Source organism: Leptonotus elevatus, chromosome 8, assembly GCF_054856555.1.
Source record: "Leptonotus elevatus isolate MCC_2025b chromosome 8, RoL_Lele_1.0, whole genome shotgun sequence".
In the NCBI taxonomy this organism is placed as follows: Eukaryota; Metazoa; Chordata; class Actinopteri; order Syngnathiformes; family Syngnathidae; genus Leptonotus; species Leptonotus elevatus.
In genome coordinates this window covers 21,783,629-21,927,807 of record NC_141246.1, presented here as the reverse complement: position 1 = coordinate 21,927,807, position 144,179 = coordinate 21,783,629, and the positions used below count along the sequence as shown (strand labels likewise).

At 39.9% G+C, this 144,179-nt stretch overlaps 3 protein-coding genes across 6 annotated transcripts; 2 read left to right on the top strand and 1 right to left on the bottom strand.

The window, feature by feature from the left end:
- Positions 1-46,549: 46,549 nt before the first annotated feature.
- Positions 46,550-83,527, top strand: frmpd1a (FERM and PDZ domain containing 1a). Its single transcript, XM_086083605.1, has 16 exons — positions 46,550-46,740; positions 54,163-54,272; positions 60,578-60,700; positions 62,934-63,097; positions 63,378-63,480; positions 63,620-63,665; positions 65,854-65,958; positions 69,806-69,901; positions 70,496-70,621; positions 70,749-70,868; positions 72,699-72,835; positions 73,015-73,234; positions 74,500-74,682; positions 75,714-75,858; positions 75,976-77,241; positions 78,096-83,527. Exons 3-16 carry the CDS (start codon positions 60,582-60,584, stop codon positions 81,386-81,388), a joined length of 6,123 nt encoding a protein of 2,040 aa, XP_085939731.1. The 5' UTR covers positions 46,550-46,740; positions 54,163-54,272; positions 60,578-60,581; the 3' UTR covers positions 81,389-83,527.
- A 3,077-nt stretch (positions 83,528-86,604) lies between these two features.
- On the top strand, positions 86,605-107,976 carry card14 (caspase recruitment domain family, member 14). Of its 2 annotated transcripts, none has more exons than XM_086081688.1 (20): positions 86,605-86,926; positions 89,023-89,160; positions 89,251-89,576; positions 91,500-91,658; positions 91,744-91,863; positions 92,115-92,240; positions 95,755-95,898; positions 95,978-96,100; positions 99,414-99,511; positions 99,899-99,957; positions 100,289-100,358; positions 102,523-102,739; positions 102,812-102,938; positions 104,876-105,116; positions 105,199-105,262; positions 105,325-105,445; positions 105,538-105,708; positions 106,109-106,227; positions 106,670-106,785; positions 107,695-107,976. In XM_086081688.1, exons 1-20 carry the CDS (start codon positions 86,713-86,715, stop codon positions 107,900-107,902), a joined length of 2,961 nt encoding a protein of 986 aa, XP_085937814.1. In that variant the 5' UTR covers positions 86,605-86,712; the 3' UTR covers positions 107,903-107,976. The 2 variants fall into 2 exon arrangements, with proteins under 2 accessions (XP_085937814.1, XP_085937813.1); XM_086081687.1 differs by having other exon boundaries at positions 99,899-99,984.
- A 5,318-nt stretch (positions 107,977-113,294) lies between these two features.
- LOC147170204 (coiled-coil domain-containing protein 40-like) lies at positions 113,295-135,272 on the bottom strand. 3 transcript variants are annotated; one of them, XM_086081655.1, is made up of 25 exons: positions 135,060-135,272; positions 134,493-134,569; positions 132,110-132,176; positions 131,835-131,953; positions 131,621-131,708; positions 131,353-131,486; positions 129,745-129,832; positions 128,848-128,981; positions 128,655-128,742; positions 128,436-128,557; positions 128,212-128,295; positions 127,867-128,086; positions 125,419-125,576; positions 122,881-123,003; positions 122,439-122,560; positions 120,954-121,197; positions 120,692-120,874; positions 118,735-118,980; positions 116,491-116,704; positions 116,236-116,405; positions 116,072-116,163; positions 115,819-115,933; positions 114,062-114,250; positions 113,936-113,983; positions 113,295-113,826 (listed from the first exon to the last, which is right to left on the bottom strand). In XM_086081655.1, exons 2-25 carry the CDS (start codon positions 134,562-134,564, stop codon positions 113,590-113,592), a joined length of 3,357 nt encoding a protein of 1,118 aa, XP_085937781.1. In that variant the 5' UTR covers positions 134,565-134,569; positions 135,060-135,272; the 3' UTR covers positions 113,295-113,589. The 3 variants fall into 3 exon arrangements, with proteins under 3 accessions (XP_085937781.1, XP_085937780.1, XP_085937782.1); XM_086081654.1 differs by lacking the exon at positions 135,060-135,272 and adding an exon at positions 134,747-134,893; XM_086081656.1 differs by lacking the exon at positions 135,060-135,272 and adding an exon at positions 134,747-134,893 and having other exon boundaries at positions 113,642-113,858.
- Positions 135,273-144,179: the final 8,907 nt, after the last annotated feature.

Below are 144,179 nucleotides of genomic sequence, written 5' to 3'. Positions count from 1 at the left end.
CTGAAGCGGGCAGTTAATGCTAGACGCCCATCCAACCTCTCTCAATTGGCTGCATTTTGCAAGGAAGAGTGGCAAAAATCATCCCAAAGTAGATGTGAAAGACTGATAAGTCACTAAAGAAAGTGTTTGGATGAAGTTCTCATTGCAAAACGAGGTGCAATGTCCGATTAAGTGAGAGGTTCACATACTTTTGCACCCGTGAAATCTGAGTTGTTCTTAAATCAACAACTTTTGCTCAATAATGAATGACAATATTATCATTCTTTTTGTTCAAGTCAACTATTTTCAATGTCAGCATTGTAGATTGGGGTATGACTAAACATTTAATAAGGTATTTTAATATTTTATACAAAAAATCTGACCATGCCTGCAGGGTTCACAAACTTTTGAGCGGCACTGTACACACACACACCCACACCCACACACCCCCACACGCACACACACACACATAGAGTATATATATATATATATATATATATATATATATATATATATATATATATATATATATATATATATATATATGAATACAGTATATTAGTCCAAAGTGCAATAAGTGCAGTGAATTTCATTACCTCTGTTGGCACGTACTCTTCCTCCCCACTGTAGCAAGTCCAACCTTCCGGCAAGGTCTCACTGTATCATCATAGACTGGCTCTTTTAAAGGGAAAGTCTTTACAATATTATGTATTCTCTGCCTCCACTAGTCTAAAGACGATTAATATTGTGTTGGTGGAATATGAATTAATTGTTTTTATTCATCTCAGGGGGTGGCCATTTTGCCCCTTGCTGTAAACTGAAAATAAGGCTAGGTTCACACTGCAGGTCTTAATGCTCAATTCCGATTTTTGGGTGAAATCAGATTTTTTGGAGTAAGCGTTCACATTACCTATTAATTGCGACCTCAGTCTGTCTGCTGTGTGGACGTAATGCGTCCCCAAAGTGACCCGCATGCGCAAGAAGAAGATACAACGTCACTCACAATGCTGTATTTGCGGAAGTAAATACGTATGGCCCAGCGTGTCAAGGCCACGGACTTTTATAAGTCCGTCGTCGGGGCTCATATTTTTACCATCTTATACCTGCAGAGGACTGATGCAGGAGGAGGTAGAAATAATATTTTGTGAAAATGAGGCGAGCCTGTTCGAGTGCTGAATCTGCTGCTTTGGCATTGACTTATTAAAGAAAATCAGTAAGTTGAATGTCATATATGACCTTGTGACTTTTTATAGCCTGGCCGCAGCTATTGTTAAATGACAAAATGGTCATTCTTTGCCCAAGTCTGACCAAAAATCATAATATGCTTACTTTTCTTTTTGCCACTTTTCAGCACTGATTCCTCCATGTACCACCTGCAGCTTTTCAGTTTCTCATGTTTGGTCTGAGCATTTCTGTCATAGCTGTGGTCTTGTTAATACGTCCCCTAACTCAGCACATCTTGAAAACCTTCTACATACCTTTACAGCTGTATCAGCCACCCAATGAAATGTGTTGCTTAATGGCAATGCACAGCATGGTGTAAAAGTGGTTTGTGTGTTTGCCTCACAGTTTCTGGGGTTTCAAATCTCAGCTCTGTTGTGGAGTTTGTTTATTCTCCCAGTGATTTATCTCACTGAAACATGCTTGTCAGGTTCATTGAAAATTAAATTGTCCATAGGTATGATTAAAGTGAGAATAGTTGCTTGTCAAAATGTGTCACGTGATTAACTGGCGAAAAATCCAGGATGCACCCTGCTCTAGATCAAGTCAACTGAGTTAGGCTCCATCTCATCTGTGAAACTAATGCGGATGATAGAAAATGGATGGATAGCCAATATTAATGTATTGAGTGTCTGAACTTCACCTACAGATGGTTAAGTTTATCTTTGTCCAAACTGTCAAGTTCCACTTCTTTTTTTGTTAGCTTGCATCTAAGATGATGTCACCTTCTCATTAACCTCAAACTTTACTTGTTCCAGAATATGAGACAAGAAACAAGTTGAGATAAACAAGCATATTTATTTAGAAAAGACGGCCTTTGATGCAGTTTTGACTAGATTTTTTTTTTTTTTGAAAGTGCAATTTATGGCTGACTCTCACAATAATAGCTCATTGTGAAAAGAGCGAAAGAGAACTGGAGATGATCTAATCAGCGCTCTCTCAGAAGTCTGACCGAGATGAGGAAGCAGAAACACAGTGGGAAAAATCTGTCACTTTTGATGTCAAAACACAAGCTGGCTGTGCCTTATCTGATTTATTGTCCAAATTAGTACGACGAAATGAAACGAAGCAGATCAAACAAGATGATGGAATTTTTTTTTAATTGCATTACACACTCCCTGCTCCACTTTGTTCTGAAGCGGACCTCTTGCATCTGTTCAAAGACAAATAGGCATTTTGAAGAATACAGTAGATGGAGGACTGAAGCCTCAGTTCCCAACAGCTGTACCTATTCAATTTTCAATGTTTATTTTGTTACTCTTGCCCAAAATCATCTGGAAAAGGCTCCATCTCTCCTGCACGACCCTAATGAGGATAAGCGATACGGAGAATGGATGGATATTTTCTTACATACACTCTAGTGTTGAATATATTTAAGTGTGGCAGAATGGAATCGAGATAGCATTGTTTTTCATGCTAACGACTTTGGCTATTTATCTGGCTTACTTAATGGCAATCAAAAAATACTGTAGCTCACGACTTGCTTTCACACTTTATGGAGATAATGCTGCATAGGGCTGAACGATTAATTGCATTTGCAATTAAATCGCGGTTTGACAAAACGCGATTACGTAATTGTGAAAGGCTGCGATTTAAATGCCCATTGAAATTTTGCAGAAGGAGCAGGAACGTCACCGCTCTAACTAAAGCCTGGCGCCATAAGTGCACATCATTTTGGTGAGTATTTTTTTGTCTCATGAGACCTTGTGACACGTGTCTAACATGTTTAATCTGTTTGATCTTGGTTTTAAAATAACGCTTCAGAGCTGACCGATGTCCTTAAAAGCAATTGGCATTTAGTATTCTGTTCTACACTAGCCTACAATGTACTGTAAGTTTTTGGGAGAATGTCTTTGAAGCGTATTCCCTGTTCAAAATAAAATTTCAATCTGACTATGATATCCTATGACAGGGTGGGCAAACTCGGTCCTCAAGTCAAGTCAAGTCAAGTTTATTTATATAGCCCTTAATCACAAACGAGTCTCAAAGCGCTTCACATGTCCACAGTTGACAAATGTTAACGACATCCCCTCATCGAACTACAAGAGGGCAAAGAAATACTACACACACACCCAAAAAAACGTCAAGGGAAAAATGAGAAACCTTGACAAGGGACCGCAAATGTGGCAATTCCCCTTCCAGTATGACCAGGCTGCAATGGATTCCGAAGGGATTCCTTTTCAAAATGGATTCCATTCGGTGAGAATAGTTATATGAACCAGCTGTGTTGGAGAAGGGAAACATCCCAAAAGTGCAGGACTCTGGCCCTCGAGGACTGGGTTTGCTTACCCCTGTCCTACAACATTGTCTTTAGTAATTGCCTTTACGGCTACCTTTCCATTTCTATAAAAGGTGCTCTCGATTTGCTTATCCAACCATTCACTAGGGAGCTGTGAATTTGTATTGAATGGCTACAAATTAGCATTCTGTGCACACGTTATATTTACAGAACTTGTACAATAATATATATATGTGTGTGTGGGTGTGGGGGGGGGGGGTTACTATCATTGCATTTATTATAATTAATTAAAATTATAATATTATTATAAAATATGTATTTGGCACTGGCATTTTAACAAAGAACAATATAATTTTAAATGTGCCTACACCGCAGACATGTTGGCTAATGGTAACATTAAACACCAAACGAGGGTTGAGCCTTTTTGGCTGTGGGATTGCACTTTATGGTCAATGTAGTTTGCACAGGCGGGCACAGATGCGTGCGGCGGGACAAGGTGTGGCACACTTAAAATCCGCACATTCACATATTCACCAAAGTTTAAAAATAAATAAATACATTTGTTCACACCAGCTAATCGGCTTCGGGAACAGACTGCAAAGCCACACAGCGTCCTGTACAGGTCTGTCGCCACCCGGAGATAGCGGCAAATGTTTCCGTGTTTAAAAATGTTGATAGCAATAGTGCTAACATTAGCTAAAGTATTTAGCACGGCCACCGGGATGCCGGTGAAAAAATGGAAGCGTTCGAGGGGCTCTTATAAAAAAAAAAAAGGGAAGGCGCTGCAGGAGAAAGAGTGGCTCACCTGTGCTGCAGTACGCGGCAGTTCTGTCTTTTTTCGACCCACTTAAATGTTGTACACTAAGTGATGCCCCTCTCCTCCTGTTTGTGCAATGACCCCCGGGAGCTGCGGCGACCAACCCCGCGTTCGCTGTTTAATTCAAACAGACGCTTGCTTGCAGCTGGGTTTTTTTTTTTTTGCTTGCGTCACCACAACATCCTATTTCGGCCATATTTTTTGCCGAAAATGGCAAAAATAACAAATTGTGTCCGCAAATTTTCGGTGGTCGAATATTCGGTGCATCAATAATATATATATTTAACTTTGAGCATACTTATGCCCCTCTAAAGGTCTCTGCACAACCCTGGTACTGTGTGTACTGTTGTTGGGCTGCCTACGCTGGCAAGTGTGAATTCCACATAAATCCAACATATCCTTTTCTTAAATTTGTGAACAAAATAATACAATGAAGATTGTAGCCTGCGTCTCCCAATCCATAGGTCATTGTATAGCACATTAATTTTATCATTAAAAAATAACTCATGAACGTAACATAGTTAGGAATAAATATCAATGGCTTCTTATCAGCAATCCTGCAAAACGTGCTTCATTCTAGTAAGAGTTCAGATGTCAGCCACAGATTCAAAGTCAAAGCTGTGTGCAGAGACTGACTCGCGACATCCTCCCAGTGTCTATGGAACTATAAAACAAGTAAGATTGTCAAATGCCACTGTGTGACTTTTTGAAAGGAACTAATCTATTCTATTTAGTGTAGTGCAGAGGGGCCCCTGCTGCACAGTGAAGACATGAGGCAGGATTAGTCCTCATATAGCGGTAGAAAGATGAAAGGAGATAAACCACTTAGCTTGGTTCTTGGATGACTTTATATATTTATTTCTTCTCATCTTTTCCCAATTCTTGAAAAGGGATTTAGCATAAATGACACTTAAGACTCTGGAAGTTAACCTTTTTCCCCCTCTCACTTTCTCTGCTATATATATATATATATATATATATATATATATATATATATATATATATATATATATATATATATATATTCTTGCGCTGTTTCATAAACTTTTCACATTAGCTTGGGAAACGTTAAAATGCAGAACTACTTTTTATTGTTTGTTTATTCAACTATCATGAGAGCAGATTATACTGTGGTTTAGCTGAAAATGTTGAAAACAAAAATCCTGAGATCACCTTTTCTGTCCCTTATGTTTTTCTGAGTTGCAGTAAGTTAACATGGATACAGATTTTCTACTCTTTAAATACAATCTGGGTTTGATTCAGTAAAAATGATTTCTGTGTCTTTAAATGTTTACGCCTTTACAATCTTTTAACGATACAGACAACAACATTGTAAAAAAGAATGCCTATTCGCACGATGCTGCACGAATGACTGCAAACACATGCAAGGCATCTCGTGACACCCAATTACACTCAAAGTCACACTTAAGCACAAGTCTTCAATGAACCTAACCTCTTTTGAAAGTAAAATATTATAGCCCACTCATGCATGTCTTGTTTCAAAAAGTTGTGTCATTTGCTGTTTAAATGGTAACACCAACATTATTGTTTTCAAAAACCTTTGACTTTGAGACTCTTTTCCCAAAGTTTATGTATAGAAACGAAGGACCAAAACAACAGTTTTTATCTGTTTTTGGTTAAAACAGTCTTGTGTAAACTGCTCCTGTGTCAACTGGCCTGCAAGTGTGTCCGAGAATCTGACCCGTCCACTCTCAAGCGTCTTCCCACTCCTCTGTTGATGAAGCTCCCAGCCAAGTCCACTGAGGGGGGGGGGGGGGGGGCGACCCAGGGAATTGCCCTCTGCACTTCAAAGATTCTTCATGGAGGATGTTAATATTTGCACAGGTGCATCTTGTGGGTTTCCCCTCTAGGAGCAGAGGCTGCTGTAGCATACAAATATATCAGAGGCCAATGGGACGTCTGGCCATGCTGAGTGAGTGTGTATGCGAGAGAGAGAGAGAGAGAGAGAGAGAGAGAGAGAGAGAGAGAGAGAGAGAGAGAGAGAGAGAGAGAGAGAGAGAGAGAGAGAGAGAGAGAGAGAGATCAAATCAGAATGTGAATGGCAGCATTTACTGTCCCAAAACACATTCACAGACAGGTTTGACACATTTCCAAGTCCGTAGCCTGCATCTCTTTATTGTGGCCGCCTGACCTGTTGCTAACCTTTGGTCAATGGATGGGGATGACAAGCACAGGACAGCTGGGGACAACAGGACCACTATCCTCGACAAATCACCCCCTGACTCCTGACGTTTCTATCCCATGACCCTTGTATTGCCTTTGAACTTTTGCTGCCTGCATTTGAGGCAAGCGATCCCTCCCGAGATGCAGACTGTTTATTCAAACAGCTAGTAACAACACAGCGGCAAGATTGGATACAACTTTCCCCAAACATTTGTTTATAACCAAAGACCTGCAACTCTTATCTGTGCTGATTCCATTTTAGTGTTACTGATTAGAAAGGTGTATAGAAAGCCTTGGTTCCATGCATTTCATATTCTCTTGTTCCGTGGATTTGGTTGACTTGGCTCGCTGCGACTGGCTTGTTTACGCTGAGCTCTGCAAATGAGATCTAACACTCAGCAGTCTGTGCTGTCAGCCAACAGATAGATAGACATGGAATGTAGAAATTCCAGCATGACATCAAAGGGACTGGAAGGCAGTCAGCCACCCATCTATGGAACAGTCTGTGAGACGGTTCTGTTTCAAAACTGGCTCACTGACAACCGATAAACGAGTCTGCATTTTGCTAATGGAACATTGTCTAAAATACAGAGCACAAGTTTTGGATCATTTTCATAGGAAGTCCTCTTTTGCTGTAGTTTGATCCGCAAATATTTGCGCGAGGATGTTCTTGATTTTGCCTTTACACCAGAGATGGCAAGATCCGGTCCTCGAGGCCGGAGTCCTGCAGGTCATCGATATATCCCTTCTTCAAGACAGCTGATTCATGATCAGCTCATCAGCAAGCTCTGCATAAGCCTGATATTGATCCTGTTAATTGTAATCAACTGCTGTTCAAGTAGGGAAACCTCTAAAACCTGCAGGACTCTGGCCCTTGAGGACCGCAGTTTGCCATCCCTGCTTTACACCATCACAACATATTTGAAATGAAATGATCAGGTTGTGCCTTCGTTCTAGAATCCTTTGATGAAGCAAGTGAAGAATACTTTGACTAAGTCAAAATCTACAATCAGAAAACAGATATGATTTCAATGTGCAGTAGTCTGACTGCAAATGGTGTTAAATTGCCCCTTTCTTATTAGGTTTAGAAGTATGGTCATCCAGCCACTGCTCCCCCACATCAGGAGGAGCCAGATGAGGTGGCCCTGGCTGTTAAAATAATGTTTTTTTAGCTGACCTGATTCACCACCAATCGAAGTGACTTCTCTCATTAATTTTAAAATTAGTGTGCAAGAGTTACAGTCCTGGCGGAAAAAGAAACTGATTTGCTGAGTCAATGCAGAAGGTCGAAGTGCGCAAAGTACATTTATAAGCAGAGGTGGGTAGTAACGAGTTACATTTACTCCGTTAGTTACATTTACTTGAGTAACTTTTTGGAAAAAATACTTCTAAGTTTTACCACACAATACTTTTTACAGTGGTTCTACCACATGACTGTGTTTCACCAATCAGACGTAGCAACAATAATCACAGGATTCCCTCCCTTATACCAATCAGACGTAACAATGAAGTGACATGACCACATACACAAACTTTGGCAGCGGCAACCCCGGCGGCATTGGAAAAATGACAGCGGCAACTCTCTGCAATGTTGAAACCGAAGAGAACGAACACCCCCAGCCTCATATACAAAGCATGTTTACACACCATGCTGAAGAGCATCTACGTAATGCAGAATCTTTTGTTGTCTGGCAAAACAAACCGAGATTTCGGCATACAAAAACTCACGTCGAACCTAAGCAAACATGTCGCAATAAGTTTGACCTAAATCTCCTTTTTGTTGTATTTAGGCAGGTGTTTGTCTTGTTAAGTTATAGATTCGCAGTCTTCAAAGGGATCTTTTCAGATAGACACTTCTGTAAACATTTTGTTAATTTTTTGTTGTTGCTGAAAACGCCTAAAAAAGGTGCACCCAAAGTAAACTTGAAGCTGTTCTTGAACCATTTGGACTATCAGCATAATTTTGGTCTCTTTTTCAAGATAACACTTCCCAACAGTCATTTGTTTAAGTGCTACTGGCACTGAGTAATGGAAGTTTGAATAAAAAATAAATTAATTAAAAAAATACAAATGTCATCTTTGTCTGATTATTTTTTCACAAAATCTGCCTTGAAAATGAATGCAGAATGTTGTGCTGGACTGAAAAACACTACAATATGAAAGCTTGAGGTCTTCCCTAATTTAAGTTCAAGTTTGACAATAATACTACAGAAAATGAGCATTTTACACAGGATTTTCCAAAAAATGGGTTTAGGGGAATAAAACTGTGCCATTTGGGTGACCCTTGAAAGCTAAGGTTAAGTCTGATAAATAAAAAATCATTTAATATGTCACTATTCTATTCTATTTTTAAACATAGTTGAGAGACTTTATCCACCTTTAGACATCATTTTGACATGAATTCAAAGCAAGGAATCAAAGACATATACACTTTTGTGACGCAACGCTGAAGCTCTCACATGACGTTGCGCAAACTGGCTTTCGAAACAAACAAACAAGCAAGCAAGGGGCTCCGGGAGGCGGAGTGGTTACCGTCACTTGCCTTCGATGCAGGTTGGCGCGAGTTTGCTTCCCGCCTGGGAGAGAAAAAAAAAACTTTAAAAAAAACAAGCAAGCAAGAATTCGATGTATTAAGAATCTCATTGGCTGTTCAATATTTCAATCACCATGAAATCACTGTGACAATGATAACCGGTTTTAACTGGTGCCATAAGCGAAACAGACCACTATACATGTTCTATGGAGGCATGAATTTGCGGTATCTACTAAGTGTCACAAATTATGAACGGTAAAGATAGTTTTGGTAACTTATAAACAATTGACTCCATGTAATGTCAGAGCCTGGTTAGAAAACATATCAACGTTTAGCTGTTTTATTCAATGTAGCAATGATAGCTTATAGAAGCATAAAAGCTTTAGGCTAAAAAGTACAAGTTTCTAATTCTTATTTAGCGATCACAATATTTTTAGTGTACACTTTAATACTTTAATACATTAATAATCACAAATCCTACTCTAATATAGTATCTGGCAGGTACACAAGCTGCCATACTAAGTTGTTTTATACAATAACTGAGCTTGTCGAAGTGAAAACAGTGAAAAACATATTTGGAAACATGAGTTTGTTGTCCCTTAATGTGTTATTTTGTAAGAAAAGTTACTTCTTTTTTTATTTTATGATTTGAAGATGCCAGAATTAGCACATAATTTTTTGTTTTTGTCTAATTACATTGTTTTTAAAAAATAAATCAGGCTTTATGTTCAAGCAGTTACTCACTACTTGAGTATTCTTTTCAGCGAATACTTTTTTACTTGTACTTGAGTGATTTTTTTACACTACTTTTTAACTTTTACTTGAGTAATATTATTTTTGAAGTAACATTACTCATACTTGAGTATACTTGAGTACAATTTGTGGCTACTCTATCCACCTCTGTTTATAAGGAACTGCAAGCAGACTTCTGCGGCCAGATGATGTACAGTTGGCCAGGAAGATCACAGATCTGCGCTGTGACGTTGGGCTTTCACCCCAATCATTTGTGTGTGTAAGTAAGGTAGGAGAATGCAAACCCAGAAGGTAAAAATATGGTGCAGAATATTGATAAATATGTATTTCTTCCTTCTAGAGTTGCTGTTTGTTCGAAATCTGTTAAACTTTTATTCTCCCTCCTTGATGGAAATGTTTTGTTTGTCTTGTCTTTTGTTTTAGTACTATTCCTATTCATCAATAGTGCTATTTGTCTTTGTCTGAGACTCCTAATGACCAGAACTGAACACAAACAAGCAGCAACTCTGACTGGTCATGTCCATTCTTTTTGACTGCTAATTTTTTATCCAACATTATTAATTCTGATTGTATATGTCAAAATACCTTTTAACCCCTAAAAATGTAGATACTACATCATACAATTAAATGATGATTACTGTAAAGTTCTTTGTGAGAACTATCGCTGTTTGAAAGCACTATATAAATAAAGATGACATAATTAGAATAAAAATAATTTGTATTCATACTAATTATTATTATCATCATCAAGAACGTTGCCTCTAAGAAATATAGGTTATCAAACATCTCACTAATACCTGCTGCAGAAAATCAATTAATGCTGTTGTCATTATCAATGTAGATATGCTGAAAAAAAAATACTTTATCTATCTAAATCCATCCTCAGTCGAAGGATGTGTGCAGAAGGAAATGTTATTCTCTGATAAAAAAAAATAATTGTGTTCTCAGTGAATGATAAGTCGCCAAACAAAATCTAACCGGGAGTATTTAATATTGAGCACTATTGAGCATCAGTCAGGTCATTCATTCAGATAAGACTGGGCAAATCAATTATACCTCTTACAAAGTGAAGTTTAATCTTGGTTACCTTGCTTGTCTGTTATTAAAGGTCAACTAGTGCGTGCTCTGCACCTTGACCCACAAAAACAATGTTCATTGGTCATTATGAATGTGAAGCTCAACTCTGCCTGCAAATCAGTGCAATTGCTCATCTCATCCTATATCAGACAACATGAGGTACTTGTTGCCGCTTTCTGGCCCACACTTTCTTTATCGGGTGAGATCAAAACTAGGCCAGTTAAAAATTAACCAACTCAAATTCACACCACAACCCCTGAATTCTAGATTTGTTACAGTTTATGGTGTTTATCCTAAGTCTTCATCCAATGCACACAGTGTTCATTGCTTCCCCCCACCCTCCAAAAATACCTATTAAAGTTATCTGTTCACAACATTTTTCACTGGGTGATGTCCCTCACAGTTTTTGTTGAAACACTCTCGTCATATCACCCACGCACAGTATGAACTTCAGTGGCAACCCATTCCTAAAAGGTTTCAATAAAACGTCAGTCCACCCTTTGCAGCTATTACAGCTTCATCTTTTCTGGGAAGGCTGTCCACAAGGTTAAGGAGTGTCTTAATGGGATTAGTTTTTTTGGTTGTTGTTTTTTACCATAAGCACACTTGTTAAAAAGGTTCCAAATATTAATAGTGTTGACATTCTGCTGTTTCAATTTAATTATAACTGTTTAGATTTAGTCATAACTGATTTTATTTCCTCAGTAGAGCTGGGTTAGAATTTAAATGATGCGTGGGGGAACTTCTTCTATTCACACATTCTTGAGACATTTGTTTGGGGTGAAACAAATGTGTTAATAGGATTCCTTTGTGAAGTTGTGGGTGCCAGATTGTCCGGGTACTGTGTTTACATATCAATCGGCCATCTGTTACTGTCTTGAGACTCAGAGGCTTAAGAGCAGCAAAGGAGGAAGAGGAAGGGGAGGGTTTTTTTGGGGCTGCTATGCGGAAACTATAAAAACGACTACAAGTGGGAGGGGCCACACAGACACACGGGCAATTCATGGCGATTGGCTGAATCTTGTGTGTTGTCCAGAAATTTCTATAAAATAAATCCTTCGAAGGAATTGTTCACCGATCTCCAGTCTGATTTTACAAACACGCGGAAAACTTAAGGATCGTTTTCCATCAATAGTAATCATTATTATAGCTGTATATTTTCCATATTCCACGTTAAGAATAGAGTGACGTCATTATATTTACTTATGTGATTCGCGCATTGCATTGTGGGTCCATTACTTGTTGCGCAGCGGTTATTGTGCAGTTGGACGCCGCCATGACAGAATGTGTTGCGAGCTATGGTGATCGTGTGCGTCTTTGACAAAAAGTGAGTACAATAAGTAGTGTTTTAGTTTATGTGTACCGTGTTTATTTGTCGCACTACCGTGTGTCTTGTGTACCTTTTTAAGCTCTGAGGCCGATTTGATTGACAGCTCGTTGAGTACCTCTTTGAAGTTCGCTATGTAACTAATTAAGTGTCTTAAACACCATTTAACTACATAAATGTGTTCTCTTCTGCGTGTTAGACATTAGTAGAGAAGTTCACAAAAGTTGTGTGCTTACTTGCATGTTCTGTCCCACTTTGCACATAATGTCTGCCGTCAGTTTGGGACATTATGCGCCATTACGCGACGTCCACGGCCGTAGTCGGCCACAATAATGTTTAGTGATTCGTTACGTGCGTCATACTTTTGAGTAATTAGCTCATGTTTAGTATGTTGTACAACTTTTGTGTGTGTTTATAGCCATTCATGTGCACAGCTAACATAGTGCTTGTTCATGTAAAATTAGTAATGTTGCAGCCCAGTTATTTAGCCAATCAATGTGGGCTGTTAAGTAATGCAATACTGTATTTGTGTTTATTAGGAGTCAAGTATTTACACTCATACGCTGTATTGTTTTTCTGTTTATTGCAGAACCACACATTGAACCATACACACATTCACACACACATAGATGATCAGACCATGCATACACCGGATTTCAGGATTACAAGCATCCATAGTTAGCCACAGTGCCTGCATCATAGCAGCCCATGCCTGTATGCCTGTACAATAAAGTGCAAATACTGTAACCGCCTCTTGCTGATGTTACTGGATTAAAGCTGCCAATCCACATCTTCGCTCCACTGTTGGTTTGTGTTCTGACCGACACCCCGAGGGCGAAAAGAGATACTCGATTTGAATCGCACCTATACAGTCCAAAGCTAGCCTCTCCAACAGCACTTGTGAGGTCACACTGATGTTGGATGAGAAGACCTGGCTCTCAGTCTTCCACTCTAATTCATCCCAAAGGTTTTTTATCGGGTTGAGGTCAGGACAAGAGGTAAGTTCATCCACACCAGATTCATCATTCCTGCTTCTTTGCTCCCACTGTTAGTTATTAATAATTGTAACTTAAATTGTATCTTATTTTGCTTGCTGTGTCTTAAAAACAACCCAATTGTGTTTCTCACCACTCAATACTGTTCTTACGAGTATGGAGTAGTGAGAAACCCACTGTGGGATATTTACTGGATATAATTCTTCTCAAATCATGGAACATCATAGTGGAAAGAATGCTGAAGCATTTTGATGAGACTTTATTCAGATGTAAAATGTATCTGTTTGAATAATTTATATAATAATAATAAATATATAAAAAAAATAAAGTGTTTTTATTGCACAGTATGTAGGCCTATCTTAAGTGCGAGCATTATGTTACGGATTCAGGCTAAATATTGCTTGTACTGTCATTACTATACAAGGAAGAGATCAAATGAAACACAATGTAATACGAGTTTAATTCATTATATTATCTCATAATTATACTTCATGGGGAAATTCAACATACACTCTGCTGTATATGGAAAAATGGGGGGGGGGGGGGGGGGTTCCACTCAAACTGTATTATCTTTGATGGTAATGTTTTTTTGTTTTTGTTTTTTTGTATACAAATAGTTGGTCTCTGGAATGTTTGGCCACACGTCAATTGTGAAATTAATCAACCAAGTACTGCAAATATTTTATTTCCCTTCCCTAAATGTACAGTACAAGAAAAAAGAAAAAGAGAAAATTAACAAATGCAATTCGCTGGTGTCAGGTAGAATCCTTGTAACTCTGAAATCATCAGTTTTTAGGAAACCCCCCAAACGGTATGTTTGTTCAACTCTTAACACTGCATCATCAAAGAAAGCATGTCATTATCTATACTGATTGGTCAATGATAACACACACTGACCAGATTTATAGATTTGTGACATACATAGGAGCTTTCTATAACTAAAAAATTATTTCCTTCTCCAAGTGAAACCTTGTAGATCAGCGTTTCATAATTGACAGTATGACAGTGTATGAAATCAACAACAACCCTTAATGATAAAGTAGGCAAAGGAAATGCTAATCATTAATTATTGTTGCAGTATTTAAACGACAGAGATTTCATCTAAAAAAATTAAAAAAATCCCTCACTGACAAATTACATGTGATAAAACACTCGTCAAATATTCATCACTTCCCCTTTTCCTTCCTGTTTAATTCTGGCTTCCAGTGCAGTAAATACATTCGTGCATAAAAGGCAAATCCAACAGGCTCCTGGGGGATGTATGCAAAGCTGGGCAATCTTCATGCATTTGTACTTAAGAAGAATCAATTAAAATGTACAGCTGTCATATTTATTATTTATATACACATATTTTTTTTAATTCTCCCATGGAAACTGTCAGGTAGGTTACTACTTTAGGAAATAGAGAGGAGAGAGATGCCTTCTTGCCTTCAGCATTTTCAGATCTGTCACAGGTCACTAAAGTTGACATCAGTTTATTCAGGCATGTATTTAACACATTTTAAAGGACATTATTCATACAACAGTACGTTTCCAAAATTGTAAACACTTTACACCCTTTGAGGGCCAGTGGTCAGTCACTAGAGTGGACCGCTATTCTATCTTAGTGATAGTCCACTTTAGCAGCTTTTCCAACTCTCCAACTCCTGTAGTGATTTAAAAAAAAAAAAAAAAAAAAGCGACTAGCAACACATCTAGCAACTTTTAGTGATGTTGTTGGAGACTCCTAATGACTGACACTGTTCAGTGTACACCCCAACACCTTCCCTATAAATCGAGTGCCCATCACACTCATGGAGTGCAGTCAAGCAGACCCTGACCTTTTATCTGCCACATGGCTCACAAGAGCTGCAAAATGTTCATTGGGAATTAGTGGCTCGTTACAATTAAGTTTATTAAATATGGTAATGTTCAGATTATAAAATATGACTTTTCCGCCCAGCTTTAGTTTAACATTTGCTCATTAAAAACAAAAGAAACAAAAAACATGCAGTTTATTTGTGGATTTTCACAATCCCAGGAGTGTCACAGTTTACACCAGCTTCCAGTAGACTTTATTTGTGTCACTCAAACGGCACATGGCATTTTGCGCTGGTGTGACTGAATTCGATGCTGTTAATCTCATTTGCTCGGAGGGCGTGAGAAACACGACGTTCACCGGCCCACTGCAGGCTCGGTGGGCATCTCGCATCCGCCACCACGCTTGCTCACAGCCTGCCGGCGCTGGAGGTCGACCTGCCGTCTTCCCGAACGCCAGCGCGAGGCTAGCGGTCAGCGTCCACTGCTCTCCAGACTTTGGGAGCGGCACGTACAGAAGCTGGCTTTCGGACGACGTCATGAATGGGGCGCGGCAGCCACACAGAAGGGCGGGGTGTTAGTGAAACAGGTGTCTTATTTCCGGGCTAGAATAATAGCTCTCAAAATGCCCCACATTTCATAAGAAATTGCATCGCCATTGTGCCAAAGGTAGAATATTATACGTGGTACGGACCCTTTAAGAAGCTTGACTAAAACTTTTGGAATTTACACCATCATGCATCCATCCATTTTCTGGAGCACTTTTTCTTCTTAGCTTAATGGATTAGCTAAAGTCGATCCCTAATGACCCTGGACTGGTCACCAGTCAATCTTAGAGCATATAAACAAACAGCCATTTACTCACCATCAGATTCTCTGGCATACCTAATGTTAGGACCTGTGAGATCTTAGAGCCCCTAAGGTCCATGTAATAAAAAAAAAAGAAGAAAAAAAGAATACACACAAAAACTATTGAAGCTATGTGAGTCGCTTAGCTTGCATCTTGAGGAGCCACAGGCAGACCTACACAGACGCAATTGAAGTGTGTGAAGGCTATCTGAGATCACTCATGGGTTGCTCACAAATTCACACGTGGGTGTTTCGTCTTCTTACATCTAAAAATGTTCAAAAGTGCTTTTTAAAAAGTTTCTTGCCAAGTGCGTTGGAAAAGTCCGACTTATGAGCAGAGCAGCCAAGTAACACACATCCTTCATGTTTCACTTGCATGAAAAGACCTTCTTCCACCTTTTATCCCAATTGTTATTAAAGCATCAATCTGAGCAATATTATAATATCTTTCCTAGGTAAACTTGTGGAGCCTTTCAGGGGATCAATCAAAATAAATTACTCATATTCCGTTGCAAGGGGGGGGGGGGGTGCTGTGTAGTTGTGCAGATTCAAAGAACATATTTATGTGAAGCAATGTCTCTGGATGGGTGTTGTGGTGCAGTATATTACAGATTCCAGATGGAACCCTTTTCCTGAGTTCCTTCAGGCAGAAAGCTTCAGAGGAAGTGCTGTTTTATCAAACCTTTAAAGTTACAGTGACTGATATCAGTGCTTAAGTTGAGCTAACACCTTAGCTACATCTTATTGTTTTTCCCCTGAGAGGGTGGATAGTCATTGCCTATACTTGGCTAAAATGGTGGCATGTGTCCATATTTTAGCCCATCTGCTATTCTCTATACATTATATTATATGTGAGATGTGTTGATAATCCCCAACCAAAAGTGTATGGTAGAGAATATCAAAAACCATCCCCTTCTTCTGTGGTAGCAGCTACTAATGTTTAGACTTTATACCTATTATGTTTACCGTTTTCAGTTTGTACGTTGTGTCAGTGCACCACCTAGTGGTTAAGTTCTGTCAGTGCACCACCTAGTGGTCAATGTTATTTGTGTGTGTAGAAGTAGTAGTAGAAGAAGAAGTCAGAAACCGGAAGTAATCTTTTGGAACTAGCAGACAAGTCCACTCTTTTCGGTTTCCTTGCAGTTCTTTCTTGTTCAAGCATCGTCTGTAAGTGATTTATGGAACAACTATGCATACTGACCATGCAGCGCTTAGATGTGTACCGAATTGTAGAGGTTTGTCAATTTAAAATGCTAATGCTAATCGCTAAGCGCGATCGCTAATTGTTAGCGTATGCTAATTACATTTGTTGTCTTATGATCATTCATGTGTATGTAGCGCAAATGTTAATTGCATTGTATGTTTCTTGTTGCAGTTTCAAAATATAAATAGACAATTTCCCTGCACACCGTGGAGGTTGTTTATGAATGTTTAGCTGCTTGGATAAGCTAACCCTTCGACTAGCAAGGCCTTGACAATACCCCTAGATGACACATTCTCGACAGTGGCCCTATTTCTTTAGATGCAGCTGGATCATTGAAGACTTTTTCAAGTCAAGGTTTTCAGTTTTCACTGTAGCAAAATAGAAAAGAAAAGAAACACTTTTTTCTTTTAGTCAATACGTACAAAATGGTACAAAAGATGATCTGAAATCTCAGAAAAGGGAACATTATGGCGACATGGCTGCAGGAAAAACCAGAGCGCAACCAAACAATGACCTGCTGAAACATCTCTCTGACAATTCGTTCTGGCTCTTTGCCACATATTTCTTGCTTCTTTTTAACTTTTATTTATTTCTGTTCTGGCAGTAGAACATAGAAGTTTTTGAAGGCTGGAGATACTGAGGGTTACTGTACATGCACACACGCACACAAACACACACGAACACACACACGACAAGCTTTATCTGGTTTGGTAAAAGCACATCCCAGACACAGGGGAGAGAACTTGGATGTTTCTTAAAGCACTTCTTTAAAAGATAGCCAGGAAGGTACGAGCAGGAAAAAATATGTTGCTTTTGACCTCAGGCTCAAAGGAAGGGATTTATGCATTTATGATCCCAAGGAGGCTTTCTAAATGTGTTCAGAACCAGCATTGAAATCAAGGCCCTTTTAACAGTGACCAGAAAGATTAGTCCCAAACCCAAATTATCTACTCAAATAACCCAAGTTTTGAGAAAATATTCTTAAAGTCACAAACAGACACGCACGCACGCACACGCACGCACACACACACTAAACAATGGATGAACACTGAACAATCTTGTGAGTCTTAAGGAAAGTGAGCATCATTCTAAAAGATTCACTTTTCCATGCATTTGGAAATAAAGAGCAATTTTAGTCAACGAAAATGACAATTTAGTCCATGTTTTCCTTCAGCATACATTTCAACTTTTATACAGAAAATGACAACACACCTATATGTAACAGTAGTTTAACACGCAAGACACATTTACCACAACGGTCTCTTTAACATTGTTTCAATGAAACATGTTGAACTGACAAAAATATGCCGTCTTAAAACTTATTTTTCACCCCAAAAATTGTTTTAAGTGCATAATTGTCAGAGATTAATCGTACAGCTGCACAATGAATGGAAACATGTTTGAACATTAAATAAAGTGCAATCAAGTGAGTGGTTCTTTTCCCCCACCCGCGTTCCTTCTGATTGGATTGGAGTTGTTTTTGTTTTATTCATTGATGAAATTGTCAGTCAATTTAGTTATGGTCATTAGCTCAATGAATGGCTTCTATTTTAGTTTTATTTTCACTTGAAACAATTTTTTCGTGAGGAAAACATTTTCGGCGACGAAATGATCACAGGTGAGTAGCCTATCCCAGATCACACTATCCCAGATGACACTGAGTAAGAGGCTAGGTACACATTGAGCCCCCCCACCCCACACACACAGGCAGTCTTGCACAAAAATTACCATTCACGGACAGCACAAAATTGCTGAACATCAAAACAACATTAAGTGCAAGAACTCATTTTGTGCTTTTTTTCTTTGTCACAAAAATCAACTCCCTCAAATTGTTAAGTGTATTAAGGTACAGTGTTTATCGTTGTTTATCGCTGGTATTACGTTACAAAAAATAACCACACTAGGTGAAATCTGCTAAATAGTGAGCTTTATGCTTTACATTTATTATATATGTTTTAAATTACCTACGTCACGCTATTTTAATCCCTTCCACAATTAACTATAGGCATATATGTGATTTTATCTTACCTTTGGCACAGTTGCAATGTAATTTCTTATGAAATATCAATTATGTTGGTCGCTATAGTTCTAACCCGTAAGACGCCAAATACTACAAACAGAGCAACTTAACTCACTCACCTTAAGAATTTTGAAATTTGGCATCTTTTAATGGTCAGTTTACTACTATATGAAACTATAAGTTAACAAAAAATTGCACAATATGTTTTAAACAGCTGCCAGGGTAAATTCAAATTAAACATTGTCATCCAAGAAACGTATCTTCACATTTAACTTTCCACAAATATCCCCACTCACTCATAATCACAAGAGAGCACACAAACGTGCACTCACACATCCAACAGCAATTACAGGGGTATTTACAAAATGGTGCTCCATTTGCCCTCTTTTCTTTTAATAGTATCACTCAAAGACAGTAAAGCTAAGAAAGGCCGACTTTCTCTCTCATTTTCCCATCTGCATCACTCTGTGTGTCCTGCCCTTGACAAAGACAAGGACAAGCTCAGACAGCCTGGGAACGGCCAACTACTAAAAGATCCGAGGAACACAACTTCAAAGGCCAACCCTTTTGCACAGCAGCTTAAACACACCCACACATACACAAACAGCGGCTTACATATTTGGGGTTACTTCCTCTCAAGTTCATTACGAGTGACAGAACTATTAATCTCTTTGACGGCGTGCATTTGCATCAACTACAAAAGGGGAGAGATCAGTGCATAAATAGTTACCCAACGCAAGTAAAAACATAAAATAAAAGCGATTTCCTTTTTCCACGTGATCAGTAGTTGTGTTCCAATTTGAGGATGTTTTTACACTTTAAACACAAAAGAAAAACATATTTTTTTTCATGACTGGTGATTAGGTAGCTGGTGAAATAAAATTGAGAGGATGGATGGATTAGTTGACATCTCCCACTTCCTCTGATCTTTCACAGCAGTCTCACAAGAAGGACGACTCCCTCCACCGTCATCCAGTACACTTAATCTTAAGTGGCAATATTAGAAGCCTGAGCTTGTGCCAAAACAAATGTGTCTTGCACACAACTGGCTGTTCCCAAAGGATAAGAAAGTGCAGAAACAGATCTCACATGAGCACATGGCTAGAGGAGAGTGCAAACGGGTTAGGCAAAAACTGGGCAGATTAACGTGAGTATTATGTGTGGGAAGGACAATTGATGCATACAAGATGTGTTGAAGATCCTTCCGCACGATGAAAGCATTAGAGAAGTCATTTTGAGTTATTGGAGCAAGACTTGGAGCAATGTGATAATAACAGCATTAGAAAGACAGCAGGTCACTGTGACATGATTAAAATGGGGATACGCATGAAGTTACTCCTTAAAAGTGAAGGCGGAAATGAGCTCTAAGATGCGTGTGGCTCAATGTTACTGTCAAGTTGTGGTTAAAGCATATTTGAGTACTGATTGATCAGGATCACGGCTGCAATGGTTTAACAGAAGTAGAGTTAGCGTTAGAGTTAGCGTTCCAGTATCCAGCGGTCACTGGATGAAAGTCATCTCGCAACATGTTGAAACCATTACATGATGTCATGATGGGATACCAAAAAAATCTACCTCCACCATGATCCTGTGTAACAGGATCAGGCCTAAACTGAGCCCCACATATGATATTCGGAGGAAAGCAAGGAAGTTACTCTGTTAAAATGAAAACTCAAAACTCATTCAAGATTTTGCCACTTTGGTGGTAAATATGTAAATCCATACAGTGCTGTGAAGTAGTATTTGCTTTTTCTCAAATTATCATATCTTGCATTGTTTTCCCCTAATTTAATGTTTAAGTTCATCATACAAATGTGAATATCAGATAGAAATAACCCAAGTAAATGCAGTTTTTAAATGTCGTTTGTATTTACTAATGGGGGGAAAAAATGAAATAAATAATGAAATAATAATTGAGGAAAAAAAACTGTTCAACGCTACCTGGCCCTGTGTGAAAAAGGAATTGACACCCTTGTTAAATCTTGTTAAATAAATGAGCCTGTTTACCTCCAGACCTGGTCAGTCAAGAACTTAAACCCAAGGGTGGAGAATTCAGGTCCAGAAAGTAACAACCCTATCACAGAGTGACTCTAGACACAGGTGATTCTACTCAACCGACAAGTAAAAAGCTCATTTACCTCAAATAGAACTTGTATGACCCAAAAATATGAGGCCGGTTTCTTACGGTTCTCTATAGGTACACTGGCACAAACAACTGTGCACAAGGGTTTGCATCTGCCGTTCGCATTATTTGGAGATGCATCAAAGATCAGTCATCAGAATTCAGCTCAGGTTTGATCAATCACATTCTGCATGCATGCTAAATTAATCTATTTGCACATACTCCTCCCAAAACAAGTTTAAAAATAAAATATTGGCAATTTTGCCCATTTGGCAGCCAAAATCAAATTTTTAGCCCATCCAGATTGAAACTGGATGGCTCTTTTGTAAACTGAAGTCACTAAGTCAGGACATGAAATCCAATTTTTGCAGGACAGATTGAAACCACATTTGGGATGTCCGATTTGGACAGGATGCATCTCAGTTTGAACAGCTCCAATACACAGATCGGATTTGACTGTCATGCAACCGGAAACAGCGAATTATTGCCCAGTCATAGACATATGGTCGTGTAAAAAAAAAAAAGACGCTAAACGCGCTTCTGAAGAACGGGCAAGGTAAACCATTATATGACGTCAAACACGACAGCGACGCCTCTGTTCGACGTCGTTGCTATACAGCAACCTGTCAGACGGCATGTGGCCAAGTCTGAACAGGGCCAGATCAGAGTTGGACACTTGCTAAAAACAGCCCTCAAAATCGGATTTGAGGAGGAATCCGATTGGAATAAGATATCCCTGCAGTCTGAGTGCGTGTCGGTTTAGTAGAGCAGCATTCACATCTCTTTACACCAGTTTTTGCACAAACGTACCTTTATTAGCCCTCAGTCCAGCACTAGCTTGCTTGCTTTAATTTTCTTTATATCAAGCCATCTTTTTAGTACAACAAAGGAGTAATAACTGTGACAGATACAGTGAGAGATTATTGCATGACCAAAGTACAAAAAAAACAGTAACAACATACATTTGTACAGTGGTTGTGCAGAGGCCAAGGCAATTTACAGTAGATGAGACTCAAGGTAAAAGGTGCAGATACTGGAATTCATTTTGACCATTTGAGTCATACTGGCATCAATGGAACTGTCCATCCTCCAGAATCATAATGACACCTCCCTCTGTTTGTTTTCTTCCATGAAACAGAAAGTAGTCTGCTAACTAGCAAGCTGAGTGACAAACTCATATGACACTGCACTGATGTTCTACCCCTTTTGTTGTAACAGTTCAGCCTCGGCGGATGTTTGGGCTACACGGAATAAGCCAATTGAATTTGCTGTCTGTGTAGCATAACAAACACCAACGACGACATACAGTACGCTGGTCCAACGTACTGTATGTATTTGAAAAATAACAAATAATGATGAGATCATGTTGATTACAGTATCTGACTATAAATAGTCATGTGTAAACGTAGCACTTAAACACTTTACAAATACTTAAATAGCCCATGGAAGAGATGGGCTTTAGAAGGAAAGAAATTGAATGAGATGTGGATCATTTTGCAAACATTGAAGATGAAGTCGAAGCAGTGATCAATGTTTTTTGTTTTTTTAATAACCCTATGCTCCGCTGGGATTTCTGCTGGGGGATCTGAAATGGTATCCTGCTGTGTAAACATGTGTGCTTTGACTCCACATAAAACCATTCATTTACAGAGATTTTTACAAAAGATGAACAAATAGACACTAATTAAAATAACTGTAGCAGATTCATTGTGTGCAGGATTGAAGAAGTATAGATAGAAATGATAGAAACTAAAAGTGATATATTTCTGATCTTGTATGTAATTTATACTTATCATTATTAGTATAGCAGAGAATGGTGAAACTACGTAGCTCTTATACAATAGCATATGCAAGAAACGCTTTTCCTTGAGCCTCACCTTGATGGAGGTGTATGTGTGTCCCATTTTTAGGGTTGAACGATTACAGGTAATCAAATTTACAATTTAATTGTGATATGATAAAACACAATTTATTAATTGTGAATGCTGTGAATTAATTGGTCACTTGCAAAGGGGGTGCAGCAGAACACGTATGGAAAATATTTCGGGCATGTGAATGGTGCCTGATTGTGTGTGAGCAGAGAGAGACTGCGTGCCTCTTAAATTGGAGTAAGGGAGGGAGGGTTATATAGCCGGGCAACACAGAAGGTGTGGAGGCGGATGACGGTGGAGCCGACTTCAGTATCGTTTGACGAGATGATAACATTGCGTTATAACCAGTCGCAAAATGGAGGGTACTGCAGTAAGATAAGTACCGATGAGGGGCACCAAGTCAGTTATGTGGCTGTAAAAAAGAAAAAAAGAAGATGCTAAGCAGAACCTGCCTCGCCCCCGTGGCTACCTCAAACAGTAACACTACGAACCTTTATCAGGTCTGGAAAAATGCACCAGAAAGCAATGTACGATAGCTGCATGGCTAAAACGCCAGCCACCAGAAACCATTTTTCCTATTAAATAAAATGATTTTTATTTTTTATTTTTTGCAAATCAAACTTTATTTTTGGGTTCTTAAATATGCCATAATGTAATATCCTAGACTTTTGTTTAAAGTGACAGTGTAGTAATAAGTCCCTGTCACTCTTCTGCACTCAAAGAAACGTTAGCCACTGAAGTTCCTCTAGTCTAGACACATACGATACTTATATGTTGTGCTACACTAATACCTAGCTCAACTAGTAGTTGGAAAAGCTCAAACGAAGTATAATATAACTCTTAGTGTAAAATCTCATTCACTGTAACAGATTTTTTTTTTAAAATAAGTTACCACCAGTGCCGCCAACCGCTGTCATTGGCGGGCCGGCGCATGCACGACAAAGGGATTGCGCGAGGTACCCATGATAAACCAAAATAAAATAAATGCGAATGATCGATACTAGCTCTTTGGTATTTTGATACCAATAATCACTTTAATATAAATTCTATCAATACTTGGACCGATGTACATACACACTACATTCACTCTTAGACTTTACAGATATTCCCTTTGGAGAGGAATATGTCAGCATCTCCTACCTCAAACCAGTTATTTACCTACTGGCCACAAAAGTCTTGGCTGAAGATTAAGAGTACATTTACCTGATTATGGTCCATCAAAACCAAGATCCTGACATCATTTCTCATTTCTGCGTCTCCCATGGTGCTTGAAGATGTGGTTGAGGCAAACACTTACCTCATGACCCCAGCCATTGATGGAGATGATGACCACTTGGCCAGGTGGAAACGGCACAAGACAAACTTCCCACTACTGTTAAAAATGGCTTGTAAATATCTCTGTGTCCCTGCCACAAGTGTGCACACTCAAGTATCTTTAGTGCTGAAGGGACTATAGCGACTTCCACGCTCTCGTCTTTAAGGAGCAAATGTTGACATGCTGGTTTTCTTAGAAATAAATCTGATTCTTCTTTTACGCTTTCTGTTAACTCCCTGTGGCTGCGCTACAGTGCCACTCCAGACTTGGCATATACATTACAGACGTTAAACATCCTCAGCTTTTAATGCACCCCACACACACACACTTGTATATACACTGGGTGGGGTCACATTCACGGTTTAGGGGTAGAGTTCGCCAGTCGGACTCAGTCGGACTGGCGGACTCAGTAACAGGGGTTAACTTCCACAAAGAACGCTGGGGTGACGACCGGGGCCTTCCCCCGCTGGGCCTGGGGTTCGGGGGTGTCGGCCGTCCTCCGGTGCCCCCATCTCCCCTTCTGCCCCCGGTGTTCCGTCCCTCCACGCGGCGGGGGGTGGGCGCGGCTGCCCTCTCCGCTCCGCTGTCCGGCCCCTCGTCGGCGCCGGTGCCTGGGTGCGGGTGGTCCCCGGGGGCTGGGGGGCTGCCGGTTGGTTGGGGGGGGGGCGGCTTTGTTGGGGGGGGGGGGGGGTGGGGGGGTGCTGGGGGTGGGGGATGTCTGGGGGATTGGGGACTTGGGGGCAGCTGGGGCTGGGTTGGGGTGGATGGCGGGGGTGGATGGGGGGCGGGTGGTAAAGTGTGGGGGGTGCGGGGGTTGGGGGCCGGTGGGGTGCCTGGCGGGCCTGCGGTGCCCCGTCCTGCTGCGTTGGGTCGGGGGCACGGGCCGTGTTGGGGTGGGGGGCGCTCCTGCTCCTGGGTTTGCTCTCCGGCCGGTGGCCCTGGCGGGGCCCGGGGATCATCCTTTGGCGCTGCCGCGGCCTGGGGGGCCCTGAGGTGTTGCACTTGCTCTGTCCTGGTGGGGGTCGACGGCTCCCCTCTTTGGTGGAGATTTTCATGCATGCCAGATCCACCACACCAGCATCTACCGAAACTCAGACACAATCTGCTTCCTCCTCAGGTCATTGAATCGGTGGAGGCTGGTGTCTGTGGATCTCACTCGGCTTTGTCTGTCCTTCCTTCCTTCCCTCAGTCTCTCCTTCGGTCTCTTGAGGTCTCCCTGATTTTTTATTTTTTTTTGGATTTGTTGGAATTTAGATGTTTCTTGGGTTGGGGAATAATTCTGGTGGGTGGTGTCTGGTCGGTGCTGGATTTCACCTTCCTTGGTTTTCTTTGGTCCCCTCGGGTCCCCTCGGGTCTCCTGACGGCGGTGTTCGGTTTAGGTGAACGGTATGGGATTTTTTCTAATAGGTTTTTGGTGAGCTAACAAATACACGCACGCACGCACACACGCACATACACATACTCACCCACATACAAAAAAAAAATTATATATATATTTAAAAAAAAAAAATAATAATAAAATAAAGAGCAATGATGATGACATTTCCGAATGAACAATACTGAGCTCTTTATAAAAGAAAAAAAAGAAGGGAGAAAAAAAAGAAAAAAAAAGAAAAAAGTGAAGAAAAAAACATCCTCAGCGTCTTCTTTTGGACACACACAAGTCTTTAAAAGCTTCTGTGTTTACGAGATTTGTTTAAGGAACGAAGCCGGCTTTGCTTCTGTCTGGACGGAGCCTAAACTAACTGTTGGTACACAGAGGTAGGCAAGTAAATAGTTAAAGCAGCCAGATTTCAACAAGCAACAGGTATGCAGCTGGAGGATCCACCCACCGTCAATCAAGCTGGGCTGCAACAAAACACTAAAAGCCTGAGAGCAGAGAAATGACATCGAGAGCCAGACCTAGTGGTTGGGCTCAGCGGTTCTGGCCCCTTTTGCACCGATGGGGCCCGGCTTGACACTGTCCATCGAGACCATGTGGGTCGCTCTTCTTCGGATTCAGGAGAAGTAGTGTGGTTGTCCTGACTGTGGAACAGAGAACTAGCTCCATTGTCAGACTGTGTCCCTTGTGGCTTTCTCTGGCTTTTTTTGATGGGGTGCAATGGGTGTGCGGTATTCAATTCTAGTGATGGTTGGACTCTGCCAAAGCTGCCCTTTGTCACCGTTTCTCTTCATAGCCTTTTTATAGACAGAATGTATAGGCGCACCTGGGGCGTTGACAGGGTCCGGTTTGCTGACTTCAGTATTCTTCTTTCAGATTATGTGGTTATGTTACAGGGAGTTTTAACATGTGACAAAATGTGCTTGCTTGTTTTAAAACAACTCATTGAAAAAACTATTATTAATTAATTTCTTTATATATTTCATTGTAAGGATTTGTATTTCAATACCCCGGGTTTAGACTTTTGTATAGGCACCACAACATACCAAAACAGTGACTACATCACAGCAGAAGCCACCAATCTTACTGTGCCTGCCATGTTCCATCTCTCGTGCATGAACAAGAAACAAGCATTCACTCAGTTCTTTACATGAAAATACAAGGAAAATACAGTAATAATACAATTCCTCAAACAACAAAAGAACGGTGGCCAACTCCTATGGAGACTGATTATGTTGTTAATTTCATGTTTTAAACAAGACAACAGAAAGCTGGCCTTAGCACAAAGAGGGATAGAGAAAGTTATGTGGCAGTTGTTAGGGACAGGTGGCAAAGGCTTTCTCAATGTTTGAACATAACATGTCAAGAGCGGAAAGTGCAATACATTTGTTACAGAAGGATTAAGTAGCCATACTCGGCACTAAGAGTTATGACCGCAAGCATGAGCAGGGGACAACTACATGAAACAGTTCTATGAGATGTTTTCCAGTAACCCGAGTTCTTATTGAGTGTACAGTATGCCTGGGTATAGAGCTGAAGAACTTAGCCACACACACACACGCACACACACACACGCAGATTAAAAGCCTAGCGACATTAAAGGAGTTAACCACCTGTCTCAGGCCTCTCTCAAGACCAAATGGGACCATAGGGACACCCTCTTCTTCAAGTACACCACCTGCTACCACTACTTCCTCTTTAATGTTGAACAATTCTTTAAGGGCCCAACAATGGCACACAGACTATCCAACATAGAATAAGAGTGGTTTGCAAAAGCACAATGAGCTTTGTGTTTATATGCAGACATTTATTAAAATATATTGAAAGAAAGTAATAACCAGAATTGTTTTATTTTTTATTTTAATCTGATCCTCACATGTTGCTTCCCTACAATATTGAAGTTTAATAGTTCAGGGGATGATGCTAATATTTGTCAACTGTGGGTTTGAGAAGCCCTTTGAGACGTTTCTGTGATTAAGGACTACACATAAACAGAGGTTGGTACTTCCGTCTCTCCGTCAGCCCTTCATTGACGACTGCCCATCATTCTGGCAAGTGCTTCCACATTTTCAGTGAGTACTTCATGACGCGAAGCCTCAATTCGACGGACGTAAACCTGCTTCAGTTGGTGCACAATCTGTATATTTATTCCAGGCTTCGAATGATCGCATCATAATGCATCCACCGAAAATGTGGTCATCCGTCAACAGTGTTGGGAACGTTACTTTAAAAAAGTAATTAGTTATAGTTACTCATTGCTTTATAATAAAAATATCTGAGTTAGTAATTGATTTACTTCATAATAAAAGTAACTTGTTACCAGGCAAAGTAATTATTTTCACTACTTCAAATTTTTTTTATATAAAATTATTTTGATTATTTTAATTGTATTTTTAAATATTATTATTATTAATATTATTATTATATTTTTATTTTTTAATACAAGGAATTCAAATTATGTCTAGGCTATATAGTGTCAAGATCCGGTCCTCAATGACCTGAGTCCAGCATGTTTTCGAGGTTTCTCTACTCCCAACTCGCCTGATTCAATGATCAGGATAATTATCAGGTTCCAGCTGAGCTTGCTCATGAGCTTAAATATGAACGAGCCGTGTTCAACGTGGGAAACCTCTAACATGCAGGACTCTAACACCACTGTATAGGGTGTGTCATTTATTTTTGTTAATATTTATGTCACACAAATGCCTCGCTCCATAATGACAGATATGATATACTGTATGCTCTACCACTGCAATTTACTACAGCAATCAGAATAATAATAATAAAAATAAAAATAAATACAGCATATATGGTGATTTGTGCCACATATGTCACCTATATGTAATTCGTGGACAGTCGTAGCACAAACGAGAAATACAATTGCTGTAATTACATTAAACATGTGGTGCTATGTGACTTATCTTTTTTTTTTAGAGAGAGAGCTCAGTATTGTTCATTCAGTAATCTTTCCGATTCAACATGTCATCATCATTGCTCAAATTTTTTTTTTCTATGTGACTTATCTTTATCGCTGTTATAGTGCTTCTGGAGTTGAGATGTCCTGTAATGGTTCTTGGTGGAACAGAATTGTCAACAAATCGCTCCTCATGGCAGATGTTTATCAGCAGATCTTTACTGTTATTTTGATCTACGTCAGTCTTGTCAAACCCCGAATGAATTTCAGGCAAGGGACGTGGACTTGCTAAAATGCTAATATCATGTTCATTGTGAAAGAAGGCACGTGACCCGCTTCCCACGGTACCTCCAATATAAAAGTCACTACGCATTATCACAATCCCTGCAGCAGTCTCTTCACAGCCATGGGGAAGAAACTGTTCTGCAGCCTGTTGCTCCGGGCTCTCATGACTCTGAGTCTACCGGAAGGGAGGTTGGTTGAAATGCGTTTGTCCTGAGTGGGCGGAGTCATTGCGGATCTTTGTGGCCTGATGGAAGAGCCGGCTTGAATAGATCTCCTCCAGGTGTGGAAGTGGCGAGCCAGTGATCTACTGAGCCGTCTTGATGACCCACTGCAGTTGTTTCCTCTCGGATGCCATGCAGCTGGCATACCACACTGTACATCCGTGGGTCAGGACACTCTCAATTGTACAGTGGTAAAAAATTGTTAACAAATGTGAAGGGAGTTTGTTCCTCTTGAGCGTTCTCAGGAAAAAGAGACGCTGCTGGGCTTTTTTAATGATGTGGGCTGTATTCACAGTCCAGCTCAGGTCCTCTGAGATGTGCAATCCGAGGAACTTGTAGTTGCTGACCCGCTCTACTTCTTCCCCATTGATTCTCAGGCCTGTGTGTGATGTGGTCTTTGTCTTACGGAAGGCTATGATGAGTTATTTTGTCTTCTTGGTGTTGAGGTTGAGGTGGTTGTCACTACACCAAGCTGCCAGTGCTTAGACCTCCTCACTGTATGGTGCTTCATCGTCATTGCTGATTTTTCCAACAATGGATGTATCATCCGCAAATCTGTAGTTAAACATGATTTGACTTTGTTTGGCCAACATCACTAATGTGTAATTAAATCATAGGCCAAGAAGTCCATAGAATTTTAGAGTTTATGTAAAGCATTTTGTGATAAGTTGATTAAGTTGTTGTTTTTGGTCTAACCTCCTCATAAATCATATTTTAATGGAAAAAATATCTGCCTCAAATAAAAACCAAATGTCAAAATTTAAAGAAACATGGTCTACGTATATAGAATTTTTTAACCTAAACTTGGATTTTAATTCTGCCTGTTAGCGAGAGCCACAGCAGCGTTATAACTGGCATTGATGTTTCTGTATTAGGCAATTTGTAACTAATGGTTGTGTTTCCATAGTCAGGAACCCGGCTGCTGCCAGCGGGATCGAGCGGATTCACCTCCGATGGGCACCAGGGGTTGATATTCGGATTCACGGCATGCCAGTGGGTTAATTCTGTGGGTGCTGTCCCCCCTGGCGGGGAGTGGGCGGGTCTGCCCCTCTGTTGGCTGCTGGGTGGCGGCTGCGTCTTGGCCGTTCCCTGGGTCTCTTGGGGGGTGTTGCGTTGCGGGGCTTTCCCTGGTGTCGGGGGCGGCGCCGTTCCGGCGCGGTCCGTCGCTCTGGGCCCGGCGACGCGGTTCGGGGCCTGTGGGCCGCCGGGGTGCCCGGTGGTTCCCTCTCCCCTCCCCCTTCCTCCCCCTTGCTGCCTCTCCCTCCTCGCCTCTCCCCGCCCGTCCTCCGCCTCCCTGTCCCCTCTCCCTCGTCGCCCTTCCTCCTCCTCTCCCCCTCTCCTTGCGTCCCTGCCGCTGCCCCCTGCCCTTCTTGTCGTCCCCTTCCCTCCTCCCTTCCCCTTCCCCGGTACGCCTTCCTTCCCCTCCCCTGGGCCGGGGGCTCCATCCATGGCCCGGGTCTCGGTGCTATGGGGGCCGGCGGGGGTGGCTGGGGTTTGGTGTCGTGCCCGCCCCGCTCCGGTGGGCGTCCTGACACCTCGGGCGGGACCCAGTATCCGGGGGGCGAGCCCTATCGCCCCGCCGGACGGGTCCCATATGCCCGCCGGGGTCCTGGTGGGGTGGGTGGGGGCTTGGTGGGCCGGTGCGCCTCCTGCCCCCGCCCGGTTGGGGGGGGCCCCGCTGGTCACACCTCTTAACTCACTACACTAGGTTTGCACAATACACTTTTATAGACATATAGGGCACATAACACACTTTGGGGGGTGGGGTAGGGTGGAAACACCGTCTTCACCCTACAACTCCCCTCCAATTTTAATACACCACACAACTTGTGGGTGGGGGGGGGGGCTTGGGGGCTTGTGGGGGTGCCATCGGTTGGGGGCCGCAGTATAGAGCAGTGCTGCGGTCCCCTGTCCGTGTCGCCACCCCCCCCCCCCCCCCCCCCCCCCCGCCCTATCTATTTTTTTTAATGCACCACATACACTCAGCAACATGCTTGGGTGGCGGGTGGATCGGAGCGTGGGAATATCATTTCCATCGGCTCCGGTTCACCTGCTCCTAATTTTAATGCACCACACACACACACTTGTATATACACTGGGTGGGGTCACATTCACGGTTTAGGGGTAGAGTTCGCCAGTCCGCGAGCTGGCGGACTCAGTAACAGGGGTTAATTTTCACAAAGAACGCTGGGGTGACGACCGGGGCCTTCCCCCGCTGGGCCTGGGGTTCGGGGGTGTCGGCCGCCCTCCGGTGCCCCCATCTCCCCCTTCTGCCCCCGGTGTTCCGTCCTTCCACACGGCGGGGGGTGGGGTGGGCGCGGCTGCCCTCTCCGCTCCGCTGTCCGGCCCCTCTTCGGCGCCGGTGCCTGGGTGCGGGTGGTCCCCGGGGGCTGGGGGTCGGGGGTTGGGGGGCTGCCGGTTGGTTGGGGTGGGGTCGGGAGGGGGGGGCGGCTTTGTTGGGGGGGGGGCGGTGGTGGGGGTTGCGGGGTGGGGGGGTGCTGGGGGTGGGGGGTGTCTGGGGGATTGGGGGCATGGGGGCGGCTGGGGCTGGGTTGGGGTGGGTGGCGGGGGGTGGATGGGGGGCGGGGGGTGGTGGGGGGGCGGGGGTTGGGGGCCGGTGGGGTGCCTGGTGGGCCTGCAGTGCCCCGTCCTGCTGCGTTGGGCCGGGGGCGCGGGCCGTGTTGGGGCGGGGGGCGCTCCTGCTCCTGGGTTTGCTCTCCGGCCGGTGGCCCTGGTGGGGCCCGGGGGTCGTCCTTTGGCGCTGCCGCGGCCTGGGGGGCCCTGAGGTGTTGCGCTTGCTCTGTTCCGGCGGGGGTCGACGGCTCCCCTCTTTGGTGGAGATTTTCATGCATGCCAGATCCACCACACCAGCATCTACCGAAACTCAGACACAATCTGTTTCCTCCTCAGGTTATTGAATCGGTGGAGGCTGGTGTCTCGGATCTCACGCGGCTTCGTCTGTCCTTCCTTCCTTTTCTCGGTCTCTCCGTTGGTCTCTTGAGGCCTCCCTGACTTTATGTTTTTTGGATTTGTTGGGGTCTGGATGTTTCTTGGGCTGGGGAGGAGTTCTGGTGGGGGGTGTCTGGTCGGTGCTGGATTTCACCTTCCTTGGTTTTCTTCGGTCCCCTCGGGTCTCCTGGTGTTCGATTTAGGTGAACGGTATAAGATTTTTTTTTCTAATAGGTTTTCTGGTGAGCTAACAAACACACGCACGCACGCACGCACACACACATACTCACCCACACACACAAAAAAAAAAAAAAAAAAAAGTATGTATGTATGTATGTATATATGTATATATGTATGTATATATGTGTATATATATATATATATATATATTTAAAAAAAAAAAAAAAAAAAAAAAAGAGCAATGATGATGACATTTCCGAATGAACAATACTGAGCTCTTAAGAAAAGAAGAAAAAAAAAAAAAAAAAAAAAAAAAAAAAAAAGTTGTTGTTTTTGGTAAATGTGGTTCAATGGTAGCAGCATCTTTGTATAAATCAGACAAAAATGTGTACAGCTGACACCTTAATAAATAAACAAAAATGTATTCAAGATTAAATGCCTACTTTTTTCTTCGTATCGAAAAAAGGAAAATGAAAATTTTGGAGATGGAACCAGGTTTTGCGAATAACCCCTGGCAAAACCGGATACACGTCGCACGTTTTGATATAAGATATTACTTCACACACACGTTTGCAGTCCCAAAGCAATGTCGGACGATGAAGTAAGGTACGTTTGGGAGGATAACAAAACAGAAATCTTTTTGGAATTGATTAAAGCGAATATTAATGCTATTTTAGATGGAAAACAGCAAAGAAACGCTACGGTTTATCAAGAATTACAAAAGCAAAGTCATACGACGTCCTGGTCTTCTTCTTATTTTAAATTACGGGTGGATCACATCTCTATAACGTATACCGCTACCTACAGCGGTGGAGTCCCCTCTCAATATTCGCAAAAGAAGAACAAATGGAAATGGGCTTAAGTCGCATGTGCGTTTTGCGCATTTTCAGTAAATTCGCTTAAAAAATTCGAAATAATTGAATGGAAAAATGACTAATGTTCAGCACAGTTCATTCAAAATACTATATGGCATTAAAGGAAACCCAACAAAACACAGTGTTGACCAAAGACAGAGGGGGAAACTGTTTTATGCCAAGTTATACCCTTGAGTTGAAATTCGGAATAAAAGAAATTATTGGCAAATGCAAGGCTCAAAATTCATCTATTTTGACATGCTTTTTTGGATGCATCTGTGTCTCTGTTTTATGTTTGTTTATATTGGACTAAGTTGAATTGAATTGGGGGAAAAAGTCAGAGGGCTTCACAAGATTAAAGACCACTTTTTGCTGCTCTATCAAAAGACAAACTGCCATTCTGATCATCAAAGTTGACCATACATTGTCTTTCGTCTGATTTATATAAAGAAAACTATTCCAGAACGCTCACTGGCAATGTAGGTCAGTTTCAGTGAATCAGATGTTACATATATTAAGAGGAACAAATACAGAGCTGTAGCCAGACTCATGTTGGCCATCTGGCTGTTCTGGCACACAAATGAAGACCCAATCTACTTTACATGAGGTACTGATGATGAATTGTAAAACAGTTCAGAAAGACCATCATAAACTGTTCTTGTGCCAACTTTCTGCCAAAGTCAGAAACAAAGCCCAGAAAGAGTTCTGTTTCACTTCAGATAGATTGTTAGCTGACTCTTACATGATTGGTTGGTAAGATTCTGCTCAGGAAAAACAAAACAACAGGTGGTTATTTTAATTTACAGCACAGGTACAGTTTCATAGGGTACACTACAACTTAATCTGCTCAGCAAATCAGCCAGTGTTAAACTTCCAGTGTTACATAAAATATGCAATAAGCAATGTTATTTTAAATTGATTTTTTTTTTTAAGTTACTGTTCATTGAGTGCTGGGATTGATGTTGGGTGTAACCTGAATAGTACTACGTTGAGTGTTAAATTGACTACACCCTCATTTCCGGTGAAGAAAAAACTTTCCAATTTTCTCAGGCGCGGTAGACAGGAGCTGTTTCAATTTCAATTAAGAGTGTTTTATTTCAATAGTGATACATCCAGCAACTGTTGTTGTTATCAGGCCGGCGTGTATCAGTGGTAGATTGATCGTCTCGCAACTCTGAGATTGTGGGTTTGATCCCAGGCCAGTGTGATTATGTCAAAGTATCCTTGAGCAAGATATACTGAACCCCCAGTTGCCTCTGATGCTACATCACAAGTACACTCTCAGAAGGAAGGGTTCCTTTTGAAGGGCAAAGGTTCTACCCAGAACTATTTGCTTCTAAAAAAATATTTTTATTTATTTTATTTTTTATTCAAGGGTTCTTTTGAGGCTAAGGGTTCCTCTAATAATGGTTTCAATGCAGAGAACCCTTTTTGGAAGAAGGAGCTCTTCAAGGGCTGTTGAAAACATGGTATTAGAAGATCCTTACCATCAAATATTCAAATGTTTAGCCATGTTTCAGTATTCACTCAGAAATTTTAAGTACATTTTACAAGGAGATTATTGAGTACATTTAACCAATTTTTATTTTTTTTTAAAGTTACTCAATCATTGAGGAAAAAACTCATGATCCTCAGCTTGGGATACAACCAATCTACCACCTGAGCTATGCCACTCTTGTTTGCCCCTGTACTGCATTGTTGGTGTGTCCAAAATATGGCCAACATACTTGGAGGTACGAGGATTCCACCTGACACCAGCAATATACTAACACACAGCATAAGCAGCATGGCTCAGGTGGTAGAGTGGCTGTCCCCCAACCTAAAGGTTGTGGGCTCCTTACACATTGAGTAGCTTTTTATTTTTTTTATTTTTAATAACTGGTAAAATGTACTCAAAACTTATTGGGGCATTTTTTTGGGTGAAACTTTCCAATTCATGATGTACAACACTCAACCTAAGCATGCGGTGCACATATATGATGTAGCAACACAATATGCTCTCTGTATATTAATTTTGTTCCTGCCGTTGTAACCCACCCAGGAGGGAGGACCACATCCAAATTATTCACCTTTGGAAATTGAGTAGTTGACCTATTTCTTCTTGGATGGATGGCGGCTGTGGCTCAGGAGGTATAGAGCTGGTTGTCCAGTAACCAAAGGGTCTGCTGTTCAATTCCCATTCTCTCCAAGTTGTGTCGTTGAGTGCCTCCAGTGTCACACTGGCGTACGTACGGATGGTGTGAATGTTTGTTGGTGGCCGTGTTGCCCAGGGAAAGGTTGTGGGAACAAGCTGTCATGTTGGTGGCCCTGTGGGAGTTGAATGCCGGTTTTGCTATTGAATACATGCTCCGCCCTCTTCAAAACAGGTGTGACATATCAGTAGTAATTACTATTCACACATGTGATCACCTGTATACGAATTTGCATTACATGCTGGATTGAAATAAAACCTCAAGAAATCAGAAACCTCAAATATTCAAGGTAAGTTCAATCTTATTTCAGCAAGTGTGACTCGAGGACCCCCTTATGGAGAAAGGTAGGCTTTTTTTTTTTTAAATGTATATTATGTTAACATTTGTTTCTTTTTTGTAGTCATGACTTAGAGTTTGGACAAAAAGGATGTGCTTGCTTGAACAATTTGCTTATGGTGACTATTGAACGTCCTTTTCCAGTCATTTATTTTAACTGAAAAGTATTTCAACTTTATTTAAAGTAATTCATGTGAAAACCTTGTGTGGCTCCCTCACTTTCATCAGATTTTGTGCCAGTGGAGGCTCTTGTTATAGGAGTTAGAGGACAGGCTTATTCAGTCTATTCCACTGTCACCATTACGATGTGATGATACTCTGACTGCTCTCATTCGACCAGGCATCAGGGCTGTGCAGATCGATCCAAGTATCGATAGAATCGATACTAACGTGAGTATCGGTATCGTATCGCTACCAGAGCGCTAGTATCAATATTTTACTTTTATTTTGGTTTCTAATGGGTCCCTTGCCCAATCTCTTTGTGGGCGGCGCTAGCAGTAACAAATAATTATTTTTACAGTGAATGACATAATATGACAATGAGTCATATTATCCTTTGTTTGAGTTTTTCTAACTTCTAGTTAAGCTAGGTATTAGTGTAGCACAACATGTAAGTATCGTTTATGCAATGTGACTAGAATAGAAGAGCTATGGTGGCTGACGTTTCTTTGAGTGCAGAAGATCAACAAACAGCGACTAAGAATCTGAAGATTATTACTACATTGCCATTTTAAATAACAGCCCAGATATGTTTCCGTTAAGGATATTATATTATGGCATGTTTAAGAGCCTAACAAGAAAATCAAATTTGCAACAACAACAAAAAGTTTTTTAATAGGACAAATGATTTAAAATACTTTATGAACCTAAAAGTACTTAGTATCGATATCGGCAATATTGGCACCAGTATTTACTTGGTATCGATTGATACCAAAATCTCAAGTATCGCACATCGCTCTACCATACATGGCTTTACTTTACCTTTTATATATGACTTCATCTGGTGCAGTATGTATGCCTTGCATTGGTTGTACTAACTCTTTTTTGTTTGTTTTGCCGTCTCTTCCTATGTCGCTACGTCGAGCTGTCATGTTGCTCATTCCACTGGACCTATGTTCACTTCTGTCCTGCCCTCCCTCCGGGACCTACATAAAGGCTTTTCCTCAGAGAGTCTGCTGTCCTTATCCATCAATGTTAGAAGATTTTTAAATTATAATAATTATAATAATTCTAAAAATCCTCATTGAAAACTGTTTGAATGTTCCTTAGTGTCAACAATGATGATGAGCACAATAAACAAATTTGATCTGTAGAATACAGCGTGGTTCTTCATATAGGCCAACCATTAGAAGATGAAGGTTATTGGTAAAAACCCTTATAGTCTTAATCAAACCTCGGTGTGACACGACATATTCATCTGTGCTTAACATAAAGCTTATTTTAATCTCTGATGTTCTGCTCAAATTATCAAAGGTTATTTGATCATTTTTAGGCTCTCTGCTGAGATTAATGACTGACATGAACGATAATGACCAAGACGTGCAGAACCATTGATCCAGTGCTGCCAGAAATTTGACACAAACAACGTGACCGGCATTTTCATATTTCAGTTTTCTTTTAATGTGGTTGGGTTGTCCAGCCAGCTTCTCTCAGGAGACGCCAGCTTGACACCATGGCCTGATTAGGCAGCTGTAAGCTAACTATTGCAGGGGCCTCGTTTATCAAAGAGTGTGTAGAACAGGTTCTAAATTTATGCGTATGACTGAAACTTAGAGTGTGCATAAGTAGGCCGAACAGTCCTACTTTTTAGTGATGAGTCCGCCGTCCTGTGCAACTCTAAGCCGGACGCTGGTTTGTCCACCTTTGAAAGAATATTAGCCGTGGTTGATTTTATGTGACCCAACATCACCCACCCCGTTTGTCACAACTGGTCTGTGCATGGCAACTAGTGATGGGAAAATGAAGCTTCATGAAGCACTTTTTTGACTCCTCTAGATGCCACTCTTGGTTGAAAGATGCAGTGGAAATGTAATCAATTTCCTTTGCACTAGCCTTTATATTTAAACCAAGAGCATCATCTAGGGGAGTCAAAAAATATCACAAGTGCTTCATGAAGCTTCATTTTCCCATCACTAATGGCAACCGCATGACAAAACATGCCTCGAAAACCTATGGGTGACTTATGAGTCACCCCCAAAAACCTTTTCCTGGAAATTCAACAATATTAAAAAAAACAATTGATATCTCAGCAGATAGAAACATAATTCCCAAAACATTTCAAAGCTTACAACCGTGGCGGTCACACAAACATAAGCTTATTAATATAAACCTTCAATATATTTTTTTTCAAATTAACAAACAAACGTTGCATCTGCCGGTTCATAACGCCATATAGGCCTATATTTACCTTCAACACTGAAGCAAAGTTGTAATAACCTCGGGGGATCGATTCGTCCATTCTGTTACAAGACCATCAAAATTTTCAATATTCTAATTGTCTACAAACATATTTCTTAAAAGTATGTCACTGTCGACCCGTTACACTAATTCCTCCCGTGGCGTTGTCAATCGCGTCATTTATTTCATAACTTCCACGAAAATCTGCGTCAACCATAAATGCTTGAATAAAATTCCAGGACATGCTACGAGGCCCACGTCACCCTCTCGTGCATATTCTGATGAATTGAATCGGCTAAGAGACCAAAACAAAACCAAATAACGGTTGAAGGGCGGTCACGCGCTCCCGGCCTTAATGGTACTGTAAACGAAATAAATTGTCAAATACAAGTTTGACTCTTTATTGATATATTTTTTTTTATCATTTAGTGCACAAACATGATCTATAAACCATGCAAAACGTTATTGGTGATGAAAATACACCGCGAGTCTGACATACAGTGTTCCCTCTTTTCCGCTGGGGTTACGTTCCCAAAAGTATTTAAAATAACACCGTTTATACACTTTTCTAATTGAGGCATTTACATTTTCTCACAATTCTCTCGTTTAAACATTCTCAATGTTCAAATCTTCATAAATTTGATAAAATAGGCATTTTACTATTAAAAAAAAAATGCATGCAAAATTGCACTAAGAAAAAAATCAGCGAAAGAGAAAAGTGACCTGCGTTATAGCGAGGGAACACGTAGTATTTTATTTCTTAATATGTCCTCCTTTTTAACCTTATGGATGTGGCCACCCTATGCATAAGTTAAAAAAAATCCGTATTTATCAAACGTGTAGAACCTTCCTCATACATGTGCGAATGGTTATAAGTTCAAGTCAGTTGATCTTGACAACATGTAAAGGCCCGCTGATCTCTCTATACCTTATTAATCTCTATCCCATTGTCAAATGCTAGTACGACTGCATTTCCTCTGAAACTTGGTCATATCCCGCGCAACGCTGTGTGGGGAATTGCAAAGCCTCACGTCTGCAGCCGATTAGGGAGTGAGATTAATGCCTGCCAGGAGAAACCGGGCCATGGTGGAGGTGTGGGTACTGGAGGTGATGGAATGAATAAAAAACAAGTTCAAACCAAATCAGACTCGCTGCACTTATCCACCATCTACTGTGCAGTGTTTGGTTCCTTGATCAAGATACAAGCAAAAATGTCAAGTTTGCAATGGGTTTAACACCCATCCAAATTCTATGCAAAATCTTGCCTTTATATTCTCATCTTCAGCGTCAGAGAGCCAATGATTGATGAGCATTTTTTAAACAGTCAATCTTCAAATCAGATTTATATCTTTTTTCATTTCCTCATGGGAGAAACAGAAATCCCTGTGTAAAGTGATCAAATGTCTATCCTTATATGACACCCTGTACACCTTATAATTTTAAATATATGTTGGTTGAATTATTGGCATCTTGCTGGTAAAGACACAATAATTTGTTTGTATTGACAAAGAAGATTAATAGGTTTAATGTTGAGATAGATAAATATGTTTTTTTCTATTGCAGTCCATTAGAAGGCTATTGACAATGTAAATTATCTTTCTGTTTAAATATACGTTTTATAGCTTTAGGATGTGTTGGTAAAAACACTATTGCACACATTTCATCTTGAAATCAGTATGTCAGTACATATTTTGTGCTTTCCTAACCTCTGACACTTTCCTGAGTGGGTCTACCATCTGGTGGTGAGAACAAGAAAATACTGCCTGTCTTCAATTTCAACCACTTGCATTTGCAGTGCAACAGTCTCCAACACAGAACATGAACACGTACTCATGTTGCTTCTATGGTAACGCAAATAACTGGAAGCCAGTCATTTGAAGTTCATCCATACGGCACTAATGAAGCTAATAAGGCTAATGACGGAGGATCCTCTGTTCTCCTTTCATGTCAGCCATGAAACAAAAACAACTTCCCTCCTTAGGACAGCATTGAAAGATGAATTTTAGTTTCTCAGGGTACATTCATTCGCTTTGAAAATCGAGAGGTTTTTATCACGAGCGAGGCCAAACAAAGCGGGAAAGGGGTTGTTTGAGTCAGAAACACAATTCAAATGCTGCCACCAAAAGAGCCAACGAAATTTGAAATGAGTCCAGCTATTAAAGTGCCACATGGTAATAAATAATATAACAAGAGGAAACAAATGAAAGACTTTATTTTTAATCTAGATTTGGAAAGAACAAAGGAAAACAAACAAGATGTGGAAGTTGGAACATTCGATTTTTAGCGATATCTTGATTAATATAAATGCAGATTAACCATGAATGATACATTAGAGCAATTCAATTCCAACGAAAAAAATCTGCTCAGAATCATTTATGTTGAACAATTTGTAGAAGTGGCTGCTTACTAATCATCTTAGCACAATACAATAATTGCATTATTAACAGGCAAGCTTCCACTACTCTCCCTCATGCCTCAGATGCAAAATAGAGACAAACGTTCTGTTGACGGGTTAATATTAAAAAAAAAACAGTTTGTGGTCCAGTTGGGAGATTTAAAAAAAAAGAGGAAAAAAAGACCATGACAAAGCAGACGGGAAAGGTTCCAAGACCAAACTGTCTTCAATTAGACCTGCACATGGACTTGACAAGAAGTGGATGTGTGATAATATTATTCTGGTAATTTAATGTAATAAAGAGAAGATTGAGGGTGCTGACCTCAAAGCTGCATGATGTGAAACAATTATGTCCCAGCAGATGGGGAAATGAGGACAGGCAAAACTGGATGATGGCAATGTTATCTTTGTGCAACACTGACATCTCGTGGCTAACCAGGACATCACTGTTAGAAATTACAGTATAAACACCTGAACATAAAGTATGCGGGCGTCTCTAAAACCACATTAGCAAGTAAGCAAGGGTTTAATACCTTAATTATAGAATATTTATCAAGTTCCATCTATGTCGGTATGTTTTCACATATGATGTTTAAAAAAAATGTTTAAAGACAGAGAGGAGCATGTACTGTAATTGATATAAAAAAGGTATGGAAAATTACGGGAAATTGTGACGGGTTGGAACAATGATGAGAGGGGGGGGGGGTTTAAATCAGGCTTAATTATTTATTTATTTTTTCCAGGTTTAATGCTTTTAATGCTGCGAAAACAGCAAGTTTTTTTTTTATGGATCTAGGTATAAAATATGTGCTTTTAATGAGACAATCCTGCATAAATAGGTCGGAAACAATTGCGTTTTCATTCGGAATATAAACTGTCACGAAAACAAGATGTGTTTGTAACTTAAAAGTATGTTCTGCTTAAGGGACTGCCTGAAATTGCATCCCCATGTATCTCTGGTCAGGATGATCATATAGGCTTCAAATTCACTCCACTTACTCTTAGTAGTCCCCTCTGTGTCCGCTGAAAAGCATGTGAGGATTGGACAAACAGAAATGGATTTGGGTAGGGGGATGCAATATCAGGCAAACTAGGAAAAACGGACTACCTGAAATTCCATCCCCATGTAGCTCTGGTCAGGATGCTCATAGGGGCTTCAAATTCACTCCACTTACTCTTAGTAGTCCCCTCGGTGTCTGCTGAAAAGCCACAGCGGAATGTGTGTGCGTGTTTTTTAACGGGACAACACGACAATTGCCATAGATGTTCACAGCCTTTAATTAGCCTTGATTAGAACTCAATGAGGTCTCAATGAAGTCTAAAAGTAAAAAATAAATAAAAAATAAAAATCAGCACAACTTTGGCAATGAGTTGCGCACAGAGTGAATGCTGGTTAAATTAACTTTTTAAATTAAAAGACGCACAATATGATCGCCCACTCACCCATGCTGAGAAGGTTGGTAAAACGAAACGTATGTAACTAGAGGCATATTTTTGTAACTTGAAAATGTTGTAAAACGGGTCATTCTTAACTCAAAGTTCCACTGTATTTAAAAATGTCATTCAAATGTTTAAATGAAATGTAACCAAAAGGAAATATTTTAAAAGAGAGTTGTTCAAGCTTCAATGCAAGTGTATTTGCATATTTGACCGCTATAGAAAGTGTAGCCTAGCCAACATGTTGCTGACGCACGCTGTCCTGTTGTTGCTCAGGTTAAAATCCGGTGTGACGTTAGCACTTTCCACGTGTTCGTCAACGGCGACCACATGAAAGATCCCCAACACCAAGTGGACGAGCTACGACACATCACGGAGATAAACGTTTTCGGTCACGCGTTGGTCAAGGAGATGAAGCTGACAGACATCAAAATGGAAACGGTTCCTCCGTCGCGCTAAGCGACCACTCTCTCATGCCACATACGCACCTTCTGTGACTTCTGTCGATCGCAAAGCAAAGCAGAGCTTTCTTTGCTGTTGCATTTAATTATATAGTATCGTGTTTTGAATGTGTGCTCCGCCTTCTTGTCCCGATTGCCCAGCTCCATCTGTCTCAATGGATTTGATTTGATTTGTTTCCAATGGTGTGATTTTTTTTTTTTATGAAAAAAATGTGCAGGCAATTCATTGTCTGAATGAGGTTTCCATAGCGACGCAATGTCACTATTTGTCGCCATGTGGATGGAGTTTGAGCGTAGGTGGGAGCTTGAGTCTCACTGAGTTGGGGTTGACTGCAGACTCAATTTCAAATGGTCCAATGAAGTGTGGGTCCAGCTCTTCTACACTGTATTGTTATACATTGCTTTCTCAATATATTATACGTATTAAAATGTATTTGTATTTTTTAAACGTGTGCTTAAAGACTGTTTTAAAAAGTACTTTAAATGTTACTAAAACATGCCTGGGGTGTTAAAAAAATATTTCTGTATAGCAGATTTTTATTTATCGTGTAGAAGGGGGTCTACAATGCTGGAATATAACCTCCCGTGTATGACAATGGTGAAGCGTACTGGTGCAATATGAAGTTGTTGTTTTTTATTCCTTTCCTTCTTCCATTTGACACACCGTAAGAGCTAGCCTATACCGTAAACAAACAAATAAACATAAATGACAGTCCTTAAAAGTTATCAAATACACCTTCAACACAACTTTTAGTTGTACATATGAAAAGTTAGCTAAAACAGAAAGCAAAAAGAAAGCACTCAGGATAAGCTATCATAAGCTTCACTTTAATGGAAAATAACATACAAAAAAAATCATTTTCACAAGTAATTAATTCACGTCATGAACAATCACAATAAAACAAGCAAAACCACACAAATACCTTGCCCCCATTCCAGCTAGGTGCTAAGACAGCAACAACGTAAATCGGCGTTTCAGTCAGCAACACGTTGAATCACGGACCTTTTTCTGTTGAAGTTTTTAGGTGTAAAGACTAGTGATGGCAAAATATAAATTGTGTTTTGGTACGTACCGGACCACAGGCGGAACTTGTGATTTGAATCGTGTTCCTAAATCTGCCATAGGATCAGGATGTCACGTGACAGTTGCCTTTCTCGTTCCATTACGCCTCCAAACGTCACATTAAGTGAACATGTTATCCCTTTTCTAAAATTAAATACGAGCGTTGCACTATATTAAAATGTCTTATATCTAAAATAAATCCAACCTAAATATACTTCGTAAAATTACCCTGGCTGCTGCTACAATGACTTACATTATAAAATGTCATCAATACACATCTTGTATGCGGAGGTTGGTTCAGTAGTAATGCACCCGCACAATGGCCTGAGAATAAAAATGCAGGTAACCTTGGTTCAATTCGCGATCCAGGCAGCATGTTTTTGCAGGTCATTTTTTCCCCTCTTTAATACTTTCTGTCAATACTTAAGATGCCCTGTCGCAAATTATTATTATTTTTATCCTTTGAAATGTAGCCTACAGGTTTTTGATTAAATGTGATAGTACTGGGGGTTTCATCAAAGTATTTAGGTCATGTTGAGAGGCAAAATTAAAGTATCGGCAACAAAAAGCTCATTTGTACTTCTATACTTATTTTGACGGGGTGGGGGGTTATTCAGTTTTTGTTTACCATGATATAATTTCTCTCAATTATGGCATCCATTACAATTACAGAATAGGCCGATTGCCAGTTGTGTAAATTAGGTGATGACAGACAGCCAATAGTTAATTTCCTTACTGGGGTGCTGGCAACACTGCTCTACTGTTTGATTGTAATATTTTACAACTGGCCACCAGATGTCGCTGCGGTGATGTTTCAAACGTTCCAAAAGATTGATTATTTTTGTGAATCAGTTGTTCCAAATGATGTGATCGTTTCAATGTTCCATTTCTGTTATCTCTAGTAAATACCTCTGTAGTAGATAGCACTTCCTGGACTGCTGGAAGTGTGCCAAAATTAAAGTACATAACGTAAAAAATACGACAGAAAATAAGAGAAGGGTCTTGCTGCATACCATGGGTGAGTGGAGCTCTACCGAAAACACGTGACCTCCAATTCAGTCTTTTTTTTCTTCTTTTTTCTTTCCACTATGCCTAAACGTAACTATAACACTAAATATAATCATAATCTTAACTCAAACTAATGCTAAGTGGTAGTATTTGTATGTTTTAGTATATTGCACTGTTTTAACCAAGACGGCTGTTGGCGCTTTCGTCACCACCGGAACACGTGACCCCCATTTGAACATAAAACCGAATGGCGAATGTAGCGTAATTGCAGACTGCAGTATGTCGTGTGTAATACGCTTCACGTTGGTTTGTCTGAACAATTAAATAAAGTGGATGGAATCTGATTTATGTTGTGATGGAAATATTAAATAACAGAAGCACTAGCCTCGGCAGTTGAGGTGGGTGCTGAATAAGTACTGTACATCATTCTGTACTCTGCAGGCAGCTCCACAACACCTGTTATTTGTTATTGAACATATTTGTAGATCGGTATCATTAACCGCTCTTGCAAATTCAAGCATTTTAAAACTTAAGCCTCAAATGCAAGTACTTGAAAATTTAGGAATAACTCACAATTAAGTACTCCTAACTTTTTATTTAGGTGTAAACAAATGAATAACGTGTCACGTGCAATTGAAAACAAGTTTGAGGATAACACACAGTGGCGATATAGTATAATAATACATAAAAAATTTACATTTTTAGAGAAAATTACCTGACTCCACCCCCACATCCCCCTCCTTAATAATCCAAAAACCAGGATCCAAGTCTTTCTCCATAGAACATGAGATGTGCAAACTGAGCACACAACATAACATTGAACCGTGCATTCGAACAAGACAAAAGGAAAAGAAAACAAAAAAGAGGCCTAATCAGACAATAAATTCTTCAAATTATCAAATACCAACGAGGCTTGCTTTGTTTTAACCCTGCTCACTGTCCTTTCAAAACTTTCGTTTTCTTTAACAAAAAAAACAAAGGTCGACATTTAAATCACGGTTGATTTGAAGACATGCACGACTATGCTGTTAAGTCCGTCTGTACGTCGGGCTTCGTTCAGAGGCAACGTGTTTTCGATGGAATTATGTTTTTGATGTTGTACACATTCTTTCTATTCAAATTTTCAATATGTATTGTATACTGTTTTGTTCAAATTAACAAAATAGTTTTTGTTTTCAAAAAATGATATGCTTAAAAAAACTCGAAGTCACGTGTCTCCGGTAGAGGTCTCGTGTTTCCGGTAGAAGTCATGTGTTTCCGGTGGAGCAGGTAGCCCCCAAGGACCACAGGAATGGTCGGTGGGCATGTTCTAAAAATAACTCACCAGTTAATTATATTAATTGTAAAATAACCTGCCTTTAGTAAAGGACATTTGATTATTACAGTCAACTTCACTCAAAATAATTACTTTCACAACATACCAGCAATCAAAATGGCGGAGAAGTCAGTGTTTAACAAACAAAGAAACACCGCAGTCACTATTTCATGAAATATAAAATGCACACATGTAACAATCTTTCCCTGTCACTCACCTGACTGAATAAAATCTGGCTATGCCCCTGACTAAACAGCAGTTGCTATCACGCCTGACTATATCAACAAACTGTGAATACATTGTTATAGTTTAATGAAAGATGGAATAACTGCACAAGACTTGCCTTGTCTGTCAGCTGGGAAGAAGTACAAACTTGGCTATGAGTATGTTAATGACCAGGTCATGGGATGACACTTTTACAGAAATACCATATAAAACAATCGTAAAATAAATGTTGTCAATGTCTTCATCACAAAATAAATAGTTGTTGTGGTCCAAATTGAAACGCTTTCTTAAAAACTCAGAAGAATGGTACACTCTATTAAAAAATTGATGGTGAATTTTCTTTGCTTTGGGGGTATTGGAAATTTAAAGTACTTGGATCGTACTTCTTTTTTTTCTGTTGGGTTCACCTTGCTTTGAAACTAATTAGACAAGGCAGGTATAGTTATTCCTACTTCCTCCGTCACTATAGCAATTTACATGGGGGGCGGGGAGAGAGAGAGAGAGAGAGAGAGAGAGAGAGAGAGAGAGAGAGAGAGAGAGAGAGAGAGAGAGAGAGAGAGAGAGAGAGAGAGAGAGAGAGAGAGATTTGTACGGTGCAGCGTGCACGCGCCTCACCTTCCAGCATCTCGCGTGCTCAGCCACTGTGGATAACGTGCGTCATTTGCGTTAACATGGACGGCTGCCTTCGCTGAATACGTGTTATTTATTAAAAACGTTACTTTGTGGACGCTATAATTCCACGTCTGGGACAGTGTGGACCCCGCCGCCACATCCAACCCCCCACGCTCTCTGGAGGGGATTAGAAACACAAACCCGCTCGATAGGTAAGGTCTTTAACGCTCATTAACAAGACTGAATAACAACTAGTCAGTTGGAACCTTAGATAGATTGTGTTGAAATAAATATTATAATAAAAAAATAATTGCGTGTAGGTTAAATTGTTTTAAAGTCCTGCCTCAATTCTGTCCCGCCGGGAGATATAAGATATAGCGCATACATTAAACGGGGCTGATTACTGTGTCTATCGAACAAAAAGGTACAGTAGAAATAAAACAGCAATGCCTTTCTTTTCGGATGTTGCTTCCTAAAAGTGAAAGTAAAGTAGCCTAGTACCAATAGGCAAGACGGGCATATTCCTTTGAGGTTTCCTCAGCACAGCAGCCAAACCATTAGGCGTCAATTGCGTCCCAACAAATGTTTGGATACTGTATATTACTCAACAAAGTGTAGCCTATATTATTAGTTACATAATAGACAGCAAAGCTACCTCAGACCTACCACAATCAAGAAATAGAGTATCATGGAAGTTTTTATACGATGCAGTGAGTGATTAAGTACACTGCCACTCAGGGATAATGCAGGCGAAAAAGGGCTACCACTGCGCCACTGCTCAACTTCACAAGTTTACAAATACATGTTTAGATTAACCGAGTCATAAGATGAAAGCAATGTAGTCATAGGGATGATGGCATGTTTATTTGAGGATTTCTAAGCTGGCAGATGGATGGTGCTGAGAGAACTGGAGAGTTGGGAGAAAGGTGAACCTAATAGTAATTAATGCTTAGGATGTTTCACTGCTGACAGGAAAAAGCTTAAGAAAAAAACATTGCACATTCTCCAAAAGTAAGCAACTTCTTTATTCAGCAACTTCAAAGGAATTGATGACTACACAAATAAATCAGTCAGTGACAAATCAATCGCTTTATTCAGTGACCAACGGTACCCTGAGCTCACACACACTCACATGCCCTTTATTGGACTATTGCTCTGAATATTTTGCTGCATCATTCCTCCCTGAACCAGGCAACCTTTATTATTGCTAGTGCATGTGCTCAAACTGTGTGTGTACATTTTTTTTTTTTTTACGGTGCAAGTGTTTATGTGCAATAACCAGATTTAGAATTAAAATAAGCAGTGAGACTTGTGCATGAGATGAAATGAGAGCCGCCAAGTTCTGAAGGCCTTGCCAGGCTTTATTCATTTATGATGTTATTTTTAGGCTCGGATACATTTTTGATGCAATTGCATTTATCAAGTTTAATACCCAATGACGGCTCTGGGTGTGTCTATCATCGTTTGCATGGAACTGCATCTAAATATGAATTCACAGAGAAACAATTCAGTAAGAACAGTAGCATTGTTATTGATTATCACAACAAGCTTAGCCAAGTGCAAAATATGAGAGGGGAAGATGGATAAGATGGAAATGGGTCTATTTTGGCATGCTGTTGTTGGTGTAAATATGAAGTATTTCCTGTATGTGTAGCACGGTCGAACATGTAGTGCAGCGAAAAGGTTCTGGTATTGGTGCAGGTTTCCTTAGTTTTGACTTTTCTGTTGTTCTTTCGGTTGTATACGGTTCCAACACATGCATGTTTGCTTCAGTCTTGCAGAGAGTATAAGTGTTATTTTGCATACAGCGCACGACAGCCAGCAATTACTATTAGTTGTTAAGGGTCCCGTCTTGGCAAGGGCCGATATAAGATTCTGTTTGTATGATGTTCGTAAACAAAAATATTGCTTTATCACTACTTTAAAATTAAAGCTCTAAAATATATATATTTTTAAGTAATTGGTTGAAATAAAAACTTTTTTTTCATTGAACACAGTCTATTTTATTTTAAAAGAAAAGTGTAGAATATATGGTACAGAAGAAATGTGTGCCATGTTAAGTTCAAATAAATAAATGTCAATATTCTTCTGTTTCAATTTAAATCTTCTCAGTAGCCCATCACTGGTAAGCTTTTTTTTTTAGAACAGAATGTTAAAAAAAATATACAATATTTTTTAGAAAATATGTTTTATTTATTTATTTATTTATTCTTAAACCCTAACCCACAGCCCCAACAGAGGAAAGGCATCCACAGTGTTTACACAATGTCTCTCACATCTTGCTCCCTCCCTCATTCCTCTTCCTCTGTGTGTAACTACTCACCCACCCCTAACCTCCCCGCTCACTGAAAAGGTGAAAACAAAAGTTAATTGGAGGCAAGTAACTACAAAGGGGCAGCTCGTTCACTCAACTACAAGCAGCCAATCATATTGTGCCCTGCTTAGAAGTCTTGTCAAAAAAAAAAAAGGAATAGCTCATAACTTGTGACACAATCAAAGCGGTAATCGGCCAATGTATCAGGCAAGTCCAGGCAAGTTTCATGAATTTTTAGCTGTTGTTGTTTTGTTTTTTTTAAACAAAAATAAATGACACACCCTATACAGTGGTGTTAGAGTCCTGCATGTTTTAGAGGTTTCCCACGTTCAACACAGCTGATTCATATTTTCTAAAACATGCAGGACTCAGGCCCTCGAGGACCGGATCTTGACACATGTGCTCTCTATAGTGAATAATTCTTCTAGATTTGTTTTTATTTAAACATATACTCAACAAAAAAATAAACTTCTTCCACATACACAATATCACTTATCAATTTCTCTCAAATATTGATTGATTGAAATGTTTATTTTGAATATTTCAACATTATTTCAATACATGAATAAGTGACAATACTTAACGAAAGAAAGAAAAATCTAAAGAAAACAGGCAATAGAAAAAAAATCAATGAATATTCGAAAAGGAGTGAGAAGAAGTAAAACTTATTTACTCCCACCCCTTCTCCTTAAGTAAATAACATAACTTCCGTCATTCTCTTACATACACAATATATGAATTAAGCACTTCTCCTTTGCCGAGATAATCCATCCCACCTCACAAGTGTGCCATATGAAGATGCTGATGAGACACCATGATTAGTGCACAGGTGTGCCTTAGGCCCCATCCAGGCCTCAAACAAATCTCGTACACACAGAAGCATTTCAAGACTTGCGTGTGTCCAAAAGAAGACGCTGAGGACGCTTAACGGCTGTAATGTATATGCCAAGTCTGGAGTGGCGTTGTAGCGCAGCCACAGGGAGTTAACGGAAAGCGTAGAAGAAGAATCAGAGAAAAAGACGAACACTTTTTTTTTTAAACTTTATTGCAATCTATAGAACAAACATGGCTTTGCATGTATCAAAACAACATGAAAAAGACAAACACAGGAGAAGTGACAATGGCGGGTGATTCAAGTACAACACCGCTTGTTGAACGTGGGAATAAAGAAGCAAAATATTTTGCTGCAAAAGCATAAGCAAGCTAAGGAGGCTGTGCAAAATGACTATGACACGGCTATCCGCCATTGTTGTTGACAGACTGACGGTTTGCGCGCAGTCACGCGAGAATTGTCGCATACGTCATCAATGTGCGACAATGCGTCGTCATCGAGCTGCGACCATTACGTCATCACTGGAGGAATATCCTGCATATGGCATCCAGACGGACGAGTACGGGGCGCGTTTTAAAATCTTTCCATTCGGGAGCCCGGTTTCAAAAGTGATCGGTTTCAAGCTCTGAAACAGCGCCATTGTGTGGACGAACGTCTTGAGCATTAAAAAAAACTTGTGAGGATACATTGAAACTAGCTTTCGTGTGGACGGGGCCTTAGACTGCCCACAATAAAAGGCCACTTTGAAAGGTGCAGTTTTGTTTTATTGGAGGGGTCTGGGGACTTAGAAAAACGTCAGTAACCCCCCCCCCCCTTTCTTCTTTGAGTTCATCTCATTAAAAAATGTGAGCAAAAACAAAATTGTTGCATTTATATTTTTGTTGAGTAAACATGCTTGAAGATTATTGCTGCAAAAATGTGCAACCCCTGCTGATTGTCACCATGCCTGAACCTGTTGTGGTGATCAGACTATTGCCCACTTTGACAGGTGTGGTCATTTCAATTCAGTGTTTTGTTTTTCAAAAAATATATACTGTAAGGAGACTATCCTATGCCTGTTGCTTGTTGCCTGTTGACTTTCTCAACTGTGGGAGATAATAAACAGTCATAATAGAAAAAGTCTGCATTGGGAAGGAGAGACAGAACAAGGAGAGACATAGGGTGGCACTGGCACAGATGAAGAGAACATTAACTTGATAATTACATAATACAAAGCCAAATCAACCAGAGCTTAAAATCTTGCAAAAACGAGTGCACAAAGACCGGACAGTGACATTCCAAAAATTGTTGAATGACAAACAACCCTGGTTACATCATCATGTAACTATGCGTATGAGTACTGATGGTGTTTTGTGCCTTCACTGCTCTATAAATACTTTTAAGACATTTGCACAAGTCCAGAGTTGACCCAACTTTTGTCAACACAATTTAAGAAACTGGTAAAAATCATGTGAAAATTGTTGTATACATAAGAAATAATATTGCCACAAGTTGACTGTTCCAAATGCTACATATGAAAAAAGGCTAGTAGCACTTGAAGGCTAATTAAAAAACAACTTTCCCAAAAACATATCTAACCCCCCCCCAATTAAAAATTCCCATCCTCGCCCCGGACACCTTGCAAAATAACCTAGTTTCACGCTACACAAAGCATGTTAACATAAATGAGAGGAAGATCATAGCAAATGAATCAAAACATTGAGAATGTAGCTTTCTCTTCACGACTCAATTGTGACGGCATTCCTTCCTCAATTGTGATTAAAACCTGACATATTAAATAGAGAGAAATTCCAATTGAGCAAGTTGCAATGGTAGTTTGAAACAAAGACAGCACAATATTGAATATTGAATAACTTTTTTTCTCTTTTTGTGTGTGACTTATTCTTTGCACTCTCATATATTATGTCTCCCTCCTTCCACTCTCAGTCTCTGTCCTAGTCTGTGCGCTGACATGCTTGTAAATTGTTGGCAAAGTGGAGCGGCCGCATTATCCGAATACATTATTGATGTGTGCAGCCCGTGACTAAGACACACCCACATTCAAACACTCAAACACAAATGCGCTCAAACTCATAAAACTGACATTCACAAAAAACAAAAACAAAATTAGTCACATACAGCATGGCTCTTTGTGTGCAAATATGAATATTTGTTGTGTGCACTTTACAGGTCACATTTTATTTCATCGTAATATGTCACATTCACACACATATACAGTATGTTAAACAATGGGACAATGCACGGTGGGACACATACTCATGGATACAAGTTCACCAGGAACTCCTAAACCGCCTGTAAATCTGTTTTTTTCTACATATAACCTTGTATCAGTGTTAATGTTTTTGTACTGTAGTAAACCAGTTAGCACGTTAGCTAAATTAGCATGACATGATGCATAAAGTAATTTCAAACATGGTGGTTTTAATGCCACAAGTAACATATATAACCACATATAACCTTGTTTATTAAAGGCGGTTTAGGAGTTTCTAGTGAACTTGTATCCATGAGTATTGCCTTTAGCCAACAGAGCTCTCCTCCATTTGTTTTTTTAATGTCTGTATTTTATTTTTCCAACAACTTTGTGAACGTAGAGTGTTGGACCAAAATGGGCCGCTTACCTTCCACAGCTGGAGCCTGCAGGTGGTCGTCGCTGAGTGATTCAAGCTCCCATTGCTTGTCACCTTCTGCTTTGTTCTCGCAAGCTTTTACTAGCTTCTTTTTTTTTTTACGTCTTCCGCTATTCGTCCTTGTTAGCAACTTCAGCCTATGGCTCCGACTAACTCCCACTAGCCGCTCTTGTTAGCTGCTCTGGCTGTCTCGCTTGGTCTTTCGGCGTCACTCACTGGGCTTCACACTGGCGGCCAAGTTGTCGTCGCTTGCCAAGATACTCGTTACCTCAAGCAAAATACGAATTGGTCGTAGGCTTGCAAAATGTGGTCTCTGAGCCACCGTAATGTGGGTGCTTCAAAATGCATGCGCTTCAGCTGTATTCTATGATCTAGTGGTCAACTATTACACACTGTCACTTTAATGGTGGTCTGGGATTGGTCTTGGATTCAGATTTAGATTTTTTTTTTTTTGCAACCCAACCCTGACCTGAAAACTTTGCCTCCGACTTGTTTGGGGAGTTCCTTGCTCTTCATGGCTGTGCTCGGATGGTTGTTGCTCTTGCTTTGGTGTCGCAGCCTCTCCGGATTTTCTGAAAATGGTTATGCAACACTCAGATTGCACATAAGTGGGCTTTTTTAGTTAATTTATTTTTTTAAAGATTTTTTTTTTTTTACTTTTGAATGTAATTTGTTGCATCAGAGTTTTTTAGGAGCTTTATAACAAAAGGGGGTTAATACATAATGCACAAGCCAATTTTCATTGTTTTTGTTTAAAAAACCTCTTATACAGTATGTATTGTATGTATGTATTTTACTTTAAAACTTGTGCAGATCTATCATGTAAAATTCAGATTAGAACAACATTTTAATTGTAAAGAAATGCAAGACAAGATAAAGATTGATTCGAGTGAGAGCTACAGGAAAGAAAAGTCTGGAGTCAGTATTTGACAGTTGGGCTGATGGGACATTTCCCGGGGCTTTGCGAGGTCCTCATTAAATATGGATGCTGTTTGGAGCTGGGGCAAGTGGGACTCAACACACAGCACAAAGAGCCCAGCCTGGCAGGACCATCATGCTTTTTTCTCTCTCGCCTGTCTCTTGAGCTGTCTCCAAATTCTTGATTCTTTTTTCACTCCTTGTCTCTTTTATTCTTTGACTGCTCGACTATCCCACTCTTTCTACTTTTCTCTCTTCTGAGCTGTTGGTCATTTTATTTGCATTCTCGTCACTGTTTCTTGCTGCTTCTTCCAACTGTGTGATGCTGCCCTAAAAAGCTCTCTCTCTCTCTCTCTCTCTCTCTCTCTCTCTCTCTCTCTCTCTCTCTCTCTCTCTCTCTCTCTCTCTCTCTCTCTCTCTCTCTCTCTCTCTCCCTCCCTCAATGCATTTGGCCACTTTCCCCCCCTCTCCTTCTGTGTAAGCATAAAGCATTTGAGTAGGGATATTTGCAGGGAAGTGCTTCTGTTTTGCAGCAGCATGCAGTAGTAAGTGCTGTAATCACATAAGGAGACAGCTTTCTTTTGTAAGTGATGTTTGTATGCTTGTGATTGACTATATTAAGCTAGTAATAGCCTATTCTAAATTAGAGCACGTTGACAACGCGGCCGGTGTTCACACACTTCACAATTATCGAATTACCAATGAATTTTACAGAACAATATGACTGGAATATCCAATGTCTAATTCAGAATATTGCTTTCTGAGAAATGGAAAAAGTTAATTTTAAATGCTGACATATTTTGAGTGTTGCTCAAATCATGTTAATAATGGTTATAATAGGTGGTAATAGTACACATAAAGAATGAAAGGCTTGGACTACTGCACCTGTCACCTTTTAATTCCTATATTTGTTTTTCTTTCATGACTTTGTGTTTGTCATTAGGTAGCCTAATGAAGACTCGTCCTCCTCAGCAGAATGATGGATGGAGAAATAGCAGGATGGGACTTTAAGTGGCGCCCACATGGAGCCCTGACAGAAAGGGCTAAGAGCAGGTGCGTGCTGCTCTGTGAATCTGAAACCATTTGTATGTGTATATAAAAAGACATCGAGATTAGACAATTAGGAGAATGTGCAATAAATACTGTGTGGGGCAGACAGTGAGAGGGATGTGTTTAGTGAACCACAGACACTGTCTGTGATACCATTGAACTTAGTTCGGTGCCCTAACCAGACCTCTGAGGTTCAAGAGAAGATCATTCTAATCTGGCTAAGCGTGGGTGACGCACATGCACCTGCAGACGGACAGTACTTTGTAATCTCATTTGGCTGCACTGTGACTTTGATGTATTCAGAATGCATCATATAATTTTATTTTTTCTGGTTTTAACAAGTAGTATGCAAGGTTCAAAATAACTTATTTTAGGAGAAATCTTTCTAATCAATTACCGGTACTCCATTTGAGGAGCAATTTTAGTTTCCGGTTTATCCCAGCGACCTGAAGCAAGGGTTTTATTCAACAATAAACATCTGACAAAATGGTGGTTGAATGTAGTGCTGCAGATATCGAATATTTCAGTATTCGAGTATCCTATCGAAAATTTCTATAAAATAATCGTGTAAGTGCTTTGCGTTGCTTAATATATTTCACTTTGTAACAACCAATTGGTTTCCTTTTTTACAATTTTTACATAATCAATCGATTCTATGTCTTAAATTCAAGCTGTGGATAGAGGCAAAATGAATTTTATTGTCTAGAAACATTTTCAGTGGGGCAATTTCAAACACACTCTAAAAATGGATTGGTTAAAAATAAGTTCATATTGGCTTGATTAACCAATAGATTGGTCAGACATTGACCATTCCAGATGGTTACGGGCATACCAATCTTATTGGTTATCCAAACAACCAATGAAATTGGTTACAACAGAAAGTAAGTCTAGATAGATCACTTGGGAATATATTTATTGTATCAATTTATTGTATTCTAAATGTATTTATTATTATGTGATTACTATATAGTGTTTAAAAATGGGAATTTGTGTCTAGATAGATCACTCTAAATGTGACCCGCTCAATGGCCTAGTGGTAGAGTGTCTACTCTGAGACTGGGAGGTTGTGGGTTCAATCCCTGGCCGGGTCATACCAAAGACTATAAAAATGGGACCAATTTGCCTCACTGCTTGACACTTAGCATTAAAGGTGCATTGTGCCGTTTAAAAAGGAAATATTAAAGCTTTTTCTACATCATGCATGCTCCACCAATGCCCAGATGAGTACGAAGAGCCCTGACTGTTTTGCTCTGACTGCACATATCAGCTTTTATCTTCCCTTTATAGTAGAGTGTGCGGACCCTCACACTCCACAGTTTCTTTGCGGAGGGGAGGGGTGGAGTGGTGGAGTGGTGGAGGGTGATGTCATGTGCGTCCCTGCGGAGTAGCGGGCATGTGGCGTGCACTTAAGATTGTGCACATACTCGCACGTGCGCCATGATTCCCGAGCGCGGCTTCTGCTGCTTCTCACCGCTCCCTCAGGGAATGGGTCAAATGCAGAGAACAATTTTCGCCACACTTAGGTGGGTGTGACAATCAGTGGTACTTTTTTCGGGAATCCCGTGACCCGCGGGGTTCCCGAAAAATGTCAGCCTCTAACACAGATTAACCAATATCTTGGTCAGAATGATAAATTTGTATCGGTTGGCCCAATCACCAATATATATATATATATTGGTTGAAAACACCTACCATTCTAAAGTGGTTGTTTTAACCAAAGGACACATAACTACCAGCTAGATTGGTCAAATTTAACCTTTTCGGGGGAGGGGGTTGGGGTGGGTAATTTTGACCAATCTGTTTTTAGGGTGCAAATATAATTTTAAACTTGAACTTAGCATTGCTTGTATCAAAAGCATGAAGGCATTAAATACAAAAAGCAGATAACAGCCTTTGTGCATCTTTATTGGCGAAGGTAGAATTTTAGCATGCAACATAATAAAGTAGAATCATGGCTCGACCTGTGTTAGGGCAAAAAGCAACCAGCTAGCAAATTAGTATGACAAATATAGAGATAAAATAAGACAACAGCTGCATAGTTAGCACACCCTCGAAGACCAGAAATTAAGTTCGTCACTACATCTACAAATGCAATTCTACCGTACAAAGCGAAAGCCATATATCAACAACAACCAGTATTTCCGCCGGCTTCTCTAGGCCTGATCGGATCTTAGATGGACTGACGCAAAGTGATTAAGTGTGCTGTGCTCTGACGAATCCACATTTCAAATTGCTTTGGAAAATCATAGACAGAGTGTCATTCAGGACAAAAAATAAATATGAAAAGGACACTTGTCACATTTCCTTTCAAGTGCTTATATGAGCTTATGTACTGTATCTGTCTGTATCTGCCGCCATGCTTGCTTATGATTCAACGGCATGTATGTCTTCAACTGCAAATGTCGTTTTTCTTTGCTATATTTATCCTTTTCTATTTACGTATTCGAACAACTCGTGCAGGGTTTGTTTATTGATCGCCTCATAATTGATTTTGTCATTGCATGTTTTGCGTACAGCATTCTGTAATTTCAGAATTTATAAAAAATGCTTGACATCATTATTACGTGTTGTTAGGAGTTCAGCAAGGTTTCCAATGATACGAACCTTTCGAAAATGGGATAAAGACCGAAAAAGAACTTCACTCAAAAATTTATTAAATTACTTTTTTTTTTTTACCTCTGCTACGTACCGGCTAAGATCCGTCAAATGGATGCCCTTCTGGGGGGCAAATGGGCGCGGGTTATGCAAATTAGGGCGCCGCGGTGTAACACGTGATTGGTTTGGGCCAAGTACAGCCATTGATGGGTGCTACGAGATAGCCAAGCAGGGAGCAAACATGAGCTGAAAGTCCACATGTACTCACTTTATTAAGCCCCAAAAAAGATGTTCTCACGCAATCACGCATCACGCTAAAGTGTACAGCTCTGTAAACAACCGCGTGACCGGTCCATGGCAAAAATTGACCTAATTGACCTTTTTTTGTCAGCCACAGCTTGTTGCAGACAGTTATGGTTACAGTAAAAAAATATATCTTGAGTGACTGTATGCTGCTCTGCTGTAACTACGGTATGCCAATTGAGACAACTACAGTAAAATATATATCAGTAAATATGGTCATGCTGTACCTCTCTAAAAAAGAGCAAGACCAAATCCTGTACTGGTGCGACCAACAAGTTGCTAGCAACAATGCTACCAGAGAAAAAGTTGGTGTAGAGCCCTGGTATGGATTGCTTGCACAGCTGAAAGGTACAGTAGGTACAGTTTTTGAAACGTGCTGCTATCCAAGCAACATATTTTTCAGGGACGTCCCTGCTTATCTTAGCAAGACAATGCTAAGCCACATTCTGCATGTGTTACAACTAGGGGTGTCAGGCGATTAATTTTTTTTAAATTATAATTAATCGCATGAGTCCAATAGTTAACTCACAATTAATCGCACATTTTATATCTGTTCTAAATGTACAGTAGAATGTACAATAAAATATTTTTTCATACAGTAAACATAAAAGTGGATTTTTTTTTTAAATAATAGAAATATAGCTGCATCTTTTAGTCATTCATACAGTAATCTCATAAAAATTCATAAAAAAAATAAATAAAAAAAATAAGATGTAATGTACTGTCAAAAATGAGTGTGATATTTAAATTTGTGTTGAGGTCATTTTTCTGCCACGAGATGGCATAATTGCATTTGAAAAAGGTTGGTGACAAGCTCGGTGCATTTTTCTTTTCAAGAGCTATGTAATCTTTAACATGAAGTAACTTGTGAAATTCTGCAAATTTTTAAAATTGTAAAATACAACCCAGTCTATGTCAGGCGATTAACATTTTTAATCAAATAATGACAGGATTTTAAATTAATTAATATAATTAATCTACTTTAATCTCATATCTGCTAAAAGTCCCCAAATAAAGAATTTATTGACTACACCAAGAAGAGAAGATTTGAAATCCACATTTCTATTGTTGAACTGTGCTTCATAAATGAAATGAAATGAAAGAAAACGTTCAAAAAAAGCACATCAACAAACCAATTAGGCCAGGCATTATTTCAAAAGATCATCTAATAATAATAATAATCAGTCTAATAATATCTGTGGTGGTTTTTGAGCTTAACTAACAAACTGGTAATCAGAAAAAGTTAGAGTTTAGAAGGAGAGGTCAACACAACTCTAAAGCTACAATATCTGGGTCGTAACAACTCAATCCCAAAAAAGGAACTTAGGCTACAGTAACAACTCCTCAAATCAAAAACCCACCCCAAGCTCGGCTACAGGATCTGACAACAGACAACTAACGCTATGTGTCTTTGAGTTAGTTGCTCAGACAAACAAGCTTGTTTAGTAATGTTTACATTCAGAGTCTTAAATGATAAGTCAGGCTGGAGCGTCTTTTTTCTTTTTTACAAAAGATACAAATCACTGCGTTCTTGTTAATAGTCCCGTCTTTGTTCTTTTTAACCACTAGCACTACCGGAATTTTAAATCAACTAGATCTCCCAGAGCCGTCATTTTGAACCTAATATGGTTATTACTCTTTTGAGTAGCTAATAAAACCCCTCTCTTGCTTTTCGGAGGCGGATGAGTATAAACTTTTACTATACCTTGAACGGCCGGAGGGGGGCTGGTCTTGTTTGGACTTGCTGTCTGGAACTCCCGAGTGATCCAGCAAACACTCATCGTGATTCGTCAGACTCCCAGTCAGTTTTGTCTCAGAATGAAGCAGGAAAGTCTCCTCTGTAGTATATTTATTCGCCATGGTGATCTAGCTTGTAGCCTCCGTGCTGAATGACAGTTGCGGCAGCGGCAGCAACTACGGAAGCCCAGCGGCGCAACCCCGTGGTTTTTTTTATTTTATTTTATTTTTTTAATTTTTTTTATTATTATTATTATTATTTTTTGTATTTTTTTTTACTTATTTATTTATTTTTTTATTTATTTATTTATTTATTTATTTTAATTTTATTTTACTTTCACTTGATTGCAGTATTATTGATGCAATGAGTAACCACAACAATCATCTTGCAAGGTTCCAGTCAGTTTGGCAATGGTGCAATTCAAGAAAACCTTTATTTCCTTAATAACAAAGTCATCATTCCTAATGAAGTTTTTTTTTTTTTTTTTTGTAGAATAATCCCTATTGGCAGGATGGTGGAATAGTATTTAACACATCTGCCTCACAATGTTCAAATCTCTGTTGAAACATCTCTGTTTCCGGTTTCCTCCAATATTCCAAAATCGGGGTTATTAGGTTATATGAAGACTAAATTGTCTTTAGGTATGAATGTCCGTGTTAATTGTTGTTTGTCTTTATATGCCCGCCTGTTGACTACCGACCCATTCAGGGGTTTTCCCAGCCTCTCGCCTAAAATCATTTAGGAGAGGCTCCAGTTACCAACAACCAAAAACCTACTCTACAAGACTTTGATCAGTATTCAAGAAATATTAATTTAAGAAAAAATGTCATGCTCAGGAATAGAGTCAATTGTCACTGAAAATTCATTATCCCATGAAAACTGTGAAAGTATTTTTCTTCTCTTGTTTTCATTTCTATGACAATATCAATTGATGGTACTCTAAATGTATTATGTTTGGCAGATCATTATGGGATTGTACTAGTGGCTAAATAATGTGATCTCAAGCAACCGTGGTAAAACACAGTTTGTGTCTGTGTAACCTGAGAAGGAAGTGAGTGAAGAAGGGTCAAGAAATGCCAGTGAATGCCATCCATGGCGAAGATGAAACGGAAAAAACAGACTGTGAGAGGCAAAAGAGGATATTTAAGACACACGGATGGATCGTGTGCTGATGACACACGATCCCAATGGAGACATTCTCAGCTGTGTCACTTAGCATTATCATCCCCAAGCCTTTGCCTTCTTAACCGGTTCTCATAATATTTTTATTTTCTGTCCTCCTTTCTTCTCTGCTTTTGTCTCTGTAAACTGGCAAAGCATCCTCTCCTTTCCCGCCTCATCCGTTTGTTCCCTCTAATGGATGGTGCTAATGCCCATCATCAGCAAAGCACGTCTGCCAACGATTGCTTCCTGCAGCTGTGGGATACACCACAGCCTACATGATCCATCTCGTCATCCATCATTTCAGTCCTTTTCAAAAAATGCTGATTATAAAGTGCTTTTCATTAGTTTAGCATGTTGTGAAACAAAGCAGCATCTTAATGTTTGTGATGATCCCGTTTCTTTCCCCAGGATGTCTTGTATAAAAACAACAGTCTTATGCTTACGACTTGACATGAATCAGTAACACTGTATCATATTTGTGATTTTAGCAAACTTGACCTCTCCTCAGGTAAATGGAACTGCAGGACAGGAGTCGCTCCCCGTCCCGCAGGACCAGCAGGGTCGAGCAGGTGGTGGGAAGATGGCTGAGACGTTCCCGAGAGTTGGGCAGCAGGTCTCACTCGTTGAGCAGGTACAAATTTGGCCGCTAAATTGGATATCTGAAGTATGTTCCCAACCAGTTGTTCCAGTACAATAGTGAGGTACATGTTAGGGCTGGGCGGTAAATCAATATTAAAATGTGTTGTGGTAGTCACGTGATCAACATCAATAAAAATTTTTTTATAAAATGTTTGATTCAAAAATCTGGAAGAAAACCCTTGCAAGGTTTTCTGCGGGATGATGAGGGTACAGGATGTAACTCATGATGGCAGAAGAATTAATTCTGAAGTCTACAAAACCATTTTGTCTAGCAATTTAAAGAGAAATGTATCCAGACTAATCAGGAGTAGTTTAAAAAAGATAAGACTATGACCCAAAACACACTGCCAACACAGCAAAGGACTTCATCAGGAAGAAAAAGTGGAAAACCCAATAGAGCATGCATTTTACCTCCTGAAGTGAGAAACACCCAGAAACAAACAAGAACTGAAAGAGGCTGCAGTAAAGGCCTGGAAAAACATTTCAAATAAGGAGTGCAACAGTCTGGTGAAGTCAATGAGTCGCAGGCTTGATGTTGTTTAGTGCTTCATGCCACCAAATATTAAATGCTATTCACTTTAAGTAAATTTATGAATGCCTGTTCCAATACTTTTGCCCACTTGAATTGTTGGTGGCTTCAAACAATAAGGTGCTCTTCCATGAGTTATTTCACACATCTAGAAGTAAATATCTGGAAACTGGGAATTCTATGCTTTTGTCTCATATTCATCTTTTGATCTGAAACCAAAAACCTGGCCATTCCAATACTTTTGGAAGGGACTGTGAGATCCTGATGCTCTTGGAGGTTTCAGCCTTGATCATCTCTCTTTTCTACTGCTATTAATGAATCATTTTCAAGGGAAACGTTTTAACAACAGTTGTTAAGTTAGAAAGTAACCAGCGAAGATTGGTAAATTAGCAAGAATCTAAATGAACAGGCAAAAGGACAAACAATTAAGTGCGTTCACTGCAAAGTAATGATGTATGACGACAAGCGATATAGAAAATGGATGGATGGATACAATGTATAGTCACCGTACTAAAATAATTACGCAAGTCATTTTTTTCAGAAAACACACACAAAAAACTCAAAAAATGTATTATATTAATTATTAATAATTTCATTTCAAGGGTAGAATTGGATGATCTGTTGAACCAAAGATGTAGCTAATTTTATTAGTGTTACGCCGTGGTGTCTGTCGGCGTGTGAAGTGGAGGACCCAAAATGCAGGGAGGCAGGAGAACCACAGCAGGAGTGCGGGGGAGACTGGCGTGCTTTATTTTACAGAAAACACTAACCAGGGTACTGGTTAATGCTAACTAAACAACAAACTAAAAAGATACCAAATCAAAATGACAGACAGAACTCCGGTGTTGACCGTGACAAGCGGCAATGATCCCACGCCGACTGATCACCACCCGGGAACTAAATACACCCACACTAATTGGGTAACTAGCCACACCTGGGGCCAGGCACAAGTGGCTGAGGGCCCGGATTGGTCAACCCGCAGAAGGGCTGGAACCCACTCAGGACCAATCGGGACCCTCAACCAAAACCAGATCTTCCCAGACATGACAATTAGAGGTGGCCGGCATCATGGGGAGATGTTAAAGGCAAAAAAAAGGAAAGAAAAGAAAAATTGTCAAAATATAACTTTAATTTCATTCATTGGAGCATTTTTGGCAAAATCACTTTTATCATTTTACTCGAATGCATAATAAAAAAATCTGAGATGAGGAAAATCTTTTCTGATTTCCTTGACTTTGTATCTAGCCTCCAGTTGTGAGTGACTTCTTAAACAGGACTTAGTGAAGTGAGTAAAAGGTAGAAGAGGCGTTGAGAAGCAGGCCAAGCAGTGTTCAAAGTCAAAGGTATCCAAATGCTGATTTTAGTAATCGTAGTTAGTAGTCACATTCTCCCACACAAATGACGTGTCAGACGCTTTATATCACAACTTGTAAAATAGAAAACGTGGACAAATCCACATTCTGCATTAATGTGATTTTTAAATAGTATGTTTTTTTTTACTATAATTAATATATATATATATAATTACTTTAAAATACGGCATTAGTGACTTTCCACCAGTTGAGTATTTGTTGATGGAACATAAAGATAAAGAAAATGTTGATGTGAGGGACCTCATTTACTATTTAACAGCACAAGACACAAAAAGGGCAACCAGTAGTAAACTAACTATGACTCTTTACTGACCTCTTCGCAGAGACCGAGTTGCAATAGATGGGAGACCAGCAGAATCCATTAGCACAGATCAGAGGAACTATCCCTTCCGTCTGAATGTTTTGATCCAGCAGGACCCAAAGCTCAAATCTCATGGCCTCACTCTTTCTTCCGAGACACCTATCTTGGTACAAGAAGTCACCCAAGGTATGACTAGAAATGTGAAATGTGTCTCTTTTGCTCTTTGTGCACAGATTCAATTGTGTTCATGGTACAAGGACTATACAACGCACATCATCAATGATTTCATAAAACAAAAGAATTTAGTGTTAGTGTGTTACGACTTAAAACAGGTCGTACTTCCTATATTTCTCCGGTGAGATGATAGAACATCAGTTTGTGTGGATAACACATCATATTTTGCTACACAATTAGGCACCATATAATCCCCCATATATGCGAGTACCAGAATATTGTATGCATCCAGGTGGTCCTGCAGATGGCCGGCTCGTCCCTGGCGACCAGCTTGTGAAGATCAATAATGTTGCTGTCGATGACCTGACCCCTGAACAAGCTGCTGAAATTATCAGGTCTACACTTTCACTGACAATTTCATTCAACCACTACACACAACACATATACAAGTAGCAATTTAATGAGCAAATTCAAATTGAACTATGTCTTTATTCATAATAATAGTTACCATCTCCTCTCCATTTTTTCCCATAGAGAGTGTCAAGATTTTTTGTCTGTGACTATACTAAGAACAATGCTGGTAAGTCACAGTATCTCACCAATTTCATACACAACACATCTTTGTGAACAACAGGCAGTGTTATTGAACTTTGTAAATGTAATGTGAGACTGCTTCTGGCTTTAAACCGCATGTTTAGAGCGAGATTGTCACAAATACTGAAGGGAAGGTAACCAATAGCACAAATAAATGATTTGGCATCACTTGGATTCCATTTATTCTATCCATGTTTCCACATTAACCTGTTCTTCAGTAATCACCATTTCAAAATAGGTAATTTGAATGACATCAAGCGAAAATTGAAAAAATAAGGAGAAAACAAGCTTTTTGTGAAAATATACATTTTCTGCAAAACAGTGACTTTGACACTAATATTTTTTTGGTTAGTGACGCTCTGTAAATTTGATTTAATGTGACAAACGCTTTGATCATTCACGTCATCAAAATGTTCTATTTCCTAAGATCTGCCATGTCATGTAATTTGATATAGGTGAGCCCATTGAAAAGAGATACAATGCTGCCATCTGCTGGCCATAGTTAGTGGGTGTTTTGGGATTTTTCCAGCCCATTCACAAAGTACCGCTGCACAAGAAGTTGCACTGCCCATTGAGAAAAAACCCCGGAGTTGACGTTATTGGATGTTATTGGCGGTATACAGTGGGCGTTTCCTTAACGTCAATTGATGTTTTTGGCAGTGAAAGAGTTAATGAAACCACCATTTCGAGCCGGGCCAAACCGCGGTCAATGGCAGCCTTTCCAGACCCACTTTCTATTTTTCAAGAAAGTGGGTGTGGCTTGGCAGGCTAATCACAAACATGTTGTTCATGTATGGCCATGTTTTTCTTGGCCAGGAACTGACAGATGCTTAGGGCTTTGTGATCAGGTATGGTATCATGGTGAAGCAGCCGTGTGTGTCCAATTTTCGCACACTAAACAAAATAAACGCCACAGGATGACTGATTTTCTTAGTGGACGTGCTATTTAAAGTTAAAGTACCACTGATTGTCACACCCACCTAAGTGGGTTGAAATTCTTTCTCCGCATTTGACCCATCCCCTGAGGGAGCGGTGAGCAGCAGCAGGAGCCGCGCTCTTTGATTATCTGGCCCAGACTTGAAGATGAAAATGTGTCAGTTGCAGTTACGGTATCTTGTGTGACACAAGCCCTTGAACCTTTCTGACATACCTTCTATACTGTATGTATGTGTCCCTTTACGTATACAGTGCACATGCAATGTACAAGGTTCAGATGTATGTTCTTATTAGCAACAAACCTATAAATCATCACGCCATCAAGGATTTCGTTTGAGTATCATACTGCACAACTCTCCTGTCACCAAGGTCCTACCTTTAAATCCCTCACAATTGTAGTGACGTGACCTCTTCGCCTGTGTGTATGAGTATGTGGGTTGTATGTGTTTGTTGGTGCGAAGGGGTGCAAGCTTCGCACTTCAATCAGCAACCCAGTAGCATTTTTTTTTTCACTGGTGAAGGGGGATCACTAAATAAACAGGATTGAGCCTCAACAACTCTCCTCCATGCTTCTGCTGATAGAAGCAACTCTGATCTCATTTAATTCGATGTAATACACAGCTATATGCATTCTGAGCATTCATGGGCATGCTATGCTAAATATTAAATTTAAACTGAATTAAGTATATTTAATTGTAATTAATTGTAAACCTGCAAAATCATTCTAACTTGTGTCTGTGTTCTGAGGTTGGGGAGTTCAAATCATGGCCCGGCCTTCTTAAGCTTGTGTTCATTTTCTAAGGACACTCTGGCTTCTTCCCCATTCCAAAAACAGGCATGTTAAGTTAATTAAGGACATTGCGCGTAGCCGTGTATGTGAATGGTTGTTTGTCTATAGATGTCCAGTGATTGACCGGCGACCAGTCTTGGGTGTATCTCACCACCTGGGCTCCGGCACAATCACAATGCACAAATACCATAGAAAATGGAGGGATATCAATGGAGTGGCTTCACCATGGCAATATGTGTGTGTAGTATAATCACGATGGCAATTGCCTCACCAGCGGTTCTCATCGTTTAACTGCTGAATGCCTACGTTGAAGAAAATGGCTTGCCTCTAAATTGTATTTAGTTACTCAAAGTACACATCCTGCATAATGTGGACTTGCATTAAATCAACTGCTGATAAAATTATGAAAATATTCCGCCAATGTTTTAGTGCCTTGCATATCTTTCAGGGCCCCAAGTCATCATTTATCACACCCGAGAAGAGGGCCAAGCTCAAGTCTAATCCCATAAAAGTTCGCTTTGCTGAGGAGGTGGAGGTCAATGGGCACTCTCAGGTTAGTGTTAAAACAATATCCAGTTACTGTACTTCTACACACTCGCTTTTTTGACAGTGTTGGTTTTCAGTGCAGCGCTTTCACACATCTGCATGACATAGTGCTGACATCTGGTCATGTGAAATGTTTCTCTTGGGAGCGAAACTATATGGGCAATTTCAGAGCACACTTTAAACACCTGGCTGACAAATATCACAGTTGGTGGTCATATGGACAGACCTCCATTGGATCTATTTCTTAGCGCAAGAATTGCATTTCAGATTGACATACTTATAGTATAGTGCAAGATGTAGTAAGTGGTTCAAATACGCCTGTAAATTAAAAATGTTTATTTGTGAAAATGTGCTATGAAACATACTTGGTTGTATGATGTGCCTTTCTGCACGTAAAATAAGTGATGCATTTTTTTTCTTTCTTTTTTTAAATCACACAAGCCTGGTTCTGGCTGCTCCCATTATGTTACCGGATGGGAAATTAGCTGGATGGGAAAAACTACCAAGGCTGGAGTGCCCATTACTAATCCCAAAAAAATGCAAGTCGATATTTGCCTCATCTCCCTATAATGACTGTGATTAACATCCAGGACTAAAATACCCATGTTAGAGAGAGAGATTTGTGGCGAACAGAAAGACAGAGTAGGTGCTTTGACCAACTTAAATACAACAATAGCTGGCAATTATTTATATAATTGCACTGCCATAATGAAATTATCAAAGCGAGATAGATAAAATTAAGTCAGATTTACATGCGGGTACGGGAGGAAAGCGAAACAGCTTTCATCAACTAATAACCTCCAGTCTGTCTGAATCTTAAAGGTCAAATACAGTGGATATTAAAAGTCGACACTCCCCTGTTCTGTCCCTGCTGTTGTGAATTGATTGTTCAAATATGAGGCCAAGACAAACTCACCTGTTTCCACCATTAATGTGACCTTTCAACTATACAACTCAACTTGGCAATTGATGTCATGAGTAGACTTTTAATATCCACTACATTATGGAAAATTGACTGCTTACCCATCAAGGGCATTTTTACTCAACCAAGTAATTCATTTTATGAGCTACCTATTGCTGACTGTGATACTTTTGCCAAAATACCCGAAGGATCAAAAATTATATTTTCCACACCCTATATCATGTCCCGCTAAAATTACCCCACTTTTAAGGGCTGGCTCTGTATAATGCAAGCAAGCGACCCATCTCGTGCAATCAAGTGGCTACATCCTCATAGGATTTTGGGCGTTGTTACTAGGGGTGTGCCAAAAAATCGATTCTTATAAGAATCACAATTCTCATTTAGTACGATTCAGAATCGATTTTAAATGTCCCCAAATTGATTTTATTTAAATTATTTTATACTGTCTTCTCTTTCTTTGTGTGTGCCTTTATTGGGAGTGCATGTTGTACCCGATTTGGCCACTTAGGGGCAGTGTGGTTCCACGCGGTCTGATACACTGTTAAGTTGTAGCCACATGAGAGAGTAAAAGGAAAAAGTCACGATCAAGTTATTCCAATAAAAGGGTTTTTTTTTGCAGCGTGGGGCCGTTCTTTTGAGTGATAAAAGTGCCACGAGTAGAGTACTAATTAGCATTAGCGAGTCAGACTGGAGTAGATCATTACGATTCCTTGAACATCTATAAATTGAAGCAAAAATCATTGTCAATCAAAACATTTTCAAGCAAAAATCGTTCCTAACCGAAAACGATTCTGAATCGAATCGCACACCCAAAAATCTGAATCAAATCGAATCGTGAGACATTCAAAGATTACCACCCCTAGTTGTTATCTAGAGTTCCCACCCGTCCAGTTTTTCCCAGAATTGTTCTCTTTTTTTTTTACCAGCTGTCCTGGGAAGATAAAAAATCTCTCCCAGGACACGATTTGGCCCGTTTTGTAGGAAGAATGCCAAAAGCTAATTTGATTTCCGTAATTCTGTAGTCTAAAAATGTCCTCTGCGCTACCGTGGAACGCTTTTTACAGAGTGTGCCACCAGCGGCACATTTCCGTAGGTGCACTTTGGATTACCATAACTCTGGCACTGTCATTACGGTAATTTCAGTCCTCCTCCCACGGAAGCCAGGGAAGTCGGTGAGTCACGACGAAAGAGTGTAGAGAAGAACAGCGGGATTGTCAGATATTTCGACATCAATTTGAACGAAAAATTTGAAGAAGATAGCCTATGTACTATATATCAACAATTGTATCACATGGTGGCTTTTTATAGAACCGTACGTACGTAATTGTGGGTGAGGTTTTTCTAGAATAGTACAATACATGTTGCCAATGTCGTGTTTGTACCTTGTTGTACAGTGTGTGTGACTAGCTGAATAATGAAATTTAAGTTCAGACATACATTGCATTACAGTCTCTCTGTCTCTGTGGGGAAAAACATCACAACTTTTTTTGAACAAAAAGTGGCACATCCAAAATTGTTTGTACCTTTCTCCTCAAAAATCAATAGAAAAGCCTTTATTGGCTATTACAGCAAATAAAACTCAGATATTTGCTGGTCAGCTTTTTGCATGACTCGCCTGATATTTTTGCCCATTCAACTTTAGCAATGAGCTTTTCTTGTCATCACCCTGATCTTTAGTTCCCTCCACAGATTTTCAACTGAATTCAAGTCTGGACTGTCTGGGCCACTGCAAAACGTTAATATTTTCATCCGCAAACCATTTCTTAACCATTTTTTCTGTGTGTTTTTGTCATGCTAAAATGTCCACATATTCAAAATTGGCCGGGGTTATGAATAATTTCAAGCTTGACTGTTAAGTGCCCGATCTTGGTCAGGTGTCCCTCTTTTTTTCTCACAAATCCAAGGTAGCAACCCTATTGTTACCACAATGAACAATGACAATATGACTGGAGTGGCCCACAACCTCATCCTCTGGTGAGGCCTTTCTGGTTGTTCCAAAGCCAAGACATAAAACAAGGCTTCGAAATTAATTGTTTCAAAATTTGGATTTTAAGCTTAATTAAAACACATAGCATCACAGATTTAAAAGTTTTTCCAGATCATGTAGACTTTCTCAAAAAGCTAGGCTTGGGAGGTCGACCGTTGAGGCAAGCTCTGTGGTACTTAATTACGCAACAACCAGCTAGCTAACAACAAACTTTGCTGGCTGCTAGTTTGGCAACACATGTTACTTGACTCGCTCCTGAGTCAGTAATCATCACCTCAATGGCGAAAAAATAAGCTACAAATTTGACAAGTATTGTTCCAACGAAGGGTTGACGAGGAAAGATAGAGAAGCCATGCTAATTGCTAAGATCAACACGGCGAGCGTGTTGTCAGGTTCTTGTATTATTTATGTTTGTTTGTTTGTTTTATAAGCTTATGATTGTGTGTCATTTGTTTTCATTTATGGATTCAGTTCTGTCAAATAACTTTATAAACGTGTCTTTAGAAGTGCTATAAAGTTATTATTTTATTATTACCAAGTCAGTTGCGCATTTTAGAGTATGTTTGAGGTTAATGGAGAATTTAACCCCAACATTTTCTTTCCAATATGTTGTACTTGCCCCCAGTAGTCTAAACACAACATTCCGACTAATATTGTGGAATTAAGTGGCAAAATCCACCCATTTTTATCCATCTCAGGACAGCCATTTTGCCACTTTCTCTCGACTGAAAAGAACATCACACTTGTTAAGGGCTCATGGAACGACCAATCATGGCTCAACTTTAGAAAACAGTATTGTAAAGAACATTTTTGGGTTGACTTCCCCTTTAATGTGCAACCTCAAATAAATACATGTTACTTTATTTTAGTTCCTATTCTGTCAACTTTGTTCACTTTGCATGGCGCACGCCTACGTTGACCCCTTGGCTGTTGTATGACTTGCAGGGCAACTCGCTGCTATTCCTGCCCAATGTTCTGAAGGTATATCTGGAGAACGGGCAGACCAAGGCCTTTAAATTTGAACCCAGCACCACTGTCAAGGTACAGGCTTGATATGCATCCACATTATTATTCTCACAACATACATGCGTTATACTGGAGAATAGGTTTAACAAACATCTCAAGTTTACCACCGATCGTTGATAGATTTAACTTACAGTGTATAGCTACCAAAAAAATAATAATCTTGCGTTACATACTGATTTTATGTGAAAATAACCCACTACAAAAGAATGCCTGTCATTATAACATGTTTTAAAATTGCAGATGTATTTAGCACCCCCCTTCTATGGGCCTGGGTAAAGGAAAAGGTCGCGCCTTTGACAAAACAACACGTCCTTGTCACTCCTTGTCATGTCTATTGTTAATTTATGAATGAAGGGCACGTTTGCTGACTTGGTTGGGAATCGTGCTCAAAGGATCTCAATTGTAACATGTATTAGCAACAATAGTGTTGCGTTCATTGCAAGTCAGGTCAAATGGCTTCTATACCAGTCAGATTTTGCCAAGGCACTTTGTTGCCAGGACTAAACCACTTGACTAAAACTTCCACTTACTGAAGTACAAGTATATTATATTTTTTCGCCTCTAAACTCTTTTATCTTGTCTAAAATGTTTATTATTATTTTTCATCAGGACATTGTGATGACGCTGAAGGAAAAACTTTCCCTGAGAAGTATCGGACATTTCTCCCTGGTGCTCGAGCAGTTGTACAGCGTCACTAAACTACTTCTGCTGCATGATGAGGAGAAGATACAAAAGGTAGGACCTCACCACTACACTTTTTACCCGCTTCCTTAATTGGATGAACTGAAATTAATGTATGGACGTACAAGCAACATTTTTTTTAGAAGTGAATTAATACATATGACTGTTGGCTTGATTTCAGGTTGTCCAGAAGAAGGAGTCGCGCGACTACAGATGCCTATTCCGTGTTTGTTTCATTCCAAAACTACCTGAGACTCTGCTACAAGATGATCCGACTGCCTTTGAGTACCTTTACCTGCAGGTATATTGTGGAAATTGTCATCACTATGGCTAGCATCTTGCAATCTCTAGGCCAAAACTGTCATTTTGAATACATCGTACTTTCTTTTGCTTGCTTGTCAATCTTTTCCATCAAATGAATTGTGCTATACTAAATCTGTTTAGAGGAATGTTGTATTTTAAGGTATTTAGTGCACTATAGAAACAGTTACAGTATTCATTTAACTCAAAATGTTGGGTCAAATGAATAACCTACGAAACGTACCTAAAAATGGGTGTTTTGAACAACACAGATGGCTTGACCCCTCCTCCCTTTTTTCCAACACTCGGGTTGTTTTGTGTTTTAATCATTTGGTCCAAGTTTTTCTGGTAAAATAACCCAAAAAGTTTGGTTATTTTTGTGTTCAATAAATAACCCCAAAAGTTGGATAATTTTTTTGTTCAGTAAACCAAAACTTTGGGTTATTTATTTAATTTATTTTATTTTATTTTATTTTATTTACCCAATTTGGGTCATGTTTGACCCAACTGTTTTTAGAGTGTGTGATACAAACACTACATATATTCACATCATCGACATGCAGCTGTTATGCTCATGACCCTGACGATTATTCTACTCTACAGTCTTACACTCTACTGGCCTTTGTAAATAAAACAATAAATAATAATAATAATAATAATAATAATAATAATAATAATAATAATCAATAAACACTGATTGTGATCTTGTTAGCACATTCAGTTGTAATTTAGATTTTTGGAACAACTGCAACATGAGTACAATATACAAATCGAGGTTGGAGGAATGGTAAACTTACGAAAATTATACAACTTTTGCAAATTTTGTGAACTACAGTGGTCTTGGCTCAGCCCGAAACGCCAGTAATTCTGTAATGTTCTTGACAATGTTAAAAATGTTGAAATTAGGAGTGGATTTCAAAAAATTGGGAGTACTGCTACTGGGCTTCTCTAATATTTTTCACCTTTTGATTACCTTGTTTGTTTGCATTTGTGAACAACTGTTATCATGGGGGACATTGAGGTATCTACGTTTTTTGTTTAGTTTTTTGTTTTAATGCATGAAATGTTTGCAATTAAAAACTATCCCAAAAACTATTTAACTGTGACACTTGGGTTAAGCTTCCCAAATCCTCGTCAGGTTTTAGATGTTTCCGTCCTCCAACACACCTGATTCATATAATCAGCTCATCAGCAGAATCCTGATAACGATCCAGATCCTTAGAATCAGGTGTGTTACAGGAAGGAAACATCTAAAACCTGCAGGACTGCGGCCCTCGAGGACCCGGATTGAGGAAACCTGCGCTAATGTATTGAATCTAACCGTGCTTCTTTCCTTTTTTTTGCATTTACATTTGTGTCACAGTTCAGTAGGTTTTATTACATTTTTGATCGAGTTAAGTGCAATTAAATTATTACAGGGTGCTACAGCTACTAACACAGGTAGGCAACATGTTTGTCACCTAATAAAAAGGATGGGAAACGATGCTTGTAGATTTAGTTTTACTGTTAACTTTATTGAATAAATCCTGCCAGGGTTCCAGCATTCATAAGGTCTGAGCCAGAGACTTGAAAGGAGCCTTTTAGAGAAATATAATAGGCCACAGCCGTTCCCTAATTTCAAAATCAATAGAACAATACTAAAATTACAATACATTTGTGGGAGCCCAATTGTGAGCAGGCTGTTGCTGCACTGTACAAGCTACAAAGTGTGGTAGCTTTTCTTCAGCTTCAGACAGAAGAGCCTGGCAATGGTCCAACCTGTTTAGGATAAAAGCAAATGGGCGTAAATCAGGAAATATGAGGCTGACTGGTGTGTTTCTGTCTGTGTTAGGGAGTGAATGATGTCCTGCAAGAGCGTTTTGCTGTGGAAATGAGGTGTAACACGGCTCTGCGACTTGCCGCACTGCATATCCAGGAGAGATTGGCGAGCTGTGGACTGTCCCCAAAGACCAACCTGAAGATAGTCACGTAATGATAGACACATTACATCTTCATTTGATATAGAACATTTTGCACTCCATGTAATGTCTGCTACATTGTAAATTCTAACACGAGTGAAGTCTTAACTTTTTTCAACATCTGCGGAGTATTTCTGCCACTTTAATCCTCTTAACGGGTCAAATTGTGTGTTGATGTGTTTGCTCCAGTAAGACGTGGGGCATTGACAACTTTGTTTCATCAACACTGCTGAGAAACATGCGGGAGAAAGATTTGATGAAGGCCATTAGCTTCCAACTGAAAAAGAGCCAGTCACAACATGATTCCAAACAGAAGGGCCTGACAGTCAACCAAGCACGCATAAATTACCTGGAAGAGCTGAGTGAGCTCAAGTCTTATGGCGGGAAATCCTTTAGTGCAACTATGATGGTAAGGATTTTGCATTTTTATGTGTCACTCATTTATTCATTGGTTTTTTTATTATTATTTGCAGCACAGTAACCTAGTGTTTAGTGATGATGATGATTATAATTATTTTTTATTTTTTTAGGGCTGTCAGTCAATAATTTTTTTTATCATAATTAATCGCATGACTTTAATAATTAACACATGATTAATTGCAAATTAATCACTTATTTTATATGTACAGTAAATTAAAATTTACAATATAAGGCCCACCCCCCCACCCACAGTTGTTAATACTCTCGTAAGTATAAAAGTGTCAACATATGTTATCCTAATACAAATATTGTGGTATCTTTTAGTTCATTTAAACAGTAATATCATAATAATTCATAAAGTCATTTGAAGTTAAAGTTAAAAAGATGTACTGCAAAAAAAATAAAAAGAGTGAGACATTGATTTGTGTTGAGGTCATTTTTCTGCCAGATGGCATAAGCGTTTAATGCTGGGCATTAATAGAGCGTTAAGAATATTAGTGCCGTTAAAGGAAAGTTACATTAACTTGATATTAACGCACTAATTTTGACACCCTTATTCTTCTTCTTCTTCTTCGTGTGGTTGTCTAGTAAAAGGAAAGTTGACGATGGGGCAGAAGTCGATCCCACGGTTCTATGCAAAAAGTTGATAAAGTCCAGACTCTTTATTGATTTTAGTTTTTACAAGAGAGCAGGAGATTTGGATAGTTTTTGTGAGATGTGGACTGTTAACGGGGCACTGTGCGACGTGAATGAAGAGGCGCTATGTTTTAGTGATGTTCTGATATAAAAGCATTTTATTTTTATTTTTGTATCTATTTATTTAATTGCTCTTGCCGAGCTGTGTGTTATGAAAATAATGTAAATAAGTGCGGCAAATAAATTTAATTTTTCAAAATCTAAAAATCTTCTTCTTATTATTATTATTCTTATTCTTATTATTCTTATTATTCTTATTATTCTTATTCTTATTATTATTATTATTATTCTTATTATTATTATTATTATTATTATTATTATTATTATTATTATTATTATTATTATTATTATTATTATTATTATTATTATTATTATTATTATTATTATTATTATGTGCCCTGGCTAGCATGGAGTCCAGAGTATACCCCCATCTTACACAAAGTCACATTCTGGTATAGCCTCCAGCTCACCCTGGCGCTGAACTCAGTGCTGTAGAACATTAATATATACATGAAATATGTATATATATGTTTACCAGACCTTCTCTCCTCACTTTAGCTCCAGGACAGAGAGTCCACAGTTACACTGTTGGTGGGTGCCCGTTATGGAGTGAGTCAGGTGATCAACCACAAACTTAGCATCCTGTCCACCCTCACAGAGTTTAACAACATCACACGCCTCGAGCTCCTTCCAGAGTCCGACAAGGTCGGCTCGGTTAAAATTTACCTGCAGGACATTATGGTAAGACTTGGAAGGATTCATTCACTCACATTGTGTGTACTGTGTGTCAATGTGTGTCTGCATAGATTTATATAATAAAAATGCTTGACAAGTTTCCTGCACTATTTTTTACACAAATGTATCAACGTACAATATAAATCAATATACAATCAATCAATATACAGTACTGTGCAAGTCTTATGCCACCAAAAGCTTTGTTATTCTAAGGACCTATTTCACAGCAGCCATTCTGAAATAGTCGAACAAAATACAGATGGTCCTCAGTTTTGTGACAGCTAAGGCTGTTTGAAAGCGCTATATAAATAAAGATGACTTGTTTTGACTTGACTTGACTTACATGGAGTTCTGTTCCTTCAGTGGCTACGCAACCCAAACATGAAAGTCGGAGCTATGCTATACTAGCACACTACACAGTACATTTCGCAAGAGTAAATTTAACTCTAAAAATACTATATTCGATCCCACTCTAAACGGAGCAAACTTTTACACCTGGAAGCGAGTAAAATACTAAAAAAGGAAAACAATAAAACACTCAAGGGTTAAGGAACGATCCCACAACCTTCAGCATGGAAGACAGCCACTCTACTGCTTGAATTATGCTAGACTTTAGCTAACATATTGCTGATGTGTCCCGAAGGAGACCAAAAATGGAGGTATACGAGGATTCCACCTGATACCTGCGATATTTTGACACCGAGTAGGAGTGGCAAGGGTCAGTGGTTAGGTTGACTGTCTCCCAACTTGAAGGTTCTGTGATTGTTCCTCAACTGTTAAGTTTTTTTTTAATATATATCTTTTTTATATTTTACTCTCTTCCTTGTATAAAGTTTACTCTGTTTAGTCTGGGACTGAATATAGTCTTTTCAGAATAAAATTTAATCTACAAAATGTACTGTGTTATTAAGGGTAAATACCATTGTGATTGATAATTAAGTATTTCTTGACATTACAATATGTGTTTGACAATATGTGTTTTAATACCTTCCTTTGTCCTTTTTTGTCCTATTATTGCTTCTTTCGCTCATCCTCAGCCGATTACACTACTACTGGAGACAGCTGCAGCTAAGGATATGTCATGCCTAATAGCAGGATACTGTCGAGTGTTTGTTGACCCCAATATCAACATTTTTCCCTGGACGGACGTCCCAAAAAAGCACAGAGTGTCTGCTGAAGAAGGTACACAGACAGTTCTTAGAAAAAAATCAAATTCTGTACATTTCCAAGAAGTCCCATTAAGGTCAGAGTAATAAAACATGAATGCTTTCATCTTTTCAACACCATTTCGGTCCACAGGTTATGTGTCCCGTTGTGGTAGCGACTCTGACCACTCGTCCGACTTAGACATGGAGCCGCTTCTCACCAATCCGTCTTCCAATTCCAAACGTCGTCCACGTGTCAGATCCTCTTCAGATCCAGATGCAAGGAAAAGACGAGACAGGCAGGCCAGGAGAAACAAGCATGACAGTGAATGTAGAAATAACAAATTGTCAGACAAGAGGTCAAAAGAAGAGAATGATATTGATACAGAAAAAGAAAATAATTTACCTCAGTGTGAGAATGAGGACAGACTGCTCAAAGAGGAAGAAGCCCGAAATGTTGGACAACCAGACAATAATTATGTGAAACTTGAAAATGAGACGCAGGACTCGAAGTTGGGAAGTGGAGGCGCAGATGATCAGCCATCACTATCAGATTCATGTCATACTGACTCTCGTATTGCTACCAGCCTTTCGAGTGACTCTCTCGACCTCCTGGAGGAAGACGACTTGATTTCATGCTCCTCTTCCTCCATGCATCCCGTCGTTACAGCACAAAACCATGCTCAAATCTATTCAACCCTTGAACTTTACCCCTACACTCACACACATTCTGAGGCCAACTTACTCGTTCCTCCGCCTGCTCATTCTCATCCTCTTCTCCACCTCACATCTTACAATAATGATGAAAAAGGCGACAGAATGCCCGACGATGTCGTTGATTCCCCAAACTTTGAAACTTCCCAAACCTCACTTGCCTTTCACCTTACCAATCAGTCCATCAGCTCTTACAATGAAGACGACACCATATGTTTCGCTGAGCTCTCTCGCCTTGCGGACCTCCTCCCGAGCCCTCCGGAGGCCAGTGACGATGAAGAAAAGGACGTGAGGGAAAAGACAAATATGCTGAGTGAAAACAAGGAGGACGTTTTAAGGAGGATAACACAAACAAGCAGGAAGAGCAATATTAGGGGACACCCACAGTCCCCCTCCTTGTCCTCTGCCTCCTCCCACTCGGACTTCGTGTTCACCTTTGACCAGAGAGATGCCAGCTGCTACTACAAACTCTGCTCCAACATCACCCCTGACAGTGCTCGCAGCCTTTCCCAGCCTGTGAATGATACTCAGAGAGGAGACGGCGAGAAGATGGAGGATGAGCAGCCTCAAGCTAATGAACTGCAGGCAGCTCCCATCCTCCAGCCTCCACCTGGCTTTGGAGACAGCAGCTCAGATGAGGAGTTCTTTGACGCCAGAGATGGCTTCACATCATCTGATGACCCAACCTCAGGCATGGAGCTAAAAGGTGATACTGTTTCCATAATGAGGTTTCTGGCAGTGACTTACTTATGAGATTGTGTGTTCAGAATCACTTAGTTATGTTTTCAATTCAATTGAGGTCACATACACAGGGTTTACATAACTGCCACACTTGGCATTGCATTTGTTCTCTACAACGATAGCATCGATCACAGTCAGACATTTGGGATTCAAATTTGATTGGGCTATTGTATGCAGACTTTGCATGTTCTACCATGCTTGCGTAGCCCCCCCCCCCCACATACAACAACATGCATGCTACGTACCCTGTGATTCGGGGGTGAGCAGTCTAGTTATTTCCCCACATCTTTCTTGAAGTCATCTGCGGTAGGTAGGCTACAACTCACCCATGACCATCAACAAGATAAGTGGCAGCAAAAATAGATGGATGAATGGGCAATCAATATGACTATTGATTTGAAGATTAATTTCTATGGTGTCATACAAACTCCAATAGATGCCAAAACAAAAAAACAAAAAACTTAAGTATTTTTAAATGTGAATTATCAAGCATGCCAGTTATTATATTAGTGTTTATTCAGTACTGTGTTACAAATGTTTTGTTTATTATCTCATGTATTCTAAACTGTTAAGGAACTATATTATTTTACTGTAAGAGTTGACTGTTTATGTGGTTCTGCCATCTAGCGGTTGAAGTCATACACTGCATGAATATTACATGTCACCAACAAAACAGTCCCCCCAGAGAAATTGTTTTGTTTTCAAAACGAAAAGGTTTGCAACTAAAGAGTTTACAATTGACCTCTCAAGACAGAAAAACAAGCAGATAGGAACTGGTTTAAATACAAATGTGTGTTGTCTTTCTTTTTTTTCTTACAGACAATTGCACTGAGATGAAAGTGGATTTAATGAGCTCACTCCACTTTAGTGGCATCAGTGTCTCTGAGGGAGATGCAAAAAAAGATGGAAAATTGGAAGAGGAGAGACAACAAAGCGACAAGGAAGGAGGTGGCAAAAAAGCATTGTATGAGTTGAGAAAAAGATCCCGTAAGCGTCGTTCTTTCATGGAAACGGACTTTACCTCCAGGGTGTCGTATCCAGAACCCCACTCAACATCGATGCAGGACCGAGTCCATTGCATGCTCAGTAACACCTTCATGGCCGAAAACACACTGAGCTCTGTGCCTGAACCTTTAGAACAAACCGATAATCCAAGTCCTACTGTCTCCTCTTTGACTTACTCTGAAGGGGAACCAGCACAGCTCGAGTCAAAACCCATTCCCTCTAATATTGGAACAGATGAGCAAACTCAAGACACTCTGGCATCAGGAACCAGGAACAGGACACAAGAAATGGAGATGGAACCTGATGCGATGGAATTAAAATCTGTCACAGATCACATAAAGATAGTCGCTCCTTCCATCACAGTTGTGCGATGTCAGCCAGATGCAGATGTGAAGGAGAGTGTTGATTGTGGGGGTAAAAGACCGGAGACGGGAAGAGACCAGGAGTGGGGGGGGGAGAGAAAACCAGAGGAAGACAAGGAGCAAAGCATTACAGAGAATGGACCATACACTTTAAATATGGTTACCGAGAACCAAGACAATTCAAAAGGACCAATTCACTGCAGTGAAGGCGAGCTCAAAGCTATAACATTGACTTCATGGCTGATAGAGATGAACAACCAGGGTGTCGACCAGATTGCCCCTGTTCCAAATTCACATGCAGAGGATGATATGCCAGAAGATGACACAACACTTTTATCACATTGCCCCCCGCCTCCTCCACCCCCATCCCCTCTGCCCCCTTTGCCTCTGTGTCACAAATCTCAAAGTGACTGCTTAAATACAGAATGCACCGGACCTTTGACCAAAATATCCTCATCCCACTCTGAGGAGAAACAAAATGAAGTCAACAACTCACAGTTGCATGTAGAATCGATGGCAAATGAAGATGAGCGTACTGATGTGATTACATTGGCTATAACTGCTAGTGATGAGGTTACTGACAGCATAAATTATGATGTTTTTGATGATGATGACTTGACAAATGCTTATATTGGAAACGATGCTGACAGATATGATTGGCCAACAGCTTTAACTTGTAGCATGGATGTCAATTCGCCAACAGGAAAGGATCAATCTGAGATGAGCATTGAATGTGTGAACGATTCAACCACTGAAGCCCATACAAAAAGTAATGCTCATTCTGAATACACTCACACTATAAACTCAATCACAGCTAAACTTGGAGTTGCAACACGTGTCATAGATCCCACATTTAATTCAGGGGCTGGATTGAAAACGACTGAAACTATACATACACCAAGAGAAGAGTACTCTTCTCCAGAAGTTTATTGTAGCTTGCTTCAAACTAACACTGCCATGGCCAATGATCCTGCCAAAGGGCCTCCTCTGCCAACTCACTTCATCTTCCAGTCATGTTCCCCCAGCATCATGGGCCGTTTGTCTGCCTCCACACTTAGAGGAAAGATTCAAAAGTTGCCTCTTTATTTGTCTCGTTCCCAAGAGACCCTTAACAAAGTTGGGTATAAGAGTGAAGCCCAAAGTCCTATTAGGGACAGTGAGGAAAATACGAATATCTTGCACATTGTAAAAAACAATGATGTAAATGAGACAATGACAGAGGTAGTTGAGTCAGATGATTCCGATACAACTGTTACAGGATCGGAGGTAGAGTGTGAGTTCTTTGTTGAAACAGCCTCAGCCGAGAATGCTAGTTTAGCATCTGAAGTACAGGAAACACCAGTGAAGATCATTGTAGACTACGAAACTGGATCTTTACCTGTCCAGGTTGACCCTGAACCACAACATAAAAATAGGTTTCTCCCCGAACATAACAAGAATACTCTGGAGCCAATAACGCAGCCCCCAGTTTCCATGCTGAGTAGCCTCAGAAAAGATTCTGTAGGCCTTACAATGGACACTCCTGGACCTATAATAGTACCTCCAGAATCAAAAATGAGAGATAAAGCACTCGTTGAAAGCATTCCAGGCAATAATGTAAGCACTCTGTCACCTCGCAGCCCTCCTCCAATTGTGGTGACTACACAAAATCTAAATGGGCCAGGTTTACATTTTCATAGTCAGTCACAAATAGCGCCAAGGACCAGCAGTGACAGGCCTTTGATGGGTCTTTGTAGACCAGCAGAACAGACAATGGACTTATTGCACCCACTTTCTTCAGGCTGCAGGGTGTTTACCTTCTGGGAGGAACCAGCTCAAGTATCATCAGAGAAAGGGACTACTCTAAACTTGAAACCTGAGATTGGGTGCACTTCTGTGCTGACATCCAGGTGTGAGTCAGTAGTGGAGGGATTGAATATGGATGCTTGTGGTTGCCCAGCTGTCTACACCAACTGCTTCAACAGAGAGGGCAGCTTTGATGAGGACTTGACCGTCTACGAGTTTTCATGCCAAGGCAGTGGTGAAACGCAAAATTCAAGATTACCTCTTCCACTCATGACTGATCTTCCAACATCATCGCTTCTTACATCTTTGTCTCCCTCCTATCCGCACATTCTACCCTCCTATCCAACATCTGAGCTCAGCCCTCTCCTCTCTCCACTATCTGATGCAGATATTCTCCACACGCAAACACAAAAAGACACTATTAATCGCCTTAGAAAGCAACGTTACCCAGAACCGCCCACGGGGTTCCAAGTTCTACGTGCGGATGTGGATCAGCTACTTTCTGTCCTGGAAAATAGCAGTGCTGACTGTTCTGTAATTAGTCGAGGAGGTTGCCACCCAAGGGAAACGTGTGCGTCTCACTTTACAGAGAACAAGCAATTGCTCCAAACGGAGGCAAGGCGGTTGACGGCAAGCTGCCAAAAAGTGGTGGCCATTGACCAGAGTCCAGAGAAAATGCTCAACTCTCTGGCTGATAGTTTCCAGACGCTGGTGGAGTTGGCGGGCACATGCGTATGGTTTTCTAGTTGCGACAGGTGTAAGCGGAGGAATGCAGAAGCAGTTGCTGGTCTTCAAGATGTGGCACGCTCATTCAGGGACTTCTGCCTGGCAGCAGAGCGAGCTGGCAGGAGGCATAGCTGCCATGACCTGAGCATGAAGCTGCTAGCCAAACAGTGCACTGCACTCACTGCATCTGTCTTCTGCCTCACTCAAATCTTCCGTACACTCACCGCACTGTGAGGCTAACAACCGCTTGTGCAACACCTCAGCTGGCATGTTTATGCGTGGAATGGTGATGTGCATGTGTTTACTGGCTGTATGATATGCACAAACCCAACAGTCTGCCAGTAACCCACCTGCGATCTGCCTAAGCAAATCTGCTTGCATTACAGTCTAGGTTTGTACTTGAATGTATGCTGATGTTGATCAAATAATTCAGCTGATGAACGTTACTGCAGTGTTTGAGTTAACAAGGAATGTAAAGTATAAGAGCATATTTGTAATTGTTTACATACTTAGCTTTACTCTCAGGAGTAAGGTGGCATGGTAGGGGGGAAAAAATTATTTGCGTTCCCTCGCAAAAAACTTTGCGTTCTCTCACAAAAAAATTGCATTCCCTTGCAAAGATTGCGTTCCCTTGGAATATTTGCGTCCCCTCGCAAAAGCGTTTGCGTTCCCTCGCAATAAATGCGAGATAACGCAAAGTTTTTTGTGAGTGGGCGCCTTTTTTATTTTTTTATTTTTAGACGTCTATGTACCTCCGGGTTAGTTTGGATACTGTAGCCTCGAATGCACGGGTGAGAGGCGGTGGCACCATACCACAGATATCTATGGCGGTTGTTCCCACTGCTGTAGACACTCCATCCTCGTCGTTTTTGGTCACACCGAAGTTGACCCGGAAGTACATCAACTCGTTAAACAACAAAAAAATTGCGTCCCCTCGAAAAAAAAACGTTTGCGTTATCTCGTAATCATTGCAAGGGAAGACAAACGTTTTTGCTAGGGAACAAAATCTTTAAGTAACGTAAAGTTTATTGCAAGGGGACGCAAATATTGCAAGGGAACACAATCTTTCCAAGGGAATGCAATTTTTTTGCGAGGGCATGCAAAGAACGTGAGAGAACGCAAAATATTTTTTTCCCCTACAATGTGGCTCCGTAGTTTTGGCTTGAAGAAGTGGTGAGGATTTTACTTTTATTGCCCTGAGGTCCAAAATAGAACATTTTGACAGTGCAATAAAAGAAATACTGTAGCTAATGCTTCACAAAATTTAAATATTAGGATGTTTTTAGGTTTGCCATAGTATTTTGTTCAATGTTTTCATTTCATACCTTAGGGCCAAAATATTTATTAAAAGTTGTGTACTGCAGCACATATACAGCATTTTTCCATTTAAGGCTTTTAGTGAGAACGTCCTTGAATGTATTTGTTTACAAAACCAAAAACAGTGAGAGATAAGATTCTGTGAAATTATATAAATCAAGCCTAGCTGTGTTTGCGATTTTATGAAGCTTTTTTGAGAATTATTGCATCAATGATTAAGTTACAGCGAATGTTGGGGTGTACATTTCTTGAAATATTCTCAAATGTGTTTGATATGATTTTTGAAAGACGGACATCATTAGTTTAAGACTTCTTGCTTTCGCTACCTCCAGTTGAACACAATGTGCTTGACTGCATGATCATGTTAGTCAAGCAATTGTTTATTTGAATTGATAGCACTTTTGTGGGGCACCGAAGGTTCGACTATTTCTCATTTTAATAACACTGTCAATACCACTAAGTGCATTTTTAGCAACAATTTTGCAGTATGGCAACAATTCTAGTAAACCCAATAAATTGACATTTTTGGCTTATGCGTTTCCAACATTTCATTGCCAAAGTGCTTAGAAAACACCAGTCATATTATTCAGTCATTGGGAGATGTTTTGTGGACATGCAAACTTAGTTTTTCATCACAAACTTATATGCAACTGGAACATGCCTAAATCATGTTTCACTGCAGATACACTGGGAACACAATATTCAATTGTATACAATGGCTCTTGTACTTAAACATTGTATTTATTTAACTCTATTGGAATATAATAGAATCTGACTGGAACTGTTACTTTCATATACTGTAAAAGTAAATGTTTTTAATAATATAATATGTGCTCCAGAAGCATGCAGTTAAGCCATACTATGTGTTGTTGTATCAGGGATTGTGTCTGAATGGCTGAATTGATGACTTGTTGCCCTTGCTTTGTACTGCTCTATTGTACTATTAAAATTACATTCAGATTTATTTATTTTATTTTACTTTTTGGGAGGTGTGGTGTTTGTGATTGTGATTCAATTCCAACCACGACATAGTTTAAAATTCAATATTCATTTTGTCGGGTTTCTTTGGCTTTTGTTCTCTAAATGTCTTCTCTGAACTCTAAATCATTATCTACCATACAGTGTTTTCATTTTCACAGTCTTCAATTCCCTGTCCTTTTTTTCCTTCCCATTTTGAGAAGGAGCATTTTCCCGAGCCTGACAAGCCACACCCACTTTATTCAAAAAGAAAGTGGGTCTGGTCAGGCGCCCATAGACAGCGATTAGGCACCGACCGAAAACAGGCCGGGACAATCAAATTAGTCTATTTGCGTGACGTCGTCTTTGTGAGCAACGTCACTCTTCAAGTTTTTTCCGCAACAATTGACATTCAACAACAGCGTCATTCACTACTGTTTCTCTTCGGCTAGTAGCCATGTTGGATTTTTACTCCGTCTCCGCAAAAAAAAAAAAAAAAAAAAAGACTTCAAGAAGTCACTTTCCTGATGTCACGTCTGTTCTTTGCTCATTGGTTCATTCCACTTTCTTTTAGCTCAGGTTTGCCCCGCCTCAGAAATACGACTGATAGGGCGGTTGACCAGACTCACTCTCCGGCAAAGTGAGTCTGGATTTCCAGGCAGGGTTATTATAGATTAGAGATATTTGAGGTTTGTTTTTAAAATGTAGTTAGTTTTAATTAGTTTTCAGAGTGGTTCTGTTAGTTTTAGTTATTTTATAAATGCTTAGTTTTAGTTTAGTTTTATTTAGTTTCAGTATTAGTTTTAGTTCAAATAAAAAAAAGTTTTTTAATATTTTAAAACCACCATGGGAGCGATGTCATCTGAAGGGGTTTTTCTATTGGCTGCTGCTAGATTATGTCACTTCTGTGACACACTTTCAATCGTCCTTATCCCGGTTAATATCGAAATAAATCTACTTAAAATCACATTTAAAATCATCCCCAAAGGCTCATTCATTAAATGAATTATCAAAGACTGAGATAATTTGTATATAATTATAGATAGTTAGTTTTGTAAACATAAAATGTGGTTTTAGTTTACAAAACTAACTATCTATAATTATTTTATTTTTCGTTTTTTAAAAACCATTATCGTTTTTATTTTATTTCATTAACGACATTGTTTTCTGAATTTTAGTTTTAGTTTTTTTTGTTAGTTTTAGTTAACTAGAATAACCTTGTTTCCAGGCTACATTTCCCCCGCCATATCACAGGAATTATTATTATTATGTCAACAAGATTGCAAACTTCAAAAGCTACTGTTAAAATTAAAAACAATAATTTTCAAATATCGTCAACCTCTTAAAACAATTGCCTAAGTAAATTTTTTTTGCCTAAATCATCTCCTCATTATGCCAATGGTTAAATTTTTTGTATTTCCTGAAAAAATGACTTTTATATTAAGAAGGCGTCGATATCCTAATCATAACAGACATAGACCTAAGTTGGTATGTGTTTCGGTTTTCGGTTAAGCATTTGTTATTTTCTGTTTCGGGCAAACATTTTTATTTTGGTGCATCCCTAACATATATAAATATATATATATATATATATATATATAAATATATATATATATATATATATATAAAGCGTTAACTAATTCATTAATCACAAAAAAGTATCGCATCAATCATGTATTAACGCAGATTAATCGCACTATTAATTGTGACGACAGACGATCCTTTAGCTTGACAGCAGATGGTTACGTTAAACACGTAGCACAGGTTGTGTTTGAGCAATAAACATAACCACATGCTTTAAAGTAAAGAATTTGTTAAATGTTTATGTATGACATACAGAATATTTGTTCATGTCAAAATATTGGGGTCATTTTAAACTATGCAAGTAATTAATTGATTAGAAAAAGAGGAGGGTGAGTGCGTGCAGTGGATCAAAAAATGTTGAAGATGTCCTCATAAGATTAAATGTTTAAAAAAATTAACACATAATAGGTGCTCTTCAAATTTGGCGGACAAAAAATGTTGATTAAAAAAGCGAAAGAAGTGATTAATCAAAACTCTAAGATGTAATTAATCTGATTAAAAAAAATTAATCATTTGACATATATATATATATATTTTTTTAAATGGGCATTTAGAACTAAGGTTGGTGGATCAATGCCTTGTTCAAGTGCACCACATAATCAGCAAGCAGACTTGCATCTCTCCAACATAGTTGCCATGTATTTTTATTTGCAACAGGATTCAAAGTCGTTAAATATGATCTGAGATGCTCACTGATCTGCTTTCTTGTACAATATGCCGGGTCAGCCTTATCCAACTGATGTTTCTGTTCAAGGCATATTTTTCAGGGCAAGGGCTGCTTTATTTAAACTCCAAATTGGATAAATTAGGTGCGTTCAACTTCCACCAATGATCGTGTACCTGTTGCCTTGAGAGCGTCTTTGTATAAATCATTCACAGCACAGTAAATAACTGGCTCACACAAAAGGCTGGTACGTGAGCGAACACAATGATGAACCCTTTCACCCTACGCTGTCACTTTCCAGCTGTCGTATTTCCTCATTTCAACAAGGACTTTGCACTTGACTGCTCACTGTTTGCTCCTGTCAGCTGTCTGGTATTTGTGTTTGATTAGCTTTATTAATGAGAAATTACCAAGGCACCTGGACATCTATTTCTACAAATACAGAGAACATTTATACACTGCATGTCACTCCATTCAGCAAACATAATTGAGCCCAAGCAGTTCTTTTTGTTTTATTATTTAATACTGAAACTGGTCACTTAGTTTGAACGGATGAGACATTATTGTATTGTATTGTGACGACTGATACGATGTGGGCAAACCACAAGCCTGCTGTCCTGCAATTATGTGTTGTAATTGCGGCTTAGTTCAGATTCAGAACAATGTCACATTATTTAATGAAAACATGGTCTGCTTTGTGGTTGTGTGTGATCATGTAATGTTGTGAATGATTGCAACCCAGTTTGGGGGTTTGTGTCAACTATTTACCATACTTACCATACTATACATACTTACTGTGCCACAACATGGAGGTCTTGTATTACAGGTTTTCCCGCATGCCCACACATCAGAGCGCACACACATAGTCTACACTTGATTTGACACAAACACCCACTGGGTGTGGAAAGACTGCTTTTTATACCTGTGGTCTGCCTCTTCCCGTCTCACTGCCGTTCTTGTCTGGTTCAAGTAATGTGTCACTAAGCGGAGGCTGCAGCAGGCAACCAATATTGCTGACTTAGACGACTCGCTCAAGATGGCAGGAGAAAGTGTGCCTGAGGGTCCCGACCTGAAGGAGATGGGCGAGGAGGAACTGTGGGAACTCATCAATGATAATCGCCATCGGCTGTCCTTGGGGGTGCGGCCGTGCATCGTGATCCCGTACCTTAGGCAGGCCAGGGTGCTCACTGAGATGGATGAGGATGAGATCCTCTCCAGCCACAACCTCACCAATCGCTCAATGAGAACAAGTAAGACGCTGCTGCTGCTGCTTTTGTTCTTACTTGTAAAGTCCATATTACGCAATATTTCCAATCTGCTCTAGAATGCACACCTCATTTCCCTTTAAAACACAGACACACTCACTCTTAAATTATTATGACATGTAATTGAAGTTATTGCATAATGATATTATTATAGTCATACTACTGACAATATTCTAATTGTGCTTAGTTTTGAAATGTCAACCTCGGATTGCGTTGGCTAGTAACTCAAAGTAAAATGTTGTTGTTTTACTCATGTCTGAGGCCAGGTCGGCATTGCAAATGAGAATCTGTTCTCAATTTCCTTACCTGGATAAATACAAAATATTAAAAATAAATAAAAAAATAAACTCCTCCATGAGCCGTCACCTTACTGGTGTGGAGGGGTTTATGTTTATACTTAGAGCTTTATACCCGCACTCAGGCCTGGAGGTGGAGCTCGTTAGTGAGCGCCTGGTGGCCGGGCCTCAGCCCAAAAGGACAACGTGGGTCCCTCTTTCCATTTGCTCACCACCTGCGGGAGGGGTCATAGGGGTTGGGTGCATTGTGAGCTGGGTGGCAGCATGAGGCAGGGCTTTGGCGGTCTGAGGTCTCCTGACCTGGATTCGGGACGTTGTGAGTCGTTGGGTCAAATACTTCAGAGACTTCCTTAATGCCCCCGACACACCTTCCTTTGCGAAAGCAGATTCTGGTGACTTGGTGGCAAGGCCTGATGAAATCCACCCAGAGTTCTGGATGTTGTGGAGCTGTCCTTGTTCACATGTCTCTCCAACGTTGCGTGGACATTGGTACCTCTGGACTGGCAGACCAGGTTGGTGGTCCACTTTTTCGAGAATTGGGTGTATACCTACAGGGGTATCACACTCCTCAGACCTCCTGTTAAGGTCTATTCAGGGCTACTGGAGAGGAGCATCCGTCGGGAAGATCCAGAAAGAGCAGTGTGGTTTTCGTTCTGGCCATTGAATAGAGAACCAGTTCAACACCCTTGGCAGGGTCCTTGAGAATGCATGGGAGTTTGCCTAACCACTCTACATGTGTTTTGTGGACTTGAAGACATTCGATCGTGTCCCTCAGAGATTTTTATAGGGGTTGCTTCAGGAGTATGCGGTACCAAACTCTTTGATATGGGCTGTTCGGTCCCTGTATGACCATTGTCATAGTTTGTACATTTCCGGTAGTAAGTCTGATTCGTTTCCAGTGATAGTTGGGCTCCGCCAAGGTTGCATTTGTCATCGATTTTGTCTATAAGCTTAAACAGGCATAGAAGGGATCCAGTTTGGTGGCTCCTGTATTGCATCTTTACTTTTTGCAGAAGATGTGGTATTGTTGGCTTCTTCAAGCCGCCATCTCCAACTCTTACTGGAACAGTTTGCAGCTGAGTGTGAAGTGGTTGGGATGAAAATCAGCATCCATGGTCCTGAGTCGGAAAATGTTGGAGTACCCACTTCAGGCTGGAGATGAGATATTGCCCCAAGTGCAGGAATTTAAGTATATTAGGGCGTCTTTTTCATGAGTGAGGGGAAGATGTGGCAGGAGATTGACAGGCAGATCGGTGCAGATTCTCACAGATGGCCACAAGTTGTGGGTTGTGACCAAAATAACGAGATCCCAGATACAAGCGGCTGAAATGGTTTTCCACCACAAGATGTATGGGCGCTCCCTTAGAGTTGGCTGAGAAGCTCTGTCATCCAGGAGGGGCTCAGAGTAGAGCTACTGATCCTTCACAATGAAGGGAGTCAGATGAGGTGGCTGGGGCATCTAATCAGGATGCCTGCTGGACACCTCCCTAGTGAGGCCTCTTCCCACAGGGAAGAGGTCCTCGAAATGACACAGGATACTCATGAGAGAGCATGTCTCCCGACTAGCCTGGGAACACCTTAGATTTCCCTGGAAAGAGCTGGATGAAGTGGCTGGGGAGAGGGAAGTCTGGACTTCCCTGCTAAAGCTGCTGACCCTGCGACCCGAGCCCAAATGAAAGAAAAAGAAAGAAAATGGATGCATGAATAAATAAATAAAATTTGACAAAATATATACTGTAATGTACTCTCTTTTCTAGTTAGGGAATAAGAATGATGTGCTTGCAGGCCATATGATGGATTTGCTCCGGACCCAAGGTAGGAACGGTGCTGTGGCTTTGCTGGAAAGTCTGATGATCCACTACCCAACCCTCTACACTCATATTACTGGACGCAAGCCCAGCTCAGAGCCCTCAAGATTTAGTGGTTTGTTACCAAATGTCCTCCAGTACCAAATTAGTTCTATTTTCCGTTTTATTTTCCATATATCTGACTATGTCTCGGCTCTCTACCCAGGATTGATAAAGTATTCCGAACTGACTGAGTACCTTATCAGAGCAGTAACCGGGATGCAGGATGAGCTTCGGGAGGCTCGTTGCGAGGCTGAAAGAATGAGTGCTCGCTCTGCCTCGCTGGAATCTGAGATTCAGCAGATAATGGAGCGAGAAGAAAAGTCCAGAAGCCTTCTGTTGGAATATGAGCGCATACATCGACTCTTGTCTTCGCTGCAACGTGAAGCTACCCAATTGAAGAATGAGAAGTGTGACCTGTATGTACGCTATACTGCAGCCATCGAAGAGAAATCAGCTCTGAGTCTGCGCCTACATGACCTCAACTTGCAGGTTGGTAGTCATCACGATTGGTTTTGGTTTAAAAAAAAAAACACAGGCCTAAAATATTCCTGATCAAGGTTTCTGATCTCACTTGTAAAATGAATTGGGTAATTGCACCCCACAATTCAATGAACAACTTTGTTTGGTTTTGGGCCAACATTGCAAATTCGATAACATTCGTTGAGCAATACTGTCGCAGTTCAATTTTGAGCAGTTTTTAATGATAACTTTTAAAAATGTGATTAGAATGTCGCTTGACTACAGATACACGGCATCTAATAAACAAATGAAACCATGTTGCATGCTCACAAGACTGCCAAGAATGCAGCTCAAGTGCCAATCTTCTTAGATGATCAACTTGCTAAGGTATGTTTTCACTTACAAATAAAAAAAACACTGTGGGAATATTTGGCAATAAACTATGAATTATGATGATCTTGATGTGATATAAAAGCAATGCAGTGATAACCAACAACATCACCACCGTGGGTAACACTATAAATTACCCATAGGCTTCAACATGAGTTTGAATGGTTGTTTGACTTAATATTCCCTGACAACCAGCCCAGGGAGTACCCTATCGTTTCGCCAAAGTCAGCTGGTGTAGGCTACAGCTTACTTATGATTAGGGATGTTCAATACCACTTTTTTTCAGACTGATACCAATACTCAACTCTCGAGTACAGTGTTCCCTTGTTTTCCGCTTGGGTTAGGTTCCCAAAAATACTCACAATAAATGAAATCTGCAAAGTAGTTAGATTTATGTTTTACATTTATTATAAATGTTTTAAGGCTCTAAAACCCCTCACCACACAGTTCATACACTTTTTTCATCAAGTCGTTTACATTTTCTCACATTTAAACATTTTCAATATTCAAACCTTCATGAATTTTATAAAATAGGTACATTACTGTAAAAAAAAAATGCATGCAAAGTTGCACAAAAAAAAAATCTGCGATACAGCGAAGCCGCGAAAAGTGAACCGCGCTATAGCGAGGGAACACTCTAGTCACTGATACCGATACCAGTTACCAATACCACTAGCACATAAAATTTCCCCACACAAAATGACAGATAATTTTAAAGAAAGACCTATAAATCCAAATGTAGTTTTCGTTAAATTTGCAGGAAAGTAATAGCAATTTTCCATTCCTCTCATTTCTAATTTCTAGTTTCTGATTGTAAAACGGCCAGTAGAAGGCGGCCAATACTGGTGTTGGCCACCGTCGCAAGTACCAATATCTTCAAATAAGGCTGGTATTGGATACCGATACCTGGTATCAGTACTCGCCCAGTCCTACTTATGATCAGCGGCTCACCGGTATAGAAAATGGTTGGATGAAACATGACTGGCTGCAACTAAGACTAATAGTGACGAAACCATCACCATTTTTTTCATTTGTGTACCATTATTCACATCATAACTAGTGGTGCCCTGACAATAGAGAAAAATTAAAGCAATTGAATCTGCATTGCACTACATACACTATTTTGTTTTTAAAACAATGTTCAATGAGTCCCAGGCACACAAGGCTCATAAAAATAGACATAGACTTGATGTTTTTGTTGAAATCAGCACAATTCATAGATATATGGCACATTTTGACCTACATTCATTGATCAGGCTTGGTTCAGCAAACATTATAGTAAATCATCAGTGCAAAATATGTATTATGTTCATTATCCAAAGATGTCGGCATTTGGTTTGTTAAAACAAAGTCATGATGGTTGAAACAAATGAAATAATTCTTATAGCAGCTGATCATTAAACAATAAAACATTTTAAATTTGCATCTATATCTGTTGTTGATGAATTAATACTGTACCTTGAGATGAAACAATGTGATGTATCCCAAGATCAATATTCTCTCACCCCTAGTTAGAGTACCTTAAGTGATGGTTTATGATTCTTGTGTCCTGCGTGGTGACAGATATATCAACTGCAAACAGAACTGCAAAAGGCCCAAACAGAGAATGACTTCCAGAAACGGCGCTCTCTGAGAAGCGTGCCTTTAGCGGAGGCGTCTCAGCTGCAAGAGGAAGTCAGGAGTCTGCGCCGCCAGTTAGTCAAGATAGAGAAACTGAACCCAGTGAGGAAAAAACAATCATTCTATGAGAAGACACAACAATTTTAGCGGCCATGTTGGTATTTCATTGGCTCTCATTCTTTGTCAGGCTCATCAGGACATTCTGACTCAGGACCTGGCTGAAGCCATTGATAGCCAAGTGGAGCTTGCAAGTCAGCTTAGGTGTTATCGGGAAGAGAATGAACAGATGCACAGAGAGAAGCAAGAGGTGAGTTTCGTGATTCTGACTGTGAGATGGAAAATGTCATTCAGGATTCTGGGAGTTCTTGATTAGCAACTATGCACCTTAGGTCACAATGCCGTTGAGTCAGGCAGTTAACACTTGACTGCACAAGAATAGGGAGAACTTGTGCTACTTTGTCACCAGTTATACAGTGACTTTCTGTGTGTAGTTAAACATTGTCCTGACTTCAACATCAAACTGTGTGTGTGTCGATATAATTTCATATCATTGTTCAGCTTCTGGATCAAAATGAGTGTCTGGCCCTCCAAGTGCAGCAGCTGACCCTGGACTGTAACATGCACCAACAGAAGAGCACCGTGATCCAGAACCAGATGAGAGAGCTGCAGACAGAGAGACACCAAGTAAGAAAGAGAAAACAATTTAACCCTTTATAGGGCACCATAAGTTGAAATCAAAACCACACCCCCTCTTGAAGTGATAGAATAGTTTTAACACAGTCTAACCACCCATGAGAGTTTTTAACCCCTAAAATAAGTGTGCTACCTTACAAACGTGTAAGTGCCAAACTGCTAGGATATGCTCCAGCTCACCCGCTAGCCTAACAAGCGCTGTTAACGCTATTCCTTTTCAAATATATATAAACAAACTATGGAGTTGTATTTCGTCCCTTCACCAATCGACAGAAGGGCTGCTTAACAGCACGGAAATATCTTCCCGTCATCGACATCATTTAGTGTGAGGTGGTAATCTCTGCTGTTTTAGGTCAGTCTTTTCCTAGTTTTTGATATTATCGCAAGTATTTCAGTCTTTGCAGTGATGTGACACAACCAACCGAGGTTATTATAGTTTTCATTTGAGTTATTTTGTATTTGGTTTTGAGTTTTGTTATAGTTAGTTTTAATTATATTTAAGGACGGTTCTGTTAGTTTTTATTGGTTTTAGTAACCGGTATTTAAAAAATTATTTATTTTAGTTTAGATTTAGTTAGCTTCAGTATTAGTTTTCTCTTTCTTTTTTAATGTGTATATTACCTGTGTGCAATATTTAATAAACACGATGGTAAACTGATAAAAGTAACACATTTCTTACCTAACGTTGCATTTCGGCTGAGTTAAATGAAAAAGCAGGCAAGCCAAGCCATTGAACCCAAAAGTCAAGCAGACAAAACTGTCGTTTTGAAGCGACATCATCTGAATGAGCTTTTCTATTGGCTGCTGCCAGATGATGTCACTTTTGTTTGACACACTTTCAAATGTCCTTATTCGAGTTCATATTGAAATAAATATACTTAAAATCACATTTAAAGTAAACCACAAAAGCTCTTTTATTCAATTAATTAACAAAGACTAAAACAAAATATTTTTTGAATTTTTGTTTATTTCGTTAATTAAAATAACCTTGCAATCAACCATGAATAAATGAGCTTGAACAGAATTGGAAAAATAAAACTTTGCAAACACTGTTGCACAGACTGTCTAGAAACAGATGCAGGTGATAGATCTGTGGTCAGAGCAAACCAGCCTGCCTCTCGACTCTATCACCACAGAGTGCAGCTTGACCACACTCACAAGATATGACTGCAATGTGTGCCTGTATACAGGTATGCAAGTACAGTATATCATGTATGCAAATGATACAGTTGTATTTGCTCATGGTTGTTCCAAAGATATTATTGCAGCCAAACTCACTAAAGCAATGGGTAATGTTACTACATGGCTGCAAGAGTGCTGTCTACAGCTGAATGTCTCCAAAACAGTCAGCATGATTTTTTTTAGTAAAACCAACAACAATTCCCATGATCCTGATATATGAGTTTCAGGCAAAAACCTGACTGTTAATCAATATAAATATCTTGGACTGTTGATTGACTCTAACTTTTCCTTTAAAGCTCATGTTGACAAATTATGTAAAAAAAAAAGTTAAGTTAAGTTTCGTTCAATCAGGAATGGAATGTCTGCTGAGGCTGCAAAAATCTTTTTACACTCTATGATTTTTAGCCACCTTAATTATTGTTTAACGAGTTGGTCTCAGGCTTCAACTAGCACAATGAGACCAATCGAAATATTGTATAATCAAGCCATCAAGGTTTTGGACAAAAAAACAAGTCATTACCATCACTATAATATATTAGTCAAATGTGGTTTTCTAAATTGGACTGATCTTCATAAGTGTGCAGACTTGTGCTTGATTTATAAGGAGACTCACAATTTAGCCCCAGCTACATTATCCAAGTTTATCATTCAGAGAAATAACAGTGAGCGTGTGACGAGGGGACTTGCGAGAGGACATTTTTTTATCCCTCTGCGTAAGAGCACCTTCAGTCAGTCCGCCTGGTCTGTGAGAGGGGCCAGGGAATGGAACTCACTACCAGATCAGATTAGATAGATAACAACATATGAGGCTTAGACTAAACATTTGAAAAAGTGGCTTATTGATTCATATACTTGTCAACACTAAAATACACTGAATATGTTGTGTTGTTATGTGTATTTGTTATGTACTGTATTGTTTCTATTCTTAACAGCAAAGTTATTCTTAGTGTGTCAGGACCTGTTTAGTCCAATTATGTGTTTTTTCCAATTGTGTGTCTACGCTGTACTCCTATTTTTGTATTTTATTGCTTTTTTAACATCATGGCCAGAGGACTACAGATGGAAAATAGCCCTCTGACTAATTCTGGCTTTTTTAACTCCTGAATTTCTATGTGTTCTATTAAATTGCACTGTCCCTTTTTAAATAAATCAAATTCAAATTCAATGTAATGGCTGGAACGGTGCTGTTAAACATGAGTAAACAGTTGCAGTCTTGTAAATAGTTGCAAAATTCTGATTCTTTGTAAAATCTCAAAAAGTAGTCTTCAGATGTGAGCAGGTGTAAGATTTTGAGTTTTCCAAGAGTCTTTTCCAAATCTTCTGATGTAGTTAGCATAACATGGAATAGGATGCCTGTTCAAAAGGAAAATAATATATTTTAATGTCTATTTTACCATTAGTAGCATTTAATTTCTTTCTTTTTGAACAGTACATGTATTTTTATTTTTTGTCTGTGAACAAGCCATTTAATTTTTCCAGATTGTGTCATGAGCCAGATGATTGACAGTACCGCCCCCACGCAAAGCTCTGCTGAGCCAAAAGTTAAAATTAGCAAACAGCATAACGTCAGCTTCTGTTATGAGCCTCGTACTAAAATTGACACATGTAATTAGACTTGGTGATGAGTGAGAATTACGGGAAGACGCAGTCTGCAACAACTTCACATTTGGGGCGATTGTGTTTGCGCAAGTGAATAACACCTGCTCTGACTACAGCTGGGAAGGAGGCAAGATTCTCCGATGACGCCAGAAAAAGTTGCTAAATTCGTCATGGGTCTTTTTTTTTAATGTCACCAAACGGGTCTGAATATATACAAACTAAAGCAACAATTTTGTTTTACCCTTTAGGACATGGGGCTTCAGCACACAGGGAACAGGTTGAATAGTGGCTACTTTCCATGAGACAGTACTACTTCCTCAAAACAAGTGGATTTTTAGTGAACATATAACGAGAGGGTGAAAAGTGCACACACAAAAATACTGATGCTTTGGGCTACTTTGACAAAAAAAAATGTCACAACAGTTTTAAATGTCAGTGGGGGGAAAAGTGCAATATATATTGTTAAGATTACCAAATAGGGCCCCTTGCCAATATAAGTGTGTGAACATAACAAAAGCTAGACACATGCCAAACCCAGAAAGACATGAGGAATGGACTCATTCAAACTAATCGATTATGAGACGTGTGTGTGTGTGTGTGTGTGTGTGTGTGTGTGTGTGGGGGTGTGTGTGTGTGTGTGTGTGTGTGTGTGTGTGTGTGTGTGTGTGTGTGTGTGTGTGCGTGCGTGTTAACGCTGAATTGCAATGGTTTCTGTGCTTTTTAGGCATACCTTTCCAGAAACGAGGCCCAGACTCAGATTGCCTGCATCCTGGCTGAGAAGGACATCCTGAGGTCTCAAATGATGGAGCTCCAGGAGAGAGCCTTTATTGTGAATGCCAAACACAGCAAAGAATGGCAGAGCTCTAATGTAATTTGGGGCCAAAAATGCACTGGCACACAGAGAAACGGAATTTCTAATGACATTTCTTTTTTTTTTCTCCCCCAAGGAGAGGGGAGTTGGCTGGCAGTGCCCTATATCCAGCTCTGAAGATTCATCATTCCCAAACAGACGCAGACTTCGTCGCATGGAAGCAGTTAGTCCTTTGTCACGGAGTTCATTTACACCAGAGGTATGTAAATCAAAGTTGTTAAGTTACTGTCAAAATTGGCATCGCTAAGGAGAGCATTTGAAAGCTTTTACAGACAAGGATTGTCTAAAAATATTTCCTCGTTCACAAGCGACGTAATAAACGTTCAGTGGCTTCACAATAGTGAGCAGTCTTTTGACACTGACATCTTTTCATATTTCTGGTTCATTGCCAGGTTTTGGCACTTCTAAAACAATTGTGACTATTTTTTTTACAAACACAACATAATAGACAGATACATCAAGTAATGTAAAGCAATATATACAAGACATCTTTACAAAGACAATAATGCACCGTTTTGACGATCAGAGACTCAAATTGAATGATTTAATTTAATGCACTCTAGAAACAGAATTATTGAACCAACTCAAGTCTAAAAAAAATGTTAACCAACATGATTGAATTACTTTTTAGAGTGTGGCTGATGTGTTTATTGTTATTGTAGTTTTCTGTTGTGTCAAACTCTACTACATCATAATTGGGAGGTGGGGATTATTTTGCCTTTGCTAGCCTCATACGTAAGTCCAAATATTCGTCATGAAGTAAACATTTGGCTAAATTAACACCTCACTTCACTTCACTCTAATTAAGCACTTCTAAATTTAACTATTTTGATCACCAGCCAATGTGGCTGGTAAGTTACCAGTGGTAACGCTCTAAAGTTACCAGCCAATCAGAATTTCTACCAGCCATTTTTTTCGTTTTTACTTTAGCTCCGCTGTTTTAATCTACCCCCCTCACATTATCTACCTGTATGTTCGTTTATCACACATGTGCGTATTAAACGTCATTACGTAGCATTACGGCACAGTATTTACTGGAAATGTAGCAGTCACTGCCAAAATGACCATGAACAAAACAGTGTAGAGTATTGAGAGTTGGGCATTGTTTGAATTTGAACACTTTCGGTTCCAAACTATTCTCAATTTCAATTTTATTTGGGGTGCCTAAACTATAGGGCCATTCATTTTTAGCAGCTGAGAACATGGACTGAAATAACATTTAACACAGCCGTAGTATTTACCTGCATTGTACTATGGTAATTACCGACACAGAGTGGCAAGTCCGCAAGTCGGGACAACAGAAAGAGTTTGACAAATTTATTGTTTTACTTTACTACCTAGCTGTTCCTACCCCCAAACTCCATGATATATACTCTATTAAAATTAATGTAGTTTTGCTTCACATATCTTTACCTACACTGATGAATTGGTTTGGTGGTAAATTAAAGATGTCAAAGCAGCCACCTTTGATTTTTCCATATGTATGATTTAAATAGCTTCTTTTTTTTTTCTTTTTTTTTTACTTTAATGTGAGTTGTTTTTATCTAGTACAGTATTAGTATCAAATTTATGAAATTAATGTAAAAATTATTAAATTTTTGACTTTTCAGTAGAACTTTATATTTCAAAACCTCATGAAAACAAATTCTCACATGAGTGTAATTAATGCAGATGAAAACAGACGCTCGGTTTAGAACATACTAAACATATGCTAATGTTAGCTGATTATTTGCATTTGAGTTGACCCATTGTTTAGTTATTAGATGCATATTGGCAGTGTATTTTATTATTACTCTGAAGTACAGTACAGTGCACTGCAGGCTGAGGCTGAAGCAACACACCTCTTTGTTAACTTCAACACATCATGCCACATCCTTTGCAAAATACAATCTTATTGTAAGTGTAGCACTGAAGCTACTCTTTAACAAGGGTAAGGCACACTTGTGATCGGCACCGGCCGGTGCTCCCGCGCGAGAACATGACACGGGCATGTGCACACTTCTCGCGGCCGTGGCTCAGAGTGTAGAGACGGTTGTCCAGTAACCAGAAGGTTGGCTGTTCAATCCCTGCTCTCCCCAAGTCATGTGTCATTGTGTCCGTGGACAAGGCACTTCACACATATTACCTCCAGTGCTGATCACACTGGTGTATGGAAGGTGCGAATGTTTGGTGGTGGTCGGTGTGGCCGACATGTTGAATCGGCGTCTGGGCATTTGATCACTGTGATTGAATGTTAGCTAGCGAATCAGCGTGACAACGCGGATAAACAGTACTCAACTCAACTTTATGGTTTTTCAGGACAGCACACGTGAATATTAAAGTCCCCCATTAAGAGGATATGATCATATTTCAGGATGATTTCGGTAAAAAGATTTGCAAAGTAGTTTAAAAAGTCCTTGTATTTTGGAGGTCGGTAAATGACACAGCACAGCACAGTGACAGTTTGGCAGGCACCTTCAAAGAAGGTGGCTTTAAAGCTGTGATCGATGTGGTAAATAGACAGTTTACATTAAAAAAAATATTATTATTATTTTTTTTTTTTAATAGTCGCCAGTCCTCCACCTCGGCCTGACGTCTTCGGAGTGTCCAAGTAAGCACAGCCAGGCAGTACTAATTCAATCATAGCGGTGGAATGCGACAGTCCAGGTCTCCGTCAGGCAGAGGAAATCCAAGTTGTTGAAAAGAAAAAACTTCCTCACAATAAACGTTTTGTTTGTCAATGACCACGCATTTAACAGCGCGATTCTTGTGCGAGCAGCAGGGGTGCATGGCCCTTCCGTCCGGCGGTCTCAAGGAAGCTCCTTCAGAAGCTGGAGGTCGGCATCATGTCCAAAACGCGAAAGGCAGCACGGTCGAAGCTTTTCGGGTGAACCGACTATCGGTATCAGCCAGGAGTCGACAGGGTCCAGGATACGCCACAACACAGTACATCCATGCATTCGGGAACGAGAAGGAGACGAAGCTTGTTCCAGCGCACGTTTTCGCTTCACCAGCTGGCCGCCGCGTTTACCCCGGCGCCTTTGTCAATAGCGGCATGAGTTGTTTACCTTTTTATATCCCGCTCCCGTAAAGAGGTTGCCGGTTGCCTTTAGGAATAATGACTACCGCCCCCGATGGTATGGAGGGGAATTACTTCTCGTGCATGCGCTAAAGGTACGTAATAGTCGGTGCGGTGTGTATACTATTTACGTCATTTATATACGCGACATGTCGACGTCTGCGCTGATGCCACAGTGGATAGGCGTCGGTCATTTTTGGCCGACGTCGGATTGGTGTATCTAGGCCTTTAGACTCACTAACATATTTCAAATCCATTCTCAAAACTCATCTGTTTAGACAAGCCTACTCTGTCCATAACTGCATCGTCTTTTTTATTTTATTTTAGTCTATTTTATTTTATGTTGTTCTTAATATTGTATTTGTATGCTTTTAACTGTTGTTGTAAGGTGTCCTTGAGTGTCCAGAAAGGCACCTATAGATAAAATGTATTATTATTAACATTTATCTTGAAGGTTGAAGATCCGTTGGCAAGTGTCCGATCCAGAAATGTAGAGCCTCCCAGTCCGCAGTCTCTCCGCGAAAGAGAGGTAGCGCTTTATGAAGACAGCAGGTAAGTGTGGTTGTGTGAGTAATATGTTACTGTGTTTCAGTTATTTGAAAGTAAACTATTAGCTCAATGGCCCTTGACAAAGATAAAGACACCTGAAGGGGGCTTGTCTTCAGCATGCCTTGTCTATAATGGCAAAGCAACCAGTCAGTGACGTTGTGAGAAAACAATTGACTTCACTCTCTAAACATTAACAATGTGATCATCCTGGCCTGTGAAACCTGTCTGAGTTGTTGCAATTGCCTCAATTTCAGCATGCACGTGTGTATAATTGCACTCTATTGTATGAAGTTGAACATCATTGTTTTCGTGTGTGCACGCGTGCATAAATTATTGCTGTGTATGTGTTGACAGAAAAAAATCAGATACAGATGTTTTCTTGTTTTGTAGCCTGGAAACAGTGGAGACTGATGATTCCTCATTGGATGACTTTGAAATCCTCCCCAGGGGTGTGTTCTGCACATCTACTTTCCTTAGTTAAGTGTATGTTTTTGTGTGGAAGATCTCAATCCTGTTTCTACATGTGCCCTGCAATTGCCTGGCAACCAGCCCATGGTGTATCCCATCTCTCGCCAAGTGGGGACAAACGAGAAAAACAACATTGTTTTGAAATGTTCTCCATTTATTGTCATGGGTTTTCAACGTTTTCCTTCTACAGTAACCAAGAAAGGCTTTAAGTGACATATTATCACAGACACTTTTTTTTTTAAAGTTATTTCAGAGGGAAATAACCTTGCCAAATCATTCATGTCAATCAATCATGTCATCTCTTTTGTTCAGTGTTGAGTGAAGACAATATCAAGACCCCATCAAGACAATATGCTCCTGGTGGGACCAAAAACGCATACAGGTGAGGCAATCCTACATCCAACAATACTATAAAGATGATCTATGATTTTGGGGTGGGGGATGGGGGGGACTGGATTCTTTCTGGTCATCATTTTGTCTATCCAGTACCCATGCGACATACTGCTGCGTTCGGCACTCCCCTCCCCCTCCCCTCCCCTCCCCTCCAGCCTTGAAGGAGTGGAACCTAAGAGCTTTTAGAGTGGGGTTGGGGGGTTACTTTTAAAATGTAATCCATTACAGTTACAAGTTACCTGCTAAAAAATGTAGTTAGGAATGTAATCCAAGTACCATAATACTAAATTAATGTAACTAGATTACTTTTGGATTACTCCAATATTGAGTGTGCTCATGAAGACAAAATAAAAATAAATATCACCACAATATATATTCTATACAATGTGCCCCTGCTATTTGCGGGTGATAGGCATCTGGACAGCCTACAAATAGCAAAAATCCTAGTGTAATTAAAAAGCATGTAGGCTATTGATTGATTGATTGATTGTTTGATTGATTGATTGTTTGTTTGATTGATTGATTGATTGAAGGCCATATGCTGTTTTCTAACTGTCACTGAAAGCAACCACACCTCACAGTTAGATAGATAGATAGATAAATAGATAGATAGATAGATAGATAGATAGATAGATAGATAGATAGATAGATAGATAGATAGATAGATAGATAGATAGATAGATAGATAGATAGATAGATAGATAGATAGATAGATAGTCATCCAATGAGGATGACGATTTGTGACATCAACTGCAAAATGAACTTTTATCCCAGTCATAAGTTTAGCTGTGTATATGTTGTGTATGATGTTTAAATAGTGAATTGGTGGGAGGAAGATTTGTTAGGAAGGTGTAACTCACATTATGGTTGTAGGCTAGCGGGCTAGCTAGCAAGAAGCTACAGCGCGTAGCATGCCGCTGGATTCTCAGTTCAAACTTTCGCTCCGAGTAAGTACCAGTGAATACCGGTCGCCATTTCCTCCTCCCGTCCGTGAAGCTTTTTCAAACTGGTCACGACTAGTCAGTTCGTTCCCACTTCCCCGACATGTAGCAACGGTCCCACCTGCGCGGGCGTGCACGCGCTCTCTCTCTCTCTGTCCTTCTATCTCTCTCTCTCTCTCTCTCTCTCTCTTTCGCACGCTCTCTCATCGTAGAAATTGTAATCCCTCCAAGTAATCCCCATTTTTAATAAATGTACCTGTAATCTGATTACATATTTTTTCCTGTAACTGTAATGGAATACGGTTTAAAAAAAATTGCAATCTGATTACGTAACGGCGGTACACGTATTCCGTTACTCCCCAAGCCTGCATACAGGGCAGATGCCCGGTGTGCCGGCGTTTTTTGAGGCCGATGCAGTGCTTTTAATTTTTATTTTCCTCCATTTTACCTCAAGAAACTGGCCCACAATTTAGAGTGACCAACCCATTAATCAATTTCGAACATCAACAATAAACTGAAACAACATCAGTCAATACCACCTCGCTTTCTTTATTCCCATTTGACATGCAAAAGCCGTGCAGTGTATCATTTTGTCTCCTTTTTCGCTGGTTCTAGTATAGATTGCAATTGTTTTGCTTTGCTCGGCAGAGAGTGAGCATCCATTATGCATCACTATGTAGAATGCTTTGTGACAAAAACAATGGTGGCGTATGTACAAATAAAGTTTCTACAAAATGCATTACACTGGAAATTATTTTTGAAGAATGAATCTCATAATTATGTTAATACCAACCAAATAAATCATATGGATCAAACTTGTCAGTACAGTGGGGGTTCCTTTTAAGCCCGCATCTCACATGAGCGGCTTGCGAAGGTGCGCACACTCGGCTTCCTTCAATGAAAACGTTTTCAATTTGTTCGAAATTTGATGGCGACAAGAAAAACGGTTTAAGAGTATAAACTGGGTTTGAGAGTTTTTCCTCACCAGAATGCTCTTTTACCTAGCCGGTCATTACAGTATAATTTTTAAGGTGTCTCTGTGTGCATGTGCTTTTGTCTGTGTCCTGAGCCAATGGAGGGAGTAGTTGTTTTTAATTCATGGAAAGCGCTTTGGTTCCATTTCATGCATGAAAACCTCTGTACAAATAAAGTTGATTGTACAAATTAAATCACATTTGCTTTCTTTTCCTTTTTCATCTAACCTTTCACCAGCCTGGATAAAAATTCCATACCCCTATTCCTCATGCGTTCTCGTCCAAAAGCCGTGCGCATTAGTGGACGCGTGGTCACCATTGCCTTCCAGGGAGGAACACTGCTAATTCAGATTGCAGTGGTAGGGGGTAATAAGACTGGAGTATTTGTGCATGAAGTAACAGAAGGGAGTGCTGCACATACTGTGGGTATCACTCATGGAGCACAAATAGTGGAGGTGAGAGAAGTCTATTTGATGGTACGAATTATGGTGTGTGAAGTTGTCTGAAAAACCACTGATCATCTGCAGGTGAGATACCAACAGGACGAGAGAGCTCTCCGGATGGTGCTGGAGGATTCCACCCTAGAAGAAGCTCTGTGGGCACTTGCCCAGGTCACGGGTCTCTGCCATCTCTCTTTGCGTCCCAGGCAAGATGGTACGTCCAACAGCACGTGCTTGAAACCTGCATTCTATACTACTTCCCTTGCAAAGATTTCTCCAGAACTCCAAATCACGATGTACAAACCGAAATTTATGGAAGTTTGGATATTGTGTAAAATGTAAATACAACGGAATACCTCGATTAATAAATCCTTTCCAACTCATATTGAATTGAATACACTTAAAAGACAAGATATTTAATGGTCAAACTGATGAACCCGGCAACAACGCTCAATAAGCATTTGAAAACTGTTGAAGCTTTGTTGGAGGAATTATTTCACATTCTTGCTTGATGCACAACTTAAATTGCTCAAGAGTTTGGGGTCTCCATTTTCATATTTTGCACTTCATAATGTGCCACACATTTTCAATGGTAGACTGGTCTGGGCTGCTACCATCAAAAATCACTTGGATGGCAGCATATGTGTCTTCAAAACCTGTATATACCTTTCAGCATGAATGGTGCCTTCATGTGCAAGTTACCCGTCACATAGGTACAAAGACACCCCAATACCATAATAGATTATGACTTTTGAACTCTGCATTGATATTGGTCCCTTTTCCTCTTTGGCGCAGAGGACACGATGTCCATGATTTCCAAAAACAATTTGAAATGTGGACTCATCAGAGAACAGCACTTTTTTTTTTTGATTCAATCAGATGAGCTTGGGCCCAGAGAAGCCAGAAGCATTTTTGGGTGTTCCTGATACACCGTATGGCTTTTGTGTTACATGGTCTAGATTTAACTTGCATTTGTAGATGTAGCGACAAACTATGTTAACTGACAATGGTTTCCTGATGTATTGCTGAGCCCACGTGGTAATATCCTTTAATTACATAATTCACATAATGGAAGGTCACAGGCATTCAATGTTGGTTTTAGGCCTTGCCGCATGCGTGCAGAGATTTCTCCAAATGATCTGATGCTCCTATTATACACAATCATGGATCTCACCTGTTTCCAATGAACCTGCAACGTTCGAAACAGGTGTTTTTTTTTAAGCATTGCTGAATTTTTCAGTCTTTTTTTAATAAATTGTTTTGCCGGTGTCCCAACTTTTTGGGGGGAAACATGGTGCAGGCATCAATATCTGATAGAATATTTGCAAAAACACAAAACAAAACAAAAACACAAAACAAACAATAACCTTCATCAGTTTAAACATTAAATATATTAAAGTTGTGGTGTATTCAATTGAATATAAGATAAAGGATTTGCAAACCATTGTATTGTTATTATGTAAGTTTAAAACAAATGTCCCAACTTTATTGGAATTGGTGTTTGTACTGTATATTATCTATAAATCAAGATAAAGCACTTATGTCCATACTAACAATACAGGGACGGTAATATAGCTAAATCAATCTATTTGAGTAGATATCATGCAGTTGCTTTCAATACTGTCAGTTAGTTTGTATTACAGCATTTAAAATAGCTACATTCACTATTTACTGCCAATCTGAAAGTTCATTGTGGCCAATCGTCAATAACCTTTGCCTGTTTTGTTTAATGTGTCACCCAAATATATTCATCTAGTCAGAGGAATGTACTACTATGCAAATTTAGATCAGGTAAATGTTTATGAATGTTGGGTGGATACATTCCCAACACAGACCAAATACAGTGCAATGCTTCCTACACCACTTTGTTTTTGCTAATTGTTGACGACACTCACTGTGATTTAGCTAATATGAAACACCGTGCAGAAACACATGTCAACAATTACATCAATTGCCTTTTTCAATAATATTTGTGGGCCAGAGCTTCTCCCTCCCTTGACGATGAATACATATTTAATAATGCAACTCAGTAAATGTAAAAAAAAGAAGAAAAAAGAGAAAAGAAGATTTTGTGTCAATCGTGAATTACTATTATTGATGTGTGTACTCAAGCATTTTACAAGACAGTGTTTTTCTCTGCCTATTATACAGACTATGAGGCACTGGTTCAGCAATTGCAGAAGAGTGAGATGTCATCAGGTGACTCTTTCTATGTGCGTGTCAACGTGACCATCCCAGCAGGTCCCAAAGGGACACTGACTGTGTCCTGCAATGACATTCTACATGTAACCAACACACGCCCGGCCGACACTGAAGACTCGTGGTACGCTAATCAAGTTCATCCTTGCCAGCTTTTGGCCCTCCATAGTGGATTAGTACCCAACTACTACAGGTATTTATGAGCCATATGCTCAAGGTGAGGACATTAAGCTTTAATATCACTTACTCTGCTTCTTGATTTGCTGATACCACAGAGCACAGCGTCTTCTTATTCGTGCTATTGAAGAAATGAACCTTCAAATGTCAAAGTCTCAAAAGGTGAGAGTGACTGCATATGGAGTGCAATTGCACAGCTCACTGGTGAATATTTCCCTATTCAGGAATGGCACATGGAGACTCAACATTCTCAGAAAGCAGTGAGGATTGTCAGCACTGCTCGCCAGGGCCGAAACCCCCTCTGGGTCAGCGTAGAGAATGAAAAGAGCAAGAGCACAGAGTCGGGTACAGAAACATATTCCTCTATAACCGTGGGTTATTTATACATGCAAAATGAATAATCATTTCCTGCATGAAAACACTGTATATTCCCTCAGACCTAGATAAAACATCGGCCCCCAGAAGTTGTCTAACCCTCATGCCCTATACACCGGTCACACCACACTTCCCACCCATCTGTCGACCAGTCCTCTTGCTACCATCCATCCTGGGACGCATCCTGGATAAGAAGGTGGCAGGGTTGCAGGGTTTTGAGCTCTGTATACCTGGTAAGAGAAAGTCTGCATTATTGGATTTGTTTAAGAACAGAGCAAATAGCAAATAGATTACTAACAGTTTAAAGGGTAACTCAACACAAAATTCACCTTTTTTTAAATATAGCTGATAAACTGTATCAACTGGTGTTTACTAATGCTGTTTACAGGTCATTATTTTGACATTTAAATACATGTTTGATTAAAGCTTGAAATTGGGGCAAAAAACGTGTTTGGTGCCATCTTAAGGTTAAACACGGATGGATGGATGGATGGATGGATGGATGGATGGATGGATGGATAGATAGACGGATAGACAGACAGACAAGTGTTGTTGCTGTTGCTCTTAATTCTTCTTCATTGAATTACAATACTATGTAAGCAAAAAAAACAACATGGTGTATGTTTATTGCAGAGATGTTGAGCTCCAGTGATCATGCAGCCCGACTGCAGAAGTCGGAGCTCCTGGAGGAGTGTGAGCAGGGAAGAAACTGCTGCTACACCCTTCAGAGTGTGGAAAAAGTCATGAAGAAGGTCAGTGTGTGTCTATGTATGCATGCATGTAGATTGCAATTCTTAGGCTGACTGAATCGCAAACATGTACTGACTTCAAGGCTTTGAGTGTATTTAGGAACTAACTGGTGAACAAACTAGTAATGCTACGACTGAGGAGCATAAGCTCTACAACACGCGTTTTTTTTGTATTTTTTGCAGTTATTAATAAGCAAAACAAACAACAGTCCAAACATACAAGCATAATATCCATGTTGGTTCGTTGTGGTGTGGCGTGGCTCAGGTGGTAGAGTGCTGCCAATCCTTCTGTGGCTTTAAGAGGACGCTCACACTGGGGAAGTTGTTCCATAAGCAGGAGTGCAGTTCCAAGCACCAATACTGAGCTTACAGTTCCCAAGATGACCGTTCCCAATTAATAGCCACCCTTAAGTTCCACTGTATTTTTTGTCTCCTCATCCTACAGGGTATTCATTGTGTATTGCCACTTGGGCTGGACTGTGTACGTCGTCTGCACAGGGCGGAGATCTTCCCTATTATCATCTTCATTGGCCAGTCAGCACGTAGTGCGCGCAAACTCAGGTACGTTCTTCCTCCTCCATACAAAATATGACAACCAAGAGTAGACAGAGCATTTTCAGAAATTAACTTAATGATTAATTGATACTAGGTGTCAGGTGATTAATTTTTTTAATTTTTTTAATTAATCGCATGACTGCAATAACTAAAACACAATTAATAGCAAATGAATTGCGCATTTTATATCTGAATTCTAAATTTACAATAAAATATTTGTTTTCTAATATTTCATACTTTTGTTAATATAAAAGTGTGGAGAAATGTTAACCTAATTGAAATATGGTTGCATTTTTTAGTCATTGATACAGTAATTTCATAACAATTCATAAAATTGTTTGAAAAGTAAAAATATGTACTGCACTGTAAAAAACAAAGCAAGTGTGACATTGATTTGTGTTGGTCATTTTTCTGTCACTGCAGGGCATAATTGCAATGGTGAGAGCTCAGTGCATTTTTCTTTTCATATTAAGAGCTGACTAACTCATGAACTGTGTAATGGTATCAATTTGATACTATTACACAGTTCATAGGTTATAATAAAGAGAAACAATATAAATAAAAGCACATTTGTTATTTAAATGCATGTTTACAAAGTTGAGTGAGTCTGCGTTTCATAAATTACTTACAGTTTTAATTTTCAAAATAGTTTCATTGTAGTTTGTAATTTTTTAATTAAAATTATAATTCTAGGTCACTCCTTATGGATTACAATACATAGTACTAAGTATAACAATGCACTAGTGCTGCCTAGTGGGGAAGTTAGTAAATTCAGGTTCATCCATGCATCCTGTCTGTCCATCCATCTCTCTATTTCATTGAGTGTCAATTGTAAGTGTGTAGTATGTACACAAATATCTACACCCTAATGAAGCTTATACCCAAAAAGTGACTGATTGACCACCCAACTTTTAGGTCAAAGCTTCACCGTCTCAACTGGTCTGAGGAGCATCTGCTGGTGTGTTCCAGAAGCGAGGAGACGCTGCTGGACAAACTGCCATGTTTGTATCACCGCATGGCTCCTGACTCATGGTGTGATCAAACCTCACTACTGACCAGGTTGCGCACAATCATCTCGGAGGAGCAGAGGAAGATTGTGTGGGTGGAGCCTGACCTGTGGTGAAAGGAAAAGTAGACAGAAGAATTTAAATCTGTATTTGCTTAAGATTATTACAAACTATTTGTAAGCATGCGTATGTATCTATATATATATAGATATATATATATATAGATATATATATATAGATATAGATATATATATAGATATAGATATAGATATATACATATAGATATATATAGATATATATATATAGATATAGATATATATATATATATATATATATATATATATATATATATATATAGATATATACATATAGATATATATATATAGATATAGATATATATATAGCAAATTTGCAAAAAATAAACTCAGAAATTTGCCACTTTTTAAATTGGCAAATTTGCAAGAAAAAAATCTGTCAGTCGAATCTGCTGCTCTCAGTCATTCACTTGCATTTACCTAAAGAATGCTAGGGGATCAGGAAGTGTTGCCGCTCTAGCTGCCGTGTATGACGAGTGAAGTTTAAATGAGAAAGAAATCCGTCTCCATCCCGCCTTTTCATTTTATAGTGTTCCTTTAACTACCAACAAATCCTCACGTCAGTTCCTGGTGGACAAAAGCCAGCACACCTCGTACAAACTATAACTTAGCTACGTGTATTTGTCCTTCCCTATGTTTTTTGCCACTTTATAAATCAGAAAGAAATAAAATTGTTTTTTTTTTCTCAGAATATAACTGTACATGTATATCAGTACCTTATTCGGTTTTATTTTGAAGTTGGCTCTCGGAAGCAATCTTTGTTGCGGCTGACTTGACTCCGACTGGAGGGTGGCCTGACTGCAGTCACGCTGACTACGCTGCAATAAGTTTAGTACACAAATAAACACTGACAGGGTCAAATCTGGCATGCACATTCATATTTTCAGTACAAATACGTACCTGCACACCGCTTATGTACACCCCTGTCGATGATGCGTAAACATAACTCTGTAAAATAAGGACTCTCGTGATTTGAATGACAGAATGTAATTACACGCACTAATTGATCACAATTTTAGGATCTCTACTTTTGCACAACCTGGTGAGATCCACTATAAAGAAAATAATGTTGTTTCATGGGCGTTGCTCTGGTTGGCCCAGCTTGTTTTTTTACATAGTCAAAAAGATGAGAGCTGTTTCTAGTTTGTCCCTCTTATGTACCTGAAAAAGGTAACCCAAATTGGACCATTTTAACTTGTGCAGGTACACAAATTGAATGTTTGCTCAATGTATGATATTTTAGGATATACTTGTTTAGAATGTAAACCTTATTAGTTAGGTCTGTAGTCTACCATCATTTGCTCAATACCTTCTTTTACCATAAAATTGTATGTAGTTTTGTCCTCAGGTCTTTATGAAAGTTTATAAATGACATGCTTTTCATGACATTTGGCACATTAAAATTTAAATGCTGTGTGTTTTGCTCATATTCAATGCATGCCACCATGCTTAAAAAAAATAAGTAGAAAAAAAAGCTGGTGTTATTGGTAACATTTATTTGCATCATTAAATGTTTCAAACCCTGTATTGTGTGTGACACCCAAAAACATTGTTGACATTTTCTATACAAAAGAGCAAAAAATGTCTGTGAATAACTTTACGAAATTTGATGAAAAAATTATGCAAAATGATATTAAGTGTGAATGAAGTGTGATGTGTGAACACTATGTTACAGAACATTCAAAAATTGTTGTAGAAGTCATTGCAAAAGTCTGGTACTTTAGGCCAACAATGACCAAACATGAACTATGTTGTGCATGTATTTTCGGACTGTGCATTTTACTGTAGGAAAACTTTCCCTTGTTTATCTATTTTTCAAAGTGTTTGTAAAATGTGTAAAGCATTTAAGAAAATAAATGTTCAAAATCAGAACAGTCAAATAATAAAAGAAACAACACTGTGTGTATGTCACATTTCTATTTTAAGGAGCGAGAGACAATTCATTCACAACAAATTATTTACAAAAACATAAATTCAAGTATGTGCAATTTAAGTCAAACCCTATGAAATATTGTGAATGTGTTTCATATCTATGTGTGTACGTATTTACCTTGCATTATCTAGATTCATTAGTTTGCATGTAAAGAGTTACAAATTTGAATTATACGAATGTTAAACTTGTTTTGAATCAGTTATAGTTGGATTGATTTGAATTTTGACTTCAAGGACCATCCATCCATCCATCGAGGGTTGGGTCGCAGGGCCATGTAGCTCTATTAGGAAAGCCCAGACTTCCCTCTCCCCAGCCACTACATCTAGCTCAGGGGTGGCCAAGTTTGGCCCTCGAGAGCCCCTATCCAGCCTGTTTTCTATGGATCCCTCCTTCAGTGCAGCTGAATCTAATGATCAGCTCATCAGCAAGCTTTGCAGAAGCCTGATCATAAATCAGGTGTGTCAGTGCTGAGAAACATCAAAAACAGGCTGGATAGGGGCTCTCGAGGACTGTACTTGGCCACCCCTGATCTAGCTCCTTTGAGGGAATCCCAAGGAATTTCCAGGCCATCCCAAAGATATAGTCTCTCCAGTATGTCCTGGGTCGTCCCTGGGGCCTCCTGCCGTTGGGACATGCCTGGAACATCTCACCAGGGAGGTGTCCCGTAGACATCCTAACTAGATGCCCGAGCCACCTCATCTCGCTCCTCTCAACATGGAGGAACAGCAGCTTGACTTTGAGTCCCTCCCCACCCTATCTAAGGGATGAAACTCATTTCGGCCGCTTGTATCTTGATCTTGTTCTTTCTGTCATGACCCACAGCAGGAGTCTCAGAACTGTTTATTAAACAAATAGGCAAGGGTTGCCAGATATTCTGTAAAATATTTCCCACAAAGTACACTATAAACTTCGTAGTAAAATTGGAAGATTAGTGGGAGAAATATGGGCAAGTATGTTCTGTTATCAATCTTCAGTAATAAAGTTGTGCTTGTACGAGTGCACACAGCGTGTACGTGAAGAAGGGAGTGTGCAGTTGAATTTTTCGGCCACACGTGGCAGTAGCGATTCGAGATGCAATTTCCTACATATGTAGTGCAGCAGAATTAAGAGCACCTCAGTAGTAAGACTTAGTAGGCATATGCATACATCAAAAATACACGTTGCAGAACTTAGTTTAGCCACTTTGGTATCTGAATGAAGACTTTTCTGCTTACATTGCCATGATGCTAGGGATGTCCCGATCCGATCACGTCATCAAATATCATGCCCGATCGCGTAGTTGCTGACTTAAGAATCGGACAATGACTCCCGCTCAGGACTTGGATAAATATATGAGGTTATTTTTTTATAACTTATTAAATCTTGAGTTGCGCGGTGGCACAAAGTGAGACTTCATTTTTCCACACAGCTTAGCGTGCGGCATGGTGTCATTTTGCTACAGTGACACTATTAATGTCATCGAGCGGCGAGGTTTAACAAGGAAATAGCGCCGAGGTATTTGGAAGTACATGATAGTAAGTTATTATCTTCAATGTGGAAAGTGGAGACGGTGTGACTTGTACTGTGTGCAAAGTGAGCATTTTGTGTGGCGGAAAGGATATACAGTGGAACCTCGGAGTTTAAACGTCTCGGAACTTGTACAATTCGATCTTCAACCAAAAAATCTTGAGTAAAAAATGCCTCGGAGTTTGAACTAATTTTTGGAGTTTGAACACCCAAGCAAAGCAAGCTAAGCTGAACGTACCTTGAAAACGGGTAGCCGAGCGAAGCCGAGCAATGCCGAATGCTCACGTTGCAGTAGTTGAGATGATGCACTGCTTATTTCCAGTTAGATCGTGAATACTCCCGGAGTACAGTGCCAGTGGCAGCAAAGAAAAACAAAGTGCTACAAACCACAGTGGAATTATTATTGCGCAGTTGTAACTACCGTGACTACTTCTGTAAATACTGGCACGAGGACCCCCCCCCCCCCCCCTTAGCTGTTCAGTAACGTGCCTGACGTTAAACACACGCAAGGACCGCTTAGTAGTCTAACAATATGCCCAATGTAAAAGACACAAACTCAGCACTGAACTAAAGCTAGCATTAACATAGCATTTATCATACACTGATGCCATCACACCACAACAAAAAAGGTACGTTATTTTTATTGTTTAAATACTGTACTGTACTGTAAATGTAAAAAAACAAATATAAATTAAAATGGGGATTTTCCTATGGGAATTTTTTTTTCGGATGTTGAACACATCGCAGGAACGAATTATGTTCAAACTCCAAGGTACCACTGCACTTCATTGACGGGCAGCCCCGCCGCCATTAGGTGCAAGCGACTTGGACTTGCTTTGTGCCATCCCGGCGGATTCAGCTGTGGACGTGCTTCGTTCGTTTCCTCCCCGCGGATCACTGCCTGCGCCGGCGACTTTGGACTCCTTCGAAGGGAGCCCGGTGCCGCGCCTCACCTCGCCTAGCCTAGCGCGAATACGGAGGGTGGAATGTCCTTCGCGGGATCGCCAAATCCTGCCCAGGCTGGCAGTCTAGCCTGATGCAAGTCCAAACCCAAAGTCAGGATATGGTAAGATCAAATACATTTTTGCTTGCTTGCTCTTCAAATGCAGCCTTTTGTTTGTTGTGATGGCTTGTATCACGCATAGGCCTATACTGTATTTTTTCTTCCTAAAGTAAAACATTAGGTTAGCCCATCAATTTGTGTTAAGTAGCATTCTTTAAAACGGCTACAGTAGGTTCTCAAAAATAAAGCTCTTGTAAAAAATTAATATACTGGTTAATAATAGTCCTTTGAGTAACTCACAGATGTGCTCAAATAAGGGGGGGGGGTCTATTTTTTACTTAGTTTAACCACTGTCCACTCACCATAAAAAAGGTGTTGGGGTAGTTTTAAAAATAAATAAAACATTTATTTGTCCTCAATAAAATGCAGAGGTATCGGATCGTGACTCGGAATCGGCTGATCTCAAAATGAGGTGGATCGGACTCGGATAAATAAAGAAAAGTGTGATCGGGACATCCCTACATGACACATATATCCATCCATCCATTTTCGTGACCACTAATTCCCCACAGGGGTCGCAGGGGTGCTGGAGCCTATCCCAGCTGCCTTTGGGCAGTAGGCAGGGTACACCCTGAACTGGTTGCCAGCCAATCGCTGGGCACACAAAGACCAACAACCATTCACACTCACAAACACACTTAGGGGCAATTTAGAGTGTTCAATTAACCTGCCATGAATATCTTTGGAATGTGAGAGGAAACCAGAGTACCCGGAGAAAACCCACACAGGCAAAGGGAGAACATGCAAACACCACCTAGGAAGGCCGAAGCCCGGACTCGATCTCACGTCCTCTGCAATGGGAGGCGGACGTGCTAACCAGTCAGACACCGTGCCGTCACTTGTATATATACCGGGAAGAAAGATATTGTAACTGAATTGCTAGAACCTTGCAGCATTAAGGCATCCTGAGAGACAGCAAGTCAGCAGTTTTTTAATGTCTTAAGATCAGAGGAAATTTGCAGTCACAAAAACTGTTTGTACAAATCATGTCTTTATTACTGACCTACATTATGGTAAGTGGTAACTCTTCATCAACCAATAATGCTCTTGTATTCTTCTTCTTTTCCTTTGGGCTTTTCCCTTCAGGGATCACCACAGCGAATCAGTTGCCTCCATCTAACCCTGTCCTCTGCATCCTCTGCTCTCAAATGTCCTCTTTATGTAATGTCCTCTCTTTTATAATGCTCTTGTATTACTGTTGCTTATTTATCCGATTGTGTTGGTGCCTCCTTCTTCGGAGTCTGTGTGTTCTGTCAGTGAGCGCAACACCTTCCAGAGTGACCCTTGGTACTTGGGCATCTCTACCCACACGCGCTGAATGATACTGCTGACACTATGCACTCGTTCCGTCTCAACCTGCAGAGCAGCTTCAAGTGAAGCAGTGGTGGATGGTGTTCCATCAATCATCTCCTGAATACTCTTGGCCTTGTTCTTAAATTCTTCCTGGAAATTAAAATTGCACACAACATAGAAAGCTGACAGGACCAGAAATGAAGTTTGAATTTCCAGCTCATAGAAATACTCTTAAGATAAAAAGGATGCTCTGACTTACCTGGCCATCATGCAGCTCTCTGATCTCCTGGTCATACTCTTTCACTAACTGAAACATACAAACTTTACACGTCAGGTAGTTGTACAATGGCCCTCAATACATATACTGTATGCCCGGATTCCCCACCTTGTGTATTTCTTTGATCTTTCGCCGGAGGCCATTATTCAGCAGATCTAGCTCACCCGCGGTGGTAGCCTTTTTAGTACTACGAGCTAAGATATCATTGCGCTCTACGATGTATCCCCTCCGTTCCACAACTGATACACTGTCCCGCATCAGTTGCTCACGCTGCTTTAACAGCAGATTGAGCCAACGCTGCAATTTAAACACATGCTCAGTACATACTCCACAAACTCTCAACATTTGTAAACTGCATGAGCAACTCCTAGAAAGTTTTTGCACACTCTGTGGAAAAAAACAAAACAACTAGAAGTTATCTCTATTTTTTTTTCATTTCATGTTTTAAAGAGCCCCACTGACATAAACTTATATGCCAATGTAACAGCGTAGCACACACGCAGTTTGGGGGTTCGGATCCTCGTTCAAAGACATCTGTGCATATATATATATATATTTTTTTTTTACAGCTATCTAGATCTATAATTCATTACTAACAAATAGAGCCATCTTTGAAAGAGGCCTGTGAGCTACACAGGTGTGTTATTCAGACAAACTATATAAAGCCTAGTTATGCACGTTCCATCCTAATAATGCACATTCCATTTCAAAACAGGAGCTATAAGTTGAAGGTGAATTTGACACCATCATTTTCCTTACAATAATATGTTCTGTGATTTGAATTTGTTGCTCTGTAATCAAAAGCATTTGTTATGGTCCCTGAAATATAAAAAAGTGAAATGCTAAAAAACATATATATATAAACATATGGGACACCCAGTACATACTTGTTGTAGACATTTAAAAGGGAAGTCAACCATAAACATTCCTTGACAATATGTTATATATGACCTCACTAGTCTAAACATGACATTCTGATTAATATTAACTTTGTGGAATATGAAGCAAAATCCATCCGTTTTTATCCATCTCAGGGGGCTATCGAGTGAAAATGACATCAAAGTTGCCCAGGTCTCAGGTAACAACCAATCCCAGCTCAGCTTCAGAAAGCGGTGATTGGTCATTGCCTGAGTTCTGAGCAACTGTGATGTCATCTCTAGTCAACAGCAAGTGGCAAAATGGCCGCCTTCTGATATTGCTAAAAACTGATAAATTTTGCTGAATAACTCATACTCCACTAACGCAATATTAACCAGGATACTGTATTTAGACTAGTGGAGCTGCGTAGAACATATTATTGTCAAGAAAATTTGGGGGAAGTTGACTTTCCCTTTAACAAGATACATTAGTATAAAATATATATATATTTAAATTTTAGGTTCAAACAGCTCATTAATGCATTGTATATTACAAAACTTTTGATGATGTAAATGCGATGGATTCTCTGCGATGGATTCTCTTGCTTACCCATTGCTAACTGCAGAGCAGATCACCCATGTACACAAACCTCACCATGTGCTCAATTGCAGAATAGCGCTTAGATGCATTATAACAAATAATGTCCAGAACGCCACTGAGATACTGCTGACCACACCCAACCGATGCCAGAAATACCAAAGAAGGTGCCTTTTCAGACGTACTGAATATTCCCTTGGGTTGTCAGGAAAACTCAAAACCTGAGACGCATTACTGCGTTCAGCATGTCCCAGACCCACAATGTAGTGGAGATGACCTGCCACAACCACACTGCCAATTGCACTTGCTTATATAGAATATAAAAGACCCTGGGACAAATGAGGAATTTCAAACATGACATACTGTATTGTGACTATTACACATCTGTAAGGGCAAGAGTGTGTCCGTACCTCCATCCGGTGAACATCATCCCTCATTATTTGGATGTCTCCTTGATCCTCTTGCACAACTAAACGTGTCTCTTTCATAACATGGGTCTTCTTTTCCCACAGCATGATCTGACGCCTATCACATCAAACACAGGCATATTTGCATAGTTCGCTTCATTGAATGTGTTATATACTGTATACGCGGTATGTCTCAGGAATTGGCTTTTTAGTTGTCTTGAGCGAAAAAGGAATTGATATTGAGCAAACAACTGACTCAGCCTCCACCAAACTGCTGATAAGTTTTTCTTTTTCCTCCTGGGTCATCTCCAGTTTTGCTTCCATCTCTATCGACTCCCGCTCTGCTTCCTAAACATTATGTTGTGACACAGTAGCATTCAGCAACAATATGTTGAAAGAGATTGAGTAGCAAAAGTATACCTTAAGCTTGTGAAGGAAGTCAGTCTCCATCATGGCGTTCTCCTGCTCCAATGCTTGGCGCAGCTGCGTGTTCTTCATCAGAAGAGTGTTGAGCTTTAGCAAATCTCTTTGAAGCATCTTATTGCTCCTCTCCACTTCATTCTCCTCCCGATAAAGGATTTCAAGCTGGCCTGCAAGAATCAAACTCAGGAATTATGTGTTGCAAATATTGCATATCTGACCATTTGTGTTTGCTTCATTGACTATGTAACATACGTTCCAGATAAATCTTCTTCTGACAGATCACTGTGTATTTTGTCTGCAGTTTGTTATATTCCTTGTTGTGTGTCTGTATCTCCAGGGTTAATCCTATAAGTGTTCCTTGATGATTCAGCCACTGCTGCTGATCATTCTTGATTTTCTGTGATAATGCATCAATTTGAGTCTTTATTGCTTCTACCTTGATTTGCAGCGGACTGAGGTCTTCGTGCTGAAAACACACACACACACACACACACATAGTGACACATAAATATAAATATATTAGGCTACGTTCACACAGCAGGTCTTAATGCTCAATTCCGATATTGTGGTGAAATCCGATTTTTTTGAGTAAGCGTTCACATTACATATTAATCAGTCTGTCTGCTGTGTGGACAAAATGCGTCCCCAAAGTGACCCGCATAAGCAGAATACGTCACTCACAACGCTGTGTTTTCGGAAGTAAATATGTATGGTCCAGCGTGTCAGGGCCACAGACTTTTATAAGTCCGTCATCCGGGCTCATATTTTTCTCATCTCATATCTACAGAGGAGTCATGCGGGAGGAGGTAGAAATAATATTTTGTGAAAATGAGAACTCAGGGAGACCTCTCCTCTTTTTTTTCCCCCTAACGATGTCACATCATTGCTCCGTAATAAATAAGCCGTCTGCGTGGCTAAATTACTAATATCACCACCACAAATGTCATCTTTATACTTCATGTTTCAAGTGGGAATAAATTAAAGTCAAATATAAAGTCACAACTGTTACTCAAAACAACTTTGCCAATTCACGTACGTCTACTTTCCTGAGCCTTGCAGACCTCGTGGATGCATCAAGCATAAATTAAGTTTTAATGATCCGCCCGCGCGGACGCCACAAAGCGCATATTGGACTTTTGATGACGTCAAGGTCGGATATATGCGACCTGACCATTCAGAAAAAATTTCGGATATGTATCCGATGTAGGACCACTTATGTAAGGCTGCGTTCACACTGCAGCACAATTCCGATTTTTTCACCCCCGACCTGGGCCTCTTCTGTATGTGGATATGTATACGATGCGTCTGCACTGTAAACGCTCATCCACGCGCATCCGGTTCATATGTCATCAAAAGTCTGATATGCGCTCTGCGCGGGTGGGAGTGAGTGCTTGGAAGGGAGACTACTAACACTTCTGTGAATATATACAAAGCTGTTTTGAGTAACAGTGTTAATTTTGTATTTGTCTTTAATCTAATCACACTTGAAACATGAAACATAAAGTTGACATGAGTGGCAATAGTAGAAATTCAGCGCTGCAGACGGTTCATCACGAACGGCGATGACGCAACGTCATCTTCAGTAGACTTCTCAATGAAATGAGGAGGTTGAGGTGTCCCCTCATTTCCCCCAAATATTTCTATTACCTCTTCCAACCTCGCTACTCTAGCAACATGAGATGAAAAAAATAAGTCCAACAGATTTCTGTTGCTGTTTGTAAACAGCACATTCAAAACTGACACACGAGGAAGCCGAGGAAAGCAGCCAACCAGGAGCGAGCGTAAAATCAGTCTACCAACCAGGAGCGCGGGCGTTCGCACAGCTAAATTTGCATATGACACTGATAAAAGTCGCTTGCCACAGCGGCTTGGCTGGCGGTAAAACGTTGCGAGTCGGGTTACTTCTGTGAACATTGTTTTGGATGTCTCTTTGCGCATGCGAGTCACATCACGGGGGCGCTGCGTTCACATTAGATGTCACATTTGTTTTTTTAATCTAAGCAGTACATAAAAAGATCGGATTTAACAAAAATTCTGAATTGGACATCACGCCCTGCAGTGTGGACGTAGCCAAAGTGACTCAGGTCGGATATGAAAAAATCGGAATTGAGCCGTTCAGACCGACATAAAAAGGTAAGATACTGGGCATTTGGGCAAAAAAATCCGGTCTGGGTCGCAATTGCCTGCAGTGTTAGATGACAAAGATAAACTGCAACATGCTGGTCTGGTCAGGGAGAATCCCAACAATAGCCATCAATCTGTGGCCATCATCTGGGTCAGATTATTTTCCAGGAAGTGTGCGGATGGGATGGTTGCTGAGTACCGTTTCTGCCTCCTCGTGAAGTCAATTTCTTGACACATTAACCCATCAGTACCAAAGGATTTCCTTGCTTTTGAATGTAAATATCTAGGATGCCAAGAACTTTAATTCCTACACTACAATGAGTTTTGTAATAACTGGGAAGTAAAACAAATTTTAAAATCAGGATTACTTACCCCAGTTCGAGCTGCAATGAGATCAATTTTCTTGTTGATGTTTGAAATGTTGGTCTGCTTCTGTGCGATGAGTGCATCGATAGATGAACTGTTAGTCTGGTTAGATGCAACCACCTTGTTGTACTTTCTAATTTCTTCATCAAGCTCCTTCTGAGTTCGAGCCACGTTTTCCAGTTTCTCGTTGATCACATTGCTCTCCAGGGCAGCCGCCATTACTGAACTCTCCAATTGCCACAACTGAAAGACCTAAATGAAGAAAGGGAATCCGGAACATGATGAAGGCTGATTTCATATGTAAATTCAAATTTATTTGCACTTGTGTGACTTGCTGTACTCCCACCTCTGGTGGGTACACAGGTTTACTGTACCTTTTGCTATCCAAAGGAAGAACATTTAATTTTCTGCATAGTACTATACATCGCTGGCATCGATAGACAATTCTAATTCAAAATATTTAAATAATAAAAAACAACAATAATTATAATTTTGGATAATTCTGTAAGAATATGTCATGTGTTCGTTCTTCCACTTTTAACCTACCTATCTATACAGCACTTAATTTATTTTCCCAGTAAAAGTGGACTAAACCAAACTGAAAACTGTCACCATAAAACCAAGACATTAACCAAACCATGGATTTAGTGAACCGTTCCACCCGTCATACAAATACATCTTAAGCGACACATATTGATCAATTCCTTTTGGTGGCTGCTAAGTGATGCAGCATCACCATGTAGGTGGATTAAATTTTTAAAAACATATTGTATGTATGTATAATGTACACTGAGACCCACTCATTCATTTGTGCTGCTCAGCTGCGAGGTCACGTATCCCCCCTAGCGGACAGGGCCGTCACCCTACTGAAACTGTCCCAGGGGCACTGTCGCCAAGAAAATTTCCGCTGACTGCCCATTAATTTTCAGTAGAGCCGACACAATGAGGAGACACGCAGGCCACAAGACGGCCACTAATGCAAACTAAACAAGCAGCTGTTTTCCATGTGAAATCAATCAATTGAATATGCTTTTAAATATTAACAGACCATTCAAAGTTACAGGCAAAAACAAATGTGAAAAAAAATGCTTGCAAAAGGGGCAATCTTCTCACATTTTCAACTCAAATTTTCTTGTCTATAATAATAATAATAATGATTAGGGGTGTCAAGCGATTAAATGTTTTTAATTGTAATTAATCACATGACTTATTTAGTTAACTCACAATTGCAAATTCCATATCTGTTCTAAATGTACAATAAAATGTAGAATACTAATATTTTTTTAGTTTTCATACTCTTGTTAACATAAAAGTGGGGGAAAATGTTAAACTAATAGAAATATGGCTGGATCTTTTAGTCATTGATACAGTAATTTCATATATAAAATTGAGTTAAACTTAAAAAAGATGTACTGTACTGTAAAAACATGTGATGTTTATTTGTGTTGAGGTAATTTTTCTGCCACTAGATGGCATATTTGCTTTTGTAAGATATTGGTGACAGCTCAGTGCACCTTTCTTTTCATATTAAGAGCTAGAACTAATCTTTAACTAAAAGTAACTTGTGAAATTCTGCACATTTTTAAAATTGTAAAATACAACTTGAAACCAGCATCCACAAATATATGCATTATTGTTTAATTTATTACTGCTAAATTTTGACGCGGACGTGTCTGCTGCTTTGCGACTGGAATTCCCCCAATACAGGCTTTCCAAGTAAGGGCCGGTCATTAATCGCGTGTTAAAAAATGTTGTGGTGTTAAAGGAACTTTAAATTAACTCAAATTTTTGGCATCCCCAATAATAATAAAAGGGAACCTTAAAAAACGAGATTGACTGATTATCTGCAACTCATTGTTTTACTTGCTTATACTGTACTTTGAGATATTCTTTCAGTGGCCTCAGTTCATGGTACAAATAGTGTGACTTTTATGTGAATTAACTATGCCCTTTAGAAGTTTACCTTCTCTTTCTTGAGTGCGGCTTTCTTGTTGGTGAGTCGCTGGTAATACTGAGCAGCCTTGTTGTCCATGAGCTTCTGCAGCATTTGGGTCGTGATAGAGTTCTCTAACTCCAGGTGCTTATTTTTGTTCTTCTCCAGCATTCGCCTCTGTTCAGTCAACTTAACCTGTAGGCCGTTATCCTCCTGAATGATTCAAAGACAAGACATTTTTCATTATCCGTTCGATAAAATCGTAGCTGTTCCTTAATAGTCTCCTGTCAACCTTAGTGAGTTGTTCGAGTGTCCGCTCTGTCTGGCCCAGAGCACGCATGTAGGTGTTGTATTGGTCCTGCAGATCTTCATGCTGGGTCTGCTTCTGCTTGATCATATTTTTGGTGACATCGCAGTCCAACTGGGCGCAGTTAAGAAGCATGGTAAACGTCTCGCTTTTCTCTTGCAGTTCAGAAAGGCATTTCTTGTTGCCTTCAATCTCTCTGTCCAGCACGATCACTTCGTGCTCAGCCACACTATGGGAAACATGGCAAGCATGACTCTATTGATCCATCAAATGCACCATTGTCAAAAGTTAGGTTATTTCATGTACTATGTCAAGTAGGATGTTGATATTTGTGTGTCAATAGGACAATATGCGCTCACATTTGAACTCATCATGTGTTTGATGATGGCATGAGCATATTTATCAAGTTATTTTTGTTATTACAGTTTAGTAAGTCAAAATACCGTGTAGATATAGACACAGACAGACAGAGACACATAGAGAGAAAGTGAGAGAGAGAGAGAGAGAGAGAGAGAGAGAGAGAGAGAGAGAGAGAGAGACAGACAGACAGACAGACAGACAGACAGACAGACAAGATGCTTTTCTTTGCTATGTTTTTTTTAACAAGCTAGAAACTCATGGGTAAAGTGTATTTAAACCTGATGAACGTTTTTGTGAATGTGTCATTCTGACGTCTGTTCAAAATGCCAAGTTTTATTTGATTTCTAAGAGAAACCCCAGCTAAACACAAAGGACTTATTTGGCAACGCAAGCCACAGTGACTCGCACAGCTTCATGCATTATGAAATTTGGACTTTGCGAGGGGGTGGAGATTGGAGAAGGTGAACTATGAGCTGAACTGGTTCATTTCAAAATTTGTGAACTGAACTTTGAATGAGTTTGTGTTGAAAATGAATTTTCCCATCACTGCTTACAGTTGGCACTTTTTTGAAGGTGTGTAGCGCTTTAGATCTGTGGTGACTTTCAGAACTTCTTGAAAATGTAATTCGTCACAAACAACACACCTCAGCACTTTTTTTCTAATCCTAAGGAGACGTTTGGCGACAAAGTGATGTGGAAGCATGTACTGTACTGTAGGATTGCAAATGTAATTGTTTCTTCACCGTGACAGTAATTTTTTATTTTTTTTTGACAGTAATTTAAAGCCTTTATCAAATTGGAGGTCGAAATATTTTAGGGTGTTCTCATTCTCTCACAGTCTCAACGACCATTTATAAATAGCTACATGCACATTCTTAAAAGTGCAAATGATATGTAGACTTTGGAAACACTGGTGTAGTTTAGAATATAAGGTTGTGCTGCTTCCTTACTCACCTCTATAGTAGCATAGAGTGGGATATAAAAATGTACAATGAATCATTAACCTCTGTAATTTTATGAAACATCGAGGGGATTAAAAAAAATGTGAGTAGCCACCCAATTCCTATTATACAGGAACAATAAATTCCAATATTTGTAAAACATTCTTACTTAACAGCCTCTCGTATTGCCCCAAATTCTACATCTTGCTTCCTCATATTGAGCAGGCTGCTGTTCCACTGCTGCAGCAACTGCTTTTGTCCCATCGCCAGAGACTCCATTTGCATTTCAGCCTGAACAAACATTTGCATAAGAGACAAAGGGGTTAGTCTTTCATGGGAATAATAAAATATATCTATCGATCCATCCATTTTCTACACCGCTTGTCTTTATTAGGGTGACAGCCAGGTAAGTAGAGCTTTTCCCAGCTGACTTGGGGAGAGTGGCTGGGTAGGCTACATCCTAGACTGGTCGCCAATCAGTCGCAAGGTACATATAAACGGACATTCCTTCCCACTCACATTCACGCTTACAGGCAATTTAGAGGCTTCAGCTATCCTGATCTTTTGGGATGTTGGAGGATTGTGGCCATTTTGTGCAGTATTAACTGTACCTCAGAAAGAGCCTCTTTGGTTGCTTGTGTAGTCTCTGCCTGGGCATTGGTCTGGGCCTCATATAGGTCCATCTGTTCTGTCAGTCTGTCCAATTCCTTAGTCAGGCGCTCTACAAATATATCCTGTTGGTAGAGCAATTGTCAAGAAAATTTAATCAGCATCCATTGAGTAATTAAGAAACACTTAAAACATTGTATACAGTGAGTCAGTGAGCGTTCATAAATTTGCCTGTTCACATATTTTTTGGGGGGAACTTATTCTATTTTATTCTCTGACAAATTCACCTATTCACTGTTTTTGTGGTCAAGCTATATCCAAACTAAAAACTATTGCTTTGGCATCATCTTGTGGATCTTTGGTCCAAGGAACTATGTTGAAGTGAGGATTGGCGTTACATTTTGGTAGGCATTAGTGTTATCTAGTGATGGGTGTAACGTGCTGAGGCTTCGGAGTGTGTCAAGTAATCCAGGAAGTAATTTATGAAGCACGTACTGAGGCGTGATTCATTCCGGGTGAATGACGTCACCAATGACGTGTGACACAGCATATGAAGCGCAAAGCTTCTTCGCAAAAGTTGCGTGTCAGTGGGTGTTTTGAGTGTAACTAACACACTTATTTTATTTTAGTCATGGACCTTGCAATTAAAATAATTGAATTTTCCCCGGTTTGGCAACACTGAGCCGATCTCTGCGAATAAGGTATTCCACAATATATGTTCCTCAAACAAATCTCGTACACAGAAACATTTCAAGACTTGCGTATGTCCAAAAGAAGATGCTGAGGACGTTTAACGGCTGTAATGTATATGCCAAGTCTGGAGTGGCGCTGTAGCACAGCCACAGGGAGTTAACGGAAAGCGTAGAAGAATAATCAGCGAAGAAGACGGACACTTTTTTTTTTTTACTTTATTGCAATCTACAGAACAAACATGGCTTTGCATGTATCAAAACAACATGAAAATGACGAACACAGGAGAAGTGACAATGGTGGGTGATTCAATTACTACACCGGTTGTTGAATGTGGGAATAAAGAAGCAAAATATTTTGCTGCAAAAGCATAAGCAAGCTAAGGAGGCTGTGCAAAATGACTACGACACGGCTATCCGCCATTGTTATTGACAGACTGACGGCTCGCGCGCAGTCACACGAAAATTACATATGGTGTCCAGATGGAAACGTACAGGGCGCGTTTCGAAATCTTTCCACTCTGGAGCTCGGTTTCAAAAGTAATCGGTTTCAAGCTCCGAAACCGCACCGTCATGTGGACGAACGGCTTAAACGATAAGAAACTTGTGAGGATTCATTGGCTTTCGTGTGGACGGGGCCCTCAAGGTGCTAAACCAGGGATAGGCAAGTTCGGTCCTAGAGAGCCTCTGTCCTGCATGTTTTCGGTGTCTCCTGCCTCCAACGCAGGTGTTTCAAATCATCAGCTCATAATTACGTTCTGCAGATGCCTCTCAGCTGTGTTCGAGGAGGGAGACATCAAAAACATGCAGGACTGCGGTTCTCTAGGAGCGAACTTGCCTACCCCTGTGCTAAACAATTAAAACACCCTTAATACAATAAAAAGAAAAAACATGCATTCCCCGAACCCACCTCCACACCCAATTAAATAAATAAATAATCATGGAATCGTTTAATTTTCATATACCATTTAAAGTGCAACTACCAAAATAATACATTTGAGAAACGTACAGTAACTAACCCGGTCAGTCACTCAAGTTAATTCACCACAGGTGACGCAAAGTGCGTCAGCCGCTGCTCGACCTGGGGAGAAATGCTGATTAGGGTTTTAAACTGATATGTATATATATATAATATATGTGTTTGAAATTGCCTTCCACTGAAAATGTTTCTAGACAAGAAAATATAGTTTTCTGCTATGCACAAGTAAATTTAAGCAATAAAAACGTGATTATATAAAAAAAGGAAACCATATGGTGGTTTGTTAACTTTTGATTTTATTATCTCTTCAATCAAGTAACAAAGTGCAAAGAGCCTAGAGCAGGGACTTAGAATGTTGATACTATGACGGAAAAAAGTTAGGGAGTTGGTTGACATGATGATTAGAGAAAGGTTGACAATTTGTGCGTCCAGGAGACCAAGTAGAAAGAGAGTAAAATGGAGGATACAGAAGATAGGGTTAAATGGAAAAAGGTCATGCTGAAAGGGAAATAAAAACTGCTCTTTAACCAAGCAAAACTGTATTTCATCCGAGCATTTGATTATTCGATGGAGTTTTAATTAGGATACTCAAGCTAAAATATTCCATAGATACAGCCTGCTTCAAGTGCTCGGGAGACACCCACCAAAAAACTGCTCCTCAGATTAATAAGAAGTTGGAACGCAAATGAAGTGATTGCTTATCACAACTGCTCCTCAAAAAAAGAAGTTATTTCTTGGCTTGGTTTTAGGTGTCTTCTGATGGCAAAAATCTTACCATTGGATTTATTTTAGCTCCACTAATTTTAATGGGGAAAACTTTATGAAACCGATTGTGACTGTGTGTCCGCTGCATTTCATTTGAGCCAGTTCACCTGCTTGAGCTTCTGTTCTTCAGCCTTTGATTTCTTGGTCCGTAATATTTTTGTGACATTCCTTGTTGCTTTGACATTCGATTGCAAATCTTCACTGATTTCTTGTGTGAAGACGACGTGCAGATTGACTTTTTCTAGCTCTGTCTGCAACTTGGACACTACGCAACAAAAACACAGACATGTTAATAGAGCCTCTCACGTTGACATAAGATATCTGGTGCTTAAATGTACTGTATAATGGAATGCAGTATAGTCCCACCATCTTGTGTTGCATATAAAGGGTATGTATTGTGAAAATTTGTTGTAACTGCCAGGTTTTATCGATTCAGGGCCTTAAGAATACAATGGCCATCATTAATGAGAATCCTTCACAGGCTTGTATACAAATACAAGTAGTTGGGTCTCTGGAGTGCCCGCATGTTGTCCACACTGTGGGCTCTGCTTCTGCTACTAGAAGGAAGCAGCCGGCAGCTACAAGCACCAGCCACAGCAAACACCCACCGCTGAGAAAGGCAGCGGCTTAATGCCGTTAGGGACACACCCATGGGATACAAACCACTAGTTGTCAATCTTACAAAAGTCTGTGTTACCATTAGCGTAATAGTATCTGCATCTAATATGATCCAATTTTACTGTGGAAAGAAATATGCTGTAAAAACAGTATGTATCATTCTTTATTTTTGCCAAAAAGAATGCCAGACGTTATCAAGGCATCTTGAAGCTGTTTTTACATAGTAAAATAATGCCTCTACTTTACAATCTGAAGTCATCTTCCTTTGGTAAATCCTTCTTGAAAGTTCTATCATCTGATATTAGTAACTTGTGCTGCGATCTCCTGTCCGTGTCCCCACAGCGCCACCGGCCCCACCCACCACCCTATTTATTTATTTGGTTGGGGGCCTGGGGGCGAATGGGGCTGGGCTGGGGTAGATGGCGGGGGTGGAGCGGGGGCTGTGGACCGGTGGGGTGCCTGGCGGGCCTGCAGTGCCCCGTCCTGCTGCGTTGGGTTGGGGGCGCGGGCCGTGTTGGGGTGGGGTGCGCTCCTGCTCCTGGGTTTGCTCTCCGGCCGGTGGCCCCTGCGGGGCCCGTGGGTTGTCCCTTGCCGCTGCCGTGGCCTGGGGGGGCCCTGTGGTGTTGCACTTGCTCTGTCCTGGCAGGGTTCGACGGCTCCCCTCTTTGGTGGAGATTTTCATGCATGCCAGATCCACCACACCAGCATCTATCGAAACTCAGACACAATCTGCTTCTTCCTCAGGTCGTTGAATCGGTGGAGGCTGGTTGGTGTCTGTGGATTTCACTCTGCTTCGTCTGTCCTTCCTTCCTTTCCTCAGTCTCTCCTTTGGTCTCTTGAGGTCTCCCTAATTTGTTGGAATTTAGATGTTTCTGGGATTGGTGAAGGACTCTGGTTGGTGGCCCGGTGGGTGGTGTCTGGTCAGTGCTGGATTTCACTTTCCTTTCTTTTTTTTGGTCCTTCCTCGGGTCTCCTGACGGCCTCACGACTCTGGCTGGATTCTGAAGTGTTTGGTTTAGGTGAACGGTATGGGATTTTTTAATAGGTTTTAGGTGAACTAATGAATACACACTCACACGCACGCACATACACCCACATACAAAATAAAAATGTATTTAAAAAAATAAATAATGGGAAAAAAAGAAGAAAAAAAGAGAGCAATGATGATGACATGTCAAATTGGTAAAATTACCGAATGAACTGAGCTCTCCAGAAAAAAACAAGAAAAAAGAAGTAACTTGTGCTTCTTGCCAAGCCTCAAATGTCACTGTTTCATTTGTGCTATAATATTCAACAGATCAAAATCTATCCACAATAATACAACATGTCCATGGTAACTAAAGTTCAAAGATCAGGTTGCTTCGTTCTGTCACTGTGTCCGGGCAATGCCGGGCACACATACTTAGAAACTGCAAGCAAACATTTACTCACCATGGCTTGCAAAAAGCTGACTAAAAAAAACTTGTTACCGTGTTCTTAAGGTGAGGAAGAACATATTGGAGCCCTTCTGTCGCTGGTGGGTGTATGATAATAATGGAGTTGATTTCTCTGGAATATCTTACAAATATTCTACAATATTACAAAGAAGCTCAATTTAAAAAAATCTGGCAATCATACTTGTAGCAACCATACTTTGAACTCCTTTCTACCTGAATGCACTTTTAATATTGCACAAACAATCTCTTAAACCTAACAGGATTGTTACCTTAGATGCAATATATGAACATGTTGTGCTTCCCTGTGCCTCTGTGTTAATCTCTGTTGATCTAAGCTGTATTTTATTTACTTTTTTTTTTTAAATATACAATTTGTTGTTGCTATTTTATTATTAGCTTGATATATAGTACATTGGTATTGGTTAAGTACATGTTTATGTTTTTATGATACCATTTATGTAAAAGTAAGGGGGAAAAAAACAATATGGGTGACTCTCTCACCATTGGCCCTGGTCTTGGTGCACTGATTGGTGATGCTGGAATGGCAAGCCTTAATTGCCTTCAGTTCATCTATTATCTGTCTGTGTTTTTCTTCAGCCACAATTTTAGTCTTCTGTTGCTCGTCTAATATTGTCTGGAGTCTTTTTAGCCTCTGCTGTTCCATGTACAATTCTAAATATAAATCCTCTGTTTGGGTTGCCTCTGTCTTCTCCAATCCCCTCTGCACAGGTAACACAAATAGCAAAATTAGACTTTTACCTGATTGTGTATGTGAGCAAGTCCAACACAGTGACTTAGATCTTAAAATGTTAGAAATTGACAAATATTATACATATAGTATCTCACCTGTTCTCTTAGTTCCATGGTAAGTCTATCAAGTTCCTTGACGAGTTGAATCTTAAGTGCTTCTTGCTTCTTTGCCACCATGGGCTGTTAGTAGATGAAAAAAATAAGAAATTAGAGCCCTAAGTCCATACTATTATCTGCATAAATAAGATAGTGTGTGCTAATGCATAACAATGTTTTATCTGCCACAAATAATTATTACAACTAAAGAAAAAGTCACAAACATGTTCAGCATCAAGAATAACAAAGTCTTCTTCCTCGTCATCATCTATAACTGGCTCCCCATCCTCATTTCCCTCGAGTATGTTAAAGGTTGATGACAGACCTTCAGAATAGCTGTCCTGCCCTGAAACCATAGTTGGGAGGGGGTGGGTGGGGGGCTTATTAACTTGCATTTCATTTTCATCAATCTCTATAACCCAGTTGTTTTGTAACAAACAGACCAGAATGAAAGTTCACAACAGAGTCTTCTTCAGCAACACTGCTATCTAGTTGTGATCCCACATCAACTGACCCAGATCCAGGCTGATCCTGTGACAACAATGACAGTGGCGTGTTAAAGACTGGTTTAAAAACGAACCGAAAAAATATCCGAAAACATTTTGTTTAGATATCTTAACAGTGCCAAATGTGTACCTGTGGCAAGAAAGACACATTAACTTCACTGTAATTTGCAGCTTGGTTATTTATATTCTGCTGCTCGGTTTCTTCGTCTTCTGCCCCCATTTCCCCACCATCTTCTACTTGGTTTTCAGCTTGCTCCATTGGTGCTGTAGAAATAGTACATTTTAAAAACAAGCAGATGACATTGTGATTCCATTCTCGTATACAATAGGGTGGATTATTATTGCTAACTTGCATTTAAATTAGGGGTGTTAAAATGAGTGTGTTTAATTTTGAATTAATTTAAAGTTCCTTTAACGCCACAAATTTTTCTAACGCGTGATCAATGAACGCCCCTCACTTGAAAAGCCTGTACTGGGGGAATTCCAGTCGCAACATTTAATGAATTTAATAATAATGCATAATTGCATATATTTGTGAAGACTGGGGTCAAGTTGTACTTTAGTTTTGAGTTTCACAAGTGACTTCATGTTAAAGATTAGATAGCTCTTAATATGAAAGAAAATTGCACTGAGCTGTCACCGTCTTACAAATGCAATTATGCCGTCTAGTGGCAGAAAAATTACCTCAATAAAAATCAATATCACTCGTTTTTTTACAGTACAGTACATCTTTTTAATTTTAACTCAATTTGGTGAATTATTATAAAATTACTGTATCAATGACTAAAAGCTGTAGCCATATTTCTATTAGTTTAATTTTTTTTTCCACTTTTATGTTAACAAGAGTATGAACTTTAGACAACATTTTTATTGTATATTTAGCACAGATATAACATTTGCGATTAATTATGAGTTAACTATTGAAGTCATGCGATTAATTACGATTAAAAAAAAAGATCGCCTGACACCTCTCATTTAAATGTTATCAATAGCTTAACATAACCCAGTAGTGTTTTAATAAACAGACCAGAGTGAATGTTCACAACAGCGCCTTCATCAGCAACACTGCTATCTGGCTGTGAGGCCACATCAACTGGCTGAGATTCAGGTTGATCCTGTGACAACAATGACAGTGACAGGTTAGAGACGATGAATCTGATGGTGATTTTGTGTTCATCGTTTGGTTGAAGAAATAAATGATTAAAATATGCTAAACCGTGTTATTTAGGCAGAAGTGGAATGTAACAAAGTAAAATTACTTCATTACTGTACATAAGTAAATTTTGTATCTGAAGTACTTGTAAACTTATGAAGGGATACTTTTTACTTTCTTTACTACATTTGAGAGTGGGTATTTTTACTTTTTACTCCACTACTTTTCCAATTGCGTTTAAGTTACATACAATTTTTTTCCCCACCATTTTATAAATACTGTATTTTGTCATGCATGAGACATTTGCCTACAGCGCTGCACCACTCCAGTGGCAGTAAGTCAATGTAACGGTGCAAGATCTACTAACACGAAGCAGGCCAATAGGTGATCAACTAATGGAAATCATGGGTGAGCCTACATGACATACGCCACTAAATGAAGCCTAGCTGAGCGGGCACCTGATGGCAAAATAGGCAACACGACGAATGATATTTTTGTGGATAACTGCAGCCCCGACAGAAGCCAGAAAGATAACGAAGAGCCTTCCGACAAAGAGACTGTTGACCCACTTGACAAGAGCTATATTTGTGTCTGGGAAGCAAAAGGACTCCAGTGTTTTTGAACAAAGGCGGTTTTGGAAACGCCAGAACTGCTTGCATTCAAAAACTTGCCGTCAAATAAAATAAATTAAAAAAATATAATAAAATAAAAACTTGTGGAAGTAACCATTTATTTTCCACTTTTTAACCCACCTCTCATCTTGTTTACTGAACTCATTTCTAAATAAATATATTCGTCCAGTATTTTTATGCTAGTTATTTCTATGGATATATTCTAGTATGATTTAAGCATTTTTTAATTATATTTACGTTTATAAAAAAGGCAAGTTGAGTACTTTTACTTAAGTAGATTTTTTTCACAAATACTTTTAAAAGTGGAAATCAACCTTAAACAATGATATATTATATGTGATCTCACTGGTCTAAACATGATATTCTGATTAATATTACATTTGTGGAATATGAGTTAAGCAGCAAAATCCAGCCATTCTTATCCATCGCAGGCGGCGGCCATTTTGCTACTTGCTGTCGACTGAAGATGACATCAATGTTTATCAGGGCTCAGGTAACGATTACAGCTCACCTGCTTTCTGAAGCTGAGCTGTGATTGGTTGTTACCTGAGACATGAGCAACATTGATGTCATCTTCAGTCAACAGCAATTGGCAATATGGCCGCCGCCTGCGATGGATAAAAATGGCTGGATTTTGCTTCATAACTCATATTACACTAACACAATATCAACCAGAATCCTATATTTAGGGGCTTGCCAAAAAAATGGGGTTGGGGTGGGGGGTTGACTTCTCTTTTAAGTTATTTTTTCACCAATATCTGTACTTTTACTTAGGTAAAAAGGAAAAAGAAAAAAGTGAGTACTTCATCAACCAATGTTTCGAGATATTGTGATAGTCCCAAACATGTACCTGTGGAAAGGGAGACACACTTGGTTCACCATCATTTGCAGCTTGGTAATTTCCATCCTGCTGCTCGGTTTCTTCCGCTTTTACCCCCATTCCCCCATCATCTTCTATCTGGTCTTCAGCTCTCTCCGTAGGCACTGATGAAATAGTACATTTTCAAAACAATCATGATAACATTGTGATTCCATTCTCATATACAGTTGGTTGGATTATTAATTTATATATTTTTTATCTATAGCTTTAGAACCCAGTCGTTTTGTAATAAACAGACCAGACTCAATGTTCGCAATAGAGTCTTCTTCAGCAACACTGCTATCTAGTTGTGATCCCACATCAACTGACTCAGATCCAGGCTGATCCTGTGACAAGAAGACACAGTGACTGGTTAAAGACAATGTCCTGATGGTGAGTTTGTGTTCATTATCTGGTTAAAGAAATAAATGAATAAGATATTGTAAATATTTTTGACCGCAACAAACATGTACCTGTGGAAAGGGAGACACATTTGCAGCTTGATCATTTCCATCCTGTTGCTCGGTTTCATCCTCTTCTGCCACCATTCCCCCACCATCTTCTCCCTGGACTTCAGCTATCTCCATTGGGGCTAATGAATTAGTAAGTTTTCGAAACAGTCAGATGACATTATCGTTCAATTTCCATGCACCATTGCTTGGATTACCATTATTATTAACTTGCATTTAATTTTTATATTTTTTTATCAATATATCTTTATAACCCAGTATTTTTGTAATAAACAGACCAGGATCTTCTTCCGCACCACCATCTGGCTGTGAGCCCACATCAACTGGCTGAGATCCAGGCTGATCCTGTAACAACAATGACAGTGACAGGTTTAAAACAAAGGGCTCTATTTTCATAAGACTGGCGGAAGTGTGGTCAGCGAAAAAAATGGGCACATCTCAATTTTCCAATTCTGCGCTATTCGGAGCCCGCCTTTCTGGGTGTTCATGTGTGCATCTAGCAATTTGGTAACAAAGTCGACAGCGCTCATCAGTCTTTAAGACAGAAGAAGCATCTCAAATTTTGTGCCGGGGCAAGTGTTAGTCTAGCCTCTGTGCTTGTGAATTTGATATAGCTACGCCTCCCTGGCCATTCCAGCATCTCTAGCTGTTGCGCCCATCAGTACATTGCCAATAAATAGTCACAAAAAGTATAGACTAATGCTACATTCGAGGAAGGTGGGAAGTCGGAAAAGTATGACTTCATACCAGGAAGTATGCACCGGAACTTGGAAATCCGAGTTGCGAAGTCGGAAAAAAAAAGGACCCCAACTTCAGCAGGTTTAAATCTGATGTCGCAAAGACAAAGACCGTGAATGGCAAAACATAATTTCCATGATTATAAACACATTTATTTATGTATGTATTTATTATAACATTTTAGTTATTTGAAAAAAAACTTCACACAACTCAACGTAATTTCAATTGACTGTGTTAACCAGAACAACATTTGATCAGAATCAGCCATTTTTGTTGTTTACATAGGCTTTGAACGCTTTGAGGTCAAAACTGGGGAGACTGACTTCTCGCCTTCCTCGAATGCTATTATGTCGGAAAAGTCCAACTTCCTACTTTTCTAGAATGCTGCAGACATTTTAGACTGCTTAAAAGGAGGTTCATTTTGCAGCCAGCGCTGGTGATATAATGAGATGTTGGCATTTGATAGAGGCGCGGGCAGTAATATCGGCACGCTGTGGACGTTGTGTGTTGTGATGTTATCGTATTTCATTTGTAAATTTGACAACAGCGAGGGACAATTCCTTTGAATCATTGAAGAAATTAATTAATTAGACAGATTATTATCATTATCATACTAAATATATATTTTTTCAACTATGAGTAGGGGTTGTTGATTCATTATTGTAATTTTTTTAAAACTCTAAATTTTGAAAATAAAATACTTCCCAGTAAACTTGTACATGTATACTGTAAGATTTGTATGGAAATATATTTATTTTGTTGAATATTTACTTCAAAAATGGATGTTTAGACTTTAAACATCAATTCAGCCACATATTGAATCAATACAAGAATTGTGCGCTGTAATATCACGATATATTGCAGAATCTATTTTTTTAACAGCCCTAATAATGAGTGGTGGGGGTCGTGAAGAGCACACCGACGGTGGGTCCCACACGCATCGTGGGTGCAAGGTAGTTTCAAATTGCCTAGATCACAACATCCGCATAGATCACAACATCCGCATAGGGACATATTTAAGTTTATCTGCCAAGGTCATGCACGACCCGAACAAGTCTATCTCTGTTTCCGCAATGTCAAGCCCAGGTTTACTGACTTTGGAGCATTCCTCCCTCTGCAAATGAGTGATGCTGCTACGATTGGCCGGGAAAACACTTTGTTCTAGCCCACAAAGGTGCACAACAGCGCAAACGCCTATTACGCCCAGTTCTGCCAGCGTAAAGTCTACTAAAATAACATAAGAAAGAAAACTCCACCCATGCGTACAGCTTTGCTGCATTCGAGGAAGATGGGAAGTCGGATTTATCCCACTCGGATTGTTCCAGTTCTGGCTTCAAAGTGTTAGAGGCAAATGTAAACAACAAAGACGGCTGATTCTGATTAATTGTTTGTTTTCTGGTTAACACAGTAAGTCCAGATCACATTGTGTTACGTGAACCTATTTCAACTAACTAAATTAAAGTAATAATGCATACGTATAAATAAATATCTGTTTAAAATCTTTAAACTTATGTTTTGCCATTCATGGCCTGTCTCTCCATGAGGCTCGCCATTGTCGAATGACGTCAGATTAAAGTCGGTCGGTGAAGTCGGGTCCCTTTTTACCCCCAATTTGGCAACTCAGATGTATGAGTTCAAGGGGGCGTTTTCGTGCTCACTTGCTGGTATGAAGTCAGAAAAGTCTGACTTCCTACTTTCCTCGAATGCAGCATTAGACTGCGTTTTGCACTAGACTTGCACTGACAACGAAAATAAAGGCAAATGACTCTGATGGTGATTTTGTGTTCATCATTTGGTTTAATAAATAAATCAATAAAATATCCTAAAATATATTGTCTATGTATTTAGACAGTGCCAAACATGTACCCCTGGAAAGTGAGACACTTTTGCTTCACCATCATTTGCGGCTTGTCCATTTCCTACCTGTTGCTCGGTTTCGTCCTCTTCTGCCTCCATTGCACTCTCATCTTCTCCCTGGTCTTCAGCTCTTTCCATTGGGGCTAATAAAATGGTAAAATTTCAAAACAGTCAGATGACATTGTAATTCCATTCTCATGTAGTTGGTTGGATTAATATTTACACGCGTTTTTCAGAATTTATTGGTAATTATTATTATTATATATATATTTTTAACTACAATTTAAGCTAACCTAAAATCTGAATATTTCTGTGCTTACCGATGTATACTCTGATGGTTCAATTCAAATGTTAAAATGTCTATACCGAGTGACCTAGCACTGGAATAATGTACAATGGCACACCTTAAAGAGACATCATAAAGAGAGGAACCAATGAATTTCTTTGAACACAAATAATTTTTGCTCGTCTGATTGTGACTGATGACTTGGGAGTACGTTTGCAGTATGCAGTATGTGTCACTATCAATAGTTAACACATCACGTACGCACGGACGTGCGCGAATGACTGACGTTCAACACAACTAATCACAAACAAGGTAACACAACTTGTCAAGTCTGTGAAAATTCAAACCTGTTTTCACGCCGACGTGGTTGTGATATAGCCAATGTTGCTACTGTGTCTCGATACCTTAAGCTGTTTATCGAAAGACGTCGTTGATTCCATTCATTGAAATATGACGCCTTTGTATCGCGTCATGATCATGTCTTCATAAAAAGGGTCGCTGCACGGAAACGACTGCATATTCCAAACTATTACTATTAAGTCCCCTGTTTTACCACTTGCTATCCATTACAGTACAAGGCTGATGTTAGCTAGGCTAGTCGCTAAGTTTTGTTAAATTACTCAAAGCCCCCAAAAACATTTATTCCATATCTCACCTCGCAGGTGACCTCAGCCACAAATGCACAATTTATTGTTTTCTATTACTTAATACGTTGCAGGGCTTATTTGAATATCCCCTATTTTAGTTCTGGGTGATTTAAATGTAAATCATTTTGGCAGTATATAACTAAAGCACCCAAAAATAGTACCTTATTGTTTGTTGTTGAGGAACAATTTTTTGGCATAATGGCATGCCATGACATTCAAATGCCACATCGGGGCAGCAAATGGACGTGACTGTGTGAAGGAGGTAGTGCTTGAGTCACAACAGCATTGTTCTATCTGGAAAAGTAGGCAGCGATTGCCTTTGTGTTGTTCTCTTTCTCGCATCATGTGCACCAGAAAACAGGGCAGCCGATGCTCCCCACACATCTACATCATAATTGAATGTAATATTTATGGCAATAATTTACTGCAATTGTTGACTGTAATGAAGGCCTACATTGAAATACTGCCCTCCCATTTTTTTTGTCAATGTACAGTAGGTTGCAAATATCTGTAACTAACTGGATATGTACCAGTTATGTATGTTTCACATCCAACCACTGTACGTGCACCTGAGTGATGTGGCTGATTCCTGACAATAACCAATCAAAAGGCATTAATGTAAGTTGTGTTTTAGCTTCTGTTACACCTTTTAACTTGTACTCTATTTTAACACAGACATGTAAAACAAAAAAAGAAAGAAAAGGCTGGGTTGTCATGTAAAAAAAATAGTATATTTACTTGACCTTTGCTTTGCCTTTGTTTTAAAAAATTACTCTAGATGCATCTTACATACGTACATAGTCTACACCAGGGATGGCCAACATTGGAGGGGGTGGGGGGCACAATTTTCATTAGCACTACTTCGGGGCACACATAGTACCGCACACTTCCGAACCAGATGTATGACAAAATGAATAAATAAATAAGTAATTTTAAATAAGGAACACAATGTGCATGTCTGTTCTTTTAATTGTACTAATGTATAGAGTTGCCCTGCAAAGTCAGTATGTCCCCTTTGCGTCGTGGGTGTGCCATCCATCTGTACAGCCACTTGTTCAACCCACTATATGTGTTTGTTACATTATTAAACATTGAATATAACCATGTTTTTGGAGGTCACAAATTTAGTAACTCCCGTGCACTTCAAACGAATTGTCAACTGTTCTCTTGTGGGAAACAAAATTGCTGTTGTTTGTGTATATTTGAGATTACTTAAGGGTTGAAATCTTTCATGGCTGGAAACAGCAAGCATACACTAATACAAGTAAGACAATATTGATGTAAGACCCTTTTAAGACCCTCCTTCCTAATACTGTAATCTATTAGACCATACAGTATGTTTATACAGCAGTTTGAACCTGTGAATAGCTTGTCATTGTTTGTGTGCATCCAGTTTGTTTCAAAGTTTCAGACTCATTGTCTGATTGAAATGAATTATTTGCACACTACATATGTCAGCTCCTAAACACACAATGCAGTATAGCATATTTGCAAACCTCTTGTATGCAAGCATTTCCAATATGTGACTCTACTGGCAGGCTTGCTTTCCCCCCCACAAACCACAACAAGACACTTGTGTGATGTTATCAAACTGTACTTTTGCTGACATCAGAGACATAACATAGAAAAACATATTCTTATCTTTCTTCTTATTCATCATCAATGATTGTCATTCGCTCGGAGAGTAAAACTGAAACTGAAATAGCCTGTCCTTTTGCAAAGCAGTTAACCTTCTGAGGACCCTGCATGGTATGTAAACATGGGAGTGGCTGCAAATCCACGTGTACGTGCATTTTCAGAGCTAGAGCCGGACAGGAGTGGCATGGGTTCATGCCCTCAGTGAGCTCTGCTTAAGCATAGCATCAACAACACACATCAGAGCGCAGAGTTTGCTTAAACCTGAAAAACATGCTTTTTGACTCATGTCAAATACTTGTGTGCAAATATATGTCTTTTACCTGCAATAACTGTTAAAATGTTGGTGATGTTAAATGAACCTCAATATAAGATCATTATTGTATTTGATCACTTAGACAACTTAAATTCATGGCCTGGTGAAAGTCAAATCTAGCATCAAAGAGTTGACACGGTGCAGACTGGGCAAGAGCAACTTGCTCACACTGTACATTTGGGTCTGCCCTATTAATTGTTTATGACTCTAATCCAAGTTATGACTCACACTAGCACTCTCATATTTCTGTTAATCAAGATCACCAACGTCCTCATCGACCAAATGACCGCCAGGCTGATGTCAAGGCGTCCTGGTGAGGTGTCCCACAAGGAGGAGGCTCGCGCTCGTGATGCACTCATGACCAATGGAGAGACCTCCTCCTGGTTGGCCTGGGAATGCCTCCGGATCCCCTGGTAGAGCTGGAGAGAAGGGAATCTTTCCTGATGAAGCTTCTGCCCCCATTACCCGACCACGGATACGCTCAATAAGATGGATGGAAGGGCCCAGATCCTGTCGTGAATGTTGAAAATCTGTAAGTAATTGACACCTTAAAACGATTAGATGCCAGAAGATGGTGTAAAAGCTATATTTTTCTCACAATGATGAAGTTCCCCAATTAATTAGCACAGAGATGCCAAAGGAGAAAGCCACAGTAATACTTATATTGCTTTGGTCTGAGCACAAAAGTGAGCATGTGGTATTTTCAGCCAATAACTGGCGATAGGTTTTAAAAAATAAAATCAAAAAACAATTTGTGAATATCGTACCAAAGCTCAGCCTACACTGTGTGATCAAGACCATTTCTCATCCAATGCTAGGTTGGTGACTCACTGGTGACATTTACCCAATATTGATGGCCACAATCTTGAATCACAGTTGAAGCAAAGTTATAAATACATTCAGTGTTGACGAGACAATTACATGCAATTGCTCATGTTTATTTTATTTATGTTTGCAATTGTTGATCTACAAAAAACACACACACAAAACCAAATAACCAGTCCAGAGAGAAAACCTGGTTTGATTATTGCTCACATGGACAAAAAGCGTGTTCTAACAATTATTCCTCCCATAAATCAGTCATACCAGCAAATATTTTTCAAAATCTCCGTCTCAAAACAGGACTTTTCACCAGCTAAGTCTGAACACAGCATTGTGAACCACATCGGTGATAATTTGCGTCACTGAGCCAGTAGGAGCACATGACAATAAAATAAAATGAATGGCCAAACCTATTTCTTTGTCACTGCTGTTTTTATGTACAGAAACACAGTATTAAAGCAAATCATCTGTAAGATATTTATTTGCAAGGGTAATGTCAGAAGATTCGTTTAAAATTATATGAAATTTTTTGGGTACACTGTATTTTAGGGTTGTATTAATATGAGTAAATTAACGTGGTTTTTTTTTTGGGGGGGGGGGGGTCCATTACTTGCCCCAAAAAATGTGAATAGCAAGGATTCACTATGTAGTATTTTCTTCCGATAAACCACTTTACTCCACCTTTGTTTGGGTATAGCAGTACAAGTGTTTTGTGTGTTAATGTTATTATATGCTGAAAATCATTACACATTGGTCTATTTCTACACAGTCCAATACAAATAAAGAGAAATAATGTCAAACATATTTGATGGTCACATTTGGTTAATTGCTCGTCTCTGCTAAAGATGTGCGGGTCGAAAGCTTTCTCCCATCTCTAAATGTGGAAGCACCATCTATTAGATGACCTTCTTTCGCTCAACCAGAAGATAATCAATACCCTCCGGTAATGATGTCATTTAATCGCAGTGGAACTGACAAGACTGGAGTTCTTGTTATGACCCCATTTGAATGGGGTTTGTCTCATTACAGGTGTGAACGATTTTACAAAAAAGACGTCAATCATCTAAAAAAAATGATGTGGACCAAATTGACCAATCATTGTGATTTTTGAAGTTTAATTACCAGGACAGGAAACTAAATGGAATAGTGATTGTGGACAGTGCAGCCTTATTCTTATATATGCAGATAGTCAACTTCATGGAAACATGCAGCATAAAAAGAGAAATAACTCATGAATCACGATAAAGGCACAATGTATAGAATTTTTCAATTTTCAATTTTCATTCGAGATCCCTGATACAAGCGGCCAAAATGAGTTTCCTCTGCAGGGTGTCCGGGCTCTCCTTTAGAGATTGGGTGAGAAGCTCGGTCATCCGGTAGGGACTCAGAGTCGAGCCGCTGCTCCTCCACGTTGAGGTGGCACGGGCATCTGGTTTGAGAGATGTTCCGGGCATGTCCCACCGGCGGGAGACCCCGAGGACGACTCAGGACACGCTAAAGAGACTATGTCTCTTGGCTGGCTTGGGAACGCCTTGGTATCTTGCTGCAGGAACTTGACGAAGTGGAAGTCTGGGATTCCCTGCTAAAGCTGCTGCTCCGCGACCCGACTATGGATAAACAGTGTATGATGGATGGATGGATATTTTATGTCTTGTTATGACATTTTTATATAGAATTGTTGTTGTTAAAAGAGTGTTCAGCCAGTCCGGGTTGAGACGATGCCAGGTTTATCTGAGGTTTCCTAAGTCTATATACTGTATGACAGCACAGAGAACGAGAGGCTAGCACGTCTGTCACACAATCGAGAAATTTTCCACAATAAATTTGACTCTATTTAGAGTGGGACTAAATAGAATCAGTTTTAGCCTTATATTTACACTTGGAAGAGAATAAAATATAAAAAATAGAAGAAAAAAATAAATTCACTCAAGGGTTGAGGAACAAACTCACAACCTTCAGCTTTGGAGGCAACCGATCTACTCCTTGGGCCATGCAGCTCCTGCTTGTGTCAGCTGGAATCTTGCTAACTCTGAGACCAAAAACGATGTTTTGGGTCTCCTCTTGGATATAAGCAAACAGTAGGAGCGGCATACCTCAGGTGGTAGGGTGGCAATCTCCCAAACTGAAGGTTGTGAGTTTGTTCCTCAACCCTTGAGTGTCATTTATTTATTTATTTATTTCTTTCAACTCTTAATTTTACTCTCTTCCAAATGTAAATGTTACTCTAAAACGGAGTCAATTTGGTCCCACTCTAAATAGAGCCAAATTTACTCGACAGAATTTACTGTGTGGGTTTGAATCTTGGCACAAGTTCTTGTGTGGAGTTTGCATGTTCTCGTGGTGCTTGTGTGGGTTTTACCTGGGTGCCCCACCTTCCAACAATATATATTTTTAAATGTTACTCTTAACTCTTTGACTGCCAGACGTTTTCAGAAAAGGGATGCTGTGGGTGCCAGCCGATTTAAGCATTTTGACTGATCTTTCAAGGTCCACAGAAAATTTTGTGTTTGGACTATGGAAACACACATACTACCAAATGAAAGATTGAACTCTCATCTTTCTACCTTATTCCGTTTTTCAGTAATCAACAATAGAAAATGGTTAGTTTCACCCAAATGCTCTGTTTTGGACCAAAATACGGAGAAATCAAGCTTTTAGTGAAACAATATTATTTCATGCACTCTAGTGAATTTGACACCTTTTTTTTTCCCATGAATGATGCCACAAACATCTAAACAGTGCTTTACTTATGTAAAACACTACCACCAACAATGAAAAAGTGTTTTTTGATAGCAAAATACATTTATTTACATTCAACAGTGTAACAATTTGACACAACAATTTGGCAAACTATTTACAAATGTGTGCAACTGTGGTACTATTTACAATTATGTGGATGTTTCAACTACAGTTTTTCTTTTTGTAACACTCCCCTGTGTGCAAGGAGACGCAGCAGGATTTGCACAACAGATTAGTTTCACTGCGATTGCCCTTTTGCGTGCAGATGCTACACTTTCTTACCGGCCTTTTTTTCCGAGGAATAGCAAGTATGCAGTGTGTTATATATATATATATATATATATATATGTATATACGGCCATGTTGCCATCAAGTCTACTATCAGGATCATGCTACGGTTATGTTACGGTGGTGTTACGTCTGGCTTCCTCATGTCCTTCAGTTCTTATACCGGGTGGTAGATGTTCTGATCCATCTTATCCACTCCATTCATGGTGGCATCGTAGTCCAGAACCAGTGTCTTCTCCGTGATCCGACTGTACCACTCCTCCGATGAATATGCATTGGACTCTGGGTACTCTTCATCGTCCGATTGAATGTCCGCCTGTGCAGAAGTGCTCGGTTGTGCTCCGCGTTTTCCGGCGTTAGCATCGCTAGCCGGTGAGGCTTTATGACGTGGTCAAAGCCGCCGCGTCAACACTTCCAACTTCGCCGTCAACCTCGGAGTCACCATCATCATCATCGTCGTCATCAATGTGCTCTTTAGCATTGGTCGATGCTTTTCGACTACTCTTCATCGTCCGATTGAACGGCCGCCTGTGCAGAAGTGCTCGTTTTCCGCCGTTAGCATCGCTAGCCGGTGAGGCTTTACGACGTGATCATAGCCGCCGCGTCAACACTTCCAACTTCGGCGTCAACCTCGGAGTCACCATCATCATCATCGTCGTCATCAATGTGCTCTTTAGCATTGGTCGATGCTTTTCGTCTTTGAAAAAAATGCTCAAGCGTGAGCTGCTTGCAACCGGTCGCCATTTTTGCTTCCTCAGCCATTCTCCCCTCAACACTCTAGCTCCGCCTCACGTCTTCTACTGACGCCTACCCAATCTTGTCCAAAGAGAGTCATCGCTGCAATCTAGGGGCCAAAAATAGTCATTACACTAACTAGATCTGCTTGATACTTTCAGCACAGCTGGCCAAGGCTTTCCTCCACCCGTTTCCAAAAAAAAACAAAAAAACATAGTGAACGTCTTTTAACGTCTTTGGCACCCCTCTGTAGGATTTTACTAAATGTTATTTAACGTTTTTGACAGTAAAAGAGTTAATCTGAATGTGAGTGCTCTGTGAATGGCTTGCGGCCAGTCCATTCATTCACCTGGCCTATCAATTCTGAACCCCTTCAAATTCCAGGTTTTATGAAAACAAATGACATCATTTCACCACAAATTACAAGAGTTCCTAAAGTTAAATTAAAACAGTTCCAAGAGTTCCATGTCTGTGACATGCTTTGGCCATATCTGTGTGATCAAGAATAATAGGTCACATTTCATCCTTTTTTCACAGTCCTCTGAAAGCAGTTTGTGGTGGTGTTCCTCTCTCATGATCTGAAAAGAATGTAATAAACGAAATGTGAAGCAAGGCAAGACAGGCAAAGACTGAAACATAAAGGCAAGAATTTGAGCAGTAGAGTGGTTTGTACTACATGCATTCCTTCTAACCCAAAACCCAGAAGTCCTCATATCCATACGTAGAGCAAATAAAATAATAAAATTAAAGCTGAAAAAATAAGGATGTTTTTTCACTGGCATCACCGTGGCCGTGCTAAATACTTTAGCTAATGCTAGCACTAATGCTATCAACAGTTTTAAACACGGAAATACTTACCGCTATCTCTGGGTGGCGACAGATCTGTACAGGACACTGTGTGTGGCTTTGCAGTCCGTTCCCGAAACCGATTAGCTGGTGCGAACAAATGTATTTATTTATTTTTAAACGTTGGTGAATATGTGTATGTGCCGATTTTAAATGCGCCACACCTTGTCCCGCCGCTCGCATACGTGCCCGCCTGTTTGAACTACATTGACTATAGAGTGCAATCGCACCGCCAGAAAATGCTCAACCCTCATTTGGTGTTTAATGTACCATTAGCCAACATGTCTGCGGTGTGGGCACATTTCAATTTATATTGTGCTTTGTTAAAATGCCAGTGCTAAATATATATTTTATAATATTATAATTATATTTAATTATAATAAATGCAATGAGTGAGTCATCACCTTATCGTGGTGGAGGGGTTTGCGTGTCCCAATGAACCTGGGAGCTATGTTGTCCGGGGCTTCATGCCCCTGGTAGGGCCACCCATGGCAAACAGGTCCTAGGTGAGGGACCAGACAAAGCATGGCTCAAAGGACCCCAATGATGAATACAAACTTTGGATATTTTCGTTTCCCTTGCCCGGACGCGGGTCACCGGGGCCCCCCTCTGGAGCTAGGCCTGGAGGTGGGGCTCGAAGGCGAGCGTCTGGTGGCCGGGCCTACACCCATGGGGCCCGGCCGGGCACAGCCCGAAACGGCAACGTGGGTCCCCCTTCCCATGGGCTCACCACCGGTGGAAGGGGCCAAAGGGGTCGGGTGCGCAGTGAGTTGGGTGGCAGCCAAAGGCGGGGGCCTTGGCGGTCCGACCCTCGGCTACTGAAGCTAGTTCTGGGGACATGGAATGTCACCTCTCTGACAGGGAAGGAGCCCGAGCTGATGTGCGAGGCTAAGAAGTTCCGACTAGATATAGTCGGACTCACCTCCACACACGGCTTGGGTTCTGGTACCAATCCTCTCAAGAGGGGCTGGACCCTCTTCCATTCTGGAGTTGCCCACGGTGAGAGGCGCAGAGCAGGTGTGGGCATACTCATTGCCTCCCGGCTGGGCGCCTGTGCGTTGGGGTTTACCCCGTTGAACGAGAGGGTAGCCTCCCTCCGCCTACGGGTGGGGGGACGGGTCCTGACTGTTGTTTGTGCTTATGCACCGAACAACAGCTCAGAGTACCCACCCTTTCTGGAGTCCTTGGAGAGTGTGCTGGAGAGCGCTCCCCCCGGGGACTCCCTCGTTCTGCTGGGGGACTTCAACGCTTACGTGGGTAATGACAGTGAGACCTGGAGGGGCGTGATTGGGAGGAACGGCCCCCCCGATCAAAACCCGAGCGGTGTTTTGTTGTTGGACTTCTGTGCTCGTCACGGACTGACCATAACGAACACCATGTTCAAGCACAAGGGTGTCCATATGTGCACTTGGCACCAGGACACCCTAGGCCGCAGTTCG

Excerpts from the sequence above, each read along its gene's own strand:
- card14 (XM_086081687.1), top strand. The coding sequence starts at position 86,713 with ATGGCAGGAGAAAGTGTGCCTGAGGGTCCCGACCTGAAGGAGATGGGC. Across the intron at positions 95,899-95,977 it reads AAGAATGGCAGAGCTCTAAT|GAGAGGGGAGTTGGCTGGCA; the intron begins GTAATTTGGGGC and ends TTCTCCCCCAAG. Across the intron at positions 105,117-105,198 it reads TTAGTACCCAACTACTACAG|AGCACAGCGTCTTCTTATTC; the intron begins GTATTTATGAGC and ends CTGATACCACAG.
- frmpd1a (XM_086083605.1), top strand. The coding sequence starts at position 60,582 with ATGGAACTGCAGGACAGGAGTCGCTCCCCGTCCCGCAGGACCAGCAGG. Across the intron at positions 69,902-70,495 it reads AACCCAGCACCACTGTCAAG|GACATTGTGATGACGCTGAA; the intron begins GTACAGGCTTGA and ends ATTTTTCATCAG. Across the intron at positions 77,242-78,095 it reads CTCAGGCATGGAGCTAAAAG|ACAATTGCACTGAGATGAAA; the intron begins GTGATACTGTTT and ends TTTTTCTTACAG.
- LOC147170204 (XM_086081655.1), bottom strand. The coding sequence starts at position 134,564 with ATGGAAAGAGCTGAAGACCAGGGAGAAGATGAGAGTGCAATGGAGGCA. Across the intron at positions 131,487-131,620 it reads TATTGCGAACATTGAGTCTG|TGCCTACGGAGAGAGCTGAA; the intron begins GTCTGTTTATTA and ends CTATTTCATCAG. Across the intron at positions 128,296-128,435 it reads TTATTCTTGATGCTGAACAT|CCCATGGTGGCAAAGAAGCA; the intron begins GTTTGTGACTTT and ends ATCTACTAACAG.